The following is a 144,179-nucleotide window of genomic DNA, read 5'->3' as shown; positions in this document are numbered from 1 at the left end:
TTGATTTCCTTGATGGCACTCCAGAGAAACCCCAAGAACACTGTTTCAAGGTTGAGGGATCCTGAGGTCACTGTAGCAACACGAAAGAGCTCTGTGGACCAAAAATCAACTCGAGATGACAGGTTAGTCCCTGGCTTCGACTCCAGAGGAATACCACCTTACCACAAGCACCTCAAGAGGAGGCTTCTCTCAGCTCTAGGTATGTGAGAGGGACCCTGAGTTTGCGGCCTCAAGTGGAATGGAGACCGCGATGCCCTGACTCGAAATAAGGCCGGATATCCCTGCAGTGACTTGAATGCAGGCTCGTCTTGCATCTCCCAAGACGAAAGGATGTCTGAATCCCCTGTGGAGACCACAGAGAGAAACCTAGTTCCCCACCTCATGGCGACCGGAGGCCTCACATCCTTTGAAAACTCCAGAGGTACGCGGAGATCAGTGCCTCCAAAGGAGACGATGCCTGACTCCTCGTGAAACTTGATAGGAGTCCCAGGATTCCTGTGGCACGTGGAAAGGGACCGTTGGTCTCCCGCCTCAGCTGGAGAGGCGTCCCAATTGCCCTGCCAAGCCTCGAGGAGAATCCCGAGTTGTCCCTCACAACTAGGCAGGAGTCGTGACGTCGCTGAACAAACACGTAGGTGGAAGGGCCATCCCCTTCGTAACTCGAGAATATACCCCAGGTTACCATCGCAACTCAAGAAAAAACATTAGACTTCCCCCTCACCGCAAGATGAGGTCCGATACCCTGCACTGCGTGCAGAGCAATTCCGTGTTGCACATCACACATGAAAGGAGCCTTGATTTCCTTGATGGCACTCCAGAGAAACCCCAAGAACACTGTTTCAAGGTTGAGGGATCCTGAGGTCACTGTAGCAACACGAAAGAGCTCCGTGGACCAAAAATCGACTCGAGATGAGAGGTTAGTCCCTGGCTTCGACTCCAGAGGAATACCACCTTACCACAAGCACCTCAAGAGGAGGCTTCTCTCAGCTCTAGGTATGTGAGAGGGACCCTGAGTTTGCGGCCTCAATTGGAATGGACACCACGATGCCCTGACTCGAAATAATGCCGGATATCCCTGCAGTGACTTGAATGCAGGCTCGTCTTGCATCTGCCAAGATAAACGGATGTCTGAATCCCCTGTGGAGACCACAGAGAAAGACCTAGTTCCCCACCTCATCGCGACCGGAGGCCTCATATCCTTTGAAAACTCCAGAGGTACGCGGAGATCAGTGCCTCCAAAGGAGACGATGCCTGACTCCTCGTGAAACTTGATAGGAGTCCCCGGATTCCTGTGGCACGTGGAAAGGGACCCTTGGTCTCCCGCCTCAGCTGGAGAGGCGTCCCAATTGCCCTGCCAAGCCTCGAGGAGAATCCCGAGTTGTCCCTCGCAAATAGGCAGGAGTCTGACTTCGCTGAACAAACACGTGGGTGGAAGGGCCATCCCCGGCGTAACACGAGAATATACCCCAGGTTCCAATCGCAACTCGAGAAAAACCATTATACTTCCCCCTCGCCGCAAAATGAGGCCCGATACTCGGCACTGCGTGCAGAGCAATTCCGTGTTGCACATCACACATGAAAGGAGCCTTGATTTCCTTGATGGCACTCCAGAGAAACCCCAAGAACACTGTTTCAAGGCTAGAGGGATCCTGAGGTCACTGTAGCAACACGAAAGAGCTCCGTGGACCAAAAATCAACTCGAGATGAGAGCTTAGTCCCTGGCTTCGACTCCGGAGGAATACCACCTTACCACAAGCACCTCAACAGGAGGCTTCTCTCAGCTCTAGGTATGTGAGAGGGACCCTGAGTTTGCGGCCTCAAGTGGAATGGACACCGCGATGCCCTGACGCGAAATAAGGCCGTATATCCCTGCAGTGACTTGTATGCAGGCTCGTCTTGCATCTCCCAAGATGAAAGGATGTCTGAATGCCCTGTGGAGACCACAGAGGTAGACCTAGTTCCCCACCTCATCGCGACCGGAGGCCTCACATCCTTTGAAAACTCCAGAGGTACGCGGAGATCAGTGCCTCCAAAGGAGACGATGCCTGACTCCTCGTGAAACTTGATAGGAGTCCCAGGATTCCTGAGGCACGTGGAAAGGGACCCTTCGTCTCCCGCCTCAGCTGGAGAGGCGTCCCAATTGCCCTGCCAAGCCTCGAGGAGAATCCCGAGTTGTCCCTCGCAACTAGGCAGGAGTCCTGACGTCGCTGAACAAACACGTGGGTGGAAGGGCCATCCCCGTCGTAACTCGACAATATACCCCAGGTTCCCGCCGCAACTCGAGAAAAACCATGAGACTTCCCCCTCGCCGCGAGATGAGGCCCGATTCCCCAGCACTGCGTGCAGAGCAATTCCGTGTTGCACATCACACATGAAAGGAGCCTTGATTTCCTTGATGGCACTCCAGAGAAACCCCAAGAACACTGTTTCAAGGTTGAGGGATCCTGAGGTCACTGTAGCAACACGAAAGAGCTCCGTGGACCAAAAATCAACTCGAGATGAGAGGTTAGTCCCTGGATTCGACTCCAGAGGAATACCACCTTACCACAAGCACCTCAAGAGGAGGCTTCTCTCAGCTCTATGTATGTGAGAGGGACCCTGAGTTTGCGGCCTCAAGTGGAATGGAGACCGCGATGTCCTGACTCGAAATAAGGCCGGATATCCCTGCAGTGACTTGAATGCAGGCTCGTCTTGCATCTCCCAAGATGAAAGGATGTCTGAATCCCCTGTGGAGACCGCAGAGAAAGACCTAGTTCCCCACCTCATGGCGACCGGAGGCCTCACATCCTTTGAAAACTCCAGAGGTCCGCGGAGATCAGTGCCTCCAAAGGAGACGATGCCTGACTCCTCGTGAAACATGATAGGAGTCCCCGGATTCCTGTGGCACGTGGAAAGGGACACTTGGTCTCCCGCCTCAGCTGGAGAGGTGTCCCAATTGCCCTGCCAAGCCTCGAGGAGAATCCCGAGTTGTCCCTCGAAACTAGGCAGGAGTCTGACGTCGATGAACAAACACGTGGGTGGAAGGGCCATCCCCGTCGTAACTCGTGAATATACCCCAGGTTACCATCGCAAATCGAGAAAAACCATTAGACTTCCCCCTCGCCGCAAAATGAGGTCCGATACCCTGCACTGCGTGCAGAGCAATTCCATGTTGCACATCACACATGAAAGGAGCCTTGATTTCCTTGATGGCACTCCAGAGAAACCCCAAGAACACTGTTTCAAGGCTACAGGGACCCTGAGATCACTGTAGCAACACGAAAGAGCTCCGTGGACCAAAAATCAACTCGAGATGAGAGGTTAGTCCCTGGCTTCGACTCCAGAGGAATACCACCTTACCACAAGCACCTCAAGAGGAGGCTTCTCTCAGCTCTAGGTATGTGAGAGGGACCCTGAGTTTGCGGCCTCAAGTGGAATGGACACCCCGATGCCCTGGCTCGAATTAAGGCCGGATATCCCTGCAGTGACTTGAATGCAGGCTCGTCTTGCATCTCCCAAGACGAAAGGATGTCTGAATCCCCTGTGGAGACCACAGAGAAAGACCTAGTTCCCCACATCATCGCGACCGGAGGCCTCACATCCTTTGAAAACTCCAGAGGTACGCGGAGATCAGTGCCTCCAAAGGGGACGATGCCTGACTCCTCGTGAAACTTGATAGGAGTCCCAGGATTCCTGTGGCACGTGGAAAGGGACCCTTGGTCTCCCGCCTCAGCTGGAGAGGCATCCCAATTGCCCTGTCAAGCCTCGAGGAGAATCCCGAGTTGTCCCTCGTAACTAGGCAGGAGTCCTGACGTCGCTGAAGAAAGACGTGTGTCGAGGGGCCATCCCCGTCGTAACTCGAGAATATACCCCAGGTTCCCGCCGCAACTCGAGAAAAACCATGAGACTTCCCCCTCGCCGCGAGATGAGGCCCGATTCCCCTGCACTGCGTGCAGAGCAATTTCCTGTTGCACATCACACATGAAAGGAGCCTTGATTTCCTTGATGGCACTCCAGAGAAACCCCAAGAACACTGTTTCAAGGCGAGAGGGATCCGGAGGTCACTGTAGCAACACGAAAGAGCTCCGTGGACCAAAAATCAACTCGAGATGACAGCTTAGTCCCTGGCTTCGACTCCAGAGGAATACCACCTTACCACAAGCACCTCAACAGGAGGCTTCTCTCAGCTCTAGCTATGTGAGAGGGACCCTGTGTTTGCGGCCTCAAGTGGAATGGACACCGTGATGCCCTGACGCGAAATAAGGCCGTATATCCCTGCAGTGACTTGAATGCAGGCTCGTCTTGCATCTCCCAAGATGAAAGGATGTCTGAATGCCCTGTGGAGACCACAGAGAAAGACCTAGTTCCCCACCTCATCGCGACCGGAGGCCTCACATCCTTTGAAAACTCCAGAGGTACGCGGAGATCAGTGCCTCCAAAGGAGATGATGCCTGACTCCTCGTGAAACTTGATAGGAGTCCCAGGATTCCTGTGGCACGTGGAAAGGGACCCTTGGTCTCCCGCCTCAGCTGGAGAGGCGTCCCAATTGCCCTGCCAAGCCTCGAGGAGAATCCCGAGTTGTCCCTCGCAACTATGCAGGAGTCCTGACGTCGCTGAACAAACACGTGGGTGGAAGGGCCATCCCCGTCGTAACTCGACAATATACCCCAGGTTCCCGCCGCAACTCGAGAAAAACCATGAGACTTCCCCCTCGCCGCGAGATGAGGCCCGATTCCCCAGCACTGCGTGCAGAGAAATTCCGTGTTGCACATCACACATGAAAGGAGCCTTGATTTCCTTGATGGCACTCCATAGAAACCCCAAGAACACTGTTTCAAGGTTGAGGGATCCTGAGGTCACTGTAGCAACACGAAAGAGCTCCGTGGACCAAAAATCAACTCGAGATGAGAGGTTAGTCCCTGGATTCGACTCCAGAGGAATACCACCTTACCACAAGCACCTCAAGAGGAGGCTTCTCTCAGCTCTATGTACGTGAGAGGGACCCTGAGTTTGCGGCCTCAAGTGGAATGGAGACCGCGATGTCCTGACTCGAAATAAGGCCGGATATCCCTGCAGTGACTTGAATGCAGGCTCGTCTTGCATCTCCCAAGATGAAAGGATGTCTGAATCCCCTGTGGAGACCGCAGAGAAAGACCTAGTTCCCCACCTCATGGCAACCGGAGGCCTCACATCCTTTGAAAACTCCAGAGGTCCGCGGAGATCAGTGCCTCCAAAGGAGACGATGCCTGACTCCTCGTGAAACATGATAGGAGTCCCCGGATTCCTGTGGCACGTGGAAAGGGACACTTGGTCTCCCGCCTCAGCTGGAGAGGCGTCCCAATTGCCCTGCCAAGCCTCGAGGAGAATCCCGAGTTGTCCCTCGCAACTAGGCAGGAGTCTGACGTCGATGAACAAACACGTGGGTGGAAGGGCCATCCCCGTCGTAACTCGAGAATATACCCCAGGTTCCCGCCGCAAATCGAGAAAAACCATTAGACTTCCCCCTCGCCGCAAAATGAAGTCCGATACCCTGCACTGCGTGCAGAGCAATTCCATGTTGCACATCACACATGAAAGGAGCCTTGATTTCCTTGATGGCACTCCAGAGAAACCCCAAGAACACTGTTTCAACGTTGAGGGATCCTGAGGTCACTGTAGCAACACGAAAGAGCTCCGTGGACCAAAAATCAACTCGAGATGAGAGGTTAGTCCCTGGCTTCGAATCCAGAGGAATACCACCTTACCACAAGCACCTCAAGAGGAGGCTTCTCTCAGCTCTAGGTATGTGAGAGGGACCCTGAGTATGCGGCCTCAAGTGGAATGGAGACCGCGATGCCCTGACTCGAAATCAGGCCGGATAACCCTGCAGTGACTTGAATGCAGGCTCGTCTTGCATCTCCCAAGACGAATGGATGTCTGAATCCCCTGTGGAGACCACAGAGAAAGACCTAGTTCCCCACCTCATGGCGACCGGAGGCCTCACATCCTTTGAAAATTCCAGAGGTACGCGGAGATCAGTGCCTCCAAAGGAGACGATGCCTGACTCCTCGTGAAACTTGATAGGAGTCCCAGGATTCCTGTGGCACGTGGAAAGGGACCCTTGGTCTCCCGCCTCAGCTGGAGAGGCGTCCCAATTGCCCTGCCAAGCCTCGAGGAGATTCCCGAGTTGTCCCTCACAACTAGGCAGGAGTCCTGACGTCGCTGAACAAACACGTGGGTGGAAGGGCCATCCCCGTCGTAACTCGAGAATATACCCCAGGTTCCCGCCGCAACTCGAGAAAAACCCTGAGACTTCCCCCTCGCCGCGAGATGAGGCCCGATTCCCCTGCACTGCGTGCAGAGCAATTCCGTGTTGCACATCACACATGAAAGGAGCCTTGATTTTCTTGATGGCTCCAGAGAAACCCCAAGAACACTGTTTCAAGGCTAGAGGGACCCTGAGGTCACTGTAGCAACACGAAAGAGCTCCGTGGACCAAAAATCAACTCGAGATGAGAGGTTAGTCCCTGGCTTCGACTCCAGAGGAATACCACCTTACCACAAGCACCTCAAGAGGAGGCTTCTCTCAGCTCTAGGTATTTGAGAGGGACCCTGACTATGCGGCCTCAAGTGGAATGGAGAGCGCGATGCCCTGACTCGAAATAAGGCCGGATATCCATGCAGTGACTTGAATGCAGGCTCGTCTTGCATCTCCCAAGACGAAAGGATGTCTGAATCCCCTGTGGAGACCACAGAGAAAGACCTAGTTCCCCACCTCATCGCGACCGGAGGCCTCACATCCTTTGAAAACTCCAGAGGTACACGGAGATCAGTGCCTCCAAAGGAGACGATGCCTGACTCCTCGTGAAACTTGATAGGAGTCCCAGGATTCCTGTGGCACGTGGAAAGGGACCCTTGGTCTCCCGCCTCAGCTGGAGAGGCGTCCCAATTGCCCTGCCAAGCCTCGAGGAGAATCCCGAGTTGTCCCTCGCAACTAGGCAGGTGTCCTGACATCGCTGAACAAACACGTGGGTGGAAGGGCCATCCCCGTCGTAACTCGAGAATATACCCCAGGTTCCCGCCGCAACTCGAGAAAAACAATGAGACTTCCCCCTCACCGCGAGATGAGGCCCGATTCCCCTGCACTGCGTGCAGAGCAATTCCGTGTTGCACATCACACATGAAAGGAGCCTTGATTTCCTTGATGGCACTCCAGAGAAACCCCAAGAACACTGTTTCAAGGCGAGAGGGATCCGGAGGTCACTGTAGCAACACGAAAGAGCTCCGTGGACCAAAAATCAACTCGAGATGAGAGGTTAGTCCCTGGCTTCGACTCCAGAGGAATACCACCTTACCACAAGCACCTCAAGAGGAGGCTTCTCTTAGCTCTAGGTATTTGAGAGGACCCTGAGTTTGGGGCCTCAAGTGGAATGGACACCGCGAAGCCCTGACTCGAAATAAGGCCGGATATCCCTTCAGTGACTTGAATGCAGGCTCGTCTTGCATCTCCCAAGACGAAAGGATGTCTGAATCCCCTGTGGAGACCACAGAGAAAGACCTAGTTCCCCACCTCATCGCGACCGGAGGCCTCACATCCTTTGAAAACTCCAGAGGTACGCGGAGATCAGTGCCTCCAAAGGAGACGATGCCTGACTCCTCGTGAAACTTGATAGGAGTCCCAGGATTCCTGTGGCACGTGGAAAGGGACCCTTGGTCTCCCGCCTCAGCTGGAGAGGCGTCCCAATTGCCCTGCCAAGCCTCGAGGAGAATCCCGAGTTGTCCCTCGCAACTAGGCAGGAGTCCTGCCGTCGCTGAACTAACACGTGTGTGGAAGGGTCATCCCCGTCGTAACTCGAGAATATACCCCAGGTTCCCGCCGCAACTCGAGAAAAACCATGAGACTTCCCCCTCGCCGCGAGATGAGGCCCGATTCCCCTGCACTGCGTGCAGAGCATTTCCGTGTTGCACATCACACATGAAAGGAGCCTTGATTTTCTTGATGGCACTCCAGAGAAACCCCAAGAACACTGTTTCAAAGCTACAGGGACACTGAGGTCACTGTAGCAACACGAAAGAGCTCCGTGGACCAAAAATCAACTCGAGATGAGAGGTTAGTCCCTGGCTTCAACTTCAGAGGAACACCACCTTACCACAAGCACCTCAAGAGGAGGCTTCTCTCAGCTTTAGGTATGTGAGAGGGACCCTGATTTTGCGGCCTCAAGTGGAATGGACACCGCGATGCCCTGACTCGAAATAAGGCCGGATATCCCTGCAGTGACTTGAATGCAGGTGCGTCTTGCATCTCCCAAGACGAAAGGATGTCTGAATCCCCTGTGGAGACCTCAGAGAAAGACCTAGTTCCCCACCTCATCGCGACCGGAGGCCTCACATTCTTTGAAAACTCCAGAGGTACACGCAGATCAGTGCCTCCAAAGGAGACGATGCCTGACTCCTCGTGAAACTTGATAGGAGTCCCAGGATTCCTGTGGCACGTGGAAAGGGACCCTTGGTCTCCCGCCTCAGCTGGAGAGGCGTCCCAATTGCCCTGCCAAGCCTCGAGGAGAATCCCGAGTTGTCCCTCGCAACTAGGCAGGAGTCCTGACATCGCTGAACAAAACGTGGGTGGAAGGGCCATCCCCGTCGTAACTCGAGAATATACCCCAGGTTCCCGCCGCAACTCGAGAAAAACAATGAGACTTCCCGCTCACCGCGAGATGAGGCCCGATTCCCCTGCACTGCGTGCAGAGCAATTCCGTGTTGCACATCACACATGAAAGGAGCCTTGATTTCCTTGATGGCACTCCAGAGAAACCCCAAGAACACTGTTTCAAGGCGAGAGGGATCCGGAGGTCACTGTAGCAACACGAAAGAGCTCCGTGGACCAAAAATCAACTCGAGATGAGAGGTTAGTCCCTGGCTTCGACTCCAGAGGAATACCACCTTACCACAAGCACCTCAAGAGGAGGCTTCTCTTAGCTCTAGGTATTTGAGAGTGACCCTGAGTTTGGGGCCTCACGTGGAATGGACACCGCGATGCCCTGACTCGAAATAAGGCCGGATATCCCTGCAGTGACTTGAATGCAGGCTCGTCTTGCATCTCCCAAGACGAAAGGATGTCTGAATCCCCTGTGGAGACCACAGAGAAAGACCTAGTTCCCCACCTCATCGCGACCGGAGGCCTCACATCCTTTGAAAACTCCAGAGGTACGCGGAGATCAGTGCTTCCAAAGGAGACGATGCCTGACTCCTCGTGAAACTTGATAGGAGTCCCAGGATTCCTGTGGCACGTGGAAAGGGACCCTTGGTCTCCCGCCTCAGCTGGAGAGGCGTCCCAATTGCCCTGCCAAGCCTCGAGGAGAATCCCGAGTTGTCCCTCGCAACTAGGCAGGAGTCCTGCCGTCGCTGAACTAACACGTGTGTGGAAGGGCCACCCCGTCGTAACTCGAGAATATACCCCAGGTTCCCGCCGCAACTCGAGAAAAACAATGAGACTTCCCCCTCGCCGCGAGATGAGGCCCGATTCCCCTGCACTGCGTGCAGAGCAATTCCGTGTTGCACATCACACATGAAAGGAGCCTTGATTTCCTTGATGGCACTCCAGAGAAACCCCAAGAACACTGTTTCAAGGCTAGAGGGATCCTGAGGTCATTGTAGCAACACGAAAGAGCTCCGTGGACCAAAAGTCAACTCGAGATGAGAGGTTAGTCCCTGGCTTCGACTACAGGGGAATATCACCTTACCACAATCACTTCAAGAGGAGGCTTCTCTCAGCTCTAGGTATGTGAGAGGGACCCTGATTTTGCGGCCTCAAGTGGAATGGACACTGCGATGCACTGACGCAAAATAAGGCCGGATATCCCTGCAGTGCCTTGAATGCAGGCTCGTCTTGCATCTCCCAAGATGAAAGGATGTCTGAATCCCCTGTGGAGACCACAGAGAAAGACCTAGTTCCCCACCTCATGGCAACCGGAGGCCTCACATCCTTTGAAAACTCCAGAGGTCCGCGGAGATCAGTGCCTCCAAAGGAGACGATGCCTGACTCCTCGTGAAACTTGATAGGAGTCCCAGGATTCCTGTGGCACGTGGAAAGGGACACTTGGTCTCCCGCCTCAGCTGGAGAGGCGTCCCAATTGCCCTGCCAAGCCTCGAGGAGAATCCCGAGTTGTCCCTCGCAACTAGGCAGGAGTCCTGCCGTCGCTGAACTAACACGTGTGTGGAAGGGCCATCCCCGTCGTAACTCGAGAATATACCCCAGGTTCCCGCCGCAACTCGAGAAAAACCATGAGACTTCCCCCTCGCCGCGCGATGAGGCCCGATTCCCCTGCACTGCGTGCAGAGCAATTCCGTGTTGCACATCACACATGAAAGGAGCCTTGATTTCCTTGATGGCACTCCAGAGAAACCCCAAGAACACTGTTTCAAGGCGAGAGGGATCCGGAGGTCACTGTAGCAACACGAAAGAGCTCCGTGGACTAAAAATCAACTCGAGATGACAGCTTAGTCCCTGGCTTCGACTCCAGAGGAATACCACCTTACCACAAGCACCTCAAGAGGAGGCTTCTCTTAGCTCTAGGTATTTGAGAGGGACCCTGAGTTTGGGGCCTCACGTGGAATGGACACCGCGATGCCCTGACTCGAAATAAGGCCGGATATCCCTGCAGTGACTTGAATGAAGGCTCGTCTTGCATCTCCCAAGACGAAAGGATGTCTGAATCCCCTGTGGAGACCACAGAGAAAGACCTAGTTCCCCACCTCATCGCGACCGGAGGCCTCACATCCTTTGAAAACTCCAGAGGTACGCGGAGATCAGTGCCTCCAAAGGAGACGATGCCTGACTCCTCGTGAAACTTGATAGGAGTCCCAGGATTCCTGTGGCACGTGGAAAGGGACCCTTGGTCTCCCGCCTCAGCTGGAGAGGCGTCCCAATTGCCCTGCCAAGCCTCGAGGAGAATCCCGAGTTGTCCCTCGCAACTAGGCAGGAGTCCTGCCGTCGCTGAACTAACACGTGTGTGGAAGGGCCATCCCCGTCGTAACTCGAGAATATACCCCAGGTTCCCGCCGCAACTCGAGAAAAACCATGAGACTTCCCCCTCGCCGCGAGATGAGGCCCGATTCCCCTGCACTGCGTGCAGAGCAATTCCGTGTTGCACATCACACATGAAAGGAGCCTTGATTTCCTTGATGGCACTCCAGAGAAACCCCAAGAACACTGTTTCAAGGCTAGAGGGATCCTGAGGTCACTGTAGCAACACGAAAGAGCTCCGTGGACCAAAAATCAACTCGAGATGAGAGGTTAGTCCCTGGCTTCGACTCCAGAGGAATACCACCTTACCACAAGCACCTCAAGAGGAGGCTTCTCTCAGCTCTAGGTATGTGAGAGGGACCCTTATTTTGCGGCCTCAAGTGGAATGGACACTGCGATGCCCTGACGCAAAATAAGGCCGGATATCCCTGCAGTGCCTTGAATGCAGGCTCGTCTTGCATCTCCCAAGATGAAAGGATGTCTGAATCCCATGTGGAGACCGCAGAGAAAGACCTAGTTCCCCACCTCATAGCAACCGGAGGCCTCACATCGTTTGAAAACTCCAGAGGTCCGCGGAGATCAGTGCCTCCAAAGGAGACGATGCCTGACTCCTCGTGAAACTTGATAGGAGTCCCAGGATTCCTGTGGCACGTGGAAAGGGACAGTTGGTCTCCCGCCTCAGCTGGAGAGGCGTCCCAATTGCCCTGCCAAGCCTCGAGGAGAATCCCGAGTTGTCCCTCGCAACTAGGCAGGAGTCCTGACGTCGCTGAACAAACACGTGTGTGGAAGGGCCATCCTCGTCGTAACTCGAGAATATACCCCAGGTTCCCGCCGCAACTCGAGAAAAACCATGAGACTTCCCCCTCGCCGCGAGATGAGGCCCGATTCCCCTGCACTGCGTGCAGAGCATTTCCGTGTTGCACATCACACATGAAAGGAGCCTTGATTTTCTTGATGGCACTCCAGAGAAACCCCAAGAACACTGTTTCAAGGCTACAGGGACCCTGAGGTCACTGTAGCAACACGAAAGAGCTCCGTGGACCAAAAATCAACTCGAGATGAGAGGTTAGTCCCTGGCTTCAACTTCAGAGTAACACCACCTTACCACAAGCACCTCAAGAGGAGGCTTTTCTCAGCTTTAGGTATGTGAGAGGGACCCTGAGTTTGCGGCCTCAAGTGGAATGGACACCGCGATGCCCTGACTCGAAATAAGGCCGGATATCCCTGCAGTGACTTGAATGCAGGCGCGTCTTGCATCTCCCAAGACGAAAGGATGTCTGAATTCCCTGTGGAGACCTCAGAGAAAGACCTAGTTCCCCACCTCATCGCGACCGGAGGCCTCACATCCTTTGAAAACTCCAGAGGTACACGGAGATCAGTGCCTCCAAAGGAGACGATGCCTGACTCCTCGTGAAACTTGATAGGAGTCCCAGGATTCCTGTGGCACGTGGAAAGGGACACTTGGTCTCCCGCCTCAGCTGGAGAGGCGTCCCAATTGCCCTGCCAAGCCTCGAGGAGAATCCCGAGTTGTCCCTCGCAACTAGGCAGGAGTCCTGACATCGCTGAACAAAACGTGGGTGGAAGGGCCATTCCCGTCGTAACTCGAGAATATACCCCAGGTTCCCGCCGCAACTCGAGAAAAACAATGAGACTTCCCGCTCACCGCGAGATGAGGCCCGATTCCCCTGCACTGCGTGCAGAGCAATTCCGTGTTGCACATCACACATGAAAGGAGCCTTGATTTCCTTGATGGCACTCCAGAGAAACCCCAAGAACACTGTTTCAAGGCGAGAGGGATCCGGAGGTCACTGTAGCAACACGAAAGAGCTCCGTGGACCAAAAATCAACTCGAGATGAGAGGTTAGTCCCTGCCTTCGACTCCAGAGGAATACCACCTTACCACAAGCACCTCAAGAGGAGGCTTCTCTTAGCTCTAGGTATGTGAGAGGGACCCTGAGTTTGGGGCCTCAAGTGGAATGGACACCGCGATGCCCTGACTCGAAATAAGGCCGGATATCCCTGCAGTGACTTGAATGCAGGCGCGTCTTGCATCTCCCAAGACGAAAGGATGTCTGAATTCCCTGTGGAGACCTCAGAGAAAGACCTAGTTCCCCACCTCATCGCGACCGGAGGCCTCACATCCTTTGAAAACTCCAGAGGTACACGGAGATCAGTGCCTCCAAAGGAGACGATGCCTGACTCCTCGTGAAACTTGATAGGAATCCCAGGATTCCTGTGGCACGTGGAAAGGGACACTTGGTCTCCCGCCTCAGCTGGAGAGGCGTCCCAATTGCCCTGCCAAGCCTCGAGGAGAATCCCGAGTTGTCCCTCGCAACTAGGCAGGAGTCCTGACATCGCTGAACAAACACGTGGTTGGAAGGGCCATCCCCGTCGTAACTCGAGAATATACCCCAGGTTCCCGCCGCAACTCGAGAAAAACAATGAGACTTCCCGCTCACCGCGAGATGAGGCCCGATTCCCCTGCACTGCGTGCAGAGCAATTCCGTGTTGCACATCACACATGAAAGGAGCCTTGATTTCCTTGATGGCACTCCAGAGAAACCCCAAGAACACTGTTTCAAGGCGAGAGGGATCCGGAGGTCACTGTAGCAACACGAAAGAGCTCCGTGGACCAAAAATCAACTCGAGATGAGAGGTTAATCCCTGGCTTCGACTCCAGAGGAATACCACCTTACCACAAGCACCTCAAGAGGAGGCTTCTCTTAGCTCTAGGTATTTGAGAGGACCCTGAGTTTGCGGCCTCAAGTGGAATGGACACCGCGATGCCCTGACTCGAAATAAGGCCGGATATCCCTGCAGTGACTTGAATGCAGGCTCGTCTTGCATCTCCCAAGACGAAAGGATGTCTGAATCCCCTGTGGAGACCACAGAGAAAGACCTAGTTCCCCACCTCATCGCGACCGGAGGCCTCACATCCTTTGAAAACTCCAGAGGTACACGGAGATCAGTGCCTCCAAAGGAGACGATGCCTGACTCCTCGTGAAACTTGATAGGAGTCCCAGGATTCCTGTGGCACGTGGAAAGGGACCCTTGGTCTCCCGCCTCAGCTCGATAGGCGTCCCAATTGCCCTGCCAAGCCTCGAGGAGAATCCCGAGTTGTCCCTCGCAACTAGGCAGGAGTCCTGCCGTCGCTGAACTAACACGTGTGTGGAAGGGCCATCCCCGTCGTAACTCGAGAATATACCCCAGGTTCCCGCCGCAACTCGAGAAAAACCATGAGACTTCCCCCTCGCCGCGAGATGAGGCCCGATTCCCCTGCACTGCGTGCAGAGCATTTCCGTGTTGCACATCACACATGAAAGGAGCCTTGATTTTCTTGATGGCACTCCAGAGAAACCCAAAGAACACTGTTTCAAAGCTACAGGGACACTGAGGTCACTGTAGCAACACGAAAGAGCTCCGTGGACCAAAAATCAACTCGAGATGAGAGGTTAGTCCCTGGCTTCAACTTCAGAGGAACACCACCTTACCACAAGCACCTCAAGAGGAGGCTTCTCTCAGCTTTAGGTATGTGAGAGGGACCCTGAGTTTGCGGCCTCAAGTGGAATGGACACCGCGATGCCCTGACTCGAAATAAGGCCGGATATGCCTGCAGTGACTTGAATGCAGGCTCGTCTTGCATCTCCCAAGACGAAAGGATGTCTGAATCCCCTGTGGAGACCACAGAGAAAGACCTAGTTCCCCACCTCATCGCGACCGGAGGCCTCACATCCTTTGAAAACTCCAGAGGTACGCGGAGATCAGTGCCTCCAAAGGAGACGATGCCTGACTCCTCGTGAAACTTGATAGGAGTACCAGGATTCCTGTGGCACGTGGAAAGGGACCCTTGGTCTCCCGCCTCAGCTGGAGAGGCGTCCCAATTGCCTTGCCAAGCCTCGAGGAGAATCCCGAGTTGTCCCTCGCAACTAGGCAGGAGTCCTGACGTCACTGAACAAACACGTGTGTGGAAGGGCATCCCCGTCGTAACTCGAGAATATACCCCAGGTTCCCGCCGCAACTCGAGAAAAACCATGAGACTTCCCCCTCGCCGCGAGATGAGGCCCGATTCCCCTGCACTGCGTGCAGAGCATTTCCGTGTTGCACATCACACATGAAAGGAGCCTTGATTTTCTTGATGGCACTCCAGAGAAACCCCAAGAACACTGTTTCAAGGCGAGAGGGATCCGGAGGTCACTGTAGCAACACGAAAGAGCTCCATGGACAAAAAATCAACTCGAGATGAGAGGTTAGTCCCTGGCTTCGACTCCAGAGGAATACCACCTTACCACAAGCACCTCAAGAGGAGGCTTCTCTTAGCTCTAGGTATTTGAGAGGGACCCTGAGTTTGGGGCCTCAAGTGGAATGGACACCGCGATGCCCTGACTCGAAATAAGGCCGGATATCCCTGCAGTGACTTGAATGCAGGCTCGTCTTGCATCTCCCAAGACGAAAGGATGTCTGAATCCCCTGTGGAGACCACAGAGAAAGACCTAGTTCCCCACCTCATCGCGACCGGAGGCCTCACATCCTTTGAAAACTCCAGAGGTACGCGGAGATCAGTGCCTCCAAAGGAGACGATGCCTGACTCCTCGTGAAACTTGATAGGAGTCCCAGGATTCCTGTGGCACGTGGAAAGGGACCCTTGGTCTCCCGCCTCAGCTGGAGAGGCGTCCCAATTGCCCTGCCAAGCCTCGAGGAGAATCCCGAGTTGTCCCTCGCAACTAGGCAGGAGTCCTGCCGTCGCTGAACTAACACGTGTGTGGAAGGGCCATCCCCATCGTAACTCGAGAATATACCCCAGGTTCCCGCCGCAACTCGAGAAAAACCATGAGACTTCCCCCTCGCCGCGAGATGAGGCCCGATTCCCCTGCACTGCGTGCAGAGCAATTCCGTGTTGCACATCACACATGAAAGGAGCCTTGATTTCCTTGATGGCACTCCAGAGAAACCCCAAGAACACTGTTTCAAGGCTAGAGGGATCCTGCGGTCACTGTAGCAACACGAAAGAGCTCCGTGGACCAAAAATCAACTCGAGATGAGAGGTTAGTCCCTGGCTTCGACTCCAGAGGAATACCACCTTACAACAAGCACCTCAAGAGGAGGCTTCTCTCAGCTCTAGGTATGTGAGAGGGACCCTGATTTTGCGGCCTCAAGTAGAATGGACACTGCGATGCCCTGACGCAAAATAAGGCCGGATATCCCTGCAGTGCCTTGAATGCAGGCTCGTCTTGCATCTCCCAAGATGAAAGGATGTCTGAATCCCCTGTGGAGACCGCAGAGAAAGACCTAGTTCCCCACCTCATGGCAACCGGAGGCCTCACATCCTTTGAAAACTCCAGAGGTCAGCAGAGATCAGTGCCTCCAAAGGAGACGATGCCTGACTCCTCGTGAAACTTGATAGGAGTCCCAGGATTCCTGTGGCACGTGGAAAGGGACACTTGGTCTCCCGCCTCAGCTGGAGAGGCGTCCCAATTGCCCTGCCAAGCCTCGAGGAGAATCCCGAGTTGTCCCTCGCAACTAGGCAGGAGTCCTGACGTCGCTGAATAAACACGTGTGTGGAAGGGCCATCCTCGTCGTAACTCGAGAATATACCCCAGGTTCCCGCCGCAACTCGAGAAAAACCATGAGACTTCCCCCTCGCCGTGAGATGAGGCCCGATTCCCCTGCACTGCGTGCAGAGCATTTCCGTGTTGCACATCACACATGAAAGGAGCCTTGATTTTCTTGATGGCACTCCAGAGAAACCCCAAGAACACTGTTTCAAGGCTACAGGGACCCTGAGGTCACTGTAGCAACACGAAAGTGCTCCGTGGACCAAAAATCAACTCGAGATGAGAGGTTAGTCCCTGGCTTCAACTTCAGAGGAACACCACCTTACCACAAGCACCTGAAGAGGAGGCTTTTCTCAGCTTTAGGTATGTGAGAGGGACCCTGAGTTTGCGGCCTCAAGTGGAATGGACACCGCGATGCCCTGACTCGAAATAAGGCCGGATATCCCTGCAGTGACTTGAATGCAGGCGCGTCTTGCATCTCCCAAGACGAAAGGATGTCTGAATTCCCTGTGGAGACCTCAGAGAAAGACCTAGTTCCCCACCTCATCGCGACCGGAGGCCTCACATCCTTTGAAATCTCCAGAGGTACACGGAGATCAGTGCCTCCAAAGGAGACGATGCCTGACTCCTCGTGAAACTTGATAGGAGACCCAGGATTCCTGTGGCACGTGGAAAGGGACCCTTGGTCTCCCGCCTCAGCTGGAGAGGCGTCCCAATTGCCCTGCCAAGCCTCGAGGAGAATCCCGAGTTGTCCCTCGCAACTAGGCAGGAGTCCTGACATCGCTGAACAAAACGTGGGTGGAAGGGCCATCCCCGTCGTAACTCGAGAATATACCCCAGCTTCCCGCCGCAACTCGAGAAAAACAATGAGACTTCCCGCTCACCGCGAGATGAGGCCCGATTCCCCTGCACTGCGTGCAGAGCAATTCCGTGTTGCACATCACACATGAAAGGAGCCTTGATTTCCTTGATGGCACTCCAGAGAAACCCCAAGAACACTGTTTCAAGGCGAGAGGGATCCGGAGGTCACTGTAGCAACACGAAAGAGCTCCGTGGACCAAAAATCAACTCGAGATGAGCGGTTAGTCCCTGCCTTCGACTCCAGAGGAATACCACCTTACCACAAGCACCTCAAGAGGAGGCTTCTCTTAGCTCTAGGTATGTGAGAGGGACCCTGAGTTTGGGGCCTCAAGTGGAATGGACAGCGCGATGCCCTGACTCGAAATAAGGCCGGATATCCCTGCAGTGACTTGAATGCAGGCTCGTCTTGCATCTCCCAAGACGAAAGGATGTCTGAATCCCCTGTGGAGACCACAGAGAAAGACCTAGTTCCCCACCTCATCGCGACCGGAGGCCTCACATCCTTTGAAAACTCCAGAGGTACGCGGAGATCAGTGCCTCCAAAGGAGACGATGCCTGACTCCTCGTGAAACTTGATAGGAGTCCCAGGATTCCTGTGGCACGTGGAAAGGGACCCTTGGTCTCCCGCCTCAGCTGGAGAGGCGTCCCAATTGCCCTGCCAAGCCTCGAGGAGATTCCCGAGTTGTCCCTCGCAACTAGGCAGGAGTCGTGAAGTCGCTGAAGAAACACGTGTGTGGAAGGGCCATCCCCGTCGTAACTCGAGAATATACCCCAGGTTCCCGCCGCAACTCGAGAAAAACCATGAGATTTCCCCCTCGCCGGGAGATGAGGCCCGATTCCCCTGCACTGCGTGCAGAGCAATTCCGTGTTGCACATCACACCTGAAAGGAGCCTTGATTTCCTTAATGGCACTCCAGAGAAACCCCAAGAACACTGTTTCAAGGCTAGAGGGATCCTGAGGTCACTGTAGCAACACGAAAGAGCTCCATGGACCAAAAATCAACTCGAGATGAGAGGTTAGTCCCTGACTTCGACTCCAGAGGAATACCACCTTACCACAAGCACCTCAAGAGGAGGCTTCTCTCAGCTCTAGGTATGTGAGAGGGACCCTGAGTATGCGGCCTCAAGTTCAATGGACACCGCGATGCCCTGACTCGAAATAAGGCCGGATATCCCTGCAGTGACTTGAATGCAGGCTCGTCTTGCATCTCCCAAGATGAAAGGATGTCTGAATCCCCTGTGGAGACCACAGAGAAAGACCTAGTTCCCCACCTCATTGCGACTGGAGGACTCACATCCTTTGAAAACTCCAGAGGTACGCGGAGATCAGTGCCTCCAAAGGAGACGATGCCTGACTCCTCGTGAAACTTGACAAGAGTCCCAGGATTCCTGTGGCACGTGGAAAGGGACCCTTGGTCTCCCGCCTCAGCCGGAGAGGCGTCCCAATTGCCCTGCCAAGCCTCGAGGAGAATCCCGAGTTGTCCCCTCGCAACTAGGCAGGAGTCCTGACTTCACTGAAGAAACACGTGTGTGGAAGGGCCATCCCCGTCGTAACTCGAGAATATACCCCAGGTTCCCGCCGCAACTCGAGAGAAACCATGAGACTTCCCCCTCGCCGCGAGATGAGGCCCGATTCCCCTGCACTGCGTGCAGAGCAATTCCGTGTTGCACATCACACATGAAAGGAGCCTTGATTTCCTTGATGGCACTCCAGAGAAAATCCAAGAACACTGTTTCAAGGCTAGAGGGATCCTGAGGTCACTGTAGCAACACGAAAGAGCTCCGTGGACGAAAAATCAACTCGAGATGAGAGGTTAGTCCCTGGCTTCGACTCCAGAGGAATACCACCTTACCACAAGCACCTCAAGAGGAGGCTTCTCTCAGCTCTAGGTATGTGAGAGGGACCCTGAGTTTGCGGCCTCAAGTGGAATTGACACCGCGATGCCCTGGCTCGAAATAAGGCCGATTATCCCTGCAGTGACTTGAATGCAGGCTCGTCTTGCATCTCCCAAGACGAAAGGATGTCTGAATCCCCTGTGGAGACCACAGAGAAAGACCTAGTTCCCCACCTCATCGCGACCGGAGGCCTCACATCCTTTGAAAACTCCAGAGGTACGCGGAGATCAGTGCCTCCAAAGAAGCCAATGCCTGACTCCTCGTGAAACTTGATAGGAGTCCCAGGTTTCCTGTGGCACGTGGAAAGGGACACTTGGTCTCCCGCCTCAGCTGGAGAGGCGTCCCAATTGCCCTGCCAAGCCTCGAGGAGAATCCCGAGTTGTCCCTCGCAACTGGGCAGGAGTCCTGCCGTCGCTGAACAAACATGTGGGTGGAAGGGCCATCCCCGTCGTAACTCGAGAATATACCCCAGGTTCCCGCCGCAACTCGAGAAAAACCATGAGACTTTCCCCTCGCCGCGAGATGAGGCCCGATTCCCCTGCACTGCGTGCAGAGCAATTCCGTGTTGCACATCACACATTAAAAGAGCCTTGATTTCCTTGATGGCACTCCAGAGAAACCCCAAGAACACTGTTTCAAGGCTAGAGGGATCCTGAGGTCACTGTAGCCACAAGAAAGAGCTCCGTGGACCAAAAATCAACTCGAGATGAGAGGTTAGTCCCTGGCTTCGACTCCAGAGGAATACCACCTTACCACAAGCACCTCAAGAGGAGGCTTCTCTCAGCTCTAGGTATGTGAGAGGGACCCTGAGTTTGCGGCCTCAAGTGGAATGGACACCGCGATGCCCTGACTCGAAATAAGGCCAGATATCCCTGCAGTGACTTGAATGCAGGCTCGTCTTGCATCTCTCAAGAAGAAAGGATGTCTAAATCCCCTGTGGAGACCACAGAGAAAGACCTAGTTCCCCACCTCATCGCGACCGGAGGCCTCACATCCTTTGAAAACTCCAGAGGTACGCGGAGATCAGTGCCTCCAAAGGAGAGGATGCCTGACTCCTCGTGAAACTTGATAGGAGTCCCAGGATTCCTGTGGCACGTGGAAGGGGACACTTGGTCTCCCGCCTCAGCTGGAGAGGCGTCCCAATTGCCCTGCCAAGCCTCGAGGAGAATCCCGAGTTGTCCCTCGCAACTAGGCAGGAGTCCTGACGTCGCTGCACAAACACGTGGGTGGATGGGCCATTCCCATGGTAACTCGATAATATAGTCCAGGTTCCCGCCGCAACTCGAAATAAACCATGAGATTTCCCCCTCGCCGCGAGATGAGGCCCGATTCCCCTACAATGCGGGCAGAGCAATTCCGTGTTGCACATCAAACTTGAAAGGAGCCTTGATTTCCTTCATGGCACTCCAGAGAAACCCCAAGAGCACTGTTTCAAGGCTAGAGGGATCCTGAGGTCACTGTAGCAACAAGAAAGAACTCTGTGGACCAAAAATCATCTCGAGATGAGAGGTTAGTCCCTAACTTCGACTCCAGAGGAATACCACCTTACCACAAGCACCTCAAGAGGAGGCTTCTCTCAGCTCTAAGTATGTGAGAGGGACCCTGAGTATGCGGCCTCAAGTTCAATGGACACCGCGATGCACTGACTCGAAATAAGGCCGGATATCCCTGCAGTGACTTGAATGCAGGCTCGTCTTGCATCTCCCAAGACGAAAGGATGTCTGAATCCCCGGTGGAGACCACAGAGAAAGACTTAGTTCCCCACCTCATCGCGACCGGAGGCCTCACATCCTTTGAAAACTCCAGAGGTACGCGGAGATCAGTGCCTCCAAAGGAGGCGATGCCTGACTCCTAGTGAAACTTGATAGGAGTCCCAGGATTCCTGTGGCACGTGGAAAGGGACCCTTGGTCTCCCGCCTCAGCTGGAGAGGCGTCCCAATTGCCCTGCCAAGCCTCGAGGAGAATCCCGAGTTGTCCCTCGCAACTAGGCAGGAGTCCTGACGTCGCTGAACAAACACGTGGGTGGAAGGGCCACCCCGTCGTAACTCGAGAATATACCCCAGGTTCAAGTTGCAACTCGAGAAATGCCATGAGACTTCCCCCTCGCCGCGAGATGAGGCCCGATTCCCCTGCACTGCGTGCAGAGCAATTCCGTGTTGCACATCACACATGAAAGGAGCCTTGATTTCCTTGATGGCACTCCAGAGAAACCCCAAGAACACTGTTTCAAGGCTAGAGGGATCCTGAGGTCACTGTAGCAACACGAAAGAGCTCCGTGGACCAAAAATCAACTCGAGATGAGAGGTTAGTCCCTGGCTTCGACTCCAGAGGAATACCACCTTACCACAAGCACCTCTAGAGGAGGCTTCTCTCAGCTCTAGGTATGTGAGAGGGACCCTGAGTTTGCGGCCTCAAGTGGAATGGACACCGTGATGCCCTGGCTCGAAATAAGGCCGGATATCCCTGCAGTGACTTGAATGCAGGCTCGTCTTGCATCTCCCAAGACGAAATGATGTCTGAATCCCCTGTGGAGACCACAGAGAAAGACCTAGTTCCCCACCTCATGGCGACCGGAGGCCTCACATCCTTTGAAAACTCCAGAGGTACGCGGAGATCAGTGCCTCCAAAGGAGACGATGCCTGACTCCTCGTGAACCTTGATAGGAGTCCCAGGATTCCTGTGGCACGTGGAAAGGGACCCTTGGTCTCCCGCCTCACCTGGAGAGGCATCCCAATTGCCCTGCCAAGCCTCGAGGAGATTCCCGAGTTGTCCCTCGCAACTAGACAGGAGTCGTGAAGTCGCTGAAGAAACACGTGTGTGGAAGGGCCATCCCCGTCGTAACTCGAGAATATACCCCAGGTTCCCGCCGCAACTCGAGAAAAACCATGAGACTTCCCCCTCGCCGCGAGATGAGGCCCGATTCCCCTGCACTGCGTGCAGAGCATTTCCGTGTTGCACATCACACATGAAAGGAGCCTTGATTTTCTTGATGGCACTCCAGAGAAACCCCAAGAACACTGTTTCAAGGCTAGAGGGATCCGGAGGTCACTGTAGCAACACGAAAGAGCTCCGTGGACCAAAAATCAACTCGAGATGAGAGGTTAATCCCTGGCTTCGACTCCAGAGGAATACCACCTTACCACAAGCACCTCAAGAGGAGGCTTCTCTTAGCTCTAGGTATTTGAGAGGACCCTGAGTTTGGGGCCTCAAGTGGAATGGACACCGCGATGCCCTGACTCGAAATAAGGCCGGATATCCCTGCAGTGACTTGAATGCAGGCTCGTCTTGCATCTCCCAAGACGAAAGGATGTCTGAATCCCCTGTGGAGACCACAGAGAAAGACCTAGTTCCCCACCTCATCGCGACCGGAGGCCTCACATCCTTTGAAAACTCCAGAGGTACACGGAGATCAGTGCCTCCAAAGGAGACGATGCCTGACTCCTCGTGAAACTTGATAGGAGTCCCAGGATTCCTGTGGCACGTGGAAAGGGACCCTTGGTCTCCCGCCTCAGCTCGATAGGCGTCCCAATTGCCCTGCCAAGCCTCGAGGAGAATCCCGAGTTGTCCCTCGCAACTAGGCAGGAGTCCTGCCGTCGCTGAACTAACACGTGTGTGGAAGGGCCATCCCCGTCGTAACTCGAGAATATACCCCAGGTTCCCGCCGCAACTCGAGAAAAACCATGAGACTTCCCCCTCGCCGCGAGATGAGGCCCGATTCCCCTGCACTGCGTGCAGAGCATTTCCGTGTTGCACATCACACATGAAAGGAGCCTTGATTTTCTTGATGGCACTCCAGAGAAACCCAAAGAACACTGTTTCAAAGCTACAGGGACACTGAGGTCACTGTAGCAACACGAAAGAGCTCCGTGGACCAAAAATCAACTCGAGATGAGAGGTTAGTCCCTGGCTTCAACTTCAGAGGAACACCACCTTACCACAAGCACCTCAAGAGGAGGCTTCTCTCAGCTTTAGGTATGTGAGAGGGACCCTGAGTTTGCGGCCTCAAGTGGAATGGACACCGCGATGCCCTGACTCGAAATAAGGCCGGATATGCCTGCAGTGACTTGAATGCAGGCTCGTCTTGCATCTCCCAAGACGAAAGGATGTCTGAATCCCCTGTGGAGACCACAGAGAAAGACCTAGTTCCCCACCTCATCGCGACCGGAGGCCTCACATCCTTTGAAAACTCCAGAGGTACGCGGAGATCAGTGCCTCCAAAGGAGACGATGCCTGACTCCTCGTGAAACTTGATAGGAGTACCAGGATTCCTGTGGCACGTGGAAAGGGACCCTTGGTCTCCCGCCTCAGCTGGAGAGGCGTCCCAATTGCCTTGCCAAGCCTCGAGGAGAATCCCGAGTTGTCCCTCGCAACTAGGCAGGAGTCCTGACGTCACTGAACAAACACGTGTGTGGAAGGGCATCCCCGTCGTAACTCGAGAATATACCCCAGGTTCCCGCCGCAACTCGAGAAAAACCATGAGACTTCCCCCTCGCCGCGAGATGAGGCCCGATTCCCCTGCACTGCGTGCAGAGCATTTCCGTGTTGCACATCACACATGAAAGGAGCCTTGATTTTCTTGATGGCACTCCAGAGAAACCCCAAGAACACTGTTTCAAGGCGAGAGGGATCCGGAGGTCACTGTAGCAACACGAAAGAGCTCCATGGACAAAAAATCAACTCGAGATGAGAGGTTAGTCCCTGGCTTCGACTCCAGAGGAATACCACCTTACCACAAGCACCTCAAGAGGAGGCTTCTCTTAGCTCTAGGTATTTGAGAGGGACCCTGAGTTTGGGGCCTCAAGTGGAATGGACACCGCGATGCCCTGACTCGAAATAAGGCCGGATATCCCTGCAGTGACTTGAATGCAGGCTCGTCTTGCATCTCCCAAGACGAAAGGATGTCTGAATCCCCTGTGGAGACCACAGAGAAAGACCTAGTTCCCCACCTCATCGCGACCGGAGGCCTCACATCCTTTGAAAACTCCAGAGGTACGCGGAGATCAGTGCCTCCAAAGGAGACGATGCCTGACTCCTCGTGAAACTTGATAGGAGTCCCAGGATTCCTGTGGCACGTGGAAAGGGACCCTTGGTCTCCCGCCTCAGCTGGAGAGGCGTCCCAATTGCCCTGCCAAGCCTCGAGGAGAATCCCGAGTTGTCCCTCGCAACTAGGCAGGAGTCCTGCCGTCGCTGAACTAACACGTGTGTGGAAGGGCCATCCCCATCGTAACTCGAGAATATACCCCAGGTTCCCGCCGCAACTCGAGAAAAACCATGAGACTTCCCCCTCGCCGCGAGATGAGGCCCGATTCCCCTGCACTGCGTGCAGAGCAATTCCGTGTTGCACATCACACATGAAAGGAGCCTTGATTTCCTTGATGGCACTCCAGAGAAACCCCAAGAACACTGTTTCAAGGCTAGAGGGATCCTGCGGTCACTGTAGCAACACGAAAGAGCTCCGTGGACCAAAAATCAACTCGAGATGAGAGGTTAGTCCCTGGCTTCGACTCCAGAGGAATACCACCTTACAACAAGCACCTCAAGAGGAGGCTTCTCTCAGCTCTAGGTATGTGAGAGGGACCCTGATTTTGCGGCCTCAAGTAGAATGGACACTGCGATGCCCTGACGCAAAATAAGGCCGGATATCCCTGCAGTGCCTTGAATGCAGGCTCGTCTTGCATCTCCCAAGATGAAAGGATGTCTGAATCCCCTGTGGAGACCGCAGAGAAAGACCTAGTTCCCCACCTCATGGCAACCGGAGGCCTCACATCCTTTGAAAACTCCAGAGGTCCGCAGAGATCAGTGCCTCCAAAGGAGACGATGCCTGACTCCTCGTGAAACTTGATAGGAGTCCCAGGATTCCTGTGGCACGTGGAAAGGGACACTTGGTCTCCCGCCTCAGCTGGAGAGGCGTCCCAATTGCCCTGCCAAGCCTCGAGGAGAATCCCGAGTTGTCCCTCGCAACTAGGCAGGAGTCCTGACGTCGCTGAATAAACACGTGTGTGGAAGGGCCATCCTCGTCGTAACTCGAGAATATACCCCAGGTTCCCGCCGCAACTCGAGAAAAACCATGAGACTTCCCCCTCGCCGTGAGATGAGGCCCGATTCCCCTGCACTGCGTGCAGAGCATTTCCGTGTTGCACATCACACATGAAAGGAGCCTTGATTTTCTTGATGGCACTCCAGAGAAACCCCAAGAACACTGTTTCAAGGCTACAGGGACCCTGAGGTCACTGTAGCAACACGAAAGTGCTCCGTGGACCAAAAATCAACTCGAGATGAGAGGTTAGTCCCTGGCTTCAACTTCAGAGGAACACCACCTTACCACAAGCACCTGAAGAGGAGGCTTTTCTCAGCTTTAGGTATGTGAGAGGGACCCTGAGTTTGCGGCCTCAAGTGGAATGGACACCGCGATGCCCTGACTCGAAATAAGGCCGGATATCCCTGCAGTGACTTGAATGCAGGCGCGTCTTGCATCTCCCAAGACGAAAGGATGTCTGAATTCCCTGTGGAGACCTCAGAGAAAGACCTAGTTCCCCACCTCATCGCGACCGGAGGCCTCACATCCTTTGAAATCTCCAGAGGTACACGGAGATCAGTGCCTCCAAAGGAGACGATGCCTGACTCCTCGTGAAACTTGATAGGAGACCCAGGATTCCTGTGGCACGTGGAAAGGGACCCTTGGTCTCCCGCCTCAGCTGGAGAGGCGTCCCAATTGCCCTGCCAAGCCTCGAGGAGAATCCCGAGTTGTCCCTCGCAACTAGGCAGGAGTCCTGACATCGCTGAACAAAACGTGGGTGGAAGGGCCATCCCCGTCGTAACTCGAGAATATACCCCAGCTTCCCGCCGCAACTCGAGAAAAACAATGAGACTTCCCGCTCACCGCGAGATGAGGCCCGATTCCCCTGCACTGCGTGCAGAGCAATTCCGTGTTGCACATCACACATGAAAGGAGCCTTGATTTCCTTGATGGCACTCCAGAGAAACCCCAAGAACACTGTTTCAAGGCGAGAGGGATCCGGAGGTCACTGTAGCAACACGAAAGAGCTCCGTGGACCAAAAATCAACTCGAGATGAGCGGTTAGTCCCTGCCTTCGACTCCAGAGGAATACCACCTTACCACAAGCACCTCAAGAGGAGGCTTCTCTTAGCTCTAGGTATGTGAGAGGGACCCTGAGTTTGGGGCCTCAAGTGGAATGGACAGCGCGATGCCCTGACTCGAAATAAGGCCGGATATCCCTGCAGTGACTTGAATGCAGGCTCGTCTTGCATCTCCCAAGACGAAAGGATGTCTGAATCCCCTGTGGAGACCACAGAGAAAGACCTAGTTCCCCACCTCATCGCGACCGGAGGCCTCACATCCTTTGAAAACTCCAGAGGTACGCGGAGATCAGTGCCTCCAAAGGAGACGATGCCTGACTCCTCGTGAAACTTGATAGGAGTCCCAGGATTCCTGTGGCACGTGGAAAGGGACCCTTGGTCTCCCGCCTCAGCTGGAGAGGCGTCCCAATTGCCCTGCCAAGCCTCGAGGAGATTCCCGAGTTGTCCCTCGCAACTAGGCAGGAGTCGTGAAGTCGCTGAAGAAACACGTGTGTGGAAGGGCCATCCCCGTCGTAACTCGAGAATATACCCCAGGTTCCCGCCGCAACTCGAGAAAAACCATGAGATTTCCCCCTCGCCGGGAGATGAGGCCCGATTCCCCTGCACTGCGTGCAGAGCAATTCCGTGTTGCACATCACACCTGAAAGGAGCCTTGATTTCCTTAATGGCACTCCAGAGAAACCCCAAGAACACTGTTTCAAGGCTAGAGGGATCCTGAGGTCACTGTAGCAACACGAAAGAGCTCCATGGACCAAAAATCAACTCGAGATGAGAGGTTAGTCCCTGACTTCGACTCCAGAGGAATACCACCTTACCACAAGCACCTCAAGAGGAGGCTTCTCTCAGCTCTAGGTATGTGAGAGGGACCCTGAGTATGCGGCCTCAAGTTCAATGGACACCGCGATGCCCTGACTCGAAATAAGGCCGGATATCCCTGCAGTGACTTGAATGCAGGCTCGTCTTGCATCTCCCAAGATGAAAGGATGTCTGAATCCCCTGTGGAGACCACAGAGAAAGACCTAGTTCCCCACCTCATTGCGACTGGAGGACTCACATCCTTTGAAAACTCCAGAGGTACGCGGAGATCAGTGCCTCCAAAGGAGACGATGCCTGACTCCTCGTGAAACTTGACAAGAGTCCCAGGATTCCTGTGGCACGTGGAAAGGGACCCTTGGTCTCCCGCCTCAGCCGGAGAGGCGTCCCAATTGCCCTGCCAAGCCTCGAGGAGAATCCCGAGTTGTCCCTCGCAACTAGGCAGGAGTCCTGACTTCACTGAAGAAACACGTGTGTGGAAGGGCCATCCCCGTCGTAACTCGAGAATATACCCCAGGTTCCCGCCGCAACTCGAGAGAAACCATGAGACTTCCCCCTCGCCGCGAGATGAGGCCCGATTCCCCTGCACTGCGTGCAGAGCAATTCCGTGTTGCACATCACACATGAAAGGAGCCTTGATTTCCTTGATGGCACTCCAGAGAAAATCCAAGAACACTGTTTCAAGGCTAGAGGGATCCTGAGGTCACTGTAGCAACACGAAAGAGCTCCGTGGACGAAAAATCAACTCGAGATGAGAGGTTAGTCCCTGGCTTCGACTCCAGAGGAATACCACCTTACCACAAGCACCTCAAGAGGAGGCTTCTCTCAGCTCTAGGTATGTGAGAGGGACCCTGAGTTTGCGGCCTCAAGTGGAATTGACACCGCGATGCCCTGGCTCGAAATAAGGCCGATTATCCCTGCAGTGACTTGAATGCAGGCTCGTCTTGCATCTCCCAAGACGAAAGGATGTCTGAATCCCCTGTGGAGACCACAGAGAAAGACCTAGTTCCCCACCTCATCGCGACCGGAGGCCTCACATCCTTTGAAAACTCCAGAGGTACGCGGAGATCAGTGCCTCCAAAGAAGCCAATGCCTGACTCCTCGTGAAACTTGATAGGAGTCCCAGGTTTCCTGTGGCACGTGGAAAGGGACACTTGGTCTCCCGCCTCAGCTGGAGAGGCGTCCCAATTGCCCTGCCAAGCCTCGAGGAGAATCCCGAGTTGTCCCTCGCAACTGGGCAGGAGTCCTGCCGTCGCTGAACAAACATGTGGGTGGAAGGGCCATCCCCGTCGTAACTCGAGAATATACCCCAGGTTCCCGCCGCAACTCGAGAAAAACCATGAGACTTTCCCCTCGCCGCGAGATGAGGCCCGATTCCCCTGCACTGCGTGCAGAGCAATTCCGTGTTGCACATCACACATTAAAAGAGCCTTGATTTCCTTGATGGCACTCCAGAGAAACCCCAAGAACACTGTTTCAAGGCTAGAGGGATCCTGAGGTCACTGTAGCCACAAGAAAGAGCTCCGTGGACCAAAAATCAACTCGAGATGAGAGGTTAGTCCCTGGCTTCGACTCCAGAGGAATACCACCTTACCACAAGCACCTCAAGAGGAGGCTTCTCTCAGCTCTAGGTATGTGAGAGGGACCCTGAGTTTGCGGCCTCAAGTGGAATGGACACCGCGATGCCCTGACTCGAAATAAGGCCAGATATCCCTGCAGTGACTTGAATGCAGGCTCGTCTTGCATCTCTCAAGAAGAAAGGATGTCTAAATCCCCTGTGGAGACCACAGAGAAAGACCTAGTTCCCCACCTCATCGCGACCGGAGGCCTCACATCCTTTGAAAACTCCAGAGGTACGCGGAGATCAGTGCCTCCAAAGGAGAGGATGCCTGACTCCTCGTGAAACTTGATAGGAGTCCCAGGATTCCTGTGGCACGTGGAAGGGGACACTTGGTCTCCCGCCTCAGCTGGAGAGGCGTCCCAATTGCCCTGCCAAGCCTCGAGGAGAATCCCGAGTTGTCCCTCGCAACTAGGCAGGAGTCCTGACGTCGCTGCACAAACACGTGGGTGGATGGGCCATTCCCATGGTAACTCGATAATATAGTCCAGGTTCCCGCCGCAACTCGAAATAAACCATGAGATTTCCCCCTCGCCGCGAGATGAGGCCCGATTCCCCTACAATGCGGGCAGAGCAATTCCGTGTTGCACATCAAACTTGAAAGGAGCCTTGATTTCCTTCATGGCACTCCAGAGAAACCCCAAGAGCACTGTTTCAAGGCTAGAGGGATCCTGAGGTCACTGTAGCAACAAGAAAGAACTCTGTGGACCAAAAATCATCTCGAGATGAGAGGTTAGTCCCTAACTTCGACTCCAGAGGAATACCACCTTACCACAAGCACCTCAAGAGGAGGCTTCTCTCAGCTCTAAGTATGTGAGAGGGACCCTGAGTATGCGGCCTCAAGTTCAATGGACACCGCGATGCACTGACTCGAAATAAGGCCGGATATCCCTGCAGTGACTTGAATGCAGGCTCGTCTTGCATCTCCCAAGACGAAAGGATGTCTGAATCCCCGGTGGAGACCACAGAGAAAGACTTAGTTCCCCACCTCATCGCGACCGGAGGCCTCACATCCTTTGAAAACTCCAGAGGTACGCGGAGATCAGTGCCTCCAAAGGAGGCGATGCCTGACTCCTAGTGAAACTTGATAGGAGTCCCAGGATTCCTGTGGCACGTGGAAAGGGACCCTTGGTCTCCCGCCTCAGCTGGAGAGGCGTCCCAATTGCCCTGCCAAGCCTCGAGGAGAATCCCGAGTTGTCCCTCGCAACTAGGCAGGAGTCCTGACGTCGCTGAACAAACACGTGGGTGGAAGGGCCACCCCGTCGTAACTCGAGAATATACCCCAGGTTCAAGTTGCAACTCGAGAAATGCCATGAGACTTCCCCCTCGCCGCGAGATGAGGCCCGATTCCCCTGCACTGCGTGCAGAGCAATTCCGTGTTGCACATCACACATGAAAGGAGCCTTGATTTCCTTGATGGCACTCCAGAGAAACCCCAAGAACACTGTTTCAAGGCTAGAGGGATCCTGAGGTCACTGTAGCAACACGAAAGAGCTCCGTGGACCAAAAATCAACTCGAGATGAGAGGTTAGTCCCTGGCTTCGACTCCAGAGGAATACCACCTTACCACAAGCACCTCTAGAGGAGGCTTCTCTCAGCTCTAGGTATGTGAGAGGGACCCTGAGTTTGCGGCCTCAAGTGGAATGGACACCGTGATGCCCTGGCTCGAAATAAGGCCGGATATCCCTGCAGTGACTTGAATGCAGGCTCGTCTTGCATCTCCCAAGACGAAATGATGTCTGAATCCCCTGTGGAGACCACAGAGAAAGACCTAGTTCCCCACCTCATGGCGACCGGAGGCCTCACATCCTTTGAAAACTCCAGAGGTACGCGGAGATCAGTGCCTCCAAAGGAGACGATGCCTGACTCCTCGTGAACCTTGATAGGAGTCCCAGGATTCCTGTGGCACGTGGAAAGGGACCCTTGGTCTCCCGCCTCACCTGGAGAGGCATCCCAATTGCCCTGCCAAGCCTCGAGGAGATTCCCGAGTTGTCCCTCGCAACTAGACAGGAGTCGTGAAGTCGCTGAAGAAACACGTGTGTGGAAGGGCCATCCCCGTCGTAACTCGAGAATATACCCCAGGTTCCCGCCGCAACTCGAGAAAAACCATGAGACTTCCCCCTCGCCGCGAGATGAGGCCCGATTCCCCTGCACTGCGTGCAGAGCATTTCCGTGTTGCACATCACACATGAAAGGAGCCTTGATTTTCTTGATGGCACTCCAGAGAAACCCCAAGAACACTGTTTCAAGGCTAGAGGGATCCGGAGGTCACTGTAGCAACACGAAAGAGCTCCGTGGACAAAAAATCAACTCGAGATGAGAGGTTAGTCCCTGGCTTCGACTCCAGAGGAATACCACCTTACCACAAGCACCTCAAGAGGAGGCTTCTCTTAGCTCTAGGTATTTGAGAGGGACCCTGAGTTTGGGGCCTCAAGTGGAATGGACACCGCGATGCCCTGACTCGAAATAAGGCCGGATATCCCTGCAGTGACTTGAATGCAGGCTCGTCTTGCATCTCCCAAGACGAAAGGATGTCTGAATCCCCTGTGGAGACCACAGAGAAAGACCTAGTTCCCCACCTCATCGCGACCGGAGGCCTCACATCCTTTGAAAACTCCAGAGGTACGCGGAGATCAGTGCCTCCAAAGGAGACGATGCCTGACTCCTCGTGAAACTTGATAGGAGTCCCAGGATTCCTGTGGCACGTGGAAAGGGACCCTTGGTCTCCCGCCTCAGCTGGAGAGGCGTCCCAATTGCCCTGCCAAGCCTCGAGGAGAATCCCGAGTTGTCCCTCGCAACTAGGCAGGAGTCCTGCCGTCGCTGAACTAACACGTGTGTGGAAGGGCCATCCTCATCGTAACTCGAGAATATACCCCAGGTTCCCGCCGCAACTCGAGAAAAACCATGAGACTTCCCCCTCGCCGCGAGATGAGGCCCGATTCCCCTGCACTGCGTGCAGAGCAATTCCGTGTTGCACATCACACATGAAAGGAGCCTTGATTTCCTTGATGGCACTCCAGAGAAACCCCAAGAACACTGTTTCAAGGCTAGAGGGATCCTGCGGTCACTGTAGCAACACGAAAGAGCTCCGTGGACCAAAAATCAACTCGAGATGAGAGGTTAGTCCCTGGCTTCGACTCCAGAGGAATACCACCTTACCACAAGCACCTCAAGAGGAGGCTTCTCTCAGCTCTAGGTATGTGAGAGGGACCCTGATTTTGCGGCCTCAAGTAGAATGGACACTGCGATGCCCTGACGCAAAATAAGGCCGGATATCCCTGCAGTGCCTTGAATGCAGGCTCGTCTTGCATCTCCCAAGATGAAAGGATGTCTGAATCCCCTGTGGAGACCGCAGAGAAAGACCTAGTTCCCCACCTCATGGCAACCGGAGGCCTCACATCCTTTGAAAACTCCAGAGGTCCGCAGAGATCAGTGCCTCCAAAGGAGACGATGCCTGACTCCTCGTGAAACTTGATAGGAGTCCCAGGATTCCTGTGGCACGTGGAAAGGGACACTTGGTCTCCCGCCTCAGCTGGAGAGGCGTCCCAATTGCCCTGCCAAGCCTCGAGGAGAATCCCGAGTTGTCCCTCGCAACTAGGCAGGAATCCTGACGTCGCTGAACAAACACGTGTGTGGAAGGGCCATCCTCGTCGTAACTCGAGAATATACCCCAGGTTCCCGCCGCAACTCGAGAAAAACCATGAGACTTCCCCCTCGCCGTGAGATGAGGCCCGATTCCCCTGCACTGCGTGCAGAGCATTTCCGTGTTGCACATCACACATGAAAGGAGCCTTGATTTTCTTGATGGCACTCCAGAGAAACCCCAAGAACACTGTTTCAAGGCGAGAGGGATCCGGAGGTCACTGTAGCAACACGAAAGAGCTCCGTGGACCAAAAATCAACTCGAGATGAGAGGTTAGTCCCTGCCTTCGACTCCAGAGGAATACCACCTTACCACAAGCACCTCAAGAGGAGGCTTCTCTTAGCTCTAGGTATGTGAGAGGGACCCTGAGTTTGGGGCCTCAAGTGGAATGGACACCGCGATGCCCTGACTCGAAATAAGGCCGGATATCCCTGCAGTGACTTGAATGCAGGCTCGTCTTGCATCTCCCAAGACGAAAGGATGTCTGAATCCCCTGTGGAGACCACAGAGAAAGACCTAGTTCCCCACCTCATCGCGACCGGAGGCCTCACATCCTTTGAAAACTCCAGAGGTACGCGGAGATCAGTGCCTCCAAAGGAGACGATGCCTGACTCCTCGTGAAACTTGATAGGAGTCCCAGGATTCCTGTGGCACGTGGAAAGGGACCCTTGGTCTCCCGCCTCAGCTGGAGAGGCGTCCCAATTGCCCTGCCAAGCCTCGAGGAGATTCCCGAGTTGTCCCTCGCAACTAGGCAGGAGTCGTGAAGTCGCTGAAGAAACACGTGTGTGGAAGGGCCATCCCCGTCGTAACTCGAGAATATACCCCAGGTTCCCGCCGCAACTCGAGAAAAACCATGAGATTTCCCCCTCGCCGGGAGATGAGGCCCGATTCCCCTGCACTGCGTGCAGAGCAATTCCGTGTTGCACATCACACCTGAAAGGAGCCTTGATTTCCTTAATGGCACTCCAGAGAAACCCCAAGAACACTGTTTCAAGGCTAGAGGGATCCTGAGGTCACTGTATCAACACGAAAGAGCTCCATGGACCAAAAATCAACTCGAGATGAGAGGTTAGTCCCTGACTTCGACTCCAGAGGAATACCACCTTACCACAAGCACCTCAAGAGGAGGCTTCTCTCAGCTCTAGGTATGTGAGAGGGACCCTGAGTATGCGGCCTCAAGTTCAATGGACACCGCGATGCCCTGACTCGAAATAAGGCCGGATATCCCTGCAGTGACTTGAATGCAGGCTCGTCTTGCATCTCCCAAGATGAAAGGATGTCTGAATCCCCTGTGGAGACCACAGAGAAAGACCTAGTTCCCCACCTCATTGCGACTGGAGGACTCACATCCTTTGAAAACTCCAGAGGTACGCGGAGATCAGTGCCTCCAAAGGAGACGATGCCTGACTCCTCGTGAAACTTGACAAGAGTCCCAGGATTCCTGTGGCACGTGGAAAGGGACACTTGGTCTCCCGTCTCAGCCGGAGAGGCGTCCCAATTGCCCTGCCAAGCCTCGAGGAGAATCCCGAGTTGTCCCTCGCAACTAGGCAGGAGTCCTGACTTCACTGAAGAAACACGTGTGTGGAAGGGCCATCCCCGTCGTAACTCGAGAATATACCCCAGGTTCCCGCCGCAACTCGAGAGAAACCATGAGACTTCCCCCTCGCCGCGAGATGAGGCCCGATTCCCCTGCACTGCGTGCAGAGCAATTCCGTGTTGCACATCACACATGAAAGGAGCCTTGATTTCCTTGATGGCACTCCAGAGAAAATCCAAGAACACTGTTTCAAGGCTAGAGGGATCCTGAGGTCACTGTAGCAACACGAAAGAGCTCCGTGGACGAAAAATCAACTCGAGATGAGAGGTTAGTCCCTGGCTTCGACTCCAGAGGAATACCACCTTACCACAAGCACCTCAAGAGGAGGCTTCTCTCAGCTCTAGGTATGTGAGAGGGACCCTGAGTTTGCGGCCTCAAGTGGAATTGACACCGCGATGCCCTGGCTCGAAATAAGGCCGATTATCCCTGCAGTGACTTGAATGCAGGCTCGTCTTGCATCTCCCAAGACGAAAGGATGTCTGAATCCCCTGTGGAGACCACAGAGAAAGACCTAGTTCCCCACCTCATCGCGACCGGAGGCCTCACATCCTTTGAAAACTCCAGAGGTACGCGGAGATCAGTGCCTCCAAAGAAGCCAATGCCTGATTCCTCGTGAAACTTGATAGGAGTCCCAGGTTTCCTGTGGCACGTGGAAAGGGACACTTGGTCTCCCGCCTCAGCTGGAGAGGCGTCCCAATTGCCCTGCCAAGCCTTGAGGAGAATCCCGAGTTGTCCCTCGCAACTGGGCAGGAGTCCTGCCGTCGCTGAACAAACATGTGGGTGGAAGGGCCATCCCCGTCGTAACTCGAGAATATACCCCAGGTTCCCGCCGCAACTCGAGAAAAACCATGAGACTTTCCCCTCGCCGCGAGATGAGGCCCGATTCCCCTGCACTGCGTGCAGAGCAATTCCGTGTTGCACATCACACATTAAAAGAGCCTTGATTTCCTTGATGGCACTCCAGAGAAACCCCAAGAACACTGTTTCAAGGCTAGAGGGATCCTGAGGTCACTGTAGCCACAAGAAAGAGCTCCGTGGACCAAAAATCAACTCGAGATGAGAGGTTAGTCCCTGGCTTCGACTCCAGAGAAATACCACCTTACCACAAGCACCTCAAGAGGAGGCTTCTCTCAGCTCTAGGTATGTGAGAGGGACCCTGAGTTTGCGGCCTCAAGTGGAATGGACACCGCGATGCCCTGACTCGAAATAAGGCCAGATATCCCTGCAGTGACTTGAATGCAGGCTCGTCTTGCATCTCTCAAGAAGAAAGGATGTCTAAATCCCCTGTGGAGACCACAGAGAAAGACCTAGTTCCCCACCTCATCGCGACCGGAGGCCTCACATCCTTTGAAAACTCCAGAGGTACGCGGAGATCAGTGCCTCCAAAGGAGAGGATGCCTGACTCCTCGTGAAACTTGATAGGAGTCCCAGGATTCCTGTGGCACGTGGAAGGGGACACTTGGTCTCCCGCCTCAGCTGGAGAGGCGTCCCAATTGCCCTGCCAAGCCTCGAGGAGAATCCCGAGTTGTCCCTCGCAACTAGGCAGGAGTCCTGACGTCGCTGCACAAACACGTGGGTGGATGGGCCATTCCCATGGTAACTCGATAATATAGTCCAGGTTCCCGCCGCAACTCGAAATAAACCATGAGATTTCCCCCTCGCCGCGAGATGAGGCCCGATTCCCCTACAATGCGGGCAGAGCAATTCCGTGTTGCACATCAAACTTGAAAGGAGCCTTGATTTCCTTCATGGCACTCCAGAGAAACCCCAAGAGCACTGTTTCAAGGCTAGAGGGATCCTGAGGTCACTGTAGCAACAAGAAAGAACTCTGTGGACCAAAAATCGTCTCGAGATGAGAGGTTAGTCCCTAACTTCGACTCCAGAGGAATACCACCTTACCACAAGCACCTCAAGAGGAGGCTTCTCTCAGCTCTAGGTATGTGAGAGGGACCCTGAGTATGCGGCCTCAAGTTCAATGGACACCGCGATGCACTGACTCGAAATAAGGCCGGATATCCCTGCAGTGACTTGAATGCAGGCTCGTCTTGCATCTCCCAAGACGAAATGATGTCTGAATCCCCTGTGGAGACCACAGAGAAAGACCTAGTTCCCCACCTCATGGCGACCGGAGGCCTCACATCCTTTGAAAACTCCAGAGGTACGCGGAGATCAGTGCCTCCAAAGGAGACGATGCCTGACTCCTCGTGAACCTTGATAGGAGTCCCAGGATTCCTGTGGCACGTGGAAAGGGACCCTTGGTCTCCCGCCTCACCTGGAGAGGCATCCCAATTGCCCTGCCAAGCCTCGAGGAGATTCCCGAGTTGTCCCTCGCAACTAGACAGGAGTCGTGAAGTCGCTGAAGAAACACGTGTGTGGAAGGGCCATCCCCGTCGTAACTCGAGAATATACCCCAGGTTCCCGCCGCAACTCGAGAAAAACCATGAGACTTCCCCCTCGCCGCGAGATGAGGCCCGATTCCCCTGCACTGCGTGCAGAGCAATTCCGTGTTGCACATCACACATGAAAGGAGCCTTGATTTCCTTAATGGCACTCCAGAGAAACCCCAAGAACACTGTTTCAAGGCTAGAGGGATCCTGAGGTCACTGTAGCAACACGAAAGAGCTCCATGGACCAAAAATCAACTCGAGATGAGAGGTTAGTCCCTGGCTTCGACTCCAGAGGAATACCACCTTACCACAAGCACCTCAAGAGGAGGCTTCTCTCAGCTCTAGGTATGTGAGAGGGACCCTGAGTTTGCGGCCTCAAGTGGAATGGACACCGCGATGCCCTGGCTCGAAATAAGGCCGGATATCCCTGCAGTGACTTGAATGCAGGCTCGTCTTGCATCTCCCAAGACGAAAGGATGTCTGAATCCCCTGTGGAGACCACAGAGAAAGACCTAGTTCCCCACCTCATCGCGACCGGAGGCCTCACATCCTTTGAAAACTCAAGAGGTACGCGGAGATCAGTGCCTCCAAAGGAGATGATGCCTGACTCCTCGTGAAACTTGATAGGAGTCCTAGGATTCCTGTGGCACGTGGAAAGGGACCCTTGGTCTCCCGCCTCAGCTGGAGAGGCGTCCCAATTGCCCTGCCAAGCCTCGAGGAGCATCCCGAGTTGTCCCTTGCAACTAGGCAGGAGTCCTGACATCGCTGAACAAACACGTGTGTGGAAAGGCCATCCCCGGCGTAACTCGAGAATATACCCCACGTTCCCGCCGCAACTCGAGAAAAACCATGAGACTTCCACCTCGTCGTGAAATGAGGCCCGATTCCCCTGCACTGCATGCAGAGCAATTCCATGTTGCACATCAAACATGAAAGGAGCCTTGATTTCCTTGATGGCACTCCAGAGAAACCCCAAGAACACTGTTTCAAGGCTAGAGGGATCCTGAGGTCACTGTAGCAACACGAAAGAGCTCCGTCGACGAAAAATCAACTCGAGATGAGAGGTTAGTCCCTGGCTTCGAGTTCAGAGGAATACCACCTTACCACAAGCACCTCAAGAGGAGGCTTCTCTCAGCTCTAGCTATGTGAGAGGGACCCTGAGTTTGCGGCCTCAACTGGAATGGACACCGCGATGCCCTGACTCGAAATAAGGCCGGATATCCCTGCAGTGACTTGAATGCAGGCTCGTCTTGCATCTCCCAAGATGAAAGGATGTCTGAATCCCCTGTGGAGACCACAGTGAAAGACCTAGTTCACCACCTCATCGCGACCGGAGGCCTGACATCCTTTGAAAACTCCAGAGGTATGCGGAGATCAGTGCCTCCAAAGGAGAGGATGCCTGACTCCTCGTGAAATTTGATAGGAGTCCCAGGATTCCTGTGGCACGTGGAAAGGGACACTTGGTCTCCCGCCTAAGCTGGAGAGGCATCCCAATTGCCCTGCCAAGCCTCGAGGAGAATCACGAGTTGTCCCTTGCAACTAGTCAGGAGTCCTGACGTCGCTGAACAAACACGTGAATGGAACGGCCATCCCCATCGTAACTCGAAAATATACCCCAGGTTCCCGCCGCAACTCGAGAAAAACCATGAGACTTCCCCCTCGCCCCGAGATGAGGCCTGATTCCCCTGCACTGCGTGCAGAGCAATTCCGTGTTGCACATCACACATGAAAGGAGCGTTGATTTCCTTGATGGCACTCCAGAGAAACCCCAAGAACTCTGTTTCAAGGCTAGAGGGATCCTGAGGTCACTGTAGCAACACGAAAGAGCTCCGTGGACCAAAAATCAACTCGAGATGAGAGGTTAGTCCCTGGCTTCGACTCCAGAGGAATACCACCTTACCACAAGCACCTCAAGAGGAGGCTTCTCTCAGCTCTAGGTATGTGAGAGGGACCCTGCATTTGCGGCCTCAAGTGGAATGGACACCGCGATGCCCTGGCTCGAAATAAGGCCGGATATCCCTGCAGTGACTTGAATGCAGGCTCGTCTTGCATCTCCCAAGACGAAAGGATGTCTGAATCCCCTGTGGAGACCACAGAGAAAGACCTAGTTAACCACCTCATCGCGACCGGAGGCCTGACATCCTTTGAAAACTTCAGAGGTACGCGGAGATCCGTGCCTCCAAAGGAGACGATGCCTGACTCCTCGTGAAACTTGATAGGAGTCCCAGGATTCCTGTGGCACGTGGAAAGGGACCCTTGGTCTCCCGCCTCAGCTGGAGAGGCGTCGCAATTGCCCTGCCAAGCCTCGAGGAGAATCCCGAGTTGTCCCTCGCAACTAGGCAGGAGTCCTGACGAAGCTGAACAAACACGTGTGTGGAAGGGCATCCCCGTCGTAACTCGAGAATATACCCCAGGTTCCCGCCGCAACTCGAGAAAAACCATGAGACTTCACCCTCGCCGAGAGATGAGGCCCGATTCCCCTGCACTGCGTGCAGAGCAATTCCGTGTTGCACATCACACATGAAAGGAGCCTTGATTTCCTTGATGGCACTCCAGAGAAACACCAAGAACACTGTTTCAAGGCGAGAGGGATCCTGAGGTCACTGTAGCAACACGAAAGAGCTCCGTGGACCAAAAATGAACTCGAGATGAGAGGTTAGTCCCTGGCTTCGACTCCAGAGGAATACCACCTTACCACAAGCACCTCAAGAGGAGGCTTCTCTCAGCTCTAGGTAGGTGAGAGGGACCCTGAGTTTGCGGCCTCAAGTGGAATGGACACCGCGATGCCCTGGCTCGAAATAAGGCCGGATATCCCTGCAGTGACTTGAATGCAGGCTCGTCTTGCATCTCCCAAGACGAAAGGATGTCTGAATCCCCTGTGGAGACCACAGAGAAAGACCTAGTTCCCCACCTCATCGCGACCGGAGGCCTCACATACTTTGAAAACTCCAGAGGTACTCGGAGATCAGTGCCTCCAAAGGAGATGATGCCTGACTCCTCGTGAATCTTGATAGGAGTCCCAGGATTCCTGTGGCACGTGGAAAGGGACCCTTGGTCTCCCGCCTCAGCTGGAGAGGCGACCCAATTGCCCTGCCAAGCCTCGAGGAGAATCCCGAGTTGTCCCTCGCAACTAGACAGGAGTCCTGACGTCGCTGAACAAACACGTGTGTGGAAGGGCATCCCCGTCGTAACTCGAGAATATACCCCAGGTTCCCGCCGCAACTCGAGAAAAACCATGAGACTTCACCCTCGCCGAGAGATGAGGCCCGATTCCCCTGCACTGCGTGCAGAGCAATTCCGTGTTGCACATCACACATGAAAGGAGCCTTGATTTCCTTGATGGCAATCCAGAGAAACCCCAAGAACACTGTTTCAAGGCTAGAGGGATCCTGAGGTAACTGTAGGAACACGAAAGAGCTCCATGGACCAAAAATCAACGCGAGATGAGAGGTTAGTCCCTGGCTTCGACTCCAGAGGAATACCACCTTACCACAAGCACCTCAAGAGGAGGCTTCTCTCAGCTCTAGCTATGTGAGAGGGACCCTGAGTATGCGGCCTCAAGTTCAATGGACACCGCGATGCCCTGACTCGAAATAAGGCCGGATATCCCTGCAGTGACTTGAATGCAGGCTCGTCTTGCATCTCCCAAAATGAAAGGATGTCTGAATCCCCTGTGGAGACCACAGAGAAAGACTAGTTCCCCACCTCATGGCGACCGGAGGCCTCACATCCTTTGAAAACTCCAGAGGTACGCGGAGATCAGTGCCTCCAAAGGAGATGATGCCTGACTCCTCTTGAAACTTGATAGGAGTCCCAGGATTCCTGTGGCACGTGGAAAGGGAGTCTTGGTCTCCCGCCTCAGCTGGAGAGGCTTCCCAATTGCCCTGCCAAGCCTCGAGGAGAATCCCGAGTTGTCCCTCGCAACTAGGCAGGAGTCCCGACGTCGCTGAACAAACACGTGGGTGGAAGGGCCATCCCCGTCGTAACTCGAGAATACACACCAGGTTCCCGCCGCAACTCGAGAATAACCATGAGACTTCCCCCTCGCCGCGAGATGAGGCCCGATTACCCTGCACTGCGTGCAGAGCAATTCCGTGTTGCCCATCATACATGAAAGGAGCCTTGATTTCCTTGATGGCACTCCAGAGAAACCCCAAGAACACTGTTTCAAGGCTAGAGGGATCCTGAGCTCACTGTAGCAACACGAAAGAGCTCCGTCGACGAAAAATCAACTCGAGATGAGAGGTGAGTCCCTGGCTTCGATTCCAGAGGAATACCACCTTACCACAAGCACCTCAAGAGGAGGCTTCTCTCAGCTCTAGGTAGGTGAGAGGGACCCTGAGTTTGCGGCCTTAAGTGGAATGGACACCGCGATGCCCTGGCTCGAAATAAGGCCGGATATCCCTGCAGTGACTTGAATGCAGGCTCGTCTTGCATCTCCCAAGACGAAAGGATGTCTGAATCCCCTGTGGAGACCACAGAGAAAGACCTAGTTCCCCACCTCATCGCGACCGGAGGCCTCACATCCTTTGAAAACTCCAGAGGTACGCGGAGATCAGTGCCTCCAAAGGAGATGATGCCTGACTCCTCGTGAATCTTGATAGGAGTCCCAGGATTCCTGTGGCACGTGGAAAGGGACCCTTGGTCTCCCGCCTCAGCTGGAGAGGTGTCCCAATTGCCCTGCCAAGCCTCGAGGAGAATCCCGAGTTGTCCCTCACAACTAGGCACGAGTCCTGCCGTCGCTGAACAAACATGTGGGTGGAAGGGCTATCCCCGTCGTAACTCGAAAATATACCCCAGGTTCCCGCCGCAACTCGAGAAAAACCATGAGACTTCCCCTTCGCCACGAGATGAGGCCCGATTCCCCTGCACTGCGTGCAGAGCAATTCCGTGTTGCACATCACACATGAAAGGAGCCTTGATTTCCTTGATGGCAATCCAGAGAAACCCCAAGAACACTGTTTCAAGGCTAGAGGGATCCTGAGGTCACTGTAGCCACACGAAAGAGCTCCATGGACCAAAAATCAACTCGAGATGAGAGGTTAGTCACTGGCTTCGACTCCAGAGGAATACCACCTTACCACAAGCACCTCAAGAGGAGGCTTCTCTCAGCTCTAGGTATGTGAGAGGGACCCTGAGTTTGCAGCCTCAAGTGGAATGGACACCGCGATGCCCTGACTCGAAATAAGGCTGGATATCCCTGCAGTGACTTGAATGCAGGCTCGTCTTGCATCTCCCAAGATGAAAGGATGTCTGAATCCCCAGTGTAGACCACAGAGAAAGACCTAGTTCCCCACCTCATGGCGACCGGAGGCCTCACATCCTTTGAAAACTCCAGAGGTACGCGGAGATCAGTGCCTCCAAAGGAGACGATGCCTGACTCCTCTTGAAACTTGATAGGAGTCCCAGGATTCCTGTGGAACGTGGAAAGGGACCCTTGGTCTCCCGCCTCAGCTGGAGAGGCGTCGCAATTGCCCTGCCAGGCCTCGAGGAGAATCCCGAGTTGTCCCTCGCAACTAGGCAGGAGTCCTGCCGTCCCTGAACAAACACGTGTGTGCAAGGGCCATCACCATCGTAACTCGAGAATATACCCCAGGTTCCCGCCGCAACTCGAGAAAAACCATGAGACTTCCCCCTCGCCGCGAGATGAGGCCCGATTCCCCTGCACTGCGGGCAGAGCAATTCCGTGTTGCACATCACACATGAAAGGAGCCTTGATTTCCTTGATGGCACTGCAGAGAAACCCCAAGAACACTGTTTCAAGGCTAGAGGGATCCTGAGGTCACTGTAGCCACAGGAAAGAGCTCCGTGGACCAAAAATCAAGTCGAGATGAGAGGTTAGTCCCTGGCTTCGACTCCAGAGGAATACCACCTTACCACAAGCACCTCAAGAGGAGGCTTCTCTCAGCTCTAGGTATGTGAGAGGGACCCTGAGTTTGCGGCCTCAAGTGGAATGGACACCGCGATGCCCTGGCTCGAAATAAGGCCGGATATCCCTGCAGTGACTTGAAGGCAGGCTCGTCTTACATCTCCCAAGACGAAAGGATGTCTGAATCCCCTGTGGAGACCACAGAGAAAGACCTAGGTCCCCACCTCATGGCGACCGGAGGCCTCACATCCTTTGAAAACTCCAGACGTACGCGAAGATCAGTGCCTCCAAAGGAGATGATGCCTGACTCTTCGTGAAACTTGATAGGAGTCCCAGGATTCCTGTGGCACGTGGAAAGGGAGTCTTGGTCTCCCGCCTCAGCTGGAGAGGCGTCCCAATTGCCCTGCCAAGCCTTGAGGAGAATCCCGATTTGTCCCTCGCAACTAGGCAGGAGTCCTGACGTCGCTGAACAAACACGTGGGTGGAAGGGCCATCCCCGTCGTAACTCGAGAATATACACCAGGTTCCCGCCGCAACTCGAGAAAAACCATGATACTTCCCCCTCGCCGCGAGATGAGGCCCGATTACCATGCACTGCGTGCAGAGCAATTCCGTGTTGCACATCACACATGAAAGGAGCCTTGATTTCCTTGATGGCACTCCAGAGAAACCCCAAGAACACTGTTTCAAGGCTCGAGGGATCCTGAGGTCACTGTAGCAACACGAAAGAGCTCCGTGGACCAAAAATCAACTCGAGATGAGAGGTTAGTCCCTGGCTTCGACTCCAGAGGAATACCACCTTACCACAAGCACCTCAAGAGGAGGCTTCTCTCAGCTCTAGCTATGTGAGAGGGACCCTGAGTTTGCGGCCTCAAGTGGAATGGACACCGCGATGCCCTGGCTCGAAGTAAGGCCGGATATCCCTGCAGTGACTTGAATGCAGGCTCCTTTTGCATCTCCCAAGACGAAAGAATGTCTGAATCCCGTGTGGAGACCACAGAGAAAGACCTAGTTCCCCACCTCATCGCGACCGGAGGCCTCACATTCTTTGAAAACTCCAGAGGTACGCGGAGGTAAGTGCCTCCAAAGGAGACGATGCCTGACTCCTCGTGAAACTTGATAGGAGTCCCAGGATACCTGTGGCAGGTGGAAAGGGACCCTTGGTCTCCCGCCTCAGCTGGAGAGGCGTCCCAATTGCCCTGCCAAGCCTCGAGGAGAATCCCGAGTTGTCCCTCGCAACTAGGCTGGAATCCTGACGAGGCTGAACAAACATGTGTTTGGAAGGGCCATCCCCGTCGTAACTCGAGAATGTACCCCAGGTTCCGCGGCAACTCGAGAAAAACCATGAGACTTCCCCCTCGCCGCGAGATGAGGCCCGATTCCCCTGCACTGCATGCAGAGCAATTCCGGGTTGCACATCACGCATGAAAGGAGCTTTGATTTCCTTGATGTCACTCCAGAGAAACCTCAAGAACACTGTTTCAAGGCTAGAGGGATCCTGAGGTCACTGTAGCAACACGAAAAATCTCAGTGGACCAAGAATCAACTCAAGATGAGAGGTTAGTCCCTAGCTTCGACTCCAGAGGAATACCAGCTTACCACAAGCACCTCAAGAGGAGGCTTCTCTCAGCTCTAGGTATGTGAGAGGGAGCCTGAGTTTGCAGCCTCAAGTGGAATGGACACCGCAATGCCCTGACTCGAAATAAGGCCAGATATCCCTGCAGTGACTTGAATGCAGGCTCGTCTTGCATCTCCCAAGACGAAAGGATGTCTGAATCCCCTGTGGAGACCACAGAGAAAGACCTAGTTCCCCACCTCATCGCGACCGGAGGCCTCACATCCTTTGAAAACTCCAGAGGTACGCGGAGATCAGTGCCTCCAAAGGAGATGATGCCTGACTCCTCGTGAAACTTGATAGGAGTCCCAGGATTCCTGTGGCACGTGGAAAGGGACCCTTGGTCTCCCGCCTCAGCTGGAGAGGCATCCCAATTGCCATGCCAAGGCTCGAGGAGAATCCCGAGTTGTCCCTCGCAACTAGGCAGGTGTCCTGACGTCGCTAACCAAACACATGGGTGGAAGGGCCATCCCCGTCGTAACTCGAGAATATACCCCAGGTTCCCGCCGCAACTCGAGAAAAACCATGAGACTTCCCCTTCGCCACGAGATGAGGCCCGATTCCCCTGCACTGCGTGCAGAGCAATTCCGTGTTGCACATCACACATGAAAGGAGCCTTGATTTCCTTGATGGCAATCCAGAGAAACCCCAAGAACACTGTTTCAAGGCTAGAGGGATCCTGAGGTCACTGTAGCCACACGAAAGAGCTCCATGGACCAAAAATCAACTCGAGATGAGAGGTTAGTCACTGGCTTCGACTCCAGAGGAATACCACCTTACCACAAGCACCTCAAGAGGAGGCTTCTCTCAGCTCTAGGTATGTGAGAGGGACCCTGAGTTTGCAGCCTCAAGTGGAATGGACACCGCGATGCCCTGACTCGAAATAAGGCTGGATATCCCTGCAGTGACTTGAATGCAGGCTCGTCTTGCATCTCCCAAGATGAAAGGATGTCTGAATCCCCAGTGTAGACCACAGAGAAAGACCTAGTTCCCCACCTCATGGCGACCGGAGGCCTCACATCCTTTGAAAACTCCAGAGGTACGCGGAGATCAGTGCCTCCAAAGGAGACGATGCCTGACTCCTCTTGAAACTTGATAGGAGTCCCAGGATTCCTGTGGAACGTGGAAAGGGACCCTTGGTCTCCCGCCTCAGCTGGAGAGGCGTCGCAATTGCCCTGCCAGGCCTCGAGGAGAATCCCGAGTTGTCCCTCGCAACTAGGCAGGAGTCCTGCCGTCCCTGAACAAACACGTGTGTGCAAGGGCCATCACCATCGTAACTCGAGAATATACCCCAGGTTCCCGCCGCAACTCGAGAAAAACCATGAGACTTCCCCCTCGCCGCGAGATGAGGCCCGATTCCCCTGCACTGCGGGCAGAGCAATTCCGTGTTGCACATCACACATGAAAGGAGCCTTGATTTCCTTGATGGCACTGCAGAGAAACCCCAAGAACACTGTTTCAAGGCTAGAGGGATCCTGAGGTCACTGTAGCCACAGGAAAGAGCTCCGTGGACCAAAAATCAAGTCGAGATGAGAGGTTAGTCCCTGGCTTCGACTCCAGAGGAATACCACCTTACCACAAGCACCTCAAGAGGAGGCTTCTCTCAGCTCTAGGTATGTGAGAGGGACCCTGAGTTTGCGGCCTCAAGTGGAATGGACACCGCGATGCCCTGGCTCGAAATAAGGCCGGATATCCCTGCAGTGACTTGAAGGCAGGCTCGTCTTACATCTCCCAAGACGAAAGGATGTCTGAATCCCCTGTGGAGACCACAGAGAAAGACCTAGGTCCCCACCTCATGGCGACCGGAGGCCTCACATCCTTTGAAAACTCCAGACGTACGCGAAGATCAGTGCCTCCAAAGGAGATGATGCCTGACTCTTCGTGAAACTTGATAGGAGTCCCAGGATTCCTGTGGCACGTGGAAAGGGAGTCTTGGTCTCCCGACTCAGCTGGAGAGGCGTCCCAATTGCCCTGCCAAGCCTTGAGGAGAATCCCGATTTGTCCCTCGCAACTAGGCAGGAGTCCTGACGTCGCTGAACAAACACGTGGGTGGAAGGGCCATCCCCGTCGTAACTCGAGAATATACACCAGGTTCCCGCCGCAACTCGAGAAAAACCATGATACTTCCCCCTCGCCGCGAGATGAGGCCCGATTACCATGCACTGCGTGCAGAGCAATTCCGTGTTGCACATCACACATGAAAGGAGCCTTGATTTCCTTGATGGCACTCCAGAGAAACCCCAAGAACACTGTTTCAAGGCTCGAGGGATCCTGAGGTCACTGTAGCAACACGAAAGAGCTCCGTGGACCAAAAATCAACTCGAGATGAGAGGTTAGTCCCTGGCTTCGACTCCAGAGGAATACCACCTTACCACAAGCACCTCAAGAGGAGGCTTCTCTCAGCTCTAGCTATGTGAGAGGGACCCTGAGTTTGCGGCCTCAAGTGGAATGGACACCGCGATGCCCTGGCTCGAAGTAAGGCCGGATATCCCTGCAGTGACTTGAATGCAGGCTCCTTTTGCATCTCCCAAGACGAAAGAATGTCTGAATCCCGTGTGGAGACCACAGAGAAAGACCTAGTTCCCCACCTCATCGCGACCGGAGGCCTCACATTCTTTGAAAACTCCAGAGGTACGCGGAGGTAAGTGCCTCCAAAGGAGACGATGCCTGACTCCTCGTGAAACTTGATAGGAGTCCCAGGATACCTGTGGCAGGTGGAAAGGGACCCTTGGTCTCCCGCCTCAGCTGGAGAGGCGTCCCAATTGCCCTGCCAAGCCTCGAGGAGAATCCCGAGTTGTCCCTCGCAACTAGGCTGGAATCCTGACGAGGCTGAACAAACATGTGTTTGGAAGGGCCATCCCCGTCGTAACTCGAGAATGTACCCCAGGTTCCGCGGCAACTCGAGAAAAACCATGAGACTTCCCCCTCGCCGCGAGATGAGGCCCGATTCCCCTGCACTGCATGCAGAGCAATTCCGGGTTGCACATCACGCATGAAAGGAGCTTTGATTTCCTTGATGTCACTCCAGAGAAACCTCAAGAACACTGTTTCAAGGCTAGAGGGATCCTGAGGTCACTGTAGCAACACGAAAAATCTCAGTGGACCAAGAATCAACTCAAGATGAGAGGTTAGTCCCTAGCTTCGACTCCAGAGGAATACCAGCTTACCACAAGCACCTCAAGAGGAGGCTTCTCTCAGCTCTAGGTATGTGAGAGGGAGCCTGAGTTTGCAGCCTCAAGTGGAATGGACACCGCGATGCCCTGACTCGAAATAAGGCCAGATATCCCTGCAGTGACTTGAATGCAGGCTCGTCTTGCATCTCCCAAGACGAAAGGATGTCTGAATCCCCTGTGGAGACCACAGAGAAAGACCTAGTTCCCCACCTCATCGCGACCGGAGGCCTCACATCCTTTGAAAACTCCAGAGGTACGCGGAGATCAGTGCCTCCAAAGGAGATGATGCCTGACTCCTCGTGAAACTTGATAGGAGTCCCAGGATTCCTGTGGCACGTGGAAAGGGACCCTTGGTCTCCCGCCTCAGCTGGAGAGGCATCCCAATTGCCATGCCAAGGCTCGAGGAGAATCCCGAGTTGTCCCTCGCAACTAGGCAGGTGTCCTGACGTCGCTAACCAAACACATGGGTGGAAGGGCCATCCCCGTCGTAACTCGAGAATATACCCCAGGTTCCCGCCGCAACTCGAGAAAAACCATGAGACTTCACCCTCGCCGTGAGATGAGGCCAGATTCCCCTGCACTGCGTGCAGAGCAATTCCGTGTTGCACATCACGAATGAAAGGAGCTTTGATTTCCTTGATGGCACTCCAGAGAAACCTCAAGAACACTGTTTCAAGACTACAGGGATCCTGAGGTCACTGTAGCAACACAAAGGAGCTCCGTGGACCAAAAATCAACTCGAGATGAGAGGTTAGTCCCTGGCTTCGACTCCAGAGGAATACCACCTTACCACAAGCATCTCAAGAGGAGGCTTCTCTCAGCTGTAGGTATGTGAGAGGGACCCTGAGTTTGCGGCCTCAAGTGGAATGGACACCGCGATGCCCTGACTCGAAATAAGGCCGGATATCCCTGCAGTGACTTGAATGCAGGCTCGTCTTGCATCTCCCAAGATGAAAGGATGTCTGAATCCCCTGATGAGACCACAGAGAAAGACCTAGTTCCCCACCTCATCGCGACCGGAGGCATCACATCCTTTGAAAATTCCAGACGTATGCGGAGATCAGTGCCTCCAAAGGAGAAGATGACTGACTCCTCGTGAAACTTGATAGGAGTCCCAGGATTCCTGTGGCACGTGGAAACGGACCCTTGGTCTCCCGCCTCAGCTGGAGAGGCGTCCCAATTGCCCTGCCAAGCCTCGAGGAGAATCCCGAGTTGTCCCTCGCAACTAGGCAGGAGTCCTGCCGTCGCTGAACAAACACGTGTGTGGAAGGGCATCCCCGTCGTAACTCGAGAATATACCCCAGGTTCCCGCCGCAACTCGAGAAAAACCATGAGACTTCCCCCTCGCCGTGAGATGAGGCCCGATTCCCCTGCACTGCGTGCAGAGCAATTCCGTGTTGCACATCACACATGAAAGGAGCCTTGATTTCCTTGAAGGCACTCCAGAGAAAAAGCAAGAACACTGTTTCAAGGCTAGAGGGATCCTGAGGTCACTGTAGCAACACGAAAGAGCTCTGTGGACCAAAAATCAACTCGAGATGAGAGGTTAGTCCCTGGCTTCGACTCCAGAGGAATACCACCTTACCACAAGCACCTCAAGAGGAGGCTTCTCTCAGCTCTAGGTTTGTGAGAGGGACCCTGAGTTTGCGGCCTCAAGTGGAATGGACACCGCGATGCCCTGACTGGAATTAAGGCCGGATATCCCTGCAGTGACTTGAATGCAGGCTCGACTTGCATCTCCGAAGATGAAAGGATGTTTGAATCCCCTGTGGAGACCACAGAGAAAGACCTAGTTCCCCACCTCATCGCGACCGGAGGCCTCACATCCTTTGAAAACTCCAGAGGTACGCGGAGATCAGTGCCTCCAAAGGAGACGATGCCTGACTCCTCGTGAAACTTGATAGGAGTCCCAGGATTCCTGTGGCACATGGAAAGGGACCCTTGGTCTCCCGCCTCAGCTGGAGAGGCGTCCCAATTGCCCTGCCAAGCCTCGAGGAGAATCCCGAGTTGTCCATCGCAACTAGGCAGGAGTCCTGACGTCGCTGAACAAACACGTGTGTGGAAGGGCATCCCCGTCGTAACTCGAGAATATACCCCAGGTTCCCGCCGCAACTCGAGAAAAACCATGAGACGTCCCCCTCGCCGCGAGATGAGGCCCGATTCCCCTGCACTGCGTGCAGAGCAATTCCGTGTTGCACATCACACATGAAAGGAGCCTTGATTTCCTTGATGGCACTCCAGAGAAACCCCAAGAACACTGTTTCAAGGCTGAGGGATCCTGAGTTCCCTGTAGCAGCACGAAAGAGCTCCGTGGACCATGAATCAACTCAAGATGAGAGGTTAGTCCCTGGCTTCGACTCCAGAGGAATACCACCTTACCTCAAGCACCTCAAGAGGAGGCTTCTCTCAGCTCTAAGTATGTGAGAGGGACCCTGTATTTGCAGCCTCAAGTGGAATGGACACCGCGATGCCCTGACTCGAAATAAGGCCAGATATCTCTGCAGTGACTTGAATGCCGGCTCGTCTTGCATCTCCCAAGACGAAAGGATGTCTGAATCCCCTTTGGGGACCACAGAGAAAGTCTTAGTTCCCCACCTCATCGCGACCTGAGGCCTCACATCCTTTGAAAACTCCAGAGGTACGCAGAGATCAGTGCCTCCAAAGGAGACGATGCCTGACTCCTCGTGAAAATTGATAGGAGTCCCAGGATTCCTGTGGCACGTGGAAAGGGACCCTTGGTCTCTCGCCTCAGCTGGAGAGGCGTCCCAATTGCCCTGCCAAGCCTCGAGGAGAATCCCGAGTTGTCCCTCGCAACTGGGCTGGAATCCTGACGAGGCTGAACAAACATGTGGGTGGAAGGGCCATCCCCGTCGTAACTCGAGAATGTAACCCAGGTTCCCGCGGCAACTCGAGAAAAACCATGAGACTTCCCCCTCGCCGCGAGATGAGGCCCAATTACCCTCCACTGCATGCAGAGCAATTCCATGTTGCACATCACGCATGAAAGGAGCTTTGATTTCCTTGATGGCACTCCAGAGAAACCTCAAGAACACTGTTTCAAGGCTAGAGGGATCCTGAGGTCACCGTAGCAACACGAAAGAATTTCATGGACCAAAAATCAACTCGAGATGAGAGGTTAGTCCCTGGCTTCGACAGCAGAGGAATACCACCTTACCACAAGCACCTCAAGAGGAGGCTTCTCTCAGCTCTAGGTATGGGAGAGGGACCCTGAGTTTGCAGCCTCAAGTGGAATGGACACCGCGATGCCCTGACTCGAAATAACGCCGGATGTCTCTGCAGTGACTTGAATGCCAGCTCGTATTGCATCTCCCAAGATGAAAGGATGTCTGAATCCCCTGTGGAGACCACAGAGAAAGACCTAGTTCCCCACCTCATGGTGACCGGAGGCCTCAAATCCTTTGAAAACTCGAGAGGTACGTGGAGATCAGTGCCTCCAAAAGGGACGATGCCTGACTCCTCGTGAAACTTGATAGGAGGCCCAGGATTCCTGTGGCACGTGGAAAGGGAACCTTGGTCTCCCGCCTCAGGTGGAGAGACGTCCCAATTGCCCTGCCAAGCCTCGAGGAGAATCCCGAGTTGTCCCTCGCAACTAGGCAGGAGCCCTGACGTCGCTGAACAAACACGTGTGTGGAAGGGCCATCCCCGTCGTAACTCGAGAATATACCCCAGGTTCCCACCGCAACTCGAGAAAAACCATGAGACTTCCCCCTCGACGGAAAATGAGGCCCGAACCCTGCACTGCTTGCAGAGCAATTCCGTGTTGCACATCACACATGAAAGGAGCCTTGATTTCCTTGATGGCACTCCAGAGAAACCCCAAGAACACTGTTTCAAGGCTAGAGTGAACCTGAGGTCACTGTAGCAACACGAAAGAGCTCCGTGGACGAAAAATCAACTCGAGATGAGAGGTTAGTCCCTGGCTTCGACTCCAGAAGAATACCACCTTACCACAAGCACCTCAAGAGGAGGCTTCTCTCAGCTCTAGGTATGTGAGAGGGACCCTGAGTTTGCGGCCTCAAGTGGAATGGACACCGCGATGCCCTGACTCGAATTAAGGCCGGATATCCCTGCAGTGACTTGAATGCAGGCTCGTCTTGCATCTCCGAAGATGAAAGGATGTTTGAATCCCCTGTGGAGACCACAGAGAAAGACCTAGTTCCCCACCTCATCGCGACCGGAGGCCTCACATCCTTTGAAAATTTCAGAGGGACGCGGAGATCAGTGCCTCCAAAGGAGACGATGCCTGACTACTCATGAAACTTGATAGGAGTCCCAGGATTCTTGTGGCACGTGGAAAGGGACCCTTGGTCTCCCGCCTCAGCTGAAGAGGCGTTCCAATTGCCCTGCTAAGCCTCGAGGAGTATCCCGAGTTGTCCCTCGCAACTAGGCAGGAGTCCTGACGTGGCTGAACAAACACGTGTGTGGAAGGGCCATCCCCGTCGTAACTCGAGAATATACCCCAGGTTCCCGCCGCAACTCGAGAAAAACCATGAGACTTCCCCCTCGATGCGAGATGAGGCCCGATTCCCCGGTACTGCGTGCAGAGCAATTCCGTCTTGCACATCACACATGAAAGGTGCTTTGATTTCCTTGATGGCACTCCAGAAAAACCCCAAGAACACTGTTTGAAGGCTCGAGGGATCCTGAGGTCACTGTAGCAACACGAAAGAACTCTGTGGACCAAAAATCAACTCGAGAATATAGGTTAGTCCCTGGATTCGACTCCAGAGAAATACCACCTTACCACAAGCACCTCAAGAGGAGGCTTCTCTCAGCTCTAGGTATGTGAGAGGGACCCTGAGTTTGCGGCCTCAAGTGGAATGGACACCGCGATGCCCTGACTCGAAATAAGGCCGGATATCCCTGCAGTGACTTCAATGCAGGCTCATCTTGCATCTCCGAAGATGAAAGAATGTCTGAATCCCCAGTGGAAAGCACAGAGAAAGACTTAGTTCCCCACCTCATCGCGACCGATAGGCTCACATCCTTTGAAAACTCCAGAGGTACGCGGAGATCAGTGCCTCCAAAGGAGACGATGCCTGACTCCTTGTGAATCTTGATAGGAGTCCCAGGATTCCTGTGGCACGTGGAAAGGGTCCCTTGGTCTCCCGCCTCAGCTGGAGTGGCGTCCCAATTGCCCTGCCAAGCCTCGAGGAGAATCCCGAGTTGTCCCTCGCAACTAGGCAGGAGTCCTGACGTCGCTAAACACACACGTATGTGGAAGGGCCATCCCCGTCGTAACTCGGAAATATACCCCAGGTTCCCGCCGCAACTCGAGAAAAACCATGAGACTTCCCCCTCGCAACGAGATGAGGCCCGATTCCACTGCACTGCGTGCAGAGCAATTCCGTGTTGCACATCACACATGAAAGGAGCCTTGATTTCCTTGATGGTACTCCAGAGAAACCCCAAGAACATTGTTTCCAGGCTAGAGGGATTCTGAGGTCACTGTAGCAACACGAAAGAGCTCCGTGGACCAAGAATCAACTGGAGATGAGAGGTTGGTCCCTGGCTTCTACTCCAGAGGAATATCACCTTAACACAAGCACCTCAAGAGGAGGCTTCTCTCAGCTCTAGGTATGTGAGAGGGACCCTGAGTTTGCGGCCTCAAGTGGAATGGACACCGCGATGCCCTGACTCGAAATGAGGCCGGATATCCCTGCAGTGACTTGAATGTAGGCTCGTCTTGCATCTCCCAAGACGAAAGGATGTCTGAATCCCCTGTGGAGACCACAGAGAAAGACATAGTTCCCCACCTCATCGCGATCGGAGGCCTCACATCCTTTGAAAACTCCAGAGGTACGCGGAGATCAGTGCCTCCAAAGGAGACGATGCCTGACTCCTCGTGAAACTTGATAGGAGTCCCAGGATTCCTGTGGCACGTGGAAAGGGACCCTTGGTCTCCCGCCTCAGCTGGAGAGGCGTCCCAATTGCCCTGCCAAGCCTCGAGGAGAATCCCGAGTTGTCCCTCGCAACTAGGCAGGAGTCCTGCCGTCGCTGAACAAACACGTGTGTGGAAGGGCCATCCCCGTCGTAACTCGAGAATATACCCCAGGTTCCCGCCGCAACTCGAGAAAAACCATGAGACTTCCCCCTCGCCGCGAGATGAGGCCCGATTCCCCTGCACTGCGTGCAGAGCAATTCCGTGTTGCACATCACACATGAAAGGAGCCTTGATTTCCTTGATGGCACTCCAGAGAAACCCCAAGAACACTGTTTCAAGGCTAGAGGGATCCTGAGTTCACTGTAGCCACAAGAAAGAGCTCCGTGGACGAAAAATCAACTCGAGATGAGAGGTTAGTCCCTGGCTTCGACTCCAGAGGAATACCACCTTACCTCAAGCAGCTCAAGAAGAGGCTTCTCTCAGCTTTAGGTATGTGAGAGAGACCCTGAGTTTGCGGCCTCAAGTGGAATGGACACCGCGATGCCCTGGCTCGAAATAAGGCCGGATATCCCTGCAGTGACTTGAATGCAGGCTCGTCTTGCATCTCCCAAGACGAAAGGATGTCTGAATCCCCTGTGGAGACCACAGAGAAAGACCTAGTTCCCCACCTCATCGCGACCGGAGGCCTCACATCTTTGAAAACTCCAGAGGTACACGGAGATCAGTGCCTCCAATGGAGACGATGCCTGACTCCTCGTGAAACTTGATAGGAGTCCCAGGATTCCTGTGCACTTGGATAGGGCCCCTTGGTCTCCCGACTCAGCTGGAGAGGCGTCCCAATTGCCCTGCCAAGCCTCGAGGAGAATCCCGAGTTGTCCCTCGCAACTAGGCAGGAGTCCTGATGTCGCTACACAAACACGTGGTTGAAAGGGCCATCCCCGTCATAACTCGAGAATATACCCCAGGTTCCCGCCGCAACTCGAGAAAAACCATGAGACTTCCCCCTCGCTGCGAGATGAGGCCCGATTCCCCTGCACTGCGTGCAGAGCAATTCCGTGTTGCACATCACACATGAAAGGAGCCTTGATTTCCTTGGTGGCACTCCAGAGAAACCCCAAGAACACTGTTTCAAGGCTAGAGGGATCCTGAGGTCACTGTAGCAACACGAAAGAGCTCCGTGGACCACAAATCAACTCGAGATGAGAGGTTAATCCCTGGCTTCGACTCCAGAGGAATACCACCTTACCACAAGCACCTCAAGAGGAGGCTTCTCTCAGCTCTAGCTATGTGAGAGGGACCCTGAGTTTGCGGCCTCAAGTGGAATGGACACCGCGATGCCCTGACTCGAAATGACGCCGGATATCCCTGCAGTGACTTGAATGTAGGCTCGTCTTGCATCTCCCAAGACGAAAGGATGTCTGAATCCCCTGTGGAGACCACAGAGAAAGACATAGTTCCCCACCTCATCGCGACCGGAGGCCTCACATCCTTTGAAAACTCCAGAGGTACGCGGAGATCAGTGCCTCCAAAGGAGACGATGCCTGACTCCTCGTGAAACTTGATAGGAGTCCCAGGATTCCTGTGGCACGTGGAAAGGGACCCTTGGTCTCCCGCCTCAGCTGGAGAGGCGTCCCAATTGCCCTGCCAAGCCTCGAGGAGAATCCCGAGTTGTCCCTCGCAACTAGGCAGGAGTCCTGCCGTCTCTGAACAAACACGTGTGTGGAAGGGCCATCCCCGTCGTAACTCGAGAATATACCCCAGGTTCCCGCCGCAACTCGAGAAAAACAATGAGACTTCCCCCTCGCCGCGAGATGAGGCCCGATTCAACTGCACTGCGTGCAGAGCAATTCCGTGTTGCACATCACACATGAAAGGAGCCTTGATTTCCTTGATGGCACTCCAGAGAAACCCCAAGAACACTGTTTCAAGGCTAGAGGGATCCTGAGGTCACTGTAGCAACACGAAAGAGCTCCGTGGACGAAAAATCAACTCGAGATAAGAGGTTAGTCCCTGGCTTCGACTCCAGAGGAATACCACCTTACCACAAGCACCTCAAGAAGAGGCTTCTCTCAGCTTTAGGTATGTGAGAGGGACCCTGAGTTTGCGGCCTCAAGTGGAATGGACACCGCGATGCCCTGGCTCGAAATAAGGCCGGATATCCCTGCAGTGACTTGAATGCAGGCTCGTCTTGCATCTCCCAAGACGAAAGGATGTCTGAATCCCCTGTGGAGACCACAGAGAAAGACCTAGTTCCCCACCTCATCGCGACCGGAGGCCTCACATCCTTTGAAAACTCCAGAGGTACGCGGAGATCAGTGCCTCCAAAGGAGACGATGCCTGACTCCTCGTGAAACTTGATAGGAGTCCCAGGATTCCTGTGGCACGTGGAAAGGGACCCTTGGTCTCCCGCTTCAACTGGAGAGGCGTCCCAATTGCCCTGCCAAGCCTCGAGGAGAATCCCGAGTTGTCCCTCGCAACTAGGCAGGAGTCCTGCCGTCGCTGAACAAACACGTGTGTGGAAGGGCCATCCCCGTCGCAACTCGAGAATATACCCCAGGTTCCCGCCGCAACTCGAGAAAAACCATGAGACTTCCCCCTCGCTGCGAGATGAGGCCCGATTCCCCTGCACTGCGTGCAGAGCAATACCGTGTTGAACATCACACATGAAAGGAGCCTTGATTTCCTTGATGGCACTCCAGAGAAACCCCAAGGACACTGTTTCAAGGCTAGAGGGATCCTGAGGTCACTGTAGCAACACGAAAGAGCTCCGTGGACGAAAAATCAACTCGAGATGAGAGGTTAGTCCCTGGCTTCGACTCCAGAGGAATACCACCTTACCACAAGCACCTCAATAGGAGGCTTCTCTCAGCTCTAGGTATGTGAGAGGGACCCTGAGTTTGCGGCCTCAAGTGGAATGGACACCGAGATGCCCTGGCTCAAAATAAGGCCGGATATCCCTGCAGTGACTTGAATGCAGGCTCGTCTTGCATCTCCCAAGACGAAAGGATATCTGAATCCCCTGTGGAGACCACAGAGAAAGACGTAGTTCCCCACCTCATCGCGACCGGAGGCCTCACATCCTTTGAAAACTCCAGAGGTACGCGGAGATCAGTGCCTCCAAAGGAGACGATGCCTGACTCCTCGTGAAACTTGATAGGAGTCCCAGGATTCCTGTGCACGTGGATACGGACCCTTGGTCTCCCGCCTCAGCTGGAGAGGCGTCCCAATTGCCCTGCCAAGCCTCAAGGAGAATCCCGAGTTGTCCCTCGCAACTAGGCAGGAGTCCTGACGTCGCTAAACAAATACGTGGTTGAAAGGGCCATCCCCGTCGTAACTCGAGAATATACCCCAGGTTCCCGCCGCAACTCGAGAAAAACCATGAGACTTCCCCCTCGCTGCGAGATGAGGCCCGATTCCCCTGCACTGTGTGCAGAGCAATTCCGTGTTGCACATCACACATGAAAGGAGCCTTGATTTCCTTGGTGGCACTCCAGAGAAACCCCAAGAACACTGTTTCAAGGCTAGAGGGATCCTGAGGTCACTGTAGCAACACGAAAGAGCTCCGTGGACCACAAATCAACTAGAGATGAGAGGTTAGTCCCTGGCTTCGACTCCAGAGGAATACCACCTTAACACAAGCATCTCAAGAAGAGGCTTCTCTCAGCTCTAGGTATGTGAGAGGGGCCCTGAGTTTGCGGCATCAAGTGGAATGGACACCGCGATGCCCTGACTCGAAATAAGGCCGGATATCCCTGCAGTGACTTGAATGCAGGCTCGTCTTGCATCCCCCAAGACGAAAGGATGTCTGAATCCCCTGTGGAGACCACAGAGAAAGACCTAGTTCCAACCTCATCGCGACCGGAGGCCTCACATCCTTTGAAAACTCCAGAGGTACGCGGAGATCAGTGCCTCCAAAGGAGACGATGCCTGACTCCTCGTGAAACTTGATAGGAGTCCCAGGATTCCTGTGCACGTGGATAGGGACCCTTGGTCTCTCGCCTCAGCTGGAGAGGCGTCCCAATTGCCCTGCCAAGCCTCGAGGAGAATCCCGAGTTGTCCCTCGCAACTAGGCAGGAGTCCTGCCGTCGCTGAACAAACACGTGGTTGAAAGGGCCATCCCCGTCGTAACTCGAGAATATACCCCAGGTTCCCGCCGCAACTCGAGAAAAACCATGAGACTTCCCCCTCGCCGCGAGATGAGGCCTGATTCCCCTGCACTGCGTGCAGAGCAATTCCGTGTTGCACATCACACATGGAAAGAGCCTTGATTTACTTGATGGCACTCCAGAGAAACCCCAAGAACACTGTTTCAAGGCTAGAGGGATCCTGAGGTCACTGTAGCAACAAGAAAGAGCTCCGTGGACGAAAAATCAACTCGAGATGAGAGGTTAGTCCCTGGCTTCGACTCCAGAGGAATACCACCTTACCTCAAGCACCTCAAGAGGAGGCTTCGCTCAGCTCTAGGTATGTGAGAGGAACCCTGAGTTTGCGGCCTCAAGTGGAATGGACACCGAGATGCCCTGGCTCGAAATAAGGCCGGATATCCCTGCAGTGACTTGAATGCAGGCTCGTCTTGCATCTCCCAAGACGAAAGGATGTCTGAATCCCCTGTGGAGACCACAGAGAAAGACCTAGTTCCCCACCTCATCGCGACCGGAGGCCTCACATCCTTTGAAAACTTCAGAGGTACGCGGAGATTAGTGCCTCCAAAGGAGACGATGACTGACTCCTCGTGAAACTTGATAGGAGTCCCAGGATTCCTGAGGCACGTGGAAAGGGACCCTTGGTCTACCGCCTCAGCTGAAGAGGCGTTCCAATTGCCCTGCAAAGCCTCGAGGAGAATCCCGAGTTGTCCCTCGCAACTAAGCAGAAGTCCTGACGTCGCTGAACAAACACGTGTGTGGAAGGTCCATCCCCGTCTTAACTCGAGAATATACCCCAGGTTCCCGCCGGAACTCGAGAAAAACCATGAGACTTCCCCCTCGCCGCGAGATGAGGCCCGATTCCCCTGCACTGCGTGCAGAGCAATTCCGTGTTGCACTTCAAACATGAAAGGAGCCTTGATTTCCTTGATGGCCCTCCAGAGAATCCCCAAGAACACTGTTTCAAGGCTAGAGGGATCCTGAGGTCACTGTAGCAACACGAAAGAGCTCCGTGGACCAAAAATCAACTCGAGATGAGAGGTTAGTCCCTGGCTTCGACTCCAGAGGAAACCACCTTACCACCAGCACCTCAAGAGGAGGCTTCTCTCAGCTATAGGTATGTGAGAGGGACCCTGAGTTTGTGGCCTCAAGTGGAATGGACACCGCGATGCCCTGACTCGAAATAAGGCCGGATATCCCTGCAGTGACTTGAATGCAGGCTCGTCTTGCATCTCCCAAGACGAAAGGATGTCTGAATCCCCTGTGGAGACCACAGAGAAAGACCTAGTTCCCCACCTCATCGCGACCGGAGGCCTCACATCCTTTGAAAACTCCAGAGGTACGCGGAGAACAGTGCCTCCAAAGGAGACGATGCCTGACTCCTTATGAAACTTGTTAGGAGTCCCAGGATTCCTGTGGCACGTGGAAAGGGACCCTTGGTCTCCTGCCTCAGCTGGAGAGGCGTCCCAATGCCCTGCCAAGCCTCGAGGAGAATCCCGAGTTGTCCTTCGCAACTAGGCAGGAGTCCTGCCGTCGCTGAAGAAACACGTGTGTGGAAGGTCCATCCCCGTCGTAACTCGAGAATATACCCCAGGTTCCAACAGAATCTCGAGAAAAACCATGAGACTTCCCCCTCGCCGCGAGATAAGGCCCGATTCCCCTGCACTGCATGCAGAGCAATTCCGTGTTGCACATCACACATGAAAGGAGCCTTGATTTCCTTGATGGCACTCCAGAGAAACCCCAAGAACACTGTTTCAAGGCTAGAGGGATCCTGAGGTCACTGTAGCAACAAGAAAGAGCTCCGTGGACCAAAAATCAACTCGAGATGAGAGGGTAGTCCCTGGCTTCGACTCCAGAGGAATAAAACCTTACCACAAGAACCTCCAGAGGAGGCTTCTCTTAGCTCTAGGTATGTGAGAGGGACCCTGAGTTTGCAGCCTCAAGTGGAATGGACACCGCGATGCCCTGACTCGAAATAAGGCCGGATATCCCTGCAGTGACTTGAATGCAGGCTCGTCTTGCATCTCCCAAGACGAAAGGTTGTCTGAATCCCCTGTGAAGACCACATAGAAAGACATAGTTCCCCACCTCATCGCGACCGGAGGCCTCACATCCTTTCAAAATTCCAGAGGTACGCAGAGATCAGTGCCTCCTAAGAAAAAGATGCCTGACAACTCGTGAAACTTGATAGGAGTCCCAGGATTCCTGTGGCACGTGGAAAGGGACCCTTGGTCTCCCGCCTCAGCTGGAGAGGCGTCCCAATTGCCCTGCCAAGCCTCGAGGAGAATCCCGAGTTGTCCCTCGCAACTAGGCAGGAGTCCTGACGTCGCTGAACAAACACGTGGTTGAAAGGGCCATCCCCGTCGTAACTCGAGAATATACCCCAGGTTCCCGCCGCAACTCGAGAAAAACCATGAGACTTCCCACTCGCCGCGAGATGAGGCCCGATTCCCCTGCACTGCGTGCAGAGCAATTCCGTGTTGCACATCACACATGGAAAGAGCCTTGATTTACTTGATGGCACTCCAGAGAAACCCCAAGAACACTGTTTCAAGGCTAGAGGGATCCTGAGGTCACTGTAGCAACACGAAAGAGCTCCGTGGACGAAAAATAAACTCGAGATGAGAGGTTAGTCCCTGGCTTCGACTCCAGAGGAATACCACCTTACCACAAACACCTCAAGAGGAGGCTTCTCTCAGCTCTAGGTATGTGAGAGGGACCCTGAGTTTGCGGCCTCAAGTGGAATGGACACCGCGATTCCTTGGCTCGAAATAAGGCCGGATATCCCTGCAGTGACTTGAATGCAGGCTCGTCTTGCATCTCCCAAGACGAAAGGATGTCTGAATCCCCTGTGGAGACCACAGAGAAAGACCTAGTTCCCCACCTCATCGCGACCGGAGGCCTCACATCCTTTGAAAACTCCAGAGGTCCGCGGAGATCATTGCCTCCAAAGGAGACGATGCCTGACTCCTCGTGAAACTTGATAGGAGTCCCAGGATTCCTGTGGCACGTGGAAAGGGACCCTTGGTCTCCCGCCTCAGCTGGAGAGGCGTCCCAATTGCCCTGCCAACCCTCGAGGAAAATCCGGAGTTGTCCCTCGCAACTAGGCAGGAGTCCTGCCGTCGCTGAACAAACACGTGTGTGGAAGGGCCATCCCCGTCGTAACTCGAGAATATACCCCAGGTTCCCGCCGCAACTCGAGAAAAACCATGAGACTTCCCCCTCGCCGCGAGATGAGGCCCGATTCCCCTGCACTGCGTGCAGAGCAATTCCGTGTTGCACATCACACATGAAAGGAGCCTTGATTTCCTTGGTGGCACTCCAGAGAAAACAAAAGAACACTGTTTCAAGGCTAGAGGGATCCTGAGGTCAATGTAGCAACACGAAAGAGCTCCGTGGACCAAAAATCAACTCGAGATGAGAGGTTAGTCCCTGGCTTCGACTCCAGAGGTATACCACCTTACCACAAGCACCTCAAGAGGAGGCTTCTCTCAGCTCTAGGTATGTGAGAGGGACCCTGAATTTGCGGCCTCAAGTGGAATGGACACCGCGATGCCCTGGCTCGAAATAAGGCCGGATATCCCTGCAGTGACTTGAATGCAGGCTCGTCTTGCATCTCCCAAGACGAAAGGATGTCTGAATCCCCTGTGGAGACCACAGAGAAAGACCTAGTTCCCCACCTCATCGCGACCGGAAGCCTCACATCCTTTGAAAACTCCAGAGGTACGCGGATATCAGTGCCTCCAAAGGAGACGATGCCTGACTCCTCGTGAAACTTGACAGGAGTCCCAGGATTCCTGTGCACGTGGATAGGGACCCTTGGTCTCCCGCCTCAGCTGGAGAGGCGTCCCAATTGCCCTGCCAAGCCTCGAGGAGAATCCCGAGTTGTCCCTCACAACTAGGCAGGAGTCCTGACGTCGCTAAACAAACACGTGGTTGAAAGGGCCATCCCCGTCGTAACTCGAGAATATACCCCAGGTTCCCGCCGCCACTCGAGAAAAACAATGAGACTTCCCCCTCGCTGCGAGATGAGGCCCGATTCCCCTGCACTGCATGCAGAGCAATTCTGTGTTGCACATCACACATGAAAGGAGCCTTGATTTCCTTGGTGGCACTCCAGAGAAACCCCAAGAACACTGTTTCAAGGCTAGAGGGATCCTGAGGTCACTGTAGCAACATGAAAGAGCTCCTTGGACCACAAATCAACTGGAGATGAGAGGTTAGTCCCTGGCTTCGACTCCAGAGGAATACCACCTTAACACAAGCACTTCAAGAGGAGGCTTCTCTCAGCTCTAGGTATGTGAGAGGGACCCTGAGTTTGCGGCCTCAAGTGGAATGGACACCGCGATGCCCTGACTCGAAATAAGGCCGGATATCCCTGCAGTGACTTGAATGCAGGCTCGTCTTGCATCTCCCAAGACGAAAGGTTGTCTGAATCCCCTGTGAAGACCACAGAGAAAGACCTAGTTCCCCACCTCAACGCGACTGGAGGCCTCACATCCTTTCAAAATTCCAGAGGTACGCAGAGATCAGTGCCTCCTAAGAATAAGATGCCTGACTCCTCGTGAAACTTGATAGGAGTCCCAGGATTCCTGTGGCACGTGGAAAGGGAACCTTGGTCTCCCGCCTCAGCTGGAGAGGCGTCCCAATTGCCCTGCCAAGCCTCGAGGAGAATCCCGAGTTGTCCCTCGCAACTAGGCAGGAGTCCTGACGTCGCTGAACAAACACGTGGTTGAAAGGGCCATCCCCGTCGTAACTCGAGAATATACCCCAGGTTCCCGCCGCAACTCGAGAAAAACCATGAGACTTCCCCCTCGCCGCGAGATGAGGCCTGATTCCCCTGCACTGCGTGCAGAGCAATTCGGTGTTGCACATCACACATGGAAAGAGCCTTGATTTCCTTGATGGCACTCCAGAGAAACCCCAAGAACACTGTTTCAAGGCTAGAGGGATCCTGAGGTCACTGTAGCAACACGAAAGAGCTCCGTGGACGAAAAATCAACTCGAGATGAGAGGTTAGTCCCTGGCTTCGACTCCAGAGGAATACCACCTTACCACAAGCACCTCAAGAGGAGGCTTCTCTCAGCTATAGGTATGTGAGAGGGACCCTGAGTTTGCGGCCTCAAGTGGAATGGACACCGCGATGCCCTGGCTCGAAATAAGGCCGGATATCCCTGCAGTGACTTGAATGCAGGCTCGTCTTGCATCTCCCAAGACGAAAGGATGTCTGAATCCCCTGTGGAGACCACAGAGAAAGACCTAGTTCCCCACCTCATCGCGACCGGAGGCCTCACATCCTTTGAAAATTCCAGAGGGACGCGGAGATCATTGCCTCCAAAGGAGACGATGCCTGACTCCTCGTGAAACTTGATAGGAGTCCCAGGATTCCTGTGGCACGTGGAAAGGGACCCTTGGTCTCCCGCCTCAGCTGGAGAGGCGTCCCAATTGCCCTGCCAACCCACGAGGAAAATCCGGAGTTGTCCCTCGCAACTAGGCAGGAGTCCTGCCGTCGCTGAACAAACACGTGTGTGGAAGGGACATCCCCATCGTAACTCGAGAATATACCCCAGGTTCCCGCCGGAACTCGAGAAAAACCATGAGACTTCCCCCTTGCCGCGAGATGAGGCCCGATTCCCCTGCACTGCGTGCATAGCAATTCCGTGTTGCACATCACACATGAAAGGAGCCTTGATTTCCTTGGTGGCACTCCAGAGAAAACCCAAGAACACTGTTTCAAGGCTAGAAGGATCCTGAGGTCAATGTAGCAACACGAAAGAGCTCCATGGACCAAAAATCAACTCGAGATGAGAGGTTAGTCCCTGGCTTCGACTCCAGAGGAATACCACCTTACCACAAGCACCTCAAGAGGAGGCTTCTCTCAGCTCTAGGTATGTGAGAGGGACCCTGAGTTTGCGGCCTCAAGTGGAATGGACACCGCGATGCCCTGGCTCGAAATAAGGCCGGATATCCCTGCAGTGACTTGAATGCAGGCTCGTCTTGCATCTCCCAAGACGAAAGGATGTCTGAATCCCCTGTGGAGACCACAGAGAAAGACCTAGTTCCCCACCTCATCGCGACCGGAAGCCTCACATCCTTTGAAAACTCCAGAGGTACGTGGATATCAGTGCCTCCAAAGGAGATGATGCCTGACTCCTCGTGAAACTTGACAGGAGTCCCAGGATTCCTGTGCACGTGGATAGGGACCCTTGGTCTCCCGCTTCAGCTGGAGAGGCGTCCCAATTGCCCTGCCAAGCCTCGAGGAGAATCCCGAGTTGTCCCTCACAACTAGGCAGGAGTCCTGACGTCGCTAAACAAACACGTGGTTGAAAGGGCCATCCCCGTCGTAACTCGAGAATATACCCCAGGTTCCCGCCGCAACTCGAGAAAAACCATGAGACTTCCCCCTCGCTGCGAGATGAGGCCCGATTCCCCTGCACTGCGTGCAGAGCAATTCCGTGTTGCACTTCAAACATGAAAGGAGCCTTGATTTCCTTGATGGCCCTCCAGAGAATCCCCAAGAACACTGTTTCAAGGCTAGAGGGATCCTGAGGTCACTGTAGCAACACGAAAGAGCTCCGTGGACCAAAAATCAACTCGAGATGAGAGGTTAGTCCCTGGCTTCGACTCCAGAGGAATACCACCTTACCACCAGCACCTCAAGAGGAGGCTTCTCTCAGCTATAGGTATGTGAGAGGGACCCTGAGTTTGTGGCCTCAAGTGGAATGGACACCGCGATGCCCTGACTCGAAATAAGGCCGGATATCCCTGCAGTGACTTGAATGCAGGCTCGTCTTGCATCTCCCAAGACGAAAGGATGTCTGAATCCCCTGTGGAGACCACAGAGAAAGACATAGTTCCCCACCTCATCGCGACCGGAGGCCTCACATCCTTTGAAAACTCCAGAGGTACGCGGAGATCAGTGCCTCCAAAGGAGACGATGCCTGACTCCTTATGAAACTTGATAGGAGTCCCAGGATTCCTGTGGCACGTGGAAAGGGACCCTTGGTCTCCTGCCTCAGCTGGAGAGGCGTCCCAATTGCCCTGCCAAGCCTCGAGGAGAATCCTGAGTTGTCCTTCGCAACTAGGCAGGAGTCCTGCCGTCGCTGAAGAAACACGTGTGTGGAAGCTCCATCCCCGTCGTAACTCGAGAATATATCCCAGGTTCCCACAGAATCTCGAGAAAAACCATGAGACTTCCCCCTCGCCGCGAGATAAGGCCCGATTCCCCTGCACTGCATGCAGAGCAATTCCGTGTTGCACATCACACATGAAAGGAGCCTTGATTTCCTTGATGGCACTCCAGAGAAACCCCAAGAACACTGTTTCAAGGCTAGAGGGATCCTGAGGTCACTGTAGCAAAAAGAAAGAGCTCCGTGGACCAAAAATCAACTGGAGATGAGAGGGTAGTCCCTGGCTTCGACTCCAGAGGAATAAAACCTTACCACAAGCACCTCAAGAGGAGGCTTCTCTCAGCTCTAGGTATGTGAGAGGGACCCTGAGTTTGCGGCCTCAAGTGGAATGGACACCGCGATGCCCTGACGCGAAATAAGGCCGGATATCCCTGCAGTGACTTGAATGCAGGCTCGTCTTGCATCTCCCAAGACGAAAGGATGTCTGAATCCCCTGTGTAGACAACAGAGAAAGACATAGTTCCCCACCTCATCGCGACCGGAGGCCTCACATCCTTTGAAAACTCCAGAGGTACGCAGAGATCAGTGCCTCCAAAGGAGACGATGCCTGACTCCTCGTGCAACTTGATAGGAGTCCCAGGATTCCTGTGGCACGTGGAAAGGGACCCTTGGTCTCCCGCCTCAGCTGGAGAGGCGTCCCAATTGCCCTGCCAAGCCTCGAGGAGAATCCCGAGTTGTCCCTCGCAACTAGGCAGGAGTCCTGCCGTCGCTGAACAAACACGTGTGTGGAAGGGCCATCCCCGTCGTAACTCGAGAATATACCCCAGGTTCCCGCCGCAACTCGAGAAAAACCATGAGACTTCCCCCTCGCCGCGAGATGAGGCCTGATTCCCCTGCACTGCGTGCAGAGCAATTCCGTGTTGCACATCACACATGGAAAGAGCCTTGATTTACTTGATGGCACTCCAGAGAAACCCCAAGAACACTGTTTCAAGGCTAGAGGGATCCTGAGGTCACTGCAGCAACACGAAAGATCTCCGTGGACGAAAAATCAACTCGAGATGAGAGGTTAGTCCCTGGCTTCGAATCCAGAGGAATACCACCTTACCACAAGCACCTCAAGAGGAGGCTTCTCTCAGCTCTATGTATGTGAGAGGGACCCTGAGTTTGCGGCCTCAAGTGGAATGGACACCGCGATGGCCTGGCTCGAAATAAGGCCGGATATCCCTGCAGTGACTTGAATGCAGGCTCGTCTTGCATCTCCCAAGAAGAAAGGATGTCTGAATCCCCTGTGGAGACCAAAGAGAAAGACCTAGTTCCCCACCTCATCGCGACCGGAGGCCTCACATCCTTTGAAAACTTCAGAGGTACGCGGAGATCAGTGCCTCCAAAGGAGACGATGCCTGACTCCTCGTGAAACTTGATAGGAGTCCCAGGATTCCTGAGGCACGTGGAAAGGGACCCTTGGTCTCCCGCCTCAGCTGGAGAGGCGTCCCAATTGCCCTGCCAAGCCTCGAGGAGAATCCCGAGTTGTCCCTCGCAACTAAGCAGAAGTCCTGACGTCGCTGAACAAACACGTGTGTGGAAGGTCCATCCCCGTCTTAACTCGAGAATATACCCCAGGTTCACGCCGCAACTCGAGAAAATCCATGAGACTTCCCCCTCGCTGCGAGATGAGGCCCGATTCCCCTGCACTGCGTGCAGAGCAATTCCGTGTTGCACATCAAACATGAAAGGAGCCTTGATTTCCTTGATGGCCCTCCAGAGAATCCCCAAGAACACTGTTTCAAGGCTAGAGGGATCCTGAGGTCACTGTAGCAACACGAAAGAGCTCCGTGGACCACAAATCAACTCGAGATGAGAGGTTAATCCCTGGCTTCAACTCCAGAGGAATACCACTTTACCACAAGCACCTCAAGAGAAGGTTTCTCTCAGCTCTAGGTATGTGAGAGGGACCCTGATTTTGCGGCCTCAAGTGGAATGGACACTGCAATGCCCTGACTCGAAATAAGGCCGGATGTCCCTGCAGTGACTTGAATGCAGGTTCGTCTTGCATCTCCCAAGATGAAAGGATGTGTGAATCCCCTGTGGAGACCACAGAGGAAGACCTAGTTCCCCACCTCATCGCTACCGGAGGCCTCACATCCTTTGAAAACTCCAGAGGTACGCGGAGATCAGTGCCTCCAAAGGAGACGATGCCTGACTCCTCGTGAAACTTGATAGGAATCCCAGGATTCCTGTGGCATGTGGAAAGGGACCCTTGGTCTCCCGCCTCAGCTGGAGAGGCGTCCCAATTGCCCTGCCAAGCCTCGAGGAGAATTCCGAGTTGTCCCTCGCAACTAGGCAGGAGTCCTGACGTAGCTGAACAAACACGTGTGTGGAAGGGCCATCCCCGTCGTAACTCGAGAATATACCCCAGGTTCCCGTCGCAACTCGAGAAAAACCATGAGACTTCCCCCTCGCCGCGAGCTGAGGCCCGATTCCCCTGCACTGCGTGCAGAGCAATTCCGTGCTGCACATCACACATGAAAGGATCCTTGAATTCCTTGATGGAACTCCAGAGAAACCCCAAGAACACTGTTTCAAGGCTAGAGGGATCCTGAGGTCACTGTAGCCACAGGAAAGAGCTCCGTGGACCCAAAATCAACTCGAGATGAGAGGTTAGTCCCTGGCTTCGACTCCAGAGGAAACCACCTTACCACAAGCACCTCAAGAGGAGGCTTCTCTCAGCTCTAGGTATGTGAGAGGAAGCCTGAGTTTGCGGCCTCAAGTGGAATGGACACCGCGATGCCCTGACTCGAAATAAGGCCGGATATCCCTGCAGTGACTTGAATGCAGGCTCGTCTTACATCTCCCAAGACGAAAGGATGTCTGAATCCCCTGTGGAGACCACAGAGAAAGACCTAGTTCCCCACCTCATCGCGACCGGAGGCCTCACATCCTTTGAAAACTCCAGAGGTACGCGGAGATCAGTGCCTCCAAAGGAGACGATGCCTGACTCCTTATGAAACTTCTTAGGAGTCCCAGGATTCCTGTGGCACGTGGAAAGGGACCCTTGGTCTCCTGCCTCAGCTGGAGAGGCGTCCCAATTGCCCTGCCAAGCCTCGAGGAGAATCCCGAGTTGTCCCTCGCAACTAGGCAGGAGTCCTGCCGTCGCTGAAGAAACACGTGTGTGGAAGGTCCATCCCCGTCGTAACTCGAGAATATACCCCAGGTTCCCACCGAAACTTGAGAAAAACCATGAGACTTCCCCCTCGCCGCGAGATAAGGCCCGATTCCCCTGCACTGCATGCAGAGCAATTCCGTGTTGCACATCACACATGAAAGGAGCCTTGATTTCCTTGATGGCACTCCAGAGAAACCCCAAGAACACTGTTTCAAGGCTAGAGGGATCCTGAGGTCACTGTAGCAACACGAAAGAGCTCCGTGGACGAAAAATCAACTGGAGATGAGAGGTTAATCCCTGGCTTCGACTCCAGAGGAATACCACCTTACCACAAGCACCTCAAGAGGAGGCTTCTCTCAGCTCTAGGTATGTGAGAGGGACCCTGAGTTTGCGGCCTCAAGTGGAATGGACACCGCGATGCCCTGACTCGAAATGAGGCCGAATATCCCTGCAGTGACTTGAATGTAGGCTCGTCTTGCATCTCCCAAGACGAAAGGATGTCTGAATCCCCTGTGTAGACCACAGAGAGAGACCTAGTTCCCCACCTCACCGCGACCGGAGGCCTCACATTCTTTGAAAACTCCAGAGGTACGCGGAGATCAGTGCCTCCAAAGGAGACGATGCCTGACTCCTCCTGAAACTTAATAGGAGACCCAGGATTCCTGTGGAACGTGGAAAGGGACCCTTGGTCTCCCGCCTCAGCTGGAGAGGCGTCCCAATTGCCCTGCCAAGCCTCGAGGAGAATCCCGAGTTGTCCCTCGCAACTAGGCAGGAGTCCTGCCATCGCTGAACAAAGACGTGTGTGGAAGGGCCATCCCCGTCGTAACTCGAGAATATACCCCAGGTTCCCGCCGCAACTCGAGAAAAACCATGAGACTTCCCCCTCGCCGCGAGATGAGGCCCGATTCCCCTGCACTGCGTGCAGAGCAATTCCGTGTTGCACATCACACATGAAAGGATCCTTGATTTCCTTGATGGCACTCCAGAGAAACCCCAAGAACACTGTTTCAAGGCTAGAGGGATCCTGAGGTCACTGTAGCAACACGAAAGAGCTCCATGGACGAAAAATCAACTCGAGATGAGAGGTTAGTCCCTGGCTTCGACTCCAGAGGAATACCACCTTACCACAAGCACCTCAAGAAGAGGCTTCTCTCAGCTCTAGGTATGTGAGAGGGACCCTGAGTTTGCGGCCTCAAGTGGAATGGACACCGCGATGCCCTGGCTCGAAATAAGGCCGGATATCCCTGCAGTGACTTGAATGCAGGCTCGTCTTGCATCTCCCAAGATGAAAGGATGTCTGAATCCCCTGTGGAGACCAAAGAGAAAGACCTAGTTCCCCACCTCATCGCGACCGGAGGCCTCACATCCTTTGAAAACTTCAGAGGTACGCGGAGATCAGTGCCTCCAAAGGAGACGATGCCTGACTCCTCGTGAAACTTGATAGGAGTCCCAGGATTCCTGAGGCACGTGGAAAGGGAGCCTTGGTCTCCCGCCTCAGCTGGAGAGGCGTCCCAATTGCCCTGCCAAGCCTCGAGGAGAATCCCGAGTTGTCCCTCGCAACTAAGCAGAAGTCCTGACGTCGCTGAACAAACACGTGTGTGGAAGGTCCATCCCCGTCTTAACTCGAGAATATACCCCAGGTTCCCGCCGCAACTCGAGAAAAACCGTGAGACTTCCCCCTCGCCGCGAGATGAGGCCTGATTCCCCTGCACTGCGTGCAGAGCAATTCCGTGTTGCACATCAAACATGAACGGAGCCTTGATTTCCTTGATGGCCCTCCAGAGAATCCCCAAGAACACTGTTTCAAGGCTAGAGGGATCCTGAGGTCACTGTAGCAACAAGAAAGAGCTCCGTGGACCACAAATCAACTCGAGATGAGAGGTTAATCCCTGGCTTCGACTCCAGAGGAATACCACTTTACCACAAGCACCTGAAGAGGAGGTTTCTCTCAGCTCTAGGTATGTGAGAGGGACCCTGATTTTGCGGCCTCAAGTGGAATGGACACTGCAATGCCCTGACTCGAAATAAGGCCGGATGTCCCTGCAGTGACTTGAATGCAGGTTCGTCTTGTATCTCCCAAGATGAAAGGATGTGTGAATCCCCTGTGGAGACCACAGAGGAAGACCTAGTTCCCCACCTCATCGCTACCGGAGGCCTCACATCCTTTCAAAATTCCAGAGGTACGCAGAGATCAGTGCCTCCTAAGAAATAGATGCCTGACTCCTCGTGAAACTTGATAGGAGTCCCAGGATTCCTGTGGCACGTGGAAAGGGACCCTTGGTCTCCCGCCTCAGCTGGAGAGGCGTCCCAATTGCCCTGCCAAGCCTCGAGGAGAATCCCGAGTTGTCCCTCGCAACTAGGCAGGAGTCCTGACGTCGCTGAACAAACACGTGGTTGAAAGGGCCATCCCCGTCGTAACTCGAGAATATACCCCAGGTTCCCGCCGCAACTCGAGAAAAACCATGAGACTTCCCCCTCGCCGCGAGATGAGGCCTGATTCCCCTGCACTGCGTGCAGAGCAATTCGGTGTTGCACATCACACATGGAAAGAGCCTTGATTTACTTGATGGCACTCCAGAGAAACCCCAAGAACACTGTTTCAAGGCTAGAGGGATCCTGAGGTCACTTTGGCAACACGAAAGAGCTCCGTGGACCAAAAATCAACTCGAGATGAGAGGTTAGTCCCTGGCTTCGACTCCAGAGGAATACCACCTTACCACAAGCACCTCAAGAGGAGGCTTCTCTCAGCTCTAGGTATGTGAGAGGGACCCTGAGTTTGCGGCCTCAAGTGGAATGGACACCGCGATTCCCTGGCTCGAAATAAGGCCGGATATCCCTGCAGTGACTTGAATGCAGGCTCGTCTTGCATCTCCCAAGACGAAAGGATGTCTGAATCCCCTGTGGAGACCACAGAGAAAGACCTAGTTCCCCACCTCATCGCGACCGGAGGCCTCACATCCTTTGAAAACTCCAGAGGGACGCAGAGATCAGTGCATCCAAAGGAGACGATGCCTGACTCCTCGTGAAACTTGATAGGAGTCCCAGGATTCCTGTGGCACGTGGAAAGGGACACTTGGTCTCCCGCCTCAGCTGGAGAGGCGTCCCAATTGCCCTGCCACCCCACGAGGAAAATCCGGAGTTGTCCCTCGCAACTAGGCAGGAGTCCTGCCGTCGCTGAACAAACACGTGTGTGGAAGGGACATCCCCGTCGTAACTCGAGAATATACCCCAGGTTCCCGCCGGAACTCGAGAAAAACCATGAGACTTCCCCCTCGCCGCGAGATGAGTCATGATTCCCCTGCACTGCGTGCAGAGCAATTCCGTGTTACACATCACACATGAAAGGAGCCTTGATTTCCTTGGTGGCACTCCAGAGAAAACCCAAGAACACTGTTTCAAGGCTAGAAGGATCCTGAGGTCAATGTAGCAACACGAAAGAGCTCCATGGACCAAAAATCAACTCGAGATGAGAGGTTAGTCCCTGGCTTCGAATCCAGAGGAATACCACCTTACCACAAGCACCTCAAGAGGAGGCTTCTCTCAGCTCTAGGTATGTGAGAGGGACCCTGAGTTTGCGGCCTCAAGTGGAATGGACACCGCGATGGCCTGGCTCGAAATAAGGCCGGATATCCGTGCAGTGACTTGAATGCAGGCTCGTCTTGCATCTCCCAAGACGAAAGGATGTCTGAATCCCCTGTGGAGACCAAAGAGAAAGACCTAGTTCCCCACCTCATCGCGACCGGAGGCCTCACATCCTTTGAAAACTTCAGAGGTACGCGGAGATCAGTGCCTCCAAAGGAGACGATGCCTGACTCCTCGTGAAACTTGATAGGAGTCCCAGGATTCCTGAGGCACGTGGAAAGGGACCCTTGGTCTCCCGCCTCAGCTGGAGAGGCGTCCCAATTGCCCTGCCAAGCCTCGAGGAGAATCCCGAGTTGTCCCTCGCAACTAAGCAGAAGTCCTGACGTCGCTGAACAAACACGTGTGTGGAAGGTCCATCCCCGTCTTAACTCGAGAATATACCCCAGGTTCCCGCCGCAACTCGAGAAAATCCATGAGACTTCCCCCTCGCCGCGAGATGAGGCCTGATTCCCCTGCACTGCGTGCAGAGCAATTCCGTGTTGCACATCAAACATGAAAGGAGCCTTGATTTCCTTGATGGCCCTCCAGAGAATCCCCAAGAACACTGTTTCAAGGCTAGAGGGATCCTGAGGTCACTGTAGCAACACGAAAGAGCTCCGTGGACCACAAATCAACTCCAGATGAGAGGTTAATCCCTGGCTTCGACTCCAGAGGAATACCACTTTACCACAAGCACCTCAAGAGGATGTTTCTCTCAGCTCTAGGTATGTGAGAGGGACCCTGATTTTGCGGCCTCAAGTGGAATGGACACTGCAATGCCCTGACTCGAAATAAGGCCGGATGTCCCTGCAGTGACTTGAATGCAGGTTCGTCTTGCATCTCCCAAGATGAAAGGATGTGTGAATCCCCTGTGGAGACCACAGAGGAAGACCTAGTTCCCCACCTCATCGCAACCGGAGGCCTCACATCCTTTGAAAACTCCAGAGGTACGCGGAGATCAGTGCCTCCAAAGGAGACGATGCCTGACTCCTCGTGAAACTTGATAGGAATCCCAGGATTCCTGTGCCACGTGGAAAGGGACCCTTGGTCTCCCGCCTCAGCTGGAGAGGCGTCCCAATTGCCCTGCCAAGCCTCGAGGAGAATTCCGAGTTGTCCCTCGCAACTAGGCAGGAGTCCTGACGTAGCTGAACAAAGACGTGTGTGGAAGGGCCATCCCCGTCGTAACTCGAGAATATACCCCAGGTTCCCGCCGCAACTCGAGAAAAACCATGAGACTTCCCCCTCGCCGCGAGATGAGGCCCGATTCCCCTGCACTGCGTGCAGAGCAATTCCGTGCTGCACATCACACATGAAAGGATCCTTGATTTCCTTGATGGAACTCCAGAGAAACCCCAAGAACACTGTTTCAAGGCTAGAGGGATCCTGAGGTCACTGCAGCCACAGGAAAGAGCTCCGTGGACCCAAAATCAACTCGAGATGAGAGGTTAGTCCCTGGCTTCGACTCCAGAGGAAACCACCTTACCACAAGCACCTCAAGAGGAGGCTTCTCTCAGCTCTAGGTATGTGAGAGGGACCCTGAGTTTGCGGCCTCAAGTGGAATGGACACCGCGATGCCCTGACTCGAAATAAGGCTGGATATCCCTGCAGTGACTTGAATGCAGGCTCGTCTTACATCTCCCAAGACGAAAGGATGTCTGAATCCCCTGTGGAGACCACAGAGAAAGACCTAGTTCCCCACCTCATCGCGACCGGAGGCCTCACATCCTTTGAAAACTCCAGAGGTACGCGGAGATCAGTGCCTCCAAAGGAGACGATGCCTGACTCCTTATGAAACTTCTTAGGAGTCCCAGGATTCCTGTGGCACGTGGAAAGGGACCCTTGGTCTCCTGCCTCAGCTGGAGAGGCGTCCCAATTGCCCTGCCAAGCCTCGAGGAGAATCCCGAGTTGTCCCTCGCAACTAGGCAGGAGTCCTGCCGTCGCTGAAGAAACACGTGTGTGGAAGGTCCATCCCCATCGTAACTCGAGATTATACCCCAGGTTCCCACCGAAACTCGAGAAAAACCATGAGACTTCCCTCTCGCCGCGAGATAAGGCCCGATTCCCCTGCACTGCATGCAGAGCAATTCCGTGTTGCACATCACACATGAAAGGAGCCTTGATTTCCTTGATGGCACTCCAGAGAAACCCCAAGAACACTGTTTCAAGGCTAGAGGGATCCTGAGGTCACTGTAGCAACAAGAAAGAGCTCCGTGGACCAAAAATCAACTCGAGATGAGAGGGTAGTCCCTGGCTTCGACTCCAGAGGAATAAAACCTTACCACAAGCACCTCAAGAGGAGGCTTCTCTCAGCTCTAGGTATGTGAGAGGGACCCTGAGTTTGCGGCCTCAAGTGGAATGGACACCGCGATGCCCTGACTCGAAATAAGGCCGGATATCCCTGCAGTGACTTGAATGCAGGCTCGTCTTGCATCTCCCAAGACGAAAGGTTGTCTGAATCCCCTGTGGAGACCACAGAGAAAGACCTAGTTCCCCACCTCATCGCGACCGGAGGCGTCACATCCTTTCAAAATTCCAGAGGTACGCAGAGATCAGCGCCTCCTAAGAATAAGATGCCTGACTCCTCGTGAAACTTGATAGGAGTCCCAGGATTCCTGTGGCACGTGGAAAGGGACCCTTGGTCTCCCGCCTCAGCTGGAGAGGCGTCCCAATTGCCCTGCCAAGCCTCAAGAAGAATCCCGACTTTTCCCTCGCAACTAGGCAGGAGTCCTGCCGTCGCTGAACAAACACTTGTGTGGAAGGGCCATCCCCGTCGTAACTCGAGAATATACCCCAGGTTCCCGCCGCAACTCGAGAAAAACAATGAGAATTCCCCCTCGCCGCGAGATGAGGCCCGGTTCCCTTGCACTGCGTGCAGAGCAATTCTGAGTTGCACATCACAAGTGAAAGGAGCCTTGATTTCCTTGATGGCATTCCAGAGAAACCCCAAGAACACTGTTTCAAGGCTAGAGGCATCCTGAGGTCACTGTAGCAACACGAAAGAGCTCCGTGGACCACAAATCAACTCGAGATGAGAGGTTAGTCCCTGGTTTCGACTCCAGAGGAATACTACCTTAACACAAGCATCTCAAGTAGAGGCTTCTCTCAGCTCTAGGTATGTGAGAGGGGCCCTGAGTTTGCGGCCTCAAGTGGAATGGACACCGTGATGCCCTGACTCGAAATAAGGCCGGATATCCCTGCAGTGACTTGAATGTAGGCTCGTCTTGCATCTCCCAAGACGAAAGGATGTCTGAATCCCCTGTGTAGACCACAGAGAAAGACATAGTTCCCCACCTCATCGCGACCGGAGGCCTCACATCCTTTGAAAACTCCAGAGGTACGCGGAGATCAGTGCCTCCAAAGGAGACGATGCCTGACTCCTCGTGAAACTTGATAGGAGTCCCAGGATTCCTGTGGCACGTGGAAAGGGACCCTTGGTCTCCCGCCTCAGCTGGAGAGGCGTCCCAATTGCCCTGCCAAGCCTCGAGGAGAATCCCGAGTTGTCCCTCGCAACAAGGCAGGAGTCCTGACGTTGCTAAACAAACTCGTGGTTGAAAGGGCAATCCCCGTCGTAACTCGAGAATATACCCCAGGTTCCCGCCGCAACTCGAGAAAAACCATGAGACTTCCCCCTCGCTGCGAGATGAGGCCCGATTCCCCTGCACTGCGTGCAGAGCAATTCCGTGTTGCAAATCACACATGAAAGGAGCCTTGATTTCCTTGATGGCACTCCAGAGAAACCCCAAGAACACTGTTTCAAGGCTAGAGGGATCCTGAGGTCACTGTAGCAACACGAAAGAGCTCCGTGGACCACAAATCAACTGGAGATGAGAGGTTAATCCCTGGCTTCGACTTCAGAGGAATACCACCTTACCACAAGCACCTCAAGTGGAGGCTTCTCTCAGCTCTAGGTATGTGAGAGGGACCCTGAGTTTGCGGCCTCAAGTGGAATGGACACCGCGATGCCCTGACTCGAAATGAGGCCGGATATCCCTGCAGTGACTTGAATGTAGGCTCGTCTTGCATCTCCCAAGACGAAAGGATGTCTGAATCCCCTGTGTAGACCACAGAGAAAGACCTAGTTCCCCACCTCACCGCGACCGGAGGCCTCACATCCTTTGAAAACTCCAGAGGTACGCGGAGATCAGTGCCTCCAAAGGAGACGATGCCTGACTCCTCGTGAAACTTAATAGGAGTCCCAGGATTCCTGTGGCACGTGGAAAGGGACCCTTGGTCTCCCGCCTCAGCTGGAGAGGCGTCCCAATTGCCCTGCCAAGCCTCGAGGAGAATCCCGAGTTGTCCCTCGCAACTAGGCAGGAGTCCTGCCGTCGCTGAACAAAGACGTGTGTGGAAGGGCCATCCCCGTCGTAACTCGAGAATATACCCCAGGTTCCCGCCGCAACTCGAGAAAAACCATGAGACTTCCCCCTCGCCGCGAGATGAGGCCCGATTCCCCTGCACTGCGTGCAGAGCAATACCGTGTTGCACATCACACATGAAAGGAGCCTTGATTTCCTTGATGGCACTCCAGAGAAACCCCAAGAACACTGTTTCAAGGCTAGAGGGATCCTGAGGTCACTGTAGCAACACGAAAGAGTTCCGTGGACGAAAAATCAACTCGAGATGAGAGGTTAGTCCCTGGCTTCGACTCCAGAGGAATACCACCTTACCACAAGCACCTCAAGAAGAGGCTTTTCTCAGCTCTAGGTATGTGAGAGGGACCCTGAGTTTGCGGCCTCAAGTGGAATGGACACCGCGATGCCCTGCCTCCATTTAAGGCCGGATATCCCTGCAGTGACTTGAATGCAGGCTCGTCTTGCATCTCCCAAGACGAAAGGATGTCTGAATCCCCTGTGGAGACCACAGAGAAAGACCTAGTTCCCCACCTCATCGCGACCGGAGGCCTCACATCCTTTGAAAACTCCAGAGGTACACGGAGATCAGTGCCTCCAAAGGAGACGATGCCTGACTCCTCGTGAAACTTGATAGGAGTCCCAGGATTCCTGTGCTCTTGGATAGGCACCCTTGGTCTCCCGACTCAGCTGGAGAGGCGTCCCAATTGCCCTGCCAAGCCTCGAGGAGAATCCCGAGTTGTCCCTCGCAACTAGGCAGGAGTCCTGACGTCGCTGAACAAACACGTGTGTGAAAGGGCCATCCCCGTCGTAACTCGAGAATATACCCCAGGTTCCCGCCGCAACTCGAGAAAAACCATGAGACTTCCCCCTCGCTGCGAGATGAGGCCCGATTCCCCTGCACTGCGTGCAGAGCAATTCCGTGTTGCACATCACACATGAAAGGAGCCTTGATTTCCTTGGTGGCACTCCAGAGAAACCCCAAGAACACTGTTTCAAGGCTAGAGGGATCCTGAGGTCACTGTAGCAACACGAAAGAGCTCCGTGGACCACAAATCAACTGGAGATGAGAGGTTAGTCCCTGGCTTCGACTCCAGAGGAATATCACCTTAACACAAGCACCTCAAGAGGAGGCTTCTCTCAGCCTTAGGTATGTGAGAGGGACCCTGAGTTTGCGTCCTCAAGTGGAATGGACACCGCGATGCCCTGACTCGAAATGAGGCCGGATATCCCTGCAGTGACTTGAATGTAGACTCCTCTTGCATCTCCCAAGACGAAAGGATGTCTGAATCCCCTGTGTAGACCACAGAGAAAGACATAGTTCCCCACCTCATCGCGACCGGAGGCCTCACATCCTTTGAAAACTCCAGAGGTACGCGGAGATCAGTGCCTCCAATGGAGACGATGCCTGACTCCTCGTGAAACTTGATAGGAGTCCCAGGATTCCTGTGGCACGTGGAAAGGGACCCTTGGTCTCCCGTCTCAGCTGGAGAGGCGTCCAAATTGCCCTGCCAAGCCTCGAGGAGAATCCCGAGTTGTCCCTCGCAACTAGGCAGGAGTCCTGCCGTCGCTGAAGAAACACGTGTGTGGAAGGTCCATCCCCGTCGTAACTCGAGAATATACCCCAGGTTCCCGCCGCAACTCGAGAAAAACCATGAGACTTCCCCCTCGCTGCGAGATGAGGCCCGATTCCCCTGCACTGCGTGCAGAGCAATTCCGTGTTGCACATCACACATGAAAGGAGCCTTGATTTCCTTGATGGCACTCCAGAGAAACCCCAAGAACACTGTTTCAAGGCTAGAGGTATCCTGAGGTCACTGTAGCAACACGAAAGAGCTCCGTGGACGAAAAATCAACTCGAGATGAGAGGTTAGTCCCTGGCTTCGACTCCAGAGGAATACCACCTTACCACAAGCACCTCAAGAGGAGGCTTCTCTCAGCTCTAGGTATGTGAGAGGGACCCTGAGTTTGCGGCCTCAAGTGGAATGGACACCGAGATGCCCTGGCTCGAAATAAGGCCGGATATCCCTGCAGTGACTTGAATGCAGGCTCGTCTTGCATCTCCCAAGACGAAAGGATGTCTGAATCCCCTGTGGAGACCACAGAGAAAGACCTAGTTCCCCACCTCATCGCGACCGGAGGCCTCACATCCTTTGAAAACTCCAGAGGTACGCGGAGATAAGTGCCTCCAAAGGAGACGATGCCTGACTCCTCATGAAACTTGATAGGAGTCCCAGGATTCCTGTGCACGTGGATACGGACCCTTGGTCTCCCGCCTCAGCTGGAGAGGCGTCCGAATTGCCCTGCCAAGCCTCAAGGAGAATCCCGAGTTGTCCCTCGCAACTAGGCAGGAGTCCTGACGTCGCTAAACAAACACGTGGTTGAAAGGGCCATCCCCGTCGTAACTCGAGAATATACCCCAGGTTCCCGCCGCAACTCGAGAAAAACCATGAGACTTCCCCCTCGCCGCGAGATGAGGCCTGATTCCCCTGCGCTGCGTGCAGAGCAATTCCGTGTTGCACATCACACATGAAAGGAGCCTTGATTTCCTTGGTGGCACTCCAGAGAAACCCCAAGAACACTGTTTCAAGGCTAGAGGGATCCTGAGGTCACTGTAGCAACACGAAAGAGCTCCGTGGACCACAAATCAACTAGAGATGAGAGGTTAGTCCCTGGCTTCGACTCCAGAGGAATACCACCTTAACACAAGCATCTCAAGAAGAGGCTTCTCTCAGCTCTAGGTATGTGAGAGGGGCCCTGAGTTTGCGGCATCAAGTGGAATGGACACCGCGATGCCCTGACTCGAAATAAGGCCGGATATCCCTGCAGTGAATTGAATGCAGGCTCGTCTTGCATCCCCCAAGACGAAAGGATGTCTGAATCCCCTGTGGAGACCACAGAGAAAGACCTAGTTCCCAACCTCATCGCGACCGGAGGCCTCACATCCTTTGAAAACTCCAGAGGTACGCGGAGATCAGTGCCTCCAAAGGAGACGATGCCTGACTCCTCGTGAAACTTGATAGGAGTCCCAGGATTCCTGTGCACGTGGATAGGGACTCTTGGTCTCTCGCCTCAGCTGGAGAGGTGTCCCAATTGCCCTGCCAAGCCTCGAGGAGAATCCCGAGTTGTCCCTCGCAACTAGGCAGGAGTCCTGACGTCGCTGAACAAACACGTGGTTGAAAGGGCCATCCCCGTCGTAACTCGAGAATATACCCCAGGTTCCCGCCGCAACTCGAGAAAAACCATGAGACTTCCCCCTCGCCGCGAGATGAGGCCTGATTCCCCTGCACTGCGTGCGGAGCAATTCCGTGTTGCACATCACACATGGAAAGAGCCTTGATTTACTTGATGGCACTCCAGAGAAACCCCAAGAACACTGTTTCAAGGCTAGAGGGATCCTGAGGTCACTGTAGCAACACGAAAGATCTCCGTGGACGAAAAATCAACTCGAGATGAGAGGTTAGTCCCTGGCTTCGAATCCAGAGGAATACCACCTTAACACAAGCACCTCAAGAGGAGGCTTCTCTCAGCTCTTGGTATGTGAGAGGGACCCTGAGTTTGCGGCCTCAAGTGGAATGGACACCGCGATGGCCTGGCTCGAAATAAGGCCGGATATCCCTGCAGTGACTTGAATGCAGGCTCGTCTTGCATCTCCCAAGACGAAAGGATGTCTGAATCCCCTGTGGAGACCACAGAGAAAGACCTAGTTCCCCACCTCATCGCGACCGGAGGCCTCACATCCTTTGAAAACTTCAGAGGTACGCGGAGATCAGTGCCTCCAAAGGAGACGATGCCTGACTCCTCGTGAAACTTGATAGGAGTCCCAGGATTCCTGAGGCACGTGGAAAGGGACCCTTGGTCTCCCGCCTCAGCTGGAGAGGCGTCCCAATTGCCCTGCCAAGCCTCGAGGAGAATCCCGAGTTGTCCCTCGCAACTAAGCAGAAGTCCTGACGTCGCTGAACAAACACGTGTGTGGAAGGTCCATCCCCGTCTTAACTCGAGAATATACCCCAGGTTCCCGCCGCAACTCGAGAAAAACCATGAGACTTCCCCCTCGCCGCGAGATGAGGCCTGATTCCCCTGCACTGCGTGCAGACCAATTCCGTGTTGCACATCAAACATGAAAGGAGCCTTGATTTCCTTGATGGCCCTCCAGAGAATCCCCAAGAACACTGTTTCAAGGCTAGAGGGATCCTGAGGTCACTGTAGCAACACGAAAGAGCTCCGTGGACCACAAATCAACTCGAGATGAAAGGTTAATCCCTGGCTTCGACTCCAGAGGAATACCACTTTACCACAAGCACCTCAAGAGGAGGTTTCTCTCAGCTCTAGGTATGTCAGAGGGACCCTGATTTTGTGGCCTCAAGTGGAATGGACACTGCAATGCCCTGACTCGAAATAAGGCCGGATGTCCCTGCAGTGACTTGAATGCAGGTTCGTCTTGCATCTCCCAAGATGAAAGGATGTGTGAATCCCCTGTGGAGACCAAGGAGGAAGACCTAGTTCCCCACCTCATCGCGACCGGAGGCCTCACATCCTTTGAAAACTCCAGAGGTACGCGGAGATCAGTGCCTCCAAAGGAGACGATGCCTGACTCCTCGTGAAACTTGATAGGAGTCCCAGGATTCCTGTGGCACGTGGAAAGGGACACTTGGTCTCCCGCCTCAGCTGGAGAGGCGTCCCAATTGCCCTGCCAAGCCTCGAGGAGAATCCCGAGTTGTCCCTCGCAACAAGGCAGGAGTCCTGACGTCGCTAAACAAACACGTGGTTGAAAGGGCAATCCCCGTCGTAACTCGAGAATATACCCCAGGTTCCCGCCGCAACTCGAGAAAAACCATGAGACTTCCCCCTCGCTGCGAGATGAGGCCCGATTCCCCTGCACTGCGTGCAGAGCAATTCCGTGTTGCACATCACACATGAAAGGAGCCTTGATTTCCTTGGTGGCACTCCAGAGAAACCCCAAGAACACTGTTTCAAGGCTAGAGGGATCCTGAGGTCACTGTAGCAACACAAAAGAGCTCCGTGGACCACAAATCAACTGGAGATGAGAGGTTAGTCCCTGGCTTCGACTCCAGAGGAATATCACCTTAACACAAGCACCTCAAGAGGAGGCTTCTCTCAGCCTTAGGTATGTGAGAGGGACCCTGAGTTTGCGGCCTCAAGTGGAATGGCCACCGCGATGCCCTGACTCGAAATAAGGCCGGATATCCCTGCAGTGACTTGAATGCAGGCTCGTCTTGCATCTCCCAAGACGAAAGGATGTCTGAATCCCCTGTGGAGACCACAGAGAAAGACCTAGTTCCCCACCTCTTCGCGACCGGAGGCCTCACATCCTTTGAAAACTCCAGAGGTACACGGAGATCAGTGCCTCCAAAGGAGACCATGCCTGACTCCTCGTGAAACTTGATAGGAGTCCCAGGATTCCTGTGCACGTGGATACGGACCCTTGGTCTCCCGCCTCAGCTGGAGAGGCGTCCCAATTGCCCTGCCAAGCCTCAAGAAGAATCCCGAGTTGTCCCTCGCAACTAGGCAGGAGTCCTGCCGTCGCTGAAGAAACACGTGTGTGGAAGGTCCATCCCCGTCGTAACTCGAGAATATACCCCAGGTTCCCACCGAAACTCGAGAAAAACCATGAGACTTCCCTCTCGCCGCGAGATAAGGCCCGATTCCCCTGCACTGCATGCAGAGCAATTCCGTGTTGCACATCACACATGAAAGGAGCCTTGATTTCCTTGATGGCACTCCAGAGAAACCCCAAGAACACTGTTTCAAGGCTAGAGGGATCCTGAGGTCACTGTAGCAACAAGAAAGAGCTCCGTGGACCAAAAATCAACTCGAGATGAGAGGGTAGTTCCTGGCTTCGACTCCAGAGGAATAAAACCTTACCACAAGCACCTCAAGAGGAGGCTTCTCTCAGCTCTAGGTATGTGAGAGGGACCCTGAGTTTGCGGCCTCAAGTGGAATGGACACCGCGATGCCCTGACTCGAAGTAAGGCCGGATATCCCTGCAGTGACTTGAATGCAGGCTCGTCTTGCATCTCCCAAGACGAAAGGTTGTCTGAATCCCCTGTGGAGACCACAGAGAAAGACCTAGTTCCCCACCTCATCGCGACCGGAGGCGTCACATCCTTTCAAAATTCCAGAGGTACGCAGAGATCAGCGCCTCCTAAGAATAAGATGCCTGACTCCTCGTGAAACTTGATAGGAGTCCCAGGATTCCTGTGGCACGTGGAAAGGGACCCTTGGTCTCCCGCCTCAGCTGGAGAGGCGTCCCAATTGCCCTGCCAAGCCTCAAGAAGAATCCCGACTTTTCCCTCGCAACTAGGCAGGAGTCCTGCCGTCGCTGAACAAACACTTGTGTGGAAGGGCCATCCCCGTCGTAACTCGAGAATATACCCCAGGTTCCCGCCGCAACTCGAGAAAAACAATGAGAATTCCCCCTCGCCGCGAGATGAGGCCCCGTTCCCTTGCACTGCGTGCAGAGCAATTCTGAGTTGCACATCACAAGTGAAAGGAGCCTTGATTTCCTTGATGGCATTCCAGAGAAACCCCAAGAACACTGTTTCAAGGCTAGAGGCATCCTGAGGTCACTGTAGCAACACGAAAGAGCTCCGTGGACCACAAATCAACTCGAGATGAGAGGTTAGTCCCTGGTTTCGACTCCAGAGGAATACTACCTTAACACAAGCATCTCAAGTAGAGGCTTCTCTCAGCTCTAGGTATGTGAGAGGGGCCCTGAGTTTGCGGCCTCAAGTGGAATGGACACCGTGATGCCCTGACTCGAAATAAGGCCGGATATCCCTGCAGTGACTTGAATGTAGGCTCGTCTTGCATCTCCCAAGACGAAAGGATGTCTGAATCCCCTGTGTAGACCACAGAGAAAGACATAGTTCCCCACCTCATCGCGACCGGAGGCCTCACATCCTTTGAAAACTCCAGAGGTACGCGGAGATCAGTGCCTCCAAAGGAGACGATGCCTGACTCCTCGTGAAACTTGATAGGAGTCCCAGGATTCCTGTGGCACGTGGAAAGGGACCCTTGGTCTCCCGCCTCAGCTGGAGAGGCGTCCCAATTGCCCTGCCAAGCCTCGAGGAGAATCCCGAGTTGTCCCTCGCAACAAGGCAGGAGTCCTGACGTTGCTAAACAAACTCGTGGTTGAAAGGGCAATCCCCGTCGTAACTCGAGAATATACCCCAGGTTCCCGCCGCAACTCGAGAAAAACCATGAGACTTCCCCCTCGCTGCGAGATGAGGCCCGATTCCCCTGCACTGCGTGCAGAGCAATTCCGTGTTGCAAATCACACATGAAAGGAGCCTTGATTTCCTTGATGGCACTCCAGAGAAACCCCAAGAACACTGTTTCAAGGCTAGAGGGATCCTGAGGTCACTGTAGCAACACGAAAGAGCTCCGTGGACCACAAATCAACTGGAGATGAGAGGTTAATCCCTGGCTTCGACTTCAGAGGAATACCACCTTACCACAAGCACCTCAAGTGGAGGCTTCTCTCAGCTCTAGGTATGTGAGAGGGACCCTGAGTTTGCGGCCTCAAGTGGAATGGACACCGCGATGCCCTGACTCGAAATGAGGCCGGATATCCCTGCAGTGACTTGAATGTAGGCTCGTCTTGCATCTCCCAAGACGAAAGGATGTCTGAATCCCCTGTGTAGACCACAGAGAAAGACCTAGTTCCCCACCTCACCGCGACCGGAGGCCTCACATCCTTTGAAAACTCCAGAGGTACGCGGAGATCAGTGCCTCCAAAGGAGACGATGCCTGACTCCTCGTGAAACTTAATAGGAGTCCCAGGATTCCTGTGGCACGTGGAAAGGGACCCTTCGTCTCCCGCCTCAGCTGGAGAGGCGTCCCAATTGCCCTGCCAAGCCTCGAGGAGAATCCCGAGTTGTCCCTCGCAACTAGGCAGGAGTCCTGCCGTCGCTGAACAAAGACGTGTGTGGAAGGGCCATCCCCGTCGTAACTCGAGAATATACCCCAGGTTCCCGCCGCAACTCGAGAAAAACCATGAGACTTCCCCCTCGCCGCGAGATGAGGCCCGATTCCCCTGCACTGCGTGCAGAGCAATACCGTGTTGCACATCACACATGAAAGGAGCCTTGATTTCCTTGATGGCACTCCAGAGAAACCCCAAGAACACTGTTTCAAGGCTAGAGGGATCCTGAGGTCACTGTAGCAACACGAAAGAGCTCCGTGGACGAAAAATCAACTCGAGATGAGAGGTTAGTCCCTGGCTTCGACTCCAGAGGAATACCACCTTACCACAAGCACCTCAAGAAGAGGCTTCTCTCAGCTCTAGGTATGTGAGAGGGACCCTGAGTTTGCGGCCTCAAGTGGAATGGACACCGCGATGCCCTGCCTCCATTTAAGGCCGGATATCCCTGCAGTGACTTGAATGCAGGCTCGTCTTGCATCTCCCAAGACGAAAGGATGTCTGAATCCCCTGTGGAGACCACAGAGAAAGACCTAGTTCCCCACCTCATCGCGACCGGAGGCCTCACATCCTTTGAAAACTCCAGAGGTACACGGAGATCAGTGCCTCCAAAGGAGACGATGCCTGACTCCTCGTGAAACTTGATAGGAGTCCCAGGATTCCTGTGCTCTTGGATAGGCACCCTTGGTCTCCCGACTCAGCTGGAGAGGCGTCCCAATTGCCCTGCCAAGCCTCGAGGAGAATCCCGAGTTGTCCCTCGCAACTAGGCAGGAGTCCTGACGTCGCTGAACAAACACGTGTGTGAAAGGGCCATCCCCGTCGTAACTCGAGAATATACCCCAGGTTCCCGCCGCAACTCGAGAAAAACCATGAGACTTCCCCCTCGCTGCGAGATGAGTCCCGATTCCCCTGCACTGCGTGCAGAGCAATTCCGTGTTGCACATCACACATGAAAGGAGCCTTGATTTCCTTGGTGGCACTCCAGAGAAACCCCAAGAACACTGTTTCAAGGCTAGAGGGATCCTGAGGTCACTGTAGCAACACGAAAGAGCTCCGTGGACCACAAATCAACTGGAGATGAGAGGTTAGTCCCTGGCTTCGACTCCAGAGGAATATCACCTTAACACAAGCACCTCAAGAGGAGGCTTCTCTCAGCCTTAGGTATGTGAGAGGGACCCTGAGTTTGCGGCCTCAAGTGGAATGGACACCGCGATGCCCTGACTCGAAATGAGGCCGGATATCCCTGCAGTGACTTGAATGTAGACTCCTCTTGCATCTCCCAAGACGAAAGGATGTCTGAATCCCCTGTGGAGACCACAGAGAAAGACATAGTTCCCCACCTCATCGCGACCGGAGGCCTCACATCCTTTGAAAACTCCAGAGGTACGCGGAGATCAGTGCCTCCAATGGAGACGATGCCTGACTCCTCGTGAAACTTGATAGGAGTCCCAGGATTCCTGTGGCACGTGGAAAGGGACCCTTGGTCTCCCGTCTCAGCTGGAGAGGCGTCCAAATTGCCCTGCCAAGCCTCGAGGAGAATCCCGAGTTGTCCCTCGCAACTAGGCAGGAGTCCTGCCGTCGCTGAAGAAACACGTGTGTGGAAGGTCCATCCCCGTCGTAACTCGAGAATATACCCCAGGTTCCCGCCGCAACTCGAGAAAAACCATGAGACTTCCCCCTCGCTGCGAGATGAGGCCCGATTCCCCTGCACTGCGTGCAGAGCAATTCCGTGTTGCACATCACACATGAAAGGATCCTTGATTTCCTTGATGGAACTCCAGAGAAACCCCAAGAACACTGTTTCAAGGCTAGAGGGATCCTGAGGTCACTGTAGCAACACGAAAGAGCTCCGTGGACGAAAAATCAACTCGAGATGAGAGGTTAGTCCCTGGCTTCGACTCCAGAGGAATACCACCTTACCACAAGCACCTCAAGAGGAGGCTTCTCTCAGCTCTAGGTATGTGAGAGGGACCCTGAGTTTGCGGCCTCAAGTGGAATGGACACCGAGATGCCCTGGCTCGAAATAAGGCCGGATATCCCTGCAGTGACTTGAATGCAGGCTCGTCTTGCATCTCCCAAGACGAAAGGATGTCTGAATCCCCTGTGGAGACCACAGAGAAAGACCTAGTTCCCCACCTCATCGCGACCGGAGGCCTCACATCCTTTGAAAACTCCAGAGGTACACGGAGATCAGTGTCTCCAAAGGAGACGATGCCTGACTCCTCGTGAAACTTGATAGGAGTCCCAGGATTCCTGTGCACGTGGATACGGACCCTTGGTCTCCCGCCTCAGCTGGAGAGGCGTCCGAATTGCCCTGCCAAGCCTCAAGGAGAATCCCGAGTTGTCCCTCGCAACTAGGCAGGAGTCCTGACGTCGCTAAACAAACACGTGGTTGAAAGGGCCATCCCCGTCGTAACTCGAGAATATACCCCAGGTTCCCGCCGGAACTCGAGAAAAACCATGAGACTTCCCCCTCGCCGCGAGATGAGGCCTGATTCCCCTGCGCTGCGTGCAGAGCAATTCCGTGTTGCACATCACACATGAAAGGAGCCTTGATTTCCTTGGTGGCACTCCAGAGAAACCCCAAGAACACTGTTTCAAGGCTAGAGGGATCCTGAGGTCACTGTAGCAACACGAAAGAGCTCCGTGGACCACAAATCAACTAGAGATGAGAGGTTAGTCCCTGGCTTCGACTCCAGAGGAATACCACCTTAACACAAGCATCTCAAGAAGAGGCTTCTCTCAGCTCTAGGTATGTGAGAGGGGCCCTGAGTTTGCGGCATCAAGTGGAATGGACACCGCGATGCCCTGACTCGAAATAAGGCCGGATATCCCTGCAGTGACTTGAATGCAGGCTCGTCTTGCATCCCCCAAGACGAAAGGATGTCTGAATCCCCTGTGGAGACCACAGAGAAAGACCTAGTTCCCAACCTCATCGCGACCGGAGGCCTCACATCCTTTGAAAACTCCAGAGGTACGCGGAGATCAGTGCCTCCAAAGGAGACGATGCCTGACTCCTCGTGAAACTTGATAGGAGTCCCAGGATTCCTGTGCACGTGGATAGGGACTCTTGGTCTCTCGCCTCAGCTGGAGAGGTGTCCCAATTGCCCTGCCAAGCCTCGAGGAGAATCCCGAGTTGTCCCTCGCAACTAGGCAGGAGTCCTGACGTCGCTGAACAAACACGTGGTTGAAAGGGCCATCCGCGTCGTAACTCGAGAATATACCCCAGGTTCCCGCCGCAACTCGAGAAAAACCATGAGACTTCCCCCTCGCCGCGAGATGAGGCCTGATTCCCCTGCACTGCGTGCGGAGCAATTCCGTGTTGCACATCACACATGGAAAGAGCCTTGATTTCCTTGATGGCACTCCAGAGAAACCCCAAGAACACTGTTTCAAGGCTAGAGGGATCCTGAGGTCACTGTAGCAACACGAAAGATCTCCGTGGACGAAAAATCAACTCGAGATGAGAGGTTAGTCCCTGGCTTCGAATCCAGAGGAATACCACCTTAACACAAGCACCTCAAGAGGAGGCTTCTCTCAGCTCTTGGTATGTGAGAGGGACCCTGAGTTTGCGGCCTCAAGTGGAATGGACACCGCGATGGCCTGGCTCGAAATAAGGCCGGATATCCCTGCAGTGACTTGAATGCAGGCTCGTCTTGCATCTCCCAAGACGAAAGGATGTCTGAATCCCCTGTGGAGACCACAGAGAAAGACCTAGTTCCCCACCTCATCGCGACCGGAGGCCTCACATTCTTTGAAAACTTCAGAGGTACGCGGAGATCAGTGCCTCCAAAGGAGACGATGCCTGACTCCTCGTGAAACTTGATAGGAGTCCCAGGATTCCTGAGGCACGTGGAAAGGGACCCTTGGTCTCCCGCCTCAGCTGGAGAGGCGTCCCAATTGCCCTGCCAAGCCTCGAGGAGAATCCCGAGTTGTCCCTCGCAACTAAGCAGAAGTCCTGACGTCGCTGAACAAACACGTGTGTGGAAGGTCCATCCCCGTCTTAACTCGAGAATATACCCCAGGTTCCCGCCGCAACTCGAGAAAAACCATGAGACTTCCCCCTCGCCGCGAGATGAGGCCTGATTCCCCTGCACTGCGTGCAGACCAATTCCGTGTTGCACATCAAACATGAAAGGAGCCTTGATTTCCTTGATGGCCCTCCAGAGAATCCCCAAGAACACTCTTTCAAGGCTAGAGGGATCCTGAGGTCACTGTAGCAACACGAAAGAGCTCCGTGGACCACAAATCAACTCGAGATGAAAGGTTAATCCCTGGCTTCCACTCCAGAGGAATACCACTTTACCACAAGCACCTCAAGAGGAGGTTTCTCTCAGCTCTAGGTATGTCAGAGGGACCCTGATTTTGTGGCCTCAAGTGGAATGGACACTGCAGTGCCCTGACTCGAAATAAGGCCGGATGTCCCTGCAGTGACTTGAATGCAGGTTCGTCTTGCATCTCCCAAGATGAAAGGATGTGTGAATCCCCTGTGGAGACCAAGGAGGAAGACCTAGTTCCCCACCTCATCGCGACCGGAGGCCTCACATCCTTTGAAAACTCCAGAGGTACGCGGAGATCAGTGCCTCCAAAGGAGACGATGCCTGACTCCTCGTGAAACTTGATAGGAGTCCCAGGATTCCTGTGGCACGTGGAAAGGGACACTTGGTCTCCCGCCTCAGCTGGAGAGGCGTCCCAATTGCCCTGCCAAGCCTCGAGGAGAATCCCGAGTTGTCCCTCGCAACAAGGCAGGAGTCCTGACGTCGCTAAACAAACACGTGGTTGAAAGGGCAATCCCCGTCGTAACTCGAGAATATACCCCAGGTTCCCGCCGCAACTCGAGAAAAACCATGAGACTTCCCCCTCGCTGCGAGATGAGGCCCGATTCCCCTGCACTGCGTGCAGAGCAATTCCGTGTTGCACATCACACATGAAAGGAGCCTTGATTTCCTTGGTGGCACTCCAGAGAAACCCCAAGAACACTGTTTCAAGGCTAGAGGGATCCTGAGGTCACTGTAGCAACACGAAAGAGCTCCGTGGACCACAAATCAACTGGAGATGAGAGGTTAGTCCCTGGCTTCGACTCCAGAGGAATATCACCTTAACACAAGCACCTCAAGAGGAGGCTTCTCTCAGCCTTAGGTATGTGAGAGGGACCCTGAGTTTGCGGCCTCAAGTGGAATGGCCACCGCGATGCCCTGACTCGAAATAAGGCCGGATATCCCTGCAGTGACTTGAATGCAGGCTCGTCTTGCATCTCCCAAGACGAAAGGATGTCTGAATCCCCTGTGGAGACCACAGAGAAAGACCTAGTTCCCCACCTCTTCGCGACCGGAGGCCTCACATCCTTTGAAAACTCCAGAGGTACACGGAGATCAGTGCCTCCAAAGGAGACCATGCCTGACTCCTCGTGAAACTTGATAGGAGTCCCAGGATTCCTGTGCACGTGGATACGGACCCTTGGTCTCCCGCCTCAGCTGGAGAGGCGTCCCAATTGCCCTGCCAAGCCTCAAGAAGAATCCCGAGTTGTCCCTCGCAACTAGGCAGGAGTCCTGCCGTCGCTGAAGAAACACGTGTGTGGAAGGTCCATCCCCGTCGTAACTCGAGAATATACCCCAGGTTCCCACCGAAACTCGAGAAAAACCATGAGACTTCCCTCTCGCCGCGAGATAAGGCCCGATTCCCCTGCACTGCATGCAGAGCAATTCCGTGTTGCACATCACACATGAAAGGAGCCTTGATTTCCTTGATGGCACTCCAGAGAAACCCCAAGAACACTGTTTCAAGGCTAGAGGGATCCTGAGGTCACTGTAGCAACAAGAAAGAGCTCCGTGGACCAAAAATCAACTCGAGATGAGAGGGTAGTTCCTGGCTTCGACTCCAGAGGAATAAAACCTTACCACAAGCACCTCAAGAGGAGGCTTCTCTCAGCTCTAGGTATGTGAGAGGGACCCTGAGTTTGCGGCCTCAAGTGGAATGGACACCGCGATGCCCTGACTCGAAATAAGGCCGGATATCCCTGCAGTGACTTGAATGCAGGCTCGTCTTGCATCTCCCAAGACAAAAGGTTGTCTGAATCCCCTGTGGAGACCACAGAGAAAGACCTAGTTCCCCACCTCATCGCGACCGGAGGCGTCACATCCTTTCAAAATTCCAGAGGTACGCAGAGATCAGCGCCTCCTAAGAATAAGATGCCTGACTCCTCGTGAAACTTGATAGGAGTCCCAGGATTCCTGTGGCACGTGGAAAGGGACCCTTGGTCTCCCGCCTCAGCTGGAGAGGCGTCCCAATTGCCCTGCCAAGCCTCAAGAAGAATCCCGACTTTTCCCTCGCAACTAGGCAGGAGTCCTGCCGTCGCTGAACAAACACTTGTGTGGAAGGGCCATCCCCGTCGTAACTCGAGAATATACCCCAGGTTCCCGCCGCAACTCGAGAAAAACAATGAGAATTCCCCCTCGCCGCGAGATGAGGCCCGGTTCCCTTGCACTGCGTGCAGAGCAATTCTGAGTTGCACATCACAAGTGAAAGGAGCCTTGATTTCCTTGATGGCATTCCAGAGAAACCCCAAGAACACTGTTTCAAGGCTAGAGGCATCCTGAGGTCACTGTAGCAACACGAAAGAGCTCCGTGGACCACAAATCAACTCGAGATGAGAGGTTAGTCCCTGGTTTCGACTCCAGAGGAATACTACCTTAACACAAGCATCTCAAGTAGAGGCTTCTCTCAGCTCTAGGTATGTGAGAGGGGCCCTGAGTTTGCGGCCTCAAGTGGAATGGACACCGTGATGCCCTGACTCGAAATAAGGCCGGATATCCCTGCAGTGACTTGAATGTAGGCTCGTCTTGCATCTCCCAAGACGAAAGGATGTCTGAATCCCCTGTGTAGACCACAGAGAAAGACATAGTTCCCCACCTCATCGCGACCGGAGGCCTCACATCCTTTGAAAACTCCAGAGGTACGCGGAGATCAGTGCCTCCAAAGGAGACGATGCCTGACTCCTCGTGAAACTTGATAGGAGTCCCAGGATTCCTGTGGCACGTGGAAAGGGACCCTTGGTCTCCCGCCTCAGCTGGAGAGGCGTCCCAATTGCCCTGCCAAGCCTCGAGGAGAATCCCGAGTTGTCCCTCGCAACAAGGCAGGAGTCCTGACGTTGCTAAACAAACTCGTGGTTGAAAGGGCAATCCCCGTCGTAACTCGAGAATATACCCCAGGTTCCCGCCGCAACTCGAGAAAAACCATGAGACTTCCCCCTCGCTGCGAGATGAGGCCCGATTCCCCTGCACTGCGTGCAGAGCAATTCCGTGTTGCAAATCACACATGAAAGGAGCCTTGATTTCCTTGATGGCACTCCAGAGAAACCCCAAGAACACTGTTTCAAGGCTAGAGGGATCCTGAGGTCACTGTAGCAACACGAAAGAGCTCCGTGGACCACAAATCAACTGGAGATGAGAGGTTAATCCCTGGCTTCGACTTCAGAGGAATACCACCTTACCACAAGCACCTCAAGTGGAGGCTTCTCTCAGCTCTAGGTATGTGAGAGGGACCCTGAGTTTGCGGCCTCAAGTGGAATGGACACCGCGATGCCCTGACTCGAAATGAGGCCGGATATCCCTGCAGTGACTTGAATGTAGGCTCGTCTTGCATCTCCCAAGACGAAAGGATGTCTGAATCCCCTGTGTAGACCACAGAGAAAGACCTAGTTCCCCACCTCACCGCGACCGGAGGCCTCACATCCTTTGAAAACTCCAGAGGTACGCGGAGATCAGTGCCTCCAAAGGAGACGATGCCTGACTCCTCGTGAAACTTAATAGGAGTCCCAGGATTCCTGTGGCACGTGGAAAGGGACCCTTCGTCTCCCGCCTCAGCTGGAGAGGCGTCACAATTGCCCTGCCAAGCCTCGAGGAGAATCCCGAGTTGTCCCTCGCAACTAGGCAGGAGTCCTGCCGTCGCTGAACAAAGACGTGTGTGGAAGGGCCATCCCCGTCGTAACTCGAGAATATACCCCAGGTTCCCGCCGCAACTCGAGAAAAACCATGAGACTTCCCCCTCGCCGCGAGATGAGGCCCGATTCCCCTGCACTGCGTGCAGAGCAATACCGTGTTGCACATCACACATGAAAGGAGCCTTGATTTCCTTGATGGCACTCCAGAGAAACCCCAAGAACACTGTTTCAAGGCTAGAGGGATCCTGAGGTCACTGTAGCAACACGAAAGAGCTCCGTGGACGAAAAATCAACTCGAGATGAGAGGTTAGTCCCTGGCTTCGACTCCAGAGGAATACCACCTTACCACAAGCACCTCAAGAAGAGGCTTCTCTCAGCTCTAGGTATGTGAGAGGGACCCTGAGTTTGCGGCCTCAAGTGGAATGGACACCGCGATGCCCTGCCTCCATTTAAGGCCGGATATCCCTGCAGTGACTTGAATGCAGGCTCGTCTTGCATCTCCCAAGACGAAAGGATGTCTGAATCCCCTGTGGAGACCACAGAGAAAGACCTAGTTCCCCACCTCATCGCGACCGGAGGCCTCACATCCTTTGAAAACTCCAGAGGTACACGGAGATCAGTGCCTCCAAAGGAGACGATGCCTGACTCCTCGTGAAACTTGATAGGAGTCCCAGGATTCCTGTGCTCTTGGATAGGCACCCTTGGTCTCCCGACTCAGCTGGAGAGGCGTCCCAATTGCCCTGCCAAGCCTCGAGGAGAATCCCGAGTTGTCCCTCGCAACTAGGCAGGAGTCCTGACGTCGCTGAACAAACACGTGTGTGAAAGGGCCATCCCCGTCGTAACTCGAGAATATACCCCAGGTTCCCGCCGCAACTCGAGAAAAACCATGAGACTTCCCCCTCGCTGCGAGATGAGGCCCGATTCCCCTGCACTGCGTGCAGAGCAATTCCGTGTTGCACATCACACATGAAAGGAGCCTTGATTTCCTTGGTGGCACTCCAGAGAAACCCCAAGAACACTGTTTCAAGGCTAGAGGGATCCTGAGGTCACTGTAGCAACACGAAAGAGCTCCGTGGACCACAAATCAACTGGAGATGAGAGGTTAGTCCCTGGCTTCGACTCCAGAGGAATATCACCTTAACACAAGCACCTCAAGAGGAGGCTTCTCTCAGCCTTAGGTATGTGAGAGGGACCCTGAGTTTGCGGCCTCAAGTGGAATGGACACCGCGATGCCCTGACTCGAAATGAGGCCGGATATCCCTGCAGTGACTTGAATGTAGACTCCTCTTGCATCTCCCAAGACGAAAGGATGTCTGAATCCCCTGTGTAGACCACAGAGAAAGACATAGTTCCCCACCTCATCGCGACCGGAGGCCTCACATCCTTTGAAAACTCCAGAGGTACGCGGAGATCAGTGCCTCCAATGGAGACGATGCCTGACTCCTCGTGAAACTTGATAGGAGTCCCAGGATTCCTGTGGCACGTGGAAAGGGACCCTTGGTCTCCCGTCTCAGCTGGAGAGGCGTCCAAATTGCCCTGCCAAGCCTCGAGGAGAATCCCGAGTTGTCCCTCGCAACTAGGCAGGAGTCCTGCCGTCGCTGAAGAAACACGTGTGTGGAAGGTCCATCCCCGTCGTAACTCGAGAATATACCCCAGGTTCCCGCCGCAACTCGAGAAAAACCATGAGACTTCCCCCTCGCTGCGAGATGAGGCCCGATTCCCCTGCACTGCGTGCAGAGCAATTCCGTGTTGCACATCACACATGAAAGGAGCCTTGATTTCCTTGATGGCACTCCAGAGAAACCCCAAGAACACTGTTTCAAGGCTAGAGGGATCCTGAGGTCACTGTAGCAACACGAAAGAGCTCCGTGGACGAAAAATCAACTCGAGATGAGAGGTTAGTCCCTGGCTTCGACTCCAGAGGAATACCACCTTACCACAAGCACCTCAAGAGGAGGCTTCTCTCAGCTCTAGGTATGTGAGAGGGACCCTGAGTTTGCGGCCTCAAGTGGAATGGACACCGAGATGCCCTGGCTCGAAATAAGGCCGGATATCCCTGCAGTGACTTGAATGCAGGCTCGTCTTGCATCTCCCAAGACGAAAGGATGTCTGAATCCCCTGTGGAGACCACAGAGAAAGACCTAGTTCCCCACCTCATCGCGACCGGAGGCCTCACATCCTTTGAAAACTCCAGAGGTACACGGAGATCAGTGTCTCCAAAGGAGACGATGCCTGACTCCTCGTGAAACTTGATAGGAGTCCCAGGATTCCTGTGCACGTGGATACGGACCCTTGGTCTCCCGCCTCAGCTGGAGAGGCGTCCGAATTGCCCTGACAAGCCTCAAGGAGAATCCCGAGTTGTCCCTCGCAACTAGGCAGGAGTCCTGACGTCGCTAAACAAACACGTGGTTGAAAGGGCCATCCCCGTCGTAACTCGAAAATATACCCCAGGTTCCCGCCGCAACTCGAGAAAAACCATGAGACTTCCCCCTCGCCGCGAGATGAGGCCTGATTCCCCTGCGCTGCGTGCAGAGCAATTCCGTGTTGCACATCACACATGAAAGGAGCCTTGATTTCCTTGGTGGCACTCCAGAGAAACCCCAAGAACACTGTTTCAAGGCTAGAGGGATCCTGAGGTCACTGTAGCAACACGAAAGAGCTCCGTGGACCACAAATCAACTAGAGATGAGAGGTTAGTCCCTGGCTTCGACTCCAGAGGAATACCACCTTAACACAAGCATCTCAAGAAGAGGCTTCTCTCAGCTCTAGGTATGTGAGAGGGGCCCTGAGTTTGCGGCATCAAGTGGAATGGACACCGCGATGCCCTGACTCGAAATAAGGCCGGATATCCCTGCAGTGACTTGAATGCAGGCTCGTCTTGCATCCCCCAAGACGAAAGGATGTCTGAATCCCCTGTGGAGACCACAGAGAAAGACCTAGTTCCCAACCTCATCGCGACCGGAGGCCTCACATCCTTTGAAAACTCCAGAGGTACGCGCAGATCAGTGCCTCCAAAGGAGACGATGCCTGACTCCTCGTGAAACTTGATAGGAGTCCCAGGATTCCTGTGCACGTGGATAGGGACTCTTGGTCTCTCGCCTCAGCTGGAGAGGTGTCCCAATTGCCCTGCCAAGCCTCGAGGAGAATCCCAAGTTGTCCCTCGCAACTAGGCAGGAGTCCTGACGTCGCTGAACAAACACGTGGTTGAAAGGGCCATCCGCGTCGTAACTCGAGAATATACCCCAGGTTCCCGCCGCAACTCGAGAAAAACCATGAGACTTCCCCCTCGCCGCGAGATGAGGCCTGATTCCCCTGCACTGCGTGCGGAGCAATTCCGTGTTGCACATCACACATGGAAAGAGCCTTGATTTACTTGATGGCACTCCAGAGAAACCCCAAGAACACTGTTTCAAGGCTAGAGGGATCCTGAGGTCACTGTAGCAACACGAAAGATCTCCGTGGACGAAAAATCAACTCGAGATGAGAGGTTAGTCCCTGGCTTCGAATCCAGAGGAATACCACCTTAACACAAGCACCTCAAGAGGAGGCTTCTCTCAGCTCTTGGTATGTGAGAGGGACCCTGAGTTTGCGGCCTCAAGTGGAATGGACACCGCGATGGCCTGGCTCGAAATAAGGCCGGATATCCCTGCAGTGACTTGAATGCAGGCTCGTCTTGCATCTCCCAAGACGAAAGGATGTCTGAATCCCCTGTGGAGACCAAAGAGAAAGACCTAGTTCCCCACCTCATCGCGACCGGAGGCCTCACATCCTTTGAAAACTTCAGAGGTACGCGGAGATCAGTGCCTCCAAAGGAGACGATGCCTGACTCCTCGTGAAACTTGATAGGAGTCCCAGGATTCCTGAGGCACGTGGAAAGGGACCCTTGGTCTCCCGCCTCAGCTGGAGAGGCGTCCCAATTGCCCTGCCAAGCCTCGAGGAGAATCCCGAGTTGTCCCTCGCAACTAAGCAGAAGTCCTGACGTCGCTGAACAAACACGTGTGTGGAAGGTCCATCCCCGTCTTAACTCGAGAATATACCCCAGGTTCCCGCCGCAACTCGAGAAAAACCATGAGACTTCCCCCTCGCCGCGAGATGAGGCCTGATTCCCCTGCACTGCGTGCAGACCAATTCCGTGTTGCACATCAAACATGAAAGGAGCCTTGATTTCCTTGATGGCCCTCCAGAGAATCCCCAAGAACACTGTTTCAAGGCTAGAGGGATCCTGAGGTCACTGTAGCAACACGAAAGAGCTCAGTGGACCACAAATCAACTCGAGATGAAAGGTTAATCCCTGGCTTCGACTCCAGAGGAATACCACTTTACCACAAGCACCTCAAGAGGAGGTTTCTCTCAGCTCTAGGTATGTCAGAGGGACCCTGATTTTGTGGCCTCAAGTGGAATGGACACTGCAATGCCCTGACTCGAAATAAGGCCGGATGTCCCTGCAGTGACTTGAATGCAGGTTCGTCTTGCATCTCCCAAGATGAAAGGATGTGTGAATCCCCTGTGGAGACCAAGGAGGAAGACCTAGTTCCCCACCTCATCGCGACCGGAGGCCTCACATCATTTGAAAACTCCAGAGGTACGCGGAGATCAGTGCCTCCAAAGGAGACGATGCCTGACTCCTCGTGAAACTTGATAGGAGTCCCAGGATTCCTGTGGCACGTGGAAAGGGACCCTTGGTCTCCCGCCTCAGCTGGAGAGGCGTCCCAATTGCCCTGCCAAGCCTCGAGGAGAATCCCGAGTTGTCCCTCGCAACAAGGCAGGAGTCCTGACGTCGCTAAACAAACACGTGGTTGAAAGGGCAATCCCCGTCGTAACTCGAGAATATACCCCAGGTTCCCGCCGCAACTCGAGAAAAACCATGAGACTTCCCCCTCGCTGCGAGATGAGGCCCGATTCCCCTGCACTGCGTGCAGAGCAATTCCGTGTTGCACATCACACATGAAAGGAGCCTTGATTTCCTTGGTGGCACTCCAGAGAAACCCCAAGAACACTGTTTCAAGGCTAGAGGGATCCTGAGGTCACTGTAGCAACACGAAAGAGCTCCGTGGACCACAAATCAACTGGAGATGAGAGGTTAGTCCCTGGCTTCGACTCCAGAGGAATATCACCTTAACACAAGCACCTCAAGAGGAGGCTTCTCTCAGCCTTAGGTATGTGAGAGGGACCCTGAGTTTGCGGCCTCAAGTGGAATGGCCACCGCGATGCCCTGACTCGAAATAAGGCCGGATATACCTGCAGTGACTTGAATGCAGGCTCGTCTTGCATCTCCCAAGACGAAAGGATGTCTGAATCCCCTGTGGAGACCACAGAGAAAGACCTAGTTCCCCACCTCTTCGCGACCGGAGGCCTCACATCCTTTGAAAACTCCAGAGGTACACGGAGATCAGTGCCTCCAAAGGAGACGATGCCTGACTCCTCGTGAAACTTGATAGGAGTCCCAGGATTCCTGTGCACGTGGATACGGACCCTTGGTCTCCCGCCTCAGCTGGAGAGGCGTCCCAATTGCCCTGCCAAGCCTCAAGAAGAATCCCGAGTTGTCCCTCGCAACTAGGCAGGAGTACTGACGTCGCTAAACAAACACGTGGTTGAAAGGGCCATCCCCGTCGTAACTCGAGAATATACCCCAGGTTCCCGCCGCAACTCGAGAAAAACCATGAGACTTCCCCCTCGCCGCGAGATGAGGCCCGATTCCCCTGCACTGCGTGCAGAGCAATTCCGTGTTGCACATCACACATGAAAGGAGCCTTGATTTCCTTGGTGGCACTCCAGAGAAACCCCAAGAACACTGTTTCAAGGCTAGAGGGATCCTGAGGTCACTGTAGCAACATGAAAGAGCTCCGTGGACCACAAATCAACTCGAGATGAGAGGTTAGTCCCTGGCTTCGACTCCAGAGGAATACCACCTTAACACAAGCATCTCAAGAAGAGGCTTCTCTCAGCTCTAGGTATGTGAGAGGGACCCTGAGTTTGCGGCATCAAGTGGAATGGACACCGCGATGCCCTGGCTCGAAATAAGGCCGGATATCCCTGCAGTGACTTGAATGCAGGCTCGTCTTGCATCCCCCAAGACGAAAGGATGTCTGAATCCCCTGTGGAGACCACAGAGAAAGACCTAGTTCCCAACCTCATCGCGACCGGAGGCCTCACATCCTTTGAAAACTCCAGAGGTACGCGGAGATCAGTGCCTCCAAAGGAGACGATGCCTGACTCCTCGTGAAACTTGATAGGAGTCCCAGGATTCCTGTGCACGTGGATACGGACCCTTGGTCTCTCGCCTCAGCTGGAGAGGCGTCCCAATTGCCCTGCCAAGCCTCGAGGAGAATCCCGAGTTGTCCCTCGCAACTAGGCAGGAGTCCTGACGTCGCTGAACAAACACGTGGTTGAAAGGGCCATCCCCGTCGTAACTCGAGAATATACCCCAGGTTCCCGCCGCAACTCGAGAAAAACCATGAGACTTCCCCCTCGCCGCGAGATGAGGCCTGATTCCCCTGCACTGCGTGCAGAGCAATTCCGTGTTGCACATCACACATGGAAAGAGCCTTGATTTACTTGATGGCACTCCAGAGAAACCCCAAGAACACTGTTTCAAGGCTAGAGGGATCCTGAGGTCACTGTAGCAACACGAAAGATCTCTGTGGAAGAAAAATCAACTAGAGATGAGAGGTTAGTCCCTGGCTTCGAATCCAGAGGAATACCACCTTACCACAAGCACCTCAAGAGGAGGCTTCTCTCAGCTCTAGGTATTTGAGAGGGACCCTGAGTTTGCGGCCTCAAGTGGAATGGACACCGCGATGGCCTGGCTCGAAATAAGGCCGGATATCCCTGCAGTGACTTGAATGCAGGCTCGTCTTGCATCTCCCAAGACGAAAGGATGTCTGAATCCCCTGTGGAGACCAAAGAGAAAGACCTAGTTCCCCACCTCATCGCGACCGGAGGCCTCACATCCTTTGAAAACTTCAGAGGTACGCGGAGATCAGTGCCTCCAAAGGAGACGATGCCTGACTCCTCGTGAAACTTGATAGGAGTCCCAGGATTCCTGTGGCACGTGGAAAGGGACCTTTGGTCTCCCGCCTCAGCTGGAGAGGCGTCCCAATTGCCCTGCCAAGACTCGAGGAGAATCCCGAGTTGTCCCTCGCAACTAAGCAGAAGTCCTGACGTCGCTGAACAAACACGTGTGTGGAAGGTCCATCCCCGTCTTAACTCGAGAATATACCCCAGGTTCCCGCCGCAACTCGAGAAAAACCATGAGACTTCCCCCTCGCCGCGAGATGAGGCCTGATTCCCCTGCACTGCGTGCAGAGCAATTCCGTGTTGCACATCAAACATGAAAGGAGCCTTGATTTCCTTGATGGCCCTCCAGAGAATCCCCAAGAACACTGTTTCAAGGCTAGAGGGATCCTGAGGTCACTGTAGCAACACGAAAGAGCTCCGTGGACCACAAATCAACTCGAGATGAGAGGTTAATCCCTGGCTTCGACTCCAGAGGAATACCACTTTACCACAAGCACCTCAAGAGGAGGTTTCTCTCAGCTCTAGGTATGTGAGAGGGACCCTGATTTTGCGGCCTCAAGTGGAATGGACACTGCAATGCCCTGACTCGAAATAAGGCCGGATGTCCCTGCAGTGACTTGAATGCAGGTTCGTCTTGCATCTCCCAAGATGAAAGGATATGTGAATCCCCTGTGGAGACCAAGGAGGAAGACCTAGTTCCCCACCTAATCGCGACCGGAGGCCTCACATCCTTTGAAAACTCCAGAGGTACGCGGAGATCAGTGCCTCCAAAGGAGACGATGCCTGACTCCTCGTGAAACTTGATAGGAGTCCCAGGATTCCTGTGGCACGTGGAAAGGGACACTTGGTCTCCCGCCTCAGCTGGAGAGGCGTTCCAATTGTCCTGACAAGCCTCGAGGAGAATCCCGAGTTGTCCCTCGCAACAAGGCAGGAGTCCTGACGTCGCTAAACAAACACGTGGTTGAAAGGGCAATCCCCGTCGTAACTCGAGAATATACCCCAGGTTCCCGCCGCAACTCGAGAAAAACCATGAGACTTCCCCCTCGCTGCGAGATGAGGCCCGATTCCCCTGCACTGCGTGCAGAGCAATTCCGTGTTGCACATCACACATGAAAGGAGCCTTGATTTCCTTGATGGCACTCCAGAGAAACCCCAAGAACACTGTTTCAAGGCTAGAGGGATCCTGAGGTCACTGTAGCAACACGAAAGAGCTCCGTGGTCCACAAATCAACTGGAGATGAGAGGTTAATCCCTGGCTTCGACTCCAGAGGAATAACACCTTAACACAAGCACCTCAAGAGGAGGCTTCTCTCAGCTCTAGGTATGTGAGAGGGACCCTGAGTTTGCGTCCTCAAGTGGAATGGACACCGCGATGCCCTGACTCGAAATGAGGCCGGATATCCCTGAAGTGACTTGAATGTAGGCTCGTCTTGCATCTCCCAAGACGAAAGGATGTCTGAATCCCCTGTGTAGACCACAGAGAAAGACCTAGTTCCCCACCTCATCGCGACCGGAGGCCTCACATCCTTTGAAAATTCCAGAGGTACGCGGAGATCAGTGCCTCCAAAGGAGACGATGCCTGACTCCTCGTGAAACTTAATAGGAGTCCCAGGATTCCTGTGGCACGTGGAAAGGGACCCTTGGTCTCCCGCCTCAGCTGGAGAGGCGTCCCAATTGCCCTGCCAAGCCTCGAGGAGAATCCCGAGTTGTCCCTCGCAACTAGGCAGGAGTCCTGCCGTCGCTGAACAAACACGTGTGTGGAAGGGCCATCCCCGTCGCAACTCGAGAATATACCCCAGGTTCCCGCCGCAACTCGAGAAAAACCATGAGACTTCCCCCTCGCCGCGAGATGAGGCCCGATTCCCCTGCACTGCGTGCAGAGCAATTCCGTGTTGCACATCACACATGAAAGGAGCCTTGATTTCCTTGATGGCACTCCAGAGAAACCCCAAGAACACTGTTTCAAGGCTAGAGGGATCCTGAGGTCACTGTAGCAACACGAAAGAGCTCCGTGGACGAAAAATCAACTCGAGATGAGAGGTTAGTCCCTGGCTTCGACTCCAGAGGAATACCACCTTACCACAAGCACCTCAAGAAGAGGCTTCTCTCAGCTCTAGGTATGTGAGAGGGACCCTGTGTTTGCGGCCTCAAGTGGAATGGACACCGCGATGCCCTGGCTCGAAATAAGGCCGGATATCCCTGCAGTGACTTGAATGCAGGCTCGTCTTGCATCTCCCAAGACGAAAGGATGTCTGAATCCCCTGTGGAGACCACAGAGAAAGACCTAGTTCCCCACCTCATCGCGACCTGAGGCCTCACATCCTTTGAAAACTCCAGAGGTACACGGAGATCAGTGCCTCCAAAGGAGACGATGCCTGACTCCTCGGGAAACTTGATAGGAGTCCCAGGATTCCTGTGCTCTTGGATAGGCACCCTTGGTCTCCCGACTCAGCTGGAGAGGCGTCCCAATTGCCCTGTCAAGCCTCGAGGAGAATCCCGAGTTGTCCCTCGCAACTAGGCAGGAGTCCTGACGTCGCAGAACAAGCACGTGTGTGAAAGGGCCATCCCCGTCGTAACTCGAGAATATACCCCAGGTTCCCGCCGCAACTCGAGAAAAACCATGAGACTTCCCCCTCGCTGCGAGATGAGGCCCGATTCCCCTGCACTGCATGCAGAGCAATTCCGTGTTGCACATCACACATGAAAGGAGCCTTGATTTCCTTGGTGGCACTCCAGAGAAACCCCAAGAACACTGTTTCAAGGCTAGAGGGATCCTGAGGTCACTGTAGCAACACGAAAGAGCTCCGTGGACCACATCAACTGGAGATGAGAGGTTAGTCCCTGGCTTCGACTCCAGAGGAATATCACCTTAACACAAGCACCTCAAGAGGAGGCTTCTCTCAGCCTTAGGTATGTGAGAGGGACCCTGAGTTTGCGGCCTCAAGTGGAATGGACACCGCGATGCCCTGACTCGAAATGAGGCCGGATATCCCTGCAGTGACTTGAATGTAGACTCCTCTTGCATCTCCCAAGACGAAAGGATGTCTGAATCCCCTGTGTAGACCACAGAGAAAGACATAGTTCCCCACCTCATCGCGACCGGAGGCCTCACATCCTTTGAAAACTCCAGAGGTACGCGGAGATCAGTGCCTCCAAAGGAGACGATGCCTGACTCCTCGTGAAACTTGATAGGAGTCCCAGGATTCCTGTGGCACGTGGAAAGGGACCCTTGGTCTCCCGCCTCAGCTGGAGAGGCGTCCCAATTGCCCTGCCAAGCCTCGAGGAGAATCCCGAGTTGTCCCTCGCAACTAGGCAGGAGTCCTGACGTGGCTGAACAAACACGTGTGTGGAAGGGCCATCCCCGTCGTAACTCGAGAATATACCCCAGGTTCCCGCCGCAACTCGAGAAAAACCATGAGACTTCCCCCTCGCTGCGAGATGAGGCCCGATTCCCCTGCACTGCGTGCAGAGCAATTCCGTGTTGCACATCACACATGAAAGGAGCCTTGATTTCCTTGATGGCACTCCAGAGAAACCCCAAGAACACTGTTTCAAGGCTAGAGGGATCCTAAGGTCACTGTAGCAACACGAAAGAGCTCCGTCGACGAAAAATCAACTCGAGATGAGAGGTTAGTCCCTGGCTTCGACTCCAGAGGAATACCACCTTACCACAAGCACCTCAAGAGGAGGCTTCTCTCAGCTCTAGGTATGTGAGAGGGACCCTGAGTTTGCGGCCTCAAGTGGAATGGACACCGAGATGCCCTGGCTCGAAATAAGGCCGGATATCCCTGCAGTGACTTGAATGCAGGCTCGTCTTGCATCTCCCAAGACGAAAGGATGTCTGAATCCCCTGTGGAGACCACAGAGAAAGACCTAGTTCCCCACCTCATCCCGACCGGAGGCCTCACATCCTTTGAAAACTCCAGAGGTACACGGAGATCAGTGCCTCCAAAGGAGACGATGCCTGACTCCTCGTGAAACTTAAGAGGAGTCCCAGGATTCCTGTGGCACGTGGAAAGGGACACTTGGTCTCCCACCTCAGCTGGAGAGGCGTCCCAATTGCACTGCCAAGCCTCGAGGAGAATCCAGAGTTGTCCCTCGCAACTAGGCAGGAGTCCTGCCGTCGCTGAACAAACACGTGTGTGGAAGGGCCATCCCCGTCGTAACTCGGGAATATACCCCAGGTTCCCGCCGCAACTCGAGAAAAACCATGAGACTTCCCCCTCGCCGCGAGATGAGGCCCGATTCCCCTGCACTGCGTGCAGAGCAATTCCGTGTTGCACATCACACATGAAAGGAGCCTTGATTTCCTTGATGGCACTCCAGAGAAACCCCAAGAACACTGTTTCAAGGCTAGAGGGATCCTGAGGTCACTGTAGCAACACGAAAGAGCTCCGTGGACGAAAAATCAACTCGAGATGAGAGGTTAGTCCCTGGCTTCGACTCCAGAGGAATACCACCTTACCACAAGCACCTCAAGAAGAGGCTTCTCTCAGCTCTAGGTATGTGAGAGGTACCCTGAGTTTGCGGCCTCAAGTGGAATGGACACCGCGATGCCCTGGCTCGAAATAAGGCCGGATATCCCTGCAGTGACTTGAATGCAGGCTCGTCTTGCATCTCCCAAGACGAAAGGATGTCTGAATCCCCTGTGGAGACCACAGAGAAAGACCTAGTTCCCCACCTCATCGCGACCGGAGGCCTCACATCCTTTGAAAACTCCAGAGGTACACGGAGATCAGTGCGTCCAAAGGAGACGATGCCTGACTCCTCGTGAAACTTGATAGGAGTCCCAGGATTCCTGTGCTCTTGGATAGGCACCCTTGGTCTCCCGCCTCAGCTGGAGAGGCGTCCCAATTGCCCTGCCAAGCCTCGAGGAGAATCCCGAGTTGTCCCTCGCAACTAGGCAGGAGTCCTGACGTCGCAGAACAAGCACGTGTGTGAAAGGGCCATCCCCGTCGTAACTCGAGAATATACCCCAGGTTCCCGCCGCAACTCGAGAAAAACCATGAGACTTCCCCCTCGCTGCGAGATGAGGCCCGATTCCCCTGCACTGCGTGCAGAGCAATTCCGTGTTGCACATCACACATGAAAGGAGCCTTGATTTCCTTGGTGGCACTCCAGAGAAACCCCAAGAACACTGTTTCAAGGCTAGAGGGATCCTGAGGTCACTGTAGCAACACGAAAGAGCTCCGTGGACCACAAATCAATTCGAGATGAGAGGGTAGTCCCTGGCTTCGACTCCAGAGGAATATCACCTTAACACAAGCACCTCAAGAGGAGGCTTCTCTCAGCCTTAGGTATGTGAGAGGAACCCTGAGTTTGCGGCCTCAAGTGGAATGGACACCGCGATGCCCTGACTCGAAATGAGGCCGGATATCCCTGCAGTGACTTGAATGTAGACTCCTCTTGCATCTCCCAAGATGAAAGGATGTCTGAATCCCCTGTGTAGACCACAGAGAAAGACATAGTTCCCCACCTCATCGCGACCGGAGGCCTCACATCCTTTGAAAACTCCAGAGGTACGCGGAGATCAGTGCCTCCAAAGGAGACGATGCCTGACTCCTCGTGAAACTTGATAGGAGTCCCAGGATTCCTGTGGCACGTGGAAAGGGACCCTTGGTCTACCGCCTCAGCTGGAGAGGCGTCCCAATTGCCCTGCCAAGCCTCGAGGAGAATCCGGAGTTGTCCCTCGCAACTAGGCAGGAGTCCTGCCGTCGCTGAACAAACACTTGTGTGGAAGGGCCATCCCCGTCGTAACTCGAGAATATACCCCAGGTTCCCGCCGCAACTCGAGAAAAACCATGAGACTTCCCCCTCGCTGCGAGATGAGGCCCGATTCCCCTGCACTGCGTGCAGAGCAATTCCGTGTTGCACATCACACATGAAAGGAGCCTTGATTTCCTTGGTGGCACTCCAGAGAAACCCCAAGAACACTGTTTCAAGGCTAGAGGGATCCTGAGGTCACTGTAGCAACACGAAAAAGCTCCGTGGACCACAAATCAACTAGAGATGAGAGGTTAGTCCCTGGCTTCGACTCCAGAGGAATACCACCTTAACACAAGCATCTCAAGAAGAGGCTTCTCTCAGCTCTAGTTATGTTAGAGGGGCCCTGAGTTTGCGGCATCAAGTGGAATGCACACCGCGATGCTCTGATTCGAAATAAGGCCGGATATCCCTGCAGTGACTTGAATGCAGGCTCGTCTTGCATCCCCCAAGACGAAAGGATGTCTGAATCCCCTGTGGAGACCACAGAGAAAGACCTAGTTCCCAACCTCATCGCGACCGGAGGCCTCACATCCTTTGAAAACTTCAGAGGTACGCGGAGATCAGTGCCTCCAAAGGAGACGATGCCTGACTCCTCGTGAAACTTGATAGGAGTCCCAGGATTCCTGTGCCCGTGGATAGGGACCCTTGGTCTCTCGCCTCAGGTGGAGAGACGTCCCAATTGCCCTGCCAAGCCTCGAGGAGAATCCCGAGTTGTCCCTCGCAACTAAGCAGAAGTCCTGACGTCGCTGAACAAACACGTGTGTGGAAGGTCCATCCCCGTCTTAACTCGAGAATATACCCCAGGTTCCCGCCGCAACTCGAGAAAAACCATGAGACTTCACCCTCGCCGCGAGATGAGGCCTGATTCTCCTGCACTGCGTGCAGAGCAATTCCGTGTTGCACATCAAACATGAAAGGAGCCTTGATTTCCTTGATGGCCCTCCAGAGAATCCCCAAGAACACTGTTTCAAGGCTAGAGGGATCCTGAGGTCACTGTAGCAACACGAAAGAGCTCCGTGGACCACAAATCAACTCGAGATGAGAGGTTAATCCATGGCTTCGACTCCAGAGGAATACCACTTTACCACAAGCACCTCAAGAGGAGGTTTCTCTCAGCTCTAGGTATGTGAGAGGGACCCTGATTTTGCGGCCTCAAGTGAAATGGACACTGCAATGCCCTGACTCGAAATAAAGCCGGATGTCCCTGCAGTGACTTGAATGCAGGTTCGTCTTGCATCTCCCAAGATGAAAGGATGTGTGAATCCCCTGTGGAGACCACAGAGGAAGACCTAGTTCCCCACCTCATCGCTACCGGAGGCCTCACATCCTTTGAAAACTCCAGAGGTACGCGGAGATCAGTGCCTCCAAAGGAGACGATGCCTGACTCCTCGTGAAATTTGATAGGAGTCCCAGGATTCCTGTGGCATGTGGAAAGGGACCCTTGGTCTCCCGCCTCAGCTGGAGAGGCGTCCCAATTGCCCTGCCAAGCCTCGAGGAGAATTCCGAGTTGTCCGTCGCAACTAGGCAGGAGTCCTGACGTAGCTGAACAAACACGTGTGTGGAACGGCCATCCCCGTCGTAACTCGAGAATATACCCCAGGTTCCCGTCGCAACTCGAGATAAACCATGAGACTTCCCCCTCGCCGCGAGATGAGGCCTGATTCCCCTGCACTGAGTGCAGAGCAATTCCGTGCTGCACATCACACATGAAAGGATCCTTGATTTCCTTGATGGAACTCCAGAGAAACCCCAAGAACACTGTTTCAAGGCTAGAGGGATCCTGAGGTCACTGTAGCCACACGAAAGAGCTCCGTGGACCCAAAATCAACTCGAGATGAGAGGTTAGTCCCTGGCTTCGACTCCAGAGGAAACCACCTTACCACAAGCACCTCAAGAGGAGGCTTCTCTCAGCTCTATGTATATGAGAGGGACCCTGAGTTTGCGGCCTCAAGTGGAATGGACACCGCGATGCCCTGACTCGAAATAAGGCCGGATATCCCTGCAGTGACTTGAATGCAGGCTCGTCTTGCATCTCCCAAGACGAAAGGATGTCTGAATCCCCTGTGCAGACCACAGAGAAAGACCTAGTTCCCCACGTCATCGCGACCGGAGGCCTCACATCCTTTGAAAACTCCAGAGGTACGCGGAGATCAGTGCCTAAAAGGAGACGAAGCCTGACTCCTCATAAACTTGATAGGAGTCCCAGGATTCCTGTGGCACATGGAAAGGGACCCTTGGTCTCCCGCCTCAGCTGGAGAGGCGTCCCAATTGCCCTGCCAAGCCTCGAGGAGAATCCCGAGTTGTCCCTCGCAACTAGGCAGGAGTCCTGACGTCGCTGAACAAACACGTGTGTGGAAGGGCCATCCCCGTCGTAACTCGAGAATATACCCCAGTTTCCCGCCGCAACTCGAGAAAAACCATGAGACTTCCCCCTCGCCGTGAGATGAGGCCCGATTCCCCTACACTGCGTGCAGAGCAATTCCGTGTTGCACATCACACTTGAAAGGAGCCTTGATTTCCTTGGTGGCACTCCAGAGAAACCCCAAGAACAGTGTTTCAAGGCTAGAGGGATCCTGATTTCACTGTAGCAACACGAAAGAGCTCCGTGGACCAAAAATCAACTCGAGATGAGAGGTTAGTCCCTGGCTTCGACTCCAGAGGAATACCACGTTACCACAAGCACCTCAACAGGAGGCTTCTCTCAGCTCTAGGTATGTGAGAGGGACCCTGAGTTTGCGGCCTCAAGTAGAATGGACACCGCGATGCCCTGACTCGAAATAAGGACGGATATCCCTGCAGTGACTTGAATGCAGGCTCGTCTTGCATCTCCCAAGACGAAAGGATGTCTGAATCCCCTGTGGAGACCACAGAGAAAGACCTAGTTCCCCACCTCATCGCGACCGGATTCCTTATATTCTTTGACAACTCCAGAGGTACGCGGAGATCAGTGCCTCCAAAGGAGACGATGCCTGACTCCTCGTGAAACTTGATAGGAGTCCCAGGATTCCTGTGGCACGTGGAAAGGGACCCTTGGTCTCCCGCCTCAGCTGGAGAGGCGTCCCAATTGCCCTGCCAAGCCTCGAGGAGAATCCCGAGTTGGCCCTCGCAACTAGGCAGGAGTCCTGACGTCGCTGAACAATCACGTGGGTGGAAGGGCCATCCCCGTAGTAACTCGAGAATATACCCCAGGTTCCCGCCGCAACTCGAGAAAAACCATGAGACTTCCCCCTCACCGCGAGATGAGGCCCGATTCCCCTGCACTGCGTGCAGAGCAATTCCGTGTTGCACATCACACATGAAAGGAGCCTTGATTTCCTTGGTGGCACTCCAGAGAAAACCCAAGAACACTGTTTCAAGGCTAGAGGGATCCTGAGGTCACTGTAGCAACACGAAAGAGCTCCGTGGACCAAAATTCAACTCGAGATGAGAGGTTAGTCCCTGGCTTCGACTCCAGAGGAATACCACCTTACCACAAGCACCTCAAGAGGAGGCTTCTCTCAGCTCTAGGTGTGTGAGAGGGACCCTGAGTTTGCGGCCTCAAGTGGAATGGACACTGCGATTCCCTGACGCGAAATAAGGCCGGATATCCCTGGAGTGATTTGAATGCAGGCTCTTCTTGCATCTCCCAAGATGAAAGGATGTCTGAATCCCCTGTGGAGACCACAGAGAAAGACCTAGTTCCCCACTTCATGGCGACCGGAGGCCTCACATCCTTTGAAAACTCCAGAGGTACGCGGACATCAGTGCCTACAAAGGAGACGATGCCTGACTCCTCGTGAAACTTGATAGGAGTCCAAGGATTCCTGTGGCACATGGAAAGGGACGCTTGGTTTCCCACCTCAGCTGGAGAGGCGCCCCAATTGCCCTGCCAAGCCTCGAGGAGAATCCCGAGTTGTCCCTCGCAACTAGGCAGGAGTCCTGACGTCGCTGAAGAAACACGTGGGTGGAAGGGCCATCCCCGTCGTAACTCGAGAATATACCCCAGGATCCCGCCGCAACTCGAGAAAAACCATGAGACGTCCCCCTCGCCACGAGATGAGGCCCGATTCCCTTGCACTGCGTGCAGAGCAATTCCGTGTTCAACATCACACATGAAAGGAGCCTTGATTTCCTTGATGGCACTCCAGAGAAACCCCAAGAACACTGTTTCAAGGATAGAAGGATCCTGAGGTCACTGTAGCAACACGAAAGAGCTCCGTAGACGAAAAATCAACTCGAGATGAGAGGTTAGTCCCTGGCTTCGACTCCAGAGGAATACCACCTTACCACAAGCACCTCAAGAGGAGGCTTCTCTCAGCTCTAGGTATGTGAGAGGGACCCTGAGTTTGCGGCCTCAAGTGGAATGGACACCGCGATGCCCTGGCTCGAAATAAGGCCGGATATCCCTGCAGTGACTTGAATGCAGGCTCGTCTTGCATCTCCCAAGACGAAAGGATGTCTGAATCCCCTGTGGAGACCACAGAGAAAGACCTAGTTCCCCATCTCATCGCGACCGGAGGCCTCACATCCTTTGAAAACTCCAGAAGTATGCGGAGATCAGTGCCTCCAAAGGAGATGATGCCTGACTCCTCGTGAAAACTGATAGGAGTCCCAGGATTCCTGTGGCACATGGAAAGTGACCCTTGGTCTCCCGCCTCAGCTGGAGAGGCGTCCCAATTGCCCTGCCAAGTCTCGAGGAGAATCCCGAGTTTTCCCTCGCAACTAGGCAGGAGTCCTGACGTCGCTGAAGAAACACGTGGGTGGAAGGGCCATCCCCGTCGTAACTCGAGAATATACCCCAGTTTCCCGCCGCAACTCGAGAAAAACCATGAGACTTCCCCCTCGCCGTGAGATGAGGCCCGATTCCCCTACACTGCGTGCAGAGCAATTCCGTGTTGCACATCACACATGAAAGGAGCCTTGATTTCCTTGGTGGCACTCCAGAGAAACCCCAAGAACAGTGTTTCAAGGCTAGAGGGATCCTGATTTCACTGTAGCAACACGAAAGAGCTCCGTGGACCAAAAATCAACTCGAGATGAGAGGTTAGTCCCTGGCTTCGACTCCAGAGGAATACCACCTTACCACAAGCACCTCAAGAGGAGGCTTCTCTCAGCTCTAGGTATGTGAGAGGGACCCTGAGTTTGCGGCCTCAAGTAGAATGGACACCGCGATGCCCTGACTCGAAATAAGGCCGGATATCCCTGCAGTGACTTGAATGCAGGCTCGTCTTGCATCTCCCAAGACGAAAGGATGTCTGAATCCCCTGTGGAGACCACAGAGAAGACCTAGTTCCCGACTTCATCGCGATCGGAGGCCTCACATCCTTTGAAAACTCCAGAGGTACGCGGACATCAGTGCCTCCAAAGGAGACGATGCCTGACTCCTCGTGAAACTTGATAGGAGTCCCAGGATTCCTGTGGCACGTGGAAAGGGACCCTTGGTCTCCCGCCTCAGCTGGAGAGGCGTCCCAATTGCCCTGCCAAGCCTCGAGGAGAATCCCGAGTTGTCCCTCGCAACTAGGCAGGAGTCCTGACGTCGCTGAACAATCACGTGGGTGGAAGGGCCATCCCCGTCGTAACTCGAGAATATACCCCAGGTTCCCGCCGCAACTCAAGAAAAACCATGAGACTTCCCCCTCGCCGCGAGATGAGGCCTGATTCCCCTGCACTGCATGCAGAGCAATTCCGTGTTGCACATCACACATGAAAGGAGCCTTGATTTCCTTGGTGGCACTCCAGAGAAAACCCAAGAACACTGATTCAAGGCTAGAGGGAACCTGAGGTCACTGTAGCAACACGAAAGAGCTCCGTGGACCAAAAATCAACTCGAGATGAGAGGTTAGTCCCTGGCTTCGACTCCAGAGGAATACCACCTTACCACAAGCACCTCAAGAGGAGGCTTCTCTCAGCTCTAGGTGTGTGAGAGGGACCCTGAGTTTGCGGCCTCAAGTGGAATGGACACTGCGATTCCCTGACGCGAAATAAGGCCGGATATCCCTGGAGTGATTTGAATGCAGGCTCGTCTTGCATCTCCCAAGATGAAAGGATGTCTGAATCCCCTGTGGAGACCACAGAGAAAGACCTAGTTCCCCACTTCATGGCGACCGGAGGCCTCACATCCTTTGAAAACTCCAGAGGTACGCGGACATCAGTGCCTACAAAGGAGACGATGCCTGACTCCTCGTGAAACTTGATAGGAGTCCAAGGATTCCTGTGGCACATGGAAAGGGACGCTTGGTTTCCCACCTCAGCTGGAGAGGCGCCCCAATTGCCCTGCCAAGCCTCGAGGAGAATCCCGAGTTGTCCCTCGCAACTAGGCAGGAGTCCTGACGTCGCTGAACAATCACGTGGGTGGAAGGGCCATCCCCGTAGTAACTCGAGAATATACCCCAGGTTCCCGCCGCAACTCGAGAAAAACCATGAGACTTCCCCCTCGCCGCGAGATGAGGCCCGATTCCCCTGCACTGCGTGCAGAGCAATTCCGTGTTGCACATCACACATGAAAGGAGCCCTGATTTCCTTGGTGGCACTCCAGAGAACACCCAAGAACACTGTTTCAAGGCTAGAGGGATCCTGAGGTCCCTGTAGCAACACGAAAGAGCTCCGTGGACCAAAAATCAACTCGAGATGAGAGGTTAGTCCCTGGCTTCGACTCCAGAGGAATACCACCTTACCACAAGCACCTCAAGAGGAGGCTTCTCTCAGCTCTAGGTGTGTGAGAGGGACCCTGAGTTTGCGGCCTCAAGTGGAATGGACACTGCGATTCCCTGACACGAAATAAGGCCGGATATCCCTGCAGTGACTTGAATGCAGGCTCGTCTTGCATCTCCCAAGACGATAGTACGTCTGAATCCCCTGTGGAGACCACAGAGAAAGACCTAGTTCCCCATCTCATCGCGACCGGAGGCCTCACATCCTTTGAAAATTCCAGAAGTATGCGGAGATCAGTGCCTCCCAAGGAGATGATGCCTGACTCCTCGTGAAAACTGATAGGAGTCCCAGGATTCCTGTGTCACATGGAAAGTGACCCTTGGTCTCCCGCCTCAGCTGGAGAGGCGTCCCAATTGCCCTGCCAACCCTCGAGGAGAATCCCGAGTTGTGCCTCGCAACTAGGCAGGAGTCCTGACGTCGCTGAACAAACACGTGTGTGGAAGATCCATCCTCGTCATAACTCGAGAATATTCCCCAGGTTCTCGCCGCAACTCGAGAAAAACCATGAGTCTTCCCCGTCGCCGTGAGATGAGGCCCGATTCCCCTGCACTGCATGCAGAGCAATTCCGTGTTGCACATCACACATGAAAGGAGCCTTGATTTCCTTAATGACACTCCCGAGAAACCCCAAGAACACTGTTTCAAGGCTAGAGGGATCTGAGGTCATGGTAGCATCACGAAAGAGCTCCGTGGACCACAAATCAACTGGAGATGAGAGGTTAGTCCCTGGCTTCGACTCCAGAGGAATACCACCTTACCACAGGCACCTCAAGAAGAGGCTTCTCTCAGCTCTAGGTATGTGAGAGGGACCCTGAGCTTGCGGACACAAGTGGAATGGTCACTGCTATGCCCTGACGGGAAACAACGCCGGATATCCCTGCAGTGACTTGAATGCAGGCTCGTCTTGCATTTCCCAAGATGAAAGGATGTCTGAATCCCCTGTGGAGACCACAGAGAAAGACCTAGTTCCCCACCTCATCGCGACCGGAGGCCTCACATCCTTTGAAAACTCCAGAGGTACGCGGAGATCAGTGCCTCCAAAGGAGACGATGCCTGACTCCTCGTGAAATTACATAGCATTCCCAGGATTCCTGTGGCACGTGGAAAGGGACACTTGGTCTCCCGCCTCAGCTGGAGAGGCGTCCCAATTGCCCTGCCAAGCCTCGATGAGAATCCCGAGTTGTCCCTCGCAACTAGGCAGGAGTCCTGATGTCGCTGAACAAACACGTGGTTGGAAGGGCCATTCCCGACGTAACTGGAGAATATACCCCAGGTTCCCGCCGCAACTCGAGAAAAACCATGAGACTTCCCCCTCGCCGCGAGATGAGGCCCGGTTCCCCTGCACTGCGTGCAGAGCAATTCCGTGTTGCACATCACACATGAAAGGAGCCTTGATTTCCTTGATGGCACTCCAGAGAAACCCCAAGAACACTGTTTCAAGTCTGGCGGGATCCTGAGGTCACTGTAGCAACACGAAAGAGCTCCGTGGACCAAAAATCAACTCGAGATGAGAGGTTAGTCCCTGGCTTCGTCTCCAGAGTAATACCACCTTACCACAAGCACCTCAAGAAGAGGCTTCTCTCAGCTCTAGGTATGTGAGAGGGACCCTGAGTTTGCAGCCTCAAGTGGAATGGACACTGCAATGCCCTGGCTCGAAATAAGGCCGGATATCCCTGCAGTGACTTGAATGAAGGCTCTTCTTGCATCTCTCAAGATGAAAGGATGTCTGAATCCCCTGTGGAGACTATAGAGAAAGACCTAGTTCCCGACCTCATCGCGACCGGAGGCCTTACATCCTTTGAAAACTCCAGAGGTACGCGGAGATCAGTGCCTCGAAAGTAGACGATGCCTGACTCCTCGTGAATCTTCATAGGAGTCCCAAGATTCCTGTGGCACGTGGAAAGGGAACCTTGGTCTCGCGCCTCAGCTGGAGAGGCGTCCCAACTGCCCTGCCAAGCCTCGAGGAGAATCCCGAGTTGTCCCTCGCACCTAGGCAGGAGTCCTGACGTCGCGGAAGAAACACGTGTGTGGAAGGGCCATCCCCGTCGTAACTCGAGAATATACCCCAGGTTCCCGCCGCAACTCGAGAAAAACCATGAGACTTCCACCTCGCCGCGAGCTGAGGCCCGATTCCCCTGCACTGCATGCAGAGCAACTCCGTATTGCACATCACACATGAAAGGAGCCTTGATTTCCTTGATGGCACTCCAGAGAAACCCCAAGAACACTGTTTCAAGGCTAGAGGGATCCAGAGGTCACTGTAGCAACACGAAAGAGCTCCGTGGACCAAAAATCAACTCGAGATGAGAGGTTAGTCCCTGGCTTCGACTCCAGAGGAATACCACTTTACCACAAGCACCTCAAGAGGAGGCTTCTCTCAGCTCCAGGTATGTGAGAGGGACCCTGAGTTTGCGGCCCCAAGTGGAATGGACACCGCGATGCCCTGACTCGAAATAAGGCCGGATATCCCTGCAGTGACTTGAATGCAGGCTCGTCTTGCATCTCCCAAGACGAAAGAATGTCTGAATCCCCTGTGGAGACCACAGAGAAAGACCTAGTTCCCCATCTCATCGCGACCGGAGGCCTCACATCCTTTGAAAATTCCAGAAGTATGCGGAGATCAGTGCCTCCCAAGGAGATGATGCCTGACTCCTCGTGAAAACTGATAGGAGTCCCAGGATTCCTGTGTCACATGGAAAGTGACCCTTGGTCTCCCGCCTCAGCTGGAGAGGCGTCCCAATTGCCCTGCCAACCCTGGAGGAGAATCCCGAGTTGTGCCTCGCAACTAGGCAGGAGTCCTGACGTCGCTGAACAAACACGTGTGTGGAAGATCCATCCCCGTCGTAACTCGAGAATATTCCCCAGGTTCTCGCCGCAACTCGAGAAAAACCATGAGTCTTCCCCGTCGCCGTGAGATGAGGCCCGATTCCCCTGCACTGCATGCAGAGCAATTCCGTGTTGCACATCACACATGAAAGGAGCCTTGATTTCCTTGATGACACTCCCGAGAAACCCCAAGAACACTGTTTCAAGGCTAGAGGGATCTGAGGTCACTGTAGCAACACGAAAGAGCTCCGTGGACCACAAATCAACTGGAGATGAGAGGTTAGTCCCTGGCTTCGACTCCAGAGTAATACCACCTTACCACAAGCACCTCAAGAAGAGGCTTCTCTCAGCTCTAGGTATGTGAGAGGGACCCTGAGTTTGCGGACACAAGTGGAATGGTCACTGCTATGCCCTGACGGGAAACAACGCCGGATATCCCTGCAGTGACTTGAATGCAGGCTCGTCTTGCATTTCCCAAGATGAAAGGATGTCTGAATCCCCTGTGGAGACCACAGAGAATGACCTAGTTCCCCACCTCATCGCGACCGGAGGCCTCACATCCTTTGAAAACTCCAGAGGTACGCGGAGATCAGTGCCTCCAAAGGAGACGATGCCTGACTCCTCGTGAAATTACATAGCATTCCCAGGATTCCTGTGGCACGTGGAAAGGGACACTTGGTCTCCCTCCTCAGCTGGAGAGGCGTCCCAATTGCCCTGCCAAGCCTCGATGAGAATCCCGAGTTGTCCCTCGCAACTAGGCAGGAGTCCTGATGTCGCTGAACAAACACGTGGTTGGAAGGGCCATTCCCGACGTAACTGGAGAATATACCCCAGGTTCCCGCCGCAACTCGAGAAAAACCATGAGACTTCCCCCTCGCCGCGAGATGAGGCCCGATTCCCCTGCACTGCGTGCAGAGCAATTCCGTGTTGCACATCACACATGAAAGGAGCCTTGATTTCCTTGATGGCACTCCAGAGAAACCCCAAGAACACTGTTTCAAGTCTGGCGGGATCCTGAGGTCACTGTAGCAACACGAAAGAGCTCCGTGGCCCAAAAATCAACTCGAGATGAGAGGTTAGTCCCTGGCTTCGACTCCAGAGTAATACCACCTTACCACAAGCACCTCAAGAAGAGGCTTCTCTCAGCTCTAGGTATGTGAGAGGGACCCTGAGTTTGCAGCCTCAAGTGGAATGGACACTGCAATGCCCTGGCTCGAAATAAGGCCGGATATCCCTGCAGTGACTTGAATGAAGGCTCTTCTTGCATCTCCCAAGATGAAAGGATGTCTGAATCCCCTGTGGAGACTATAGAGAAAGACCTAGTTCCCGACCTCATCGCGACCGGAGGCCTTACATCCTTTGAAAACTCCAGAGGTACGCGGAGATCAGTGCCTCGAAAGTAGACGATGCCTGACTCCTCGTGAATCTTCATAGGAGTCCCAAGATTCCTGTGGCACGTGGAAAGGGACCCTTGGTCTCGCGCCTCAGCTGGAGAGGCGTCCCAAGTGCCCTGCCAAGCCTCGAGGAGAATCCCGAGTTGTCCCTCGCACCTAGGCAGGAGTCCTGACGTCGCGGAAGAAACACGTGTGTGGAAGGGCCATCCCCGTCGTAACTGGAGAATATACCCCAGGTTCCCGCCGCAACTCGAGAAAAACCATGAGACTTCCACCTCGCCGCGAGCTGAGGCCCGATTCCCCTGCACTGCATGCAGAGCAACTCCGTATTGCACATCACACATGAAAGGAGCCTTGATTTCCTTGATGGCACTCCAGAGAAACCCCAAGAACACTGTTTCAAGGCTAGAGGGATCCAGAGGTCACTGTAGCAACACGAAAGAGCTCCGTGGACCAAAAATCAACTCGAGATGAGAGGTTAGTCCCTGGCTTCGACTCCAGAGGAATACCACTTTACCACAAGCACCTCAAGAGGAGGCTTCTCTCAGCTCTAGGTATGTGAGAGGGACCCTGAGTTTGCGGCCCCAAGTGGAATGGACACCGCGATGCCCTGACTCGAAATAAGGCCGGATATCCCTGCAGTGACTTGAATGCAGGCTCGTCTTGCATCTCCCAAGATGAAAGGATGTCTGAATCCCCTGTGGAGACCACAGAGAAAGACCTAGTTCCGCACTTCATGGCGACCAGATGCCTCACATCCTTTGAAAACTCCAGAGGTACTCAGAGATCAGTGCCTCCAAAGGAGACGATGCCTGACTCCTCGTGGAACTTGATAGGAGTCCCAGGATTCCTGTGGCACGTGGAAAGGGACCCTTGGTCTCCCGCCTCAGCTGGAGAGGCGTCCCAATTGCCCTGCAAGCCTCGAGGAGAATCCCGAGTTGTCCCTCGCAACTAGGCAGGAGTCCTGACGTCGCTGAACAAACACGTGGGTGGAAGATCCATCCCCATCGTAACTCGAGAATATACCCCAGGTTCCCGCCGCAACTCGAGAAAAACCATGAGACTTCCCCATCACCGCAAGATGAGGCCCGATTCCCCTGCACTGCATTCAAAGCAATTCCGTGTTGCACATCAAACATGAAAGGAACCTTGATTTCCTTGACGGCACTCCAGAGAAACCCCAAGAACACTGCTTCAAGGCTAGAGGGATCCTGAGGTCAATGTAGCAAAACGAAAAAGCTCCGTGGACCAAAAATCAACTCGAGATGAGAGGTTAGTCCCTGGCTTCGTCTCCAGAGGTATACCACCTTACCACAAGCACCTCAAGAGGAGACTTCTCTCAGCTCCAGGTATGTGAGAGGGAGCCTGAGTTTGTGGCCTCAAGTTGAATGGACACCGCGATGCCCTGACTCGAAATAAGGCCGGTTATCCCTGCAGTGACTTGAATGCAGGCTCGTCTTGCATCTCCCAAGACGAAAGGATGTCTGAATCCCCTGTGGAGACCACAGAGAAAGACCTAGTTCCCCACCTCATCGCGACCGGAGGCCTCACATCCTTTGAAAACTCCAGAGGTACGCAGAGATCAGTGCCTCCAAAGGAGACGATGCCTGACTCCTCGTGAAACTTGATATGAGTTCCAGAATTCCTGTGGCACGTGGAAAGGGACCCTTGGTCTCCCGCCTCAGCTGGACAGGCGTCCTACTTTCCCTGCCAACCCTCGAGGAGAATCCCGAGTTGTCCCTCGCATCTAGGCAGGAGTCCTGACGTCGCTGAACAAACACGTGTGTGGAAGGTCCATCCCCGTCGTAACTCGAGAATATACCCCAGGTTCCCGCCGCAACTCGAGAAAAACCATGAGACTTCCCCCTCGCCGCGAGATGAGGCCCGATTCCCCTGCACTGCGTGCAGAGCAATTCCGTGTTGCACATCAAACATGAAAGGAGCCTTGATTTCCTTGATGGCATTCCAGAGAAACCCCAAGAACACTGTTGCAAGGCTAGAGGGATCCTGAGGTCACTGTAGCAACACGAAAGAGCTCCGTGGACCAAAAATCAACTCGAGATGAGAGGTTAGTCCCTGGCTTCGACTCCAGAGGAATACCACCTAACCACAAGCACCTCAAGAGGAGGCTTCTCTCAGCTCTAGGTATGTGAGAGGGACCCTGATTTTGCGGCCTCAAATGGAATGGATACGGCTATGCCCTGAGGCGAAATAAGGCCGGATATCCCTGCATTGACTTGAATGCAGGCTCGTCTTGCATCTCCCAAGACGAAAGGATGTCTGAATCCCCTGTGGAGACCACAGAGAAAGACCTAGTTCCCCACCTCATCACGACCGGAGGCCTCACATCCTTTGAAAACTCCAGAGGTACGCGGAGATCAGTGCCTCCAAAGGAGACGATGCCTGACTCCTCATGAAACTTGATAGGAGTCCCAGGATTCCTGTGGCACGTGGAAAGGGACACTTGGTCTCCCGCCTCAGCTGGAGGGGCGTCCCAATTGCCCTGCCAAGCCTCGAGGAGAATCCCGAGTTGGCCCTCGCAACTAGGCAGGAGTCCTGACATCGCTGAACAAACACGTGGGTGGAAGGGCCATCCCCGTCGTAACTCGAGAATATACCCCAGGTTCCCGCCGCAACTCGAGAAAAACCATGAGACTTCCCCCTCGCCGCGAGATGAGGCCAGATTCCCCTGCAGTGCGTGCAGAGCAATTCCGTGCTGCACATCACACATGAAAGGAGCCTTGATTTCCTTGATGGCACTGCAGAGAAAACCCAAGAACACTGTTTCAAGGCTAGAGGGATCCTGAGGTCACTGTAGCCACACGAAAGAGCTCCGTGGACCAAAAATCAACTCGAGATGAGAGGTTAGTCCCTGGCTTCGACTCCAGAGGAATATCACCTTACCACAAGCACCTCAAGAGGAGGCTTCTCTCAGCTCTAGGTATGTGAGAGGGACCCTGATTTTGCGGCCTCAAATGGAATGGATACGGCGATGCCCTGAGGCGAAATAAGGCCGGATATCCCTGCATTGACTTGAATGCAGGCTTGTCTTGCATCTCCCAAGACAAAAGGATGTCTGAATCCCCTGTGAAGACCAGAGAGAAAGACCTAGTTCCCCACCTCATCACGACCGGAGGCCTCACATCCTTTGAAAACTCCAGAGGTACGCGGAGTTCAGTGCCTCCAAAGGAGACGATGCCTGACTCCTCGTGAAACTTGATAGGAGTTCCAGGATTCCTGTGGCACGTGGAAAGGGACCCTTGCTCTCCCGCCTCAGCTGGAGAGGCGTCCCACTTGTCCTGCCAACCCTCGAGGAGAATACCGAGTTGTCCCTCGCAACTAGGCAGGAGTCCTGACATCGCTGAACAAACACGTGGGTGGAAGGGCCATCCCCGTCGTAACTCGAGAATACACCCCAGGTTCCGCCGCAACTCGAGAAAAACCATGAGACTTCCCCCTCGCCGCGATATGAGGCCCGATTCCCCTGCACTGCATGCAGAGCAATTCCGTGTTGCACATCAAACATGAAAGGAGCCTTGATTTCCTTGACGGCAACCCAGAGAAACCCCAAGAACACTGTTTCAAGGCTAGAGGGATCCTGAGGTCACTGTAGCAACAAAAAAGAGCTCCGTGGACCAAAAATCAACTCGAGATTAGAGGTTAGTCCCAGGCTTCGACTCCAGAGGAATACCACCTTATCACAAGCACCTCAAGAGGAGGCTTCTCTCAGCTCTAGGGATGTGAGACTGACCCTGAATTTGCGGCCTTAAGTGGAATGGACACCGCGATGCCCTGACGCGAAATAAGGCCGGATATCCCTGCAGTGACTTGAAGGCAGGCTCGTCTTGCATCTCCCAAGACGAAAGGATGTCTGAATACCCTGTGGAGACCACAGAGAAAGACCTAGTTCCCCACCTCATCGCGACCGGAGGCCTCACATCCTTTGAAAACTCCAGAGGTACGCGGAGATCAGTGCCTCCAAAGGAGACGATGCCTGACTCCTCGTGAAACTTGATAGGAGTCCCAGGATTCCTGTGGCACGTGGAAAGGGACCCTTGGTCTCCCGCCTCAGCTGGAGAGGCGTCCCACTTGCCCTGCCAACCCTCGAGGAGAATCCCGAGTTGTCCCTCGCAACTAGGCAGGAGTCCTGACGTCGCTGAACAAACACGTGAGTGGAAGGTCCATCCCCGTCGTAACTCGAGAATATACCCCAGGTTCCCGCCGCAACTCGAGGAAAACCATGAGACTTCCCCCTCGCCGCGAGATGAGGCCAGATTCCCCTGCACTGCGTGCAGAGCAATTCCGTGTTGCACATCAAACATGAAAGGAGACTTGATTTCCTTGATGGCATTCCAGAGAAACCCCAAGAACACTGTTGCAAGGCTAGAGGGATCCTGAGGTCACTGTAGCAACACGAAAGAGCTCCGTGGACCAAAAATCAACTCGAGATGAGAGGTTAGTCCCTGGCTTCGACTCCAGAGGAATACCACCTTACCACAAGCACCTCAAGAGGAGGCTTCTCTCAGCTCTAGGTATGTGAGGGGGACCCTGATTTTGCGGCCTCAAATGGAATGGATACGGCGATGCCCTGACGCGAAATAAGGCCGGATATCCCTGCATTGACTTGAATGCAGGCTCGTCTTGCATCTCCCAAGACGAAAGGATGTCTGAATCCCCTGTGGAGACCACAGAGAAAGACCTAGTTCCCCATGTCATCACGACAGGAGGCCTCACATCCTTTGAAAACTCCAGAGGTATGCGGAGATCAGTGCCTCCAAAGGAGACGATGCCTGACTCCTCATGAAACTTGATAGGAGTCCCAGGATTCCTGTGGCACGTGGAAAGGGACACTTGGTCTCCCGCCTCAGCTGGAGGGGCGTCCCAATTGCCCTGCCAAGCCTCGAGGAGAATCCCGAGTTGACCCTCGCAACTAGGCAGGAGTCCTGACATCGCTGAACAAACACGTGGGTGGAAGGGCCATCCCCGTCGTAACTCGAGAATATACCCCAGGTTCCCGCCGCAACTCGAGAAAAACCATGAGACTTCCCCCTCGCCGCGAGATGAGGCCAGATTCCCCTGCAGTGCGTGCAGAGCAATTCCGTGCTGCGCATCACACATGAAAGGAGCCTTGATTTCCTTGATGGCACTCCAGAGAAACCCCAAGAACACTGTTTCAAGGCTAGAGGGATCCTGAGGTCACTGTAGCCACACGAAAGAGCTCCGTGGACCAAAAATCAACTCGAGATGAGAGGTTAGTCCCTGGCTTCGACTCCAGAGGAATACCACCTTACCACAAGCACCTCAAGAGGAGGCTTCTTTCAGCTCTAGGTATGTGAGATGGAGCCTGAGTTTGTGGCCTCAAGTTGAATGGACACCGCGATGCCCTGACTCGAAATAAGGCTGGTTATCCCTGCAGTGACTTGAATGCAGCCTCGTCTTGCATCTCCCAAGACGAAAGGATGTCTGAATCCCCTTCGGAGACCACAGAGAAAGACCTAGTTCCCCACCTCATCGCGACCGGAGGCCTCACATCCTTTGAAAACTCCAGAGGTACGCGGAGATCAGTGCCTCCAAAGGAGACGATGCCTGACTCCTCGTGAAACTTGATAGGAGTTCCAGGATTTCTGTGGCACGTGGAAAGGGACCCTTGCTCTCCCGCCTCAGCTGGAGAGGCGTCCCACTTGCCCTGCCAACCCTCGAGGAGAATACCGAGTTGTCCCTCGCAACTAGGCAGGAGTCCTGACATCGCTGAACAAACACGTGGGTGGAAGGGCCATCCCCGTCGTAACTTGAGAATACACCCCAGGTTCCCGCCGCAACTCGAGAAAAACCATGAGACTTCCCCCTCACCGCGAGATGAGGCCCGATTCCCCTGCACTGCATGCAGAGCAATTCCGTGTTGCACATCAAACATGAAAGGAGCCTTGATTTCCTTGACGGCACTCCAGAGAAACCCCAAGAACACTGTTTCAAGGCTAGAGGGATCCTGAGGTCACTGTAGCAACAAAAAAGAGCTCCGTGGACCAAAAATCAACTCGAGATTAGAGGTTAGTCCCTGGCTTCGACTCCAGAGAAATACCACCTTACCACAAGCACCTCAAGAGGAGGCTTCTCTCATCTCTAGGGATGTGAGACTGACCCTGAATTTGCGGCCTTAAGTGGAATGGACACCGCGATGCCCTGACGCGAAATAAGGCCGGATATCCCTGCAGTGACTTGAAGGCAGGCTCGTCTTGCATCTCCCAAGACGAAAGGATGTCTGAATACCCTGTGGAGACCACAGAGAAAGACCTAGTTCCCCACCTCATCGCGACCGGAGGCCTCACATCCTTTGAAAACTCCAGAGGTACGCGGAGATCAGTGCCTCCAAAGGAGACGATGCCTGACTCCTCGTGAAACTTGATAGGAGTCCTAGGATTCCTGTGGCACGTGGAAAGGGACCCTTGGTCTCCCGCCTCAGCTGGAGAGGCGTCCCACTTGCCCTGCCAACCCTCGAGGAGAATCCCGAGTTGTCCGTCGCAACTAGGCAGGAGTCCTGACGTCGCTGAACAAACACGTGAGTGGAAGGTCCATCCCCGTCGTAACTCGAGAATATACCCCAGGTTCCCGCCGCAACTCGAGGAAAACCATGAGACTTCCCCCTCGCCGCGAGATGAGGCCAGATTCCCCTGCACTGCGTGCAGAGCAATTCCGTGTTGCACATCACACATGAAAGGAGCCTTGATTTCCTTGATGGCATTCCAGAGAAACCCCAAGAACACTGTTGCAAGGCTAGAGGGATCCTAAGGTCACTGTAGCAACACGAAAGAGCTCTGTGGACCAAAAATCAACTCGAGATGAGAGGTTAGTCCCTGGCTTCGACTCCAGAGGAATACCACCTTACCACAAGCACCTCAAGAGGAGGCTTCTCTCAGCTCTAGGTATGTGAGGGGGACCCTGATTTTGCGGCCTCAAATGGAATGGATACGGCGATGCCCTGACGCGAAATAAGGCTGGATATCCCTGCATTGACTTGAATGCAGGCTCGTCTTGCATCTCCCAAGACGAAAGGATGTCTGAATCCCCTGTGGAGACCACAGAGAAAGACCTAGTTCCCCATGTCATCACGACAGGAGGCCTCACATCCTTTGAAAACTCCAGAGGTATGCAGAGATCAGTGCCTCCTAAGGAGACGATGCCTGACTCCTCATGAAACTTGATAGGAGTCCCAGGATTCCTGTGGCACGTGGAAAGGGACACTTGGTCTCCCGCCTCAGCTGGAGGGGCGTCCCAATTGCCCTGCCAAGCCTCGAGGAGAATCCCGAGTTGGCCCTCGCAACTAGGCAGGAGTCCTGACATCGCTGAACAAACACGTGGGTGGAAGGGCCATCCCCGTCGTAACTCGAGAATATACCCCAGGTTCCCGCCGCAACTCGAGAAAAAACATGAGACTTCCCCCTCGCCGCGAGATGAGGCCAGATTCCCCTGCAGTGCGTGCAGAGCAATTCCGTGCTGCGCATCACACATGAAAGGAGCCTTGATTTCCTTGATGGCACTCCAGAGAAACCCCAAGAACACTGTTTCAAGGCTAGAGGGATCCTGAGGTCACTGTAGCCACACGAAAGAGCTCCGTGGACCAAAAATCAACTCGAGATGAGAGGTTAGTCCCTGGCTTCGACTCCAGAGGAATACCACCTTACCACAAGCACCTCAAGAGGAGGCTTCTCTCAGCTCTAGGTATGTGAGATGGAGCCTGAGTTTGCGGCCTCAAGTTAAATGGACACCGCGATGCCCTGACTCGAAATAAGGCTGGTTATCCCTGCAGTGACTTGAATGCAGCCTCGTCTTGCATCTCCCAAGACGAAAGGATGTCTGAATCCCCTTCGGAGACCACAGAGAAAGACCTAGTTCCCCACCTCATCGCGACCGGAGGCCTCACATCCTTTGAAAACTCCAGAGGTACGCGGAGATAAGTGCCTCCAAAGGAGACGATGCCTGACTACTCGTGAAACTTGATAGGAGTTCCAGGATTCCTGTGGCACGTGGAAAGGGACCCTTGGTCTCCCGCCTCAGCTGGACAGGCGTCCCACTTGCCCTGCCAACCCTCGAGGAGAATACCGAGTTGTCCCTCGCAACTAGGCAGGGGTCCTGACATCGCTGAACAAACACGTGGGTGGAAGGGCCATCCCCGTCGTAACTTGAGAATATACCCCAGGTTCCCGCCGCAACTAGAGAAAAACCATGAGACTTCCCACTCACCGCGAGATGAGGCCCGATTCCCCTGCACTGCATGCAGAGCAATTCCGTGTTGCACATCAAACATGAAAGGAGCCTTGATTTCCTTGACGGCACTCCAGAGAAACCCCAAGAACACTGTTTCAAGGCTAGAGGGATCCTGAGGTCACTGTAGCAACACAAAAGAGCTCCGTGGACCAAAAATCAACTCGAGATTAGAGGTTAGTCCCTGGCTTCGACTCCAGAGGAATACCACCTTACCACAAGCACCTCAAGAGGAGGCTTCTCTCAGCTCTAGGTATGTGAGACTGACCCTGAGTTTGCGGCCTTAAGTGGAATAGACACCGCGATGCCCTGACTCGAAATAAGGCCGGATATCCCTGCAGTGACTTGAAGGCAGGCTCGTCTTGCATCTCCCAAGACGAAAGGATGTCTGAATCCCCTGTGGAGACCACAGAGAAAGACCTAGTTCCCCACCTCATCGCGACCGGAGGCCTCACATCCTTTGAAAACTCCAGAGGTATGCGGAGATCAGTGCCTCCAAAGGAGAAGATGCCTGACTCCCCGTGAAACTTGATAGGAGTCCCAGGATTCCTGTGGCACGTGGAAAGGGACCCTTGGTCTCCCGCCTCAGCTGGAGAGGCGTCCCAATTGCCCTGCCAAGCCTCGAGGAGAATCCCGAGTTGTCCCTCGCAACTAGGCAGGAGTCCTAACGTCGCTGAACAAACACGTGTGTGGAAGGTCCATCCCCGTCGTAACTCGAGAATATACCCCAGGGTTCCGCCGCAACTCGAGGAAAACCATGAGACTTCCCCCTCGCCGCGAGATGAGGCCCGATTCCCCTGCACTGCGTGCAGAGCAATTCCGTGTTGCACATCAAACATGAAAGGAGCCTTGATTTCCTTGATGGCATTCCAGAGAAACCCCAAGAACACTGTTGCAAGGCTAGAGGGATCCTGAGGTCACTGTAGCAACACGAAAGAGCTCCGTGGACCAAAAATCAACTCGAGATGAGAGGTTAGTCCCTGGCTTCGACTCCAGAGGAATACCACCTAACCACAAGCACCTCAAGAGGAGGCTTCTCTCAGCTCTAGGTATGTGAGAGGGACCCTGATTTTGCGGCCTCAAATGGAATGGATACGGCAATGCCCTGAGGTGAAATAAGGCCGGATATCCCTGCATTGACTTGAATGCAGGCTCGTCTTGCATCTCCCAAGACGAAAGGATGTCTGAATTCCCTGTGGAGACCAGAGAGAAAGACCTAGTTCCCCACCTCATCACGACCGGAGGCCTCACATCCTTTGAAAACTCCAGAGGTACGCGGAGATCAGTGCCTCCAAAGGAGACGATGCCTGACTCCTTATGAAACTTGATAGGAGTCCCAGGATTCCTGTGGCACGTGGAAAGGGACCCTTGGTCTCCCGCCTCAGCTGGAGGGGCGTCCCAATTGCCCTGCCAAGCCTCGAGGAGAATCCCGAGTTTGCCCTCGCAACTAGGCAGGAGTCCTGACATCGCTGAACAAACACGTGGGTGGAAGGGCCATCCCCGTCGTAACTCGAGAATATACCCCAGGTTCCCGCCGCAACTCGAGAAAAACCATGAGATTTCCCCCTCGCCACGAGATGAGGCCCGATTCCCCTGCACTGCGTGCAGAGCAATTCCGTGCTGCGCATCACATATGAAAGGAGCCTTGATATCCTTGATGGCACTCCAGAGAAACCCCAAGATCACTGTTTCAAGGCTAGAGGGATCCTGAGGTCACTGTAGCCACACGAAAGAGCTCCGTGGACCAAAAATCAACTCGAGATGAGAGGTTAGTCCCTGGCTTCGACTCCAGAGGAATACCACCTTACCACAAGCACCTCAAGAGGAGGCTTCTCTCAGCTCTAGGTATGTGAGAGGGAGCCTGAGTTTGTGGCCTCAAGTTGAATGGACACCGCGATGCCCTGACTCGAAATAAGGCCAGTTATCCCTGCAGTGACTTGAATGCAGGCTCGTCTTGCATCTCCCAAGACGAAAGGATGTCTGAATCCCCTGTGGAGACCACAGAGAAAGACCTAGTTCCCCACCTCATCGCGACCGGAGGCCTCACATCCTTTGAAAACTCCAGAGGTACGCGGAGATCAGTGCCTCCAAAGGAGACGATGCCTGACTCCTCGTGAAACTTGATAGGAGTTCCAGGATTCCTGTGGCACGTGGAAAGGGACCCTTGGTCTCCCGCCTCAGCTGGAGAGGCGTCCCACTTGCCCTGCCAACCCTCGAGGAGAATCCCGAGTTGTCCCTCGCAACTAGGCAGGAGTCCTGACTTCGCTGAACAAACACGTGTGTGGAAGGTCCATCCCCGTCGTAACTCGAGAATATACCCCAGGTTCCCGCCGCAACTCGAGGAAAACCATGAGACTTCCCCCACGCCGCGAGATGAGGCCCGATTCCTCTCCACTGTGTGCAGAGCAATTCCGTGTTGCACATCAAACATGAAAGGAGCCTTGATTTCCTTGATGGCATTCCAGAGAAACCCCAAGAACACTTTTGCAAGGCTAGAGGGATCCTGAGGTCACTGTAGCAACACAAAAGAGCTCCGTGGACCAAAAATCAACTCGAGATTAGAGGTTAGTCCCTGGCTTCGACTCCAGAGGAATACCACCTTACCACAAGCACCTCAAGAGGAGGCTTCTCTCAGCTCTAGGTATGTGAGAGGGACCCTGATTTTGCGGCCTCAAATGGAATGGATACGGCTATGCCCTGAGGCGAAATAAGGCCGGATATCCCTGCGTTGACTTGAATGCAGGCTCGTCTTGCATCTCCCAAGACGAAAGGATGTCTGAATCCCCTGTGGAGACCACAGAGAAAGACCTAGTTCCCCATCTCATCACAACCGGAGGCCTCACATCCTTTGAAAACTCCAGAGGTACGTGGAGATCAGTGCCTCCAAAGGAGACGATGCCTGACTCCTCATGAAACTTGATAGGAGTCCCAGGATTCCTGTGGCACGTGGAAAGGGACACTTGGTCTCCCGCCTCAGCTGGAGGGGCGTCCCAATTGCCCTGCCAAGCCTCGAGGAGAATCCCGAGTTGGCCCTCGCAACTAAGCAGAAGTCCTGACATCGCTGAACAAACACGTGGGTGGAAGGGCCATCCGGTCCTAACTCGAGAATATACCCCAGGTTCCCGCCGCAACTCGAGAAAAACCATGAGACTTCCCCCTTGCCGCGAGATGAGGCCCGATTCCCCTGCAGTGCGTGCAGAGCAATTCCATGCTGCGCATGACACATGAAAGGAGCCTTGATTTCCTTGATGGCACTCCAGAGAAACCCCAAGAACACTGTTTCAAGGCTCGAGGGATCCTGAGGTCACTGTAGCCACATGAAAGAGTTCCGTGGACCAAAAATCAACTCGAGATGAGAGGTTAGTCCCTGGCTTCGACTCCAGAGGAATACCACCTTACCACAAGCACCTCAAGAGGAGGCTTCTCTCAGCTCTAGGTATGTGAGAGGGAGCCTGAGTTTGTGGCCTCAAGTTGAATGGACACCGCGATGCCCTGACTCGAAATAATGCCGGATATCCCTGCAGTGACTTGAATGCAGCCTCGTCTTGCATCTCCCAAGACGAAAGGATGTCTGAATCCCCTGTGGAGACCACAGAGAAAGACCTAGTTCCCCACCTCATCGCGACCGGAGGCCTCACATCCTTTGAAAACTCCAGAGGTACGCGGAGATAAGTGCCTCCAAAGGAGACGATGCCTGACTCCTCGTGAAACTTGATAGGAGTTCCAGGATTCCTGTGGCACGTGGAAAGGGACCCTTGGTCTCCCGCCTCAGCTGGACAGGCGTCCACTTACCCTGCCAACCCTCGAGGAGAATACCGAGTTGTCCCTCGCAACTAGGCAGGAGTCCTGACGTCGCTGAACAAACACGTGTGTGGAAGGGCCATCCCCGTCGTAACTCGAGAATATACCTCAGGTTCCCGCCGCAACTCGAGAAAAACCATGAGACTTCCCCCTTGCCGCGAGATGAGGCCCGATTCCCCTGCACTGCATACAGAGCAATGCCTTTTTGCACATCACACACGAAAGGAGCCTTGATTTCCTTGATGGCACTCCAGAGAAAGCCCAAGAACACTGTTTCAAGGCTAGAGTGATCCTGAGGTCACTGTAGCAACACGAAAGAGCTCCGTGGACCACAAATCAACTCGAGATGAGAGGTTAGTCCCTGGTTTCGATTCCAGAGGAATACCACCTAACCACAAGCACCGCAAGAGGAGGCTTCTCTCAGCTCTAGGTATGTGATAGGGACCCTGAGTTTGCAGCCTCAAGTGGAATGGACACCGCGATGCCCTGACTCGAATTAAGGCCGGATATGCCTGCAGTGACTTGAATGCAGGCTCGTCTTGCATCTCCCAAGACGAAAGGATGTCTGACTTCCCTGTGGAGACCACAGAGAAAGATCTAGTTCCCCAACTCATCGCGACCGGAGGCCTCACATCCTTTGAAAACTCCAGAGGGACAAGGAGATCAGTGCCTCCAAAGGAGACGATGCCTGACTCCACGTGAAACTTGATAGGAGTCCCAGGATTCCTGTTTCAGGTGGAAAGGGACACTTGGTCTCCCGCCTCAGGTGGAGAGGCGTCCCAATTGCCCTGCCAAGCCTCGAGGAGAATCCCGAGTTGTCCCTCACAACTGGGCAGGAGTCCTGATGTCGCTGAACAAACACATGTGTGGAAGGGCCATCCCCGTCGTAACTCGCTAATATACCCCAAGTTCCCGACGCATCTCGAGAAAAACCATGAGACTTCCCCCCACAGCCAAATGAGGCCCGATTCCCCTGCACTGCATGCAGAGCAATGCCGTCTTGCACATAACACAGGAAAGGAGCCTTGATTTTCTTGATGGCACTCCTGAGAAACCCCAAGAACACTGTTTCAAGGCTAGAGGGATCCTGAGGTCACGGTAGCAACACGAAAGAGCTCCGTGGACCAAAAATCAACTCGAGATGAGCGGTTAGTCCCTGCCTTCGACTGCAGAGGAATACCACCTTACCACAAGCACCTCAAGAGGAGGCTTCTCTCAGCTCTAGGTATGTGAGAGGGACCCTGAGTTTGCGGCCTCAAGTGGAATGTTCACCGCGATGCCCTGACTCAAAATAAGGCCGGATATGCCTGCAGTGACTTGAATACAGGCTAGTCTTGCATCTCCCAAGACAAAAGGATGTCTGAATCCCCTGTGGAGACCACAGAGAAAGACCTAATTCCCCACCTCATCGCGACCGGAGGCCTCACATCCTTTGAAAACTCCAGAGGGACGCGGAGAACAGTGCCTTCAAAGGAGACGATGCCTGACTCCTCGTGAAACTTGATAGGAACCCCAGGATTCCTGTGGTACGAGGAAAGGGACACTTGGTCTCCCGCCTCAGGTGGAGAGGCGTCCCAATTGCGCTGCCAACCCCGAGGAGAATCCCGAGTTGTCCCTCGCAACTAGGCAGGAGTCCTGACGTCGCTGAACAAACACGTGGATGAAAGGGCCATACCCTTCGTAACTCGAGAATATACCCCAGATTCCCGCCGCAGCTCGAGAAAAACCATGAGACTTCCCCCTCGCCAGGATATGAGGCCCGATTCCCCTGCACTGCGTGCAGAGCAATGCCGTGTTGCACATCACACAGGAAAGGAGCCTTGATTTCCTTGATGGCACTCCAGAGAAACCGCAAGAACACTGATTCAAGGCTAGAGGGATCCTGAGGTAACTGTAGCAACACGAAAGAGCTCCGTGGACCACAAATCAACTCGAGATGAGTGGTTAGTCCCGGGCTTCGTCTCCAGAGGAATACCACCTTACCACAAGCACCTCAAGAGGAGGCTTCTCTCAGCTCTAGGTATGTGAGAGGGACCCTGAGTTTGCGGCCTCAAGTGGAATGGACACCGCGATGCCCTGACTCGAAATAAGGCCGGATATCCCTGCAGTGACTTGAATGCAGGCTCGTCTTCCACCTCCCAAGACGAAAGGATGTCTGAATCCCCTGTGGAGACCACAGAGAAAGACCTAGTTCCCCACCTCATCGCGACCGGAGGCCTCTCATTCTTTGAAAACTCCAGAGGTACGCGGAGACCAGTGCCTCCAAAGGAGACGATGCCTGACTCCTCGTGAAACTTGATAGGAGTCCCAGGATTCCTGTGGCACGTGGAAAGGGACCCTTGGTCTCCCTCCTCAGCTGGAGAGGCGTTCCAATTGCCCTGCCAAGCCTAGAGGAGAATCTCGAGTTGTCCCTCGCAACTAGCCAGGAGTCCTGACGTCGCTGAACAAACACGTGTGTGGAAGGTCCATCCCTGTCGTAACTCGAGAATATACCCCAGGTTCCCGCCGCAACTCGAGAAAAACCATGAGACTTCCCCCTCGCCGCGAGATGAGGCCCGATTCCCGTGAACTGCGTGCAGAGCAATGCTGTGTTGCACATCACACAGGAAAGGAGCCTTGATTTCCTTGATGGCACTCCAGAGAAACCCCAAGAACACTGTTTCAAGGCTAGAGGTATCCTGAGGTCACTGTAGCAACACGAAAGAGCTCCGTGGACCAAAAATCAACTCGAGATGAGAGGTTAGTCCCTGGCTTCGACTCCAGCGGAATACCACCTTACCACAAGCACCTCAAGAGGAGGCTTCTCTCAGCTCTAGGTATGTGAGAGGGACTCTGAGCTTGCGGCCTCAAGTGGAATGGACACCGCGATGCCCTGACTCGAAATGAGGCCGGATATCCCTGCAGTGATTGAATGCGGGCTCGTCTTGCATCTCCCAAGACGAAAGGATGTCTGAATCCCCTGTGGAGACCACAGAGAAAGACCTAGTTCCCCACCTCATCGCGACCGGAGGCCTCACATCCTTTGAAAACTCCACAGGGACGCGGGGATCAGTGCCTCCAAAGGAGACGATGCCTGACTCCTCGTGAAAATTGATAGGAGTCCCAGGATTCCTGTGGCACGTGGAAAGGGACACTTGGTCTCCCGCCTAAGCTGCAGAGGCGTCCCAATTGCCCTGCCAAGCCTCGAGGAGAATCCCGAGTTGTCCCTCGCAACTAGGCAGGAGTCCTGACGTCGCTGAACAAACACGTGTGTGGAAGGGCCATCCCCGTCGTAACTAGAGAATATACCCCAGGTTCCCGCCGCAACTCGAGAAAAACCAAGAGACTTCCCCCTCGCCGCGAGATGAGGCCCGAATCCCCTGCACTGCGTGCAGAGCAATGCCGTGTTGCACATCACACAGGAAAGGAGCCTTAATTTCCTTGATGGCACTCCAGAGAAAGCCCAAGAACACTGTTTCAAGGCTCGAGGGATCCTGAGGTCACTGTAGCAACACGAAAGAGCTCCGTGGACCAAAAATGAACTCGAAATGGGAGGTTAGTCCCTGGCTTCGACTCCAGAGGAATACCACCTTACCACAAGCACCTCAAGAGGAGGCTTCTCTCAGCTCTAGGTATGTGAGAGGGTCCCTGAGTTTGCGGCCTCAAGTGGAATGGACACCGCGATGCCCTGACTCGAAATAAGGCCGGATATCCCTGCAGTGACTTGAATGCAGGCTCGTCTTGCATCTCCCAAGATGAAAGGATGTCTGAATCCCCTGTGGAGACCACAAAGAAAGACCTAGTTCCCCAGCTCATCGCGACCGGAGGCCTCACATCCTTTGAAAACTCCAGAGGGATGCGGAGATCAGTGTCTCCAAAGGAGACGATGCCTGACTCCTCGTGAATCTTGATAGGAGTCCCAGGATTCCTGTGGCACGTGGAAAGGGACTCTTGGTCTCCCGCCTCAGCTGGAGAGGCGTCCCAATTGCCCTGCCAAGCCTCGAGAAGAATCCCGAGTTGTCCCTCGCAACAAGGCAAGAGTCCTGACGTCGCTGAACAAACACGTGGGTGGAAGGGCCATCCCCGTCGTAACTCGAGAATATACCCGAGGTTCCCGCCGCATCTCGAAAAAAACCATGAGACTTCCCCCTCGCCGCGAGATGAGGCCCGATTCCCCTGCACTGCGTGCAGAGCAATGCCGTGTTGCACATCACACAGGAAAGGAGCCTTGATTTCCTTAATGGCACTCCAGAGAAAGTGCAAGGACACTGTTTCAAGGCTACAGGGATCCGGAGGTCACTGTAGCAACACGATAGAGCTCCGTTGACGAAAAATCAACTCGAGATGAGAGGTTAGTCCCTGGCTTCGATTCCAGAGGAATACCACCTTACCACAAGCACCTCAAGAGGAGGCTTCTCTCAGCTCTAGGTATGTGAGAGTGACCCTGAGTTTGCGGCCTCAAGTGAAATGGACACCGCGATGCCCTGACTCGAAATAAGGCCGGATATCCCTGCAGTGACTTGAATGCAGGCTCATCTTGCATCTCCCAAGACGAAAGGATGTCTGAATCCCCTGTGGAGACCACAGAGAAAGACCTAGTTCCCCACCTCATCGCGACCGAAGGCCTCACATCCTTGGAAAACTCCAGAGGTACGCGGAGATCAGTGTCTCCAAAGCAGACGATACCTGACTCCTCGTGAAACTTGATAGGAGTCCCAGGATTCCTGTGGCACGTGGAAAGGGACCCTTGGTCTACCGCCTCAGATGGAGAGGCGTCCCAATTGCCCTGCCAAGCCTCGAGGAGAATCCCGAGTTGTCCCTCGCAACAAGGCAAGAGTCCTGACGTTGCTGAACAAACACGTGTGTGGAAGGGCCATCCCCGTCGTAACTCGAGAATATACCCCAGGTTCCCGCCGCAGCTCAAGAAAAACCATGAGACATCCCCCTCGCCGCGAGATGAGTCCAGATTCCCCTGCACTGCGTGCAGAACAATGCCGTGTTGCACATCACACTGGAAAGGAGCATTAATTTCCTTGATGGCATCCAGAGAAAGCCCATGAACACTGTTTCAAGGCTCGAGGGATCCTGAGGTCACTGTAGCAACCCGAAAGAGCTCTGTGGACCAAAAATCAACTGGAGATGAGAGGTTAGTCCCTGGCTTCGACTCCAGAGGAATACCACCTTACCACAAGCACCTCAAGATGAGGCTTCTCTCAGCTCTAGCTATGTGAGAGGGACCCTGAGTTTGCGGCCTCAAGTGGAATGGACACCGCGATGCCCTGACTCGAAATAAGGCCGGATATCCCTGTAGTGACTTGAAGGCAGGCTCGTCTTGCATCTCCCAAGATGAAAGGATGCCTGAATCCCGTGTTTAGACCACAGAGAAAGAACTAGTTGCCCACATCATCGCGACCGGAGGCCTCACATCCTTTAAAAATTCCAGAGGGACGCGGAGATCAGTGCCTCCAAAGGATACGATGCCTGACTCCTCGTGAAACTTGTTAGGAGTCCCAGGATTCCTTTGGCACGTGGAAAGGGACCCTTGGTCTCCCGCCTCAGCTGGAGAGGCATCCCAATTTCCCTGCCAAGCCCCTAGGAGAATCCCGAGTTGTCCCTTGCAACTAGGCAGGAGTCCTGACGTCGCTGAACAAACACGTGTGTTGAAGGGACATCCCCGTCGAAACTCGAGAATATATCCCAGGTTCCCGCCGCAACTCGGGAAAAACCATGAGACTTCCCCCTCGCCGCGAGATGAGGCCCGATTCCCCTGCACTGCGTGCAGAGCAATGCCGTGTTGCACATCACACAGGAAAGGAGCCTTGATTTCCTTGATGGCACTCCAGAGAAACCCCAAGAACACTGTTTCAAGGCTAGAGGGATCCTGAGGTCACTGTAGCAACACGAAAGAGCTCCGTGGCCCAAAAATCAACTCGAGATGAGAGGTTAGTCCCTGGCTTCGACTCCAGAGGAATACCACCTTCCCACAAGCACCTCAAGAGGAGGCTTCTCTCAGCTCTAGGTATGTGAGAGGGACCCTGAGTTTGCGGCCTCAAGTGGAATGGACACCGCGATGCCCTGACTCGAAATAAGGCCGGATATCCCTGCAGTGACTTGAATGCAGGCTCGTCTTGCATCTCCCAAGACGAAAGGATGTCTGAATCCCCTGTGGAGACCACAGAGAAAGACGTAGTTCCCCACCTCATCGCGACCGGAGGCCTCACATTCTTTGAAAACTCCAGAGGGATGGGGAGATCAGTGCCTCCAAAGGATACGATGCCTGACTCCTCGTGAAACTTGATAGGAGTCCCAGGATTCCTGTGGCACGAGGAAAGGGACCCTTGGTCTCCCGCCTCAGATGGAGAGGCGTCCCAATTGCCCTGCCAAGCCTCGAGGAGAATCCCGAGTTGTCCCTCGCAACGAGGCAGGAGTCCTGACATCGCTGAACAAACACGTGTGTGGAAGGGCCAACCCCGTTGTAACTCGAGAATATACCCCAGGTTCCGGCCGCAGCTCAAGATAAACCAAGAGACTTCCCTCTCGCCGCGAGATGAGGCCCGATTCCCCTGCAATGCGTGCAGAGCAATGCCGTGTTGCACATCACACAGGAAAGGAGCCTTGATTTCCTTGATGGCACTCCAGAGAAACCCCAAGAACACTGTTTCAAGGCTAGAGGGATCCTGAGGTCACTGTAGCAACACGAAAAAGCTCCAGGGACCAAAAATCAACTCGAGATGAGAGGTTAGTCCCTGACTTCGACTCCAGAGGAATACCACCTTACCACAAGCACCTCAAGATGAGGCTTCTCTCAGCTCTAGGTATGTGAGAGGGACCCTGATTTTGAGGCCTCAAGTGGAATGGACACCGCGATGCCCTGACTCGAAATAAGGCCGGATATCCCTGCAGTGACTTGAATGCAGGCTCACTTGCATCTCCCAAGACGAAAGGATGTCTGAATCCCCTGTGCAGACCACAAAGAAAGACCTAGTTCCCCACCTCATCGCGACCGGAGGCCTCACATCCCTTGAAAAATGCAGAGGGACGCGGAGATCAGTGTCTCCAAAGGAGACGATGCCTGACTCCTCGTGAATCTTGATAGGAGTCCCAGGATTCCTGTGGCACGTGGAAAGGGACTCTATGTCTCCCGCCTCAGCTGGAGAGGCGTCCCAATTGCCCTGCCAAGCCTCGAGGAGAATCCCGAGTTGTCCCTCGCAACAAGGCAAGAGTCCTGACGTTGCTGAACAAACACGTGTGTGGAAGGGCCATCCACGTCGTAACTCGAGAATATACCCCAGGTTCCCGCCGCAACTCGAGAAAAACCATGAGACTTCCCCCTCGCCGCGAGATGAGGCCCGATTCCCCTGCACTGCGTGCAGAGCAATGCCGTGTTGCACATCACACAGGAAAGGAGCCTTGATTTCCTTGATGGCACTCCAGAGAAACCCCAAGAACACTGTTTCAAGGCTAGAGGGATCCTGAGGTCACTGTAGCAACACGAAAGAGCTCCGGGGACCAAAAATCAACTAGAGATGAGAGGTTAGGCCCTGGCTTCGACTCCAGAGGAATACCACCTTCCCACAAGCATCTCAAGAGGAGGCTTCTCTCAGCTCTAGGTATGTGAGAGGTACCCTGAGTTTGCGGCCTCAAGTGGAATGGACACCGCGATGACCTGACTCGAAATAAGGCCGGATATACCTGCAGTGACTTGAATGCAGGCTCGCTTGCATCTCCCAAGACGAAAGGATGTCTGAATCCCCTGTGCAGACCACAAAGAAAGACCTAGTTCCCACCTCATCGCGACCGGAGGCCTCACATCCTTTGAAAAATCCAGAGGGACGCGGAGATCAGTGTCTCCAAAGGAGACGATGCCTGACTCCTCGTGAATCTTGATAGGAGTCCCAGGATTCCTGTGGCACGTGGAAAGGGACTCTATGTCTCCCGCCTCAGCTGGAGAGGCGTCCCAATTGCCCTGCCAAGCCTCGAGGAGAATCCCGAGTTGTCCCTCGCAACAAGGCAAGAGTCCTGACGTTGCTGAACAAACACGTGTGTGGAAGGGCCATCCACGTCGTAACTCGAGAATATACCCCAGGTTCCGGCCGCAACTCGAGAAAAACCATGAGACTTCCCCCTCGCCGCGAGATGAGGCCCGATTCCCCTGCACTGCGTGCAGAGCAATTCCGTGTTGCACATCACACATGAAAGGAGCCTTGATTTCCTTGATGGCACTCCAGAGAAACCCCAAGAACACTGTTTCAAGGCTAGAGGGATCCTGAGGTCACTGTAGCAACACGAAAGAGCTCCGGGGATCAAAAATCAGCTCGAGATGAGAGGTTAGGCCCTGGCTTCGACTCCAGAGGAATACCACCTTACCACAAGCACCTCAAGAGGAGGCTTCTCTCAGCTCTAGGTATGTGAGAGGGACCCTGAGTTTGCGGCCTCAAGTGGAATAGACACCGCGATGCCCTGACTCGAAATAAGGCCGGATATCCCTAGAGTTACTTGAATGCAGGCTCGTCTTGCATCTCCCAAGACGAAAGGATGTCTGAATCCCCTGTGGAGACCACAGAGAAAGACCTAGTTCCCCACCTCATCTCAAACGTAGGCCTCTCATCCTTGGAAAACTCCAGTGGGATGCGGAGATCAGTGCCTCCAAAGGAGACGATGCCTGACTCCTCGTGAAACTTGATAGGAGTCCCAGGATTCCTTTGGCAAGTGGAAAGGGACACTTGGTCTCCCGCCTCAGCTGGAGAGGCGTCCCAATTGCCCTGCCAAGCGTCGAGGAGAATCCTGAGTTGTCCCTCGCAACTAGGCAGGAGTCCTGACGTTGCTGAACAAACACGTGTGTGGAAGGGCCATCCCCGTGGTAACTCGAGAATATACCCCAGGTTCCCGCCGCAACTCGAGAAAAACCATGAGACTTCCCCCTCGCCGCGAGATGAGGCCCGATTCCCCTGCACTGCGTGCAGAGCAATGCCGTGTTGCACATCACACAGGAAAGGAGCCTTGATTTCCTTGATGGCACTCCAGAGAAAGCGCAAGGACACTGTTTCAAGTCTAGAAGGATCCTGAGGTCACTGTAGCAAAACGAAAGAGCTCCGTGGACCAAAAATCAACTCGAGATGAGAGGTTAGTCCCTGGCTTCGACTCCAGAGAAATACCACCTTACCACAAGCACCTCAAGAGGAGGCTTCTCTCGGCTCTAGGTATGTGAGAGGGACGCTGAGTTTGCGGCCTCAAGTGGAATGGACACCGCGATGCCCTGACTCGAAATAAGGCTAGATATCCCTGCAGGGACTTGAATGTAGGATCGTCTTGCATCTCCCAAGACGAAAGGATGTCTGAATCCCCTGTGGAGACCACAGAGAAAGAACTAGTTCCCCACCTCATCGCGACCGGAGCCCTCACATCCTTGGAAAACTCCAGAGGGACGCGGAGATCAGTGCCTCCAAAGGAGACGATGCCTGACTCCTTGTGAAACTTGATAGGAGTCCCAGGATTCCTGTGGCACGTGGAAAGAGACACTTGGTCTCCCGCCTCAGCTGGAGAGGCGTCCCAATTTCCCTGACAAGCCTCGAGGAGAATCCCGAGTTGTCCCTCACAACTAGGCAGGAGTCCTGACGTCGCTGAACAAACACGTGTGTGGAAGGGCCATCCCCGTCGTAACTCGAGAATATACCCCAGGTTCCCGCCGCAGCTCGAGAAAAACCATGAGACTTCCCCCTCTCCACTATATGAGGCCCGATTCCCCTGCACTGCGTGCAGAGCAATGCCGTGTTGCAGATCACACATGAAAGGAGCCTTGATTTCCTTGATGGCACTCCAGAGAAACCCCAAGAACACTGTTTCAAGGCTAGAGGTATCCTGAGGTCACTGTAGCAACACGAAAGAGCTCCATGGACCAAAAATCAACTCGAGATGAGAGGTTAGTCCCTGGCTTCGACTCCAGAGGAATACCACCTTACCACAAGCATATCAAGAGGAGGCTTCTCTCAGCTATAGGTATGTGAGCGGGACCCTGAGTTTGCGGCCTCAATTGGAATGGACACCGCGATGCCCTGACTCGAAATAAGGCCGGATATGCCTGCAGTGATTGAATGCATGCTCGTCTTGCATCTCCCAAGACGAAATATTGTCTGAATCCCTTGTGGAGACCACAGAGAAAGACCTAGTTCCCCACCTCATCGCGACCAGAGGCCTCACATCCTTTGAAAACTCCAGAGGGACGCGGAGATCAGTGCCTCCAAAGGAGACGATGCCTGACTCCTCATGAAACTTGATAGGAGTTCCAGGATTCCTGTGGCACCTGGAAAGGACCCTTGGTCTCCCGCCTCAGTTGGAGAGGCGTCCCAATTGCCCTGCCAAGCCTCGAGGATAATACCGAGTTGTCCCTCACAACTAGGCAGGTGTCCTGAAGTCACTGAACAAACACGTGTGGAAGTGCCATCCCCGTCGTAACTCGAGAATATACCCCAGGTTCCCGCCGCAACTCGAGAAAAACCATGAGACTTCCCCCTTGCCGCGAGATGAGGCCCGATTCCCCTGCACTGCGTGCAGAGCAATGCCGTGTTGCACATCACACAGGAAAGGAGCCTTGATTTCCTTGATGGCACTCCAGAGAAACCCCAAGAACACTGTTTCAAGGCTAGAGGGATCCTGAGGTCACTGTAGCAACACGAAAGCGCTCCGTGGACCACAAATCAACTCGAGATGAGAGGTTAGTCCCTGGCTTCGACTCCAGAGGAATACCACCTTACCACAAGCACCTCAAGAGGAGGCTTCTCTCAGCTCTAGGTATGTGAGAGGGACCCTGAGTTTGCGGCCTCAAGTGGAATGGACACCACGATGCCCTGACTCGAAATAAGGCCGGATATGCCTGCAGTGACTTGAATGCAGGCTCGCTTGCATCTCCCAAGACGAAAGGATATCTGAATCCCCTGTGGAGACCACAGAGAAAGACCTAGTTCCCCACCTCATCGCGACCGGAGGCATTACATCCTTTGAAAATTCCAAAGGGACGCGGAGATCAGTGCCTCCAATGGAGACGATGCCTGACTCCTCGTGAAACTTGATAGGAATCCCAGGATTCCTGTGGCACGTGGAAAGGGACCCTTGGTCTCCCGCCTCAGCTGGAGAGGCGTCCCAATTGCCCTGCCAAGCCTCGAGGAGAATCCCGAGTTGTCCCTCGCAACTAGGCAGGGGTCCTGACGTCGCTGAACAAACACGTGTGTAGAAGGGCCATCCCCGTAGTAACTCGAGAATATACCCCAGGTTCCACCGCAACTCGAGAAAAGCCATGAGACTTCCCCCTCGCCGCGAGATGAGGCCCGATTCCCCTGCACTGCGTGCAGAGCAATGCCGTGTTGCACATCACACAGGAAAGGAGACTTGATTTCCTTGATGGTACTCCAGAGAAAGCCCAAGAACACTGTTTCAAGGATAGAGGGATCCTGAGGTCACTGTAGCAACACGAAAGAGCTCCGTGGACCACAAATCAACTCGAGATGAGAGGTTAGTCCCTGGCTTTGACTCCAGAGGAATACCACCTTAGCACAAGCACCTCAAGAGGAGGCTTCTCTCAGCTCTAGGTATGTGAGAGGGACCCTGAGTTTGCGGCCTCAAGTGGAATGGACACCGCGATGCCCTGACTCGAAATAAGGCCGGATATGACTGCAGTGACTTTTATGCAGGCTCGTCTTGCATCTCCCAAGACGAAAGGATGTCTGAATTCCCTGTGGAGACAACAGAGAAAGACCTAGTTCCCCACCTCATCGCGTCCGGAGGCCTCACATCCTTTGAAAACTCCAGAGGGACGCGGAGATCAGTGCCGCCAAAGGAGACGATGCCTGACCCGTCGTGAAACTTGATAGGAGTCCCAGGATTCCTGTGGCACGTGGAAAGGGACACTTGGTCTCCCGCCTCAGCTGGAGAGGCGTCCCAATTGCCCTGCCAAGCCTCGAGGAGAATCCTGAGTTGTCCCTCGCAAGTAGGCAGGAGTCCTGACGTCGCTGAACAAACACGTGTGTGGAAGGGCCATCCCCGTCGTAACTCGAGAATATAACCCAGGTTCCCGCCCCAACTCGAGAAAAACCATGAGACTTCCCCCTCGCCGCGAGATGAGGCCCGATTCCTCTGCACTGCGTGCAGAGCAATGCCGTGTTGCACATCACACAGGAAAGGAGCCTTGATTTCCTTAATTGCACTCCAGAGAAAACCCAAGAACACTGTTTCAAGGCTAGAGGGATCCTGAGGTCACTGTAGCAACACAAAAGAGCTCCATGGACCAAAAGTCAACTCGAGATGAGAGGTTAGTCCCTGGCTTCGACTCCAGAGGAATACCACCTTACCACAAGCACCTCAAGAGGAGGCTTCTCTCAGCTCTAGGTATGGGAGAGGGACCCTGAGTTTGTGGCCTCATGTGGAATGGACACCGCGATGCCCTGACTCGAAATAAGGCCGGATATGCCTGCAGTGATTGAATGCATGCTCGTCTTGCATCTCCCAAGACGAAATATTGTCTGAATCCCTTGTGGAGACCACAGAGAAAGACCTAGTTCCCCACCTCATCGCGACCGGAGCTCTCACATCCTTGGAAAACTCCAGAGGGACGCGGAGATCAGTGCCTCCAAAGGAGACGATGCCTGACTCCTTGTGAAAATTTATAGGAGTCCCAGGATTCCTGTGGCACGTGGAAAGAGACACTTGGTCTCCCGCCTCAGCTGGAAAGGCGTCCCAATTGCCCTGCCAAGCCTCGAGGAGAATCCCGAGTTGTCCCTCACAACTAGGCAGGAGTCCTGACGTCGCTGAACAAACACGTGTGTGGAAGGGCCATCCCCGTCGTAACTCGAGATTATACCCCAGGTTCCCGCCGCAGCTCGAGAAAAAACATGAGACTTCCCCCTCTCCAATATATGATGCCCGATTCCCCTGCACTGCGTGCAGAGCAATGCCGTGTTGCACATCACACAGGAAAGGAGCCTTGATTTCCTTGATGGCACTCCAGAGAAACCCCAAGAACACTGTTTCAAGGCTAGAGGGATCCTGAGGTCACTGTAGCAACACGAAAGAGCTCCGTGGACCAAAAATCAACTCGAGATGAGAGGTTAGTCCCTGGCTTCGACTCCAGAGGAATACCACCTTACCACAAGCATATCAAGAGGAGGCTTCTCTCAGCTATAGGTATGTGAGCGGGACCCTGAGTTTGCGGCCTCAATTGGAATGGACACCGCGATGCCCTGACTCGAAATAAGGCCGGATATGCCTGCAGTGATTGAATGCATGCTCGTCTTGCATCTCCCAAGACGAAATATTGTCTGAATCCCTTGTGGAGACCACAGAGAAAGACCTAGTTCCCCACCTCATCGCGACCAGAGGCCTCACATCCTTTGAAAACTCCAGAGGTACGCGGAGATCAGTGCCTCCAAAGGAGACGATGCCTGACTCCTCATGAAACTTGATAGGAGTTCCAGGATTCCTGTGGCACCTGGAAAGGACCCTTGGTCTCCCGCCTCAGCTGGAGAGGCGTCCCAATTGCCCTGCCAAGCCTCGAGGAGAATCCCGAGTTGTCCCTCACAACTAGGCAGGAGTCCTGACGTCCCTGAACAAACACGTGTGTGGAAGGGCCATCCCCGTCGTAACTCGAGAATATACCCGAGGTTCCCGCCGCAACTCGAGAAAAAACATGAGAATTCCCCTCGCCGCGAGATGAGGCCCGATTCCCCTGCTCTGCGTGCAGAGCAATTCCGTGTTGCACATCACACAGGAAAGGAGCCTTGATTTCCTTGATGGCACTCCAGAGAAACCCCAAGAACACTGTTTCAAGGCTAGAGGGATCCTGAGGTCACTGCAGCAACACGAAAGAGCTCCATGGCCCAAAAATCAACTGGAGATGAGACGTTAGTCCCTGGCTTCGACTCCAGATGAATACCACCTTACCACAAGCACCTCAAGAGGAGGCTTCTCTCAGCTCTAGGTAAGTGAGAGGGACCCTGAGTTTGCGTCCTCAAGAGGAATGGACACCGCGATGCCCTGACTCGAAATACGGCCGGATACGCCTGCAGTGACTTGAATGCAGGCTCGTCTTGCACGTCCCAAGACGATAGTACGTCTGAATCCCCTGTGGAGACCACAGAGAATGACCTAGTTCCCCACCTCAACGCGACTGGAGGCCTCACATCCTTGGAAAACTCCAGAGGTAGGCGGCGATCAGTGCCTCCAAAGGAGACGATGCCTGACTCCTCGTGTAACTTGATAGGAGTCCCAGGATTCCTGTGGCACGTGGAAAGGGACTCTTGGTCTCCCGCCTCAGCTGGAGAGGCGTCCCAATTGCTCTGCCAAGCCTCGAGAAGAAGAATCCCGAGTTTTCCCTCGCAACTAGGCAGGAGTCCTGACGTCACTGAACAAACACGTGTGGAAGTGCCATCCCCGTCGTAACTCGAGAATATACCCCAGGTTCCCGCCGCAACTGGAGAAAAACCATGAGACTTCCCCCTCGCCGCGAGATGAGGCCCGATTCCCCTGCACTGCGTGCAGAGCAATGCCGTGTTGCACATCACACAGGAAAGGAGCCTTGATTTCCTTGATGGCACTCCAGAGAAACCCCAAGAACACTGTTTCAAGGCTAGAGGGATCCTGAGGTCACTGTAGCAACACAAAAGCGCTCCGTGGACCACAAATCAACTCGAGATGAGAGGTTAGTCCCTGGCTTCGACTCCAGAGGAATACCACCTTACCACAAGCACCTCAAGAGGAGGCTTCTCTCAGCTCTAGGTATGTGAGAGGGACCCTGAGTTTGCGGCCTCAAGTGGAATGGACACCGCGATGCCCTGACTCGAAATAAGGCCGGATATGACTGCAGTGACTTGAATGCAGGCTCGCTTGCATCTCACAAGACGAAAGGATGTCTGAATCAACTGTGGAGACCACAGAGAAAGACCTAGTTCCCCACCTCATCGCGACCGGAGGCCTCACATCATTTGAAAATTCCAAAGGGACGCGGAGATCAGTGCCTCCAATGGAGACGATGCCTGACTCCTCGTGAAACTTGATAGGAATCCCAGGATTCGTGTGGCACGTGGAAAGGGACCCTTGGTCTCCCGCTTCAGCTGGAGAGGCGTCCCAATTGCCCTGCCAAGCCTCGAGGAGAATCCCGAGTTGTCCGTCGCAACTAGGCAGGAGTCCTGACGTCGCTGAACAAACACGTGTGTAGAAGGGCCATCCCCGTCGTAACTCGAGAATATACCCCAGGTTCCATCGCAACTCGAGAAAAGCCATGAGACTTCCCCCTCGCTGCGAGATGAGGCCCGATTCCCCAGCACTGCGTGCAGAGCAATGCCGTGTTGCACATCACACAGGAAAGGAGCCTTGATTTCCTTGATGGCACTCCAGAGAAACCCCAAGAACACTGTTTCAAGGCTAGAGGGATCCTGAGGTAACTGTAGCAACACGAAAGATCTCCATGGACCACAAATCAACTCGAGATGAGAGGTTAGTCCCTGGCTTCGACTGCAGAGGAATACCACCTTACCACAAGCACCTCAAGAGGAGGCTTCTCTCAGCTCTAGGTAAGTGAGAGGGACCCTGAGTTTGCGGCCTCAAGTGGAATGGACACCGCGAAGCCCTGACCCGAAATACGGCCGGATACGCCTGCAGTGACTTGAATGCAGGCTCGTCTTGCATCTCCCAAGACGATAGTACGTCTGAATCCCCTGTGGAGACCACAGAGAAAGACCTAGTTCCCCACCTCAACGCGACTGGAGGCCTCACATCCTTTGAAAACTCCAGAGGTAGGCGGCGATCAGTGCCTCCAAAGGAGACGATGCCTGACTCCACGTGAAACTTGATAGGAGTCCCAGGATTCCTGTGGCACGTGGAAAGGGACCCTTGGTCTCCCGCCTCAGCTGGAGAGGCGTCCCAATTGCCCTGCCAAGCCTCGAGGAGAATCCCGAGTTGTCCCTCACAACTAGGCAGGAATCCTGCCGTCGCTGAAGAAACAGGTGTGTGGAAGGGCCATCCCCGTCGTAACTCGAGAATATACCCCAGGTTTCACCGCAACTCGAGAAAAGCCATGAGACTTCCCCCTCGCTGCGAGATGAGCCCCGATTCCCCAGCACTGCGTGCAGAGCAATGCCGTGTTGCACATCACACCGAAAAGAAGCCTTGATTTCCTTGATGGCACTCCAGAGCAACCCCAAGAACACTGTTTCAAGGCTAGAGGGATCCTGAGATCACTGTAGCAACACGAAAGAGCTCCGTGGACCAAAATCAACTCGAGATGAGAGGTTAGTCCCTGGCTTCGACTCCAGAGGAATACCACCTTACCACAAGCACCTCAAGAGGAGGCTTCTCTCAGCGCTAGGTATGTGAGAGGGACCCTGAGTTTGCGGCCTCAAGTGGAATGGACAACGCAATGCCCTGACTCGAAATAAGGCCGGATATGCCTGCAGTGACTTGAATGCAGGCTCGTCTTTCATCTCCCAAGACGAAAGGATGTCTGAATCCCCTGTGGAGACCACAGAGAAAGACCTAGTTCCCCACCTCATCGCGACTGGAGGCCTCAGGTCCTTTGAAAACTCCAGAGGCACGCGGACATCAGTGCCTCCAAAGGTGACGATGCCTGACTCCTCGTGAAACTTGATAGGAGTCCCAGGAGTCCTGTGGCACGTGGAAAGGGACCCTTGGTCTCCCGCCTCAGCTGGAGAGGCGTCCCAATTGCCCTGCCAAGCCTCGAGGAGAATCCCGAGTTGTCCCTCGCAACTAGGCAGGAGTCCAGACGTCGCTGAAGAAACACGTGTGTGGAAGGGCCGTCCCGTCGTAACTCGAGAATATACCCCAGGATCCCACTATAACTCGAGAAAAAGCATGAGACTTCCCCCTCGCCGCGAGATGAGGCCCGATTCCCCTGCACTGCGTGCAGAGCAATGCCGTGTTGCACATCACACAGGAAAGGAGCCTTGATTTCCTTGATGGCACTGCAGAGAAAGCCCAAGAACACTGTTTCAAGGCTAGAGGGATCCTTAGGTCACTGTAGCAACATGAAAGAGCTCCGTGGACCACAAATGAACACGAGATGAGAGGTTAGTCCCTGGCTTCGACTCCAGAGGAATACCACCTTACCACAAGCACCTCAAGAGGAGGCTTCTCTCAGCTCT

Source organism: Cervus elaphus, chromosome 26, assembly GCF_910594005.1.
Source record: "Cervus elaphus chromosome 26, mCerEla1.1, whole genome shotgun sequence".
Classification (NCBI taxonomy): domain Eukaryota; kingdom Metazoa; phylum Chordata; class Mammalia; order Artiodactyla; family Cervidae; genus Cervus; species Cervus elaphus.
The sequence above is the reverse complement of the archived record's forward strand: the minus strand, read 5'-3'. Positions refer to the sequence as shown.